At 43.1% G+C, this 144,179-nt stretch overlaps 1 protein-coding gene across 1 annotated transcript; it reads right to left on the bottom strand.

The window, feature by feature from the left end:
• Window positions 1–8,724: 8,724 nt before the first annotated feature.
• Window positions 8,725–65,563, bottom strand: faxcb (failed axon connections homolog, metaxin like GST domain containing b; the record flags this gene model as incomplete). Its single annotated transcript, XM_084335828.1, has 6 exons — window positions 8,725–9,053; window positions 13,315–13,431; window positions 19,380–19,597; window positions 50,259–50,455; window positions 59,431–59,566; window positions 65,301–65,563. 6 exons carry the CDS (start codon window positions 65,561–65,563, stop codon window positions 8,725–8,727), a joined length of 1,260 nt encoding a protein of 419 aa, XP_084191954.1.
• Window positions 65,564–144,179: the final 78,616 nt, after the last annotated feature.

Genomic DNA, 144,179 nt, shown 5'->3' on the forward strand with positions numbered 1-144,179 from the left:
TCATAGCCAAGCTCAGGGACCTGGGCTTGGGCTATGACCTCTGCCAGTGGGTCTTGGACTTCCTGACTGGCAGACCCCAGGTGGTGAGAGCAGGCAACTGCACCTCCTCATCCATCACCCTCAACATAGGGGCCCCCCAGGGCTGTGTTCTGAGTCCCCTCCTCTACTCCCTGTACACACACGACTGTGTGGCTCAGCGGAGTAGCAATACAATCGTCAAATTTGCTGACGACACAGTGGTGGTGGGCCTGATCTCTGCCAACGACGAGAGGGCCTACCTGGAAGAGGTCAAGGTCCTGGCGGGATGGTGCCAGGAAAACAGCCTCTCCCTGAACGTCAGCAAAACAAAGGAGATGATTGTGGACTTCAGGAGGTCGGGGGTCAAGGACTACAGCCCCCTCAGCATCGACGGGGCACCGGTTGAGAGAGTCAACAGCTTCAAGTACCTCGGAGCCCACATATCCGAGGACTTGAAATGGACCATACACATTAACAGTGTGGTGAAGAAGGCACGACAACGCCTCTACTTCCTCAGGCGCCTAAGGAAGTTCCAAGTCAGCCAGAAGATCCTTAAGAACTTCTACTCATGTACAATAGAGAGCATCTTGACCGGCAACATCACCTCCTGGTTTGGGAATAGCACTGCAAAAGACCAAAGCAGACTACAAAGAGTGACACGTTCAGCCGAACGCACAATTGGAGGGGGGCTCCCCACCCTCCAGAACATTTACTACAAGCGTTGCAAGGGGAAGGCTAAGAGAATTATTAAGGACTCGAGCCACCCGAACAACTGCCTCTTTGAACTGCTGCCGTCAGGCAAGCGATACAGGAGTCTCAAGGCGAGCACAGAAAGACTCAGAAGTAGCTTCTATCCCCAGGCCATCAGGCTGCTAAACGAACAATGAATGAACACTACACAACAACAACCACCAAACACACATAGCACACACATCCACACGCACACACTCACTTTAAACAAACACACTGTAGCACCCACTACACACACTTTATAGCACACACCCACTTTAAACAAACACACTGTAGCACCCACTCCCCACACTTTATATTTATGGATGAAGGATTGCACTACAACTCGTACACCTTACTGTAAATTGTACCTAAAATTGTACCTCATCCCATTTCTGCTTTGCACTAGATAGTACTGTACATTAGTACACTGCATAGTTGTGTATTGTATATTATATGGTAACTCAGAACATTGTACATATGTCTATACCGAACAACTGTGACCTCATTTTCTTCTTCTAAATTCATGCTATATTATGTTATTATGTTATTTGATACTATCTTGTCTAGCACAGTCTCTGGAGCGTAACAGTAAGAAGCATTTTGTATGAAAGTATTCTGTACTTCTGTATGACAACTATTAAAGAACTTGAACTTGAACTTGAACTAGTGGTGATATATAGTGATATTGGTGATATATAGTGATAGTGGTGATATAGAGTGATAGTGGTGATATATATTGATAGTGGTGATATATAGTGATAGTGGTGATAGTGGTGATGTATAGTGATAGTGGTGATATATAGTGATATTGGTGATATATAGTGATAGTGGTGATATATAGTGATAGTGGTGATAGATAGTGATGATAGTGGTGATATATAGTGATGCTAGTGATGATAGTGGTCATATATAGTGATGATAGTGGTAATATATAGTGATATTGGTGATATATAGTGAAGGTGGTGATAGTGGTGATATATAGTGATAGTGGTGATATGTAGTGATAGTGGTGATATATAGTGATAGTGGTGATAGTGGTGATATATAGTGATAGTGGTGATATATAGTGATAGTGGTGATAGATAGTGATAGTGATGATAGTGGTGATATATAGTGATAGTGGTGATATATAGTAAAGGTGGTGATAGTGGTGATATATAGTGATAGTGATGATAGTGGTGATATATAGTGATAGTGGTGATATATAGTGATATTGGTGATATATAGTGATATTGGTGATATATAGTGATATTGGTGATATATAGTGATAGTGATATTGGTGATATATAGTGATAGTGGTGATATATAGCGATAGTGATATTGGTGATATATAGTGATGTATAATGTATATATATAATATATAGTAATAGTGGTGATATATAGTGATCGTGGTGATATATAGTGATAGTGGTGATATATAGTGATAGTGGTGATAGATAGTGATAGATAGTGATAGATAGTGATAGTGGTGATATATAGTGATAGTGGTGATATATAGTGATAGTGGTGATAGATAGTGATAGTGGTGATATATAGTGATAGTGGTGATAGTGGTTGATAGATAGTGAAGGTAGCCACTAGCTTCTCCAGTCCAGAGCCACAGATGCTCCTCTGTTTGTTGTTGACTCTCAGTAATTTGTTTGCTCTAATTTGTTTTGCTGTGCCAGGGGAGGCCCCTGTTTAATTCTGCTCTCTGTTTACCCCTCTTTGTGGATCACTGATCTGTTCAGCATGAGAGAGAGAGAGGGGAGAGACAGAGAGAGATAGAAAGATAGATAAAGAGATAGAGAGAAACACAGAGAGAAGCACAGAGGGAGAGAAACACAGAGAGAGATAAACACAGAGAGGGGAGAGAGAGAACAGAGCGAGGGAGAAAGAGTGAGCAAGAGAGAGAGAACAGAGAAGGAGAGAGAGAGAGAGAGAGAGAGAGAGAGAGAGAGAGAGAGAGAGAGAGAGAGACAGAGAGAGAGACAGAGAGTCAGTGAGAGAGTTGGAGTGTTCAGAGAGCCAAATTAAAAAGGAACGGTGCAGATTGTTTTAAGCTCAGCCTGCCCCTTCAGGCCCAAAGGCCTCGCTTGCAGCACCTGCTCCGTCCCCTGGGAGCCTGGCTCCTGATCCGTGGCCCTCTCTGCTCCCCAAGCCCCAAGCCCAGCTCAGCTCAACCCCCTCTCTCCTATTATCTCTATCTCTCTTTATCTCTCCCTTCTATTTCTATCTCTCTCCTCTCTCTCCCCCTTCTCTCTCACTCTCCCTTATCTCTCTCTTTCTCTCTCTGTATATCTCTCCCTTCTCTCTCTCTCGTTCTGTCTCTCTCCCTTCTCTCTCTGTCTATCTCTCCCTTCTCTCTCTCTATCTCGTTCTCTCCTCTCTCTCTGTCTCTCTCCCTTCTTTCTCTGTCTCTCTCTCCCTTCTCTCTGTCTCTCATTCGTTAAGTTCCAGTGCTCCTCTTTTCTCCCTTAGTTTTAGCTTTCCTATTCCCTACTACTTCAGAATAAGAGTCCTCCTTCGCTCTACTCTGTGTCTGCTTCTCACCATCCCTTCATAACTCCAGTCCTCCTCCTGCGCCAGCACCAGCTCCTCTCCCTCCCCTCTTTCCTCTCACCTCATCTCCACTCCTTCCCTCTTTTATCCGTTATCCTCTCCTCTCTCCTCTTCTTTCCTGTCCTTTCCCCTCATATCCTCTCCTTTCCCCTCTCCTCTCTTTTCCTCTCCCCTCCGTCCTCCTCTCATCCCCCCTCCTCTCTCATCTCATCCTCCTCTTCTCCCCTCTCCTCCTGTGAGGATTGGTCCTATACCGCACGCTTCCAGGTACCAATTGCCCTCACACACCTGAAGTGAGTTTCAAATCAGCTCGATGGAGCCCTTATATACTCTGGGGTTCTGTACGTTCTGTGGCGGGTCGTTTTGCTTACCACTACCTGCTGCTTGTTCCTCCCGTGTGTTTCTCCGTCGTTTCTCCAGAACGTCTTTGGAAGTCGCCGCTCTTGCTCCTCTCTGCCATCCGTGGATCTGTGCCTCGTAGATCGCTTTGCGCAATTGCGCCTTGGTGAGTTTTGGAAACATACTTTTTTGGATGCTCTGTTTTTTCCTCGCATTTTCCTGGACTCGGGACCTTTCTGTTTTTTGTGTGTTTTGGTAAACACTGAAGATGTGTCGCTTGTGTTAGTACTGGACTCAGCTAAATAATACTGGACTGCCTCGTATTCCATACGCTCGTTTATTGACATTCTCTCTCTCTCTGTTCCTCCCGAGTGGATCTGTTCCTCCCAGAGTGAATGTCCAAGTAGCTGCAGAGCCGCAGAGTCAGAGGCGCAACGCCACAGTGCCGTCTCTGCTCTGAGCCGAGCTGCAGAGCCGCAGAGCCTACTCTGCCCAAGGACATTCTCCCCTTGTGCTTTTTGTTGTTTTTGCTCTTCTCTGTTTTGGAAATAAATACGCCCTGGTTTTTGGCTAACTCTGAACTACCTGTCTGTGCCGTGCTGTTGGGGTTGTTTACAAACCATAACACCTCCTCTCATATCCTCATCCTCTCTCCTCTCCTCCCCTCTCCTTTCTCATCTTCTCCTCTCATATCCTCCTCCTCATATCCGCTTCCTCTCTCCTCTCCTCTCTCTTGCCTCCAGCAGCAGAGTATTCTGCGCCTGGGTGACTGCTACTCGTTAGCTTGATTAAAAACACACTAAAAACACACACGCACACAAACCACACTTGTGCATGCAAACACCCTCACTGAACATAAATGTGTGCACTATTAAGAATACTAAAACATACCATGCAGCTGCACACACACAAACACGCACACACTCAATAGAGCAGCGTCATATCATGATATCAACACCCTCTCTTTAACCTAGAAAGTCAAAATACAAATGCTAATGAAGCGGATGAATAGAAGACGCTGGGGACAGCGTGATTAAAATTGTCACAGCTATTCTTTATTGAAATCATCGAGAGTCATCATTGTCATCCAGCCTCTCTGTGTTCTGGCTGCTCCCTCTCCTCAGGTGGCTTCAGCAGCTCAGCCTACAAACAGTATGATAAAGTATTATATTACCCCCTAATGTTACACAATGGTTCCAATAACAAGACATCAATGCATTTTATTATTATTATTCTTTAAATATGGCTTGATAAAGCGGTCAAACGTGATAAGGGTGACATGTCCGCCTGCCTGTCTCTCTGTCTGCCTGTGTGTCTGTATGTATGATGCAACGGCATGGACTATTCAACAGTGACAAGCCAGGCCAGGACCTGTGACATGAACCACAGCAGAATGTTGGTTGCGTGGTTTTAGCAGGTGACTTCTGTCTGACTGCCACCATCACTATAGACACATGGACCACTGCAATGGCTCTCCACCTAAACACAGAGGGAACTCCCCTTTATGACGCCTCAGTTATGTTTAACGACAGACAGAACTGGGGAACCCTGATACCAAAGAATGATTTGAATCTCCCTTTCAGGCTAATTCGCATGATGAATACATTGGAGCAGGGGCTATAGTCTTCAAACACCCATTATCTCATGAGGGAAAGGCATCGGTACCAAATATTATAAATGTGAATTATGTGCAAGTGTATCTATTTGCGACCGCACAAAGATCATCTCTCGACCCCCTGAGAAGTCCCGATCCTCAGGTTGAGAACCACTGGTTTACTGTACCTCTCTATGCTGTCACTTTTCCTTTTAATAAGAGGATTCCTCAGTCTTCAGCGTGGCCTCCTGTATAGACCTTTTCAAACATGATGACATAAACGTTCTAAATGGGCCAGAGTTTACTTCCTGTTGCAGTGTTTGTTCGTATCAATAGCCAACAGGAAATACACTCGGAGCTCGAGCGGTTCCCTTGGCAACGGAATTATTCTGAAATGATCTATACGCACGACAATCTCTTCTCAATCACCGTATTACCGCCTAGCACCAAAACCTATGGAAAAGGATGAAAGTAAACACTCTGTAGTGGTGAAATGTTTTGGTCCATTTTATACCCCTGTTCAAACCAACATGGTATGGGGGGTTTATTTACACGCCAGTCACGCTGACAAACGTGTCTCGTTTTGGTATTTCGTCAACGTGTCTTTGTAAGTAAAGACTTTTTTCTTATTTCCCCAAAGATCCTCCAGATGAAAGGTATATAGTCAAACATTCACACTCATAAACATTCTCATACGCACCACTGAAATAAATAGGAACATACGTAGACGCATAACATACTCCTGATTACCAGAACATCCAGCGTCCTGAGCCACTGGCGACATTCTCCAATCATCTGGCTTCTTCGGTACCAGAAACAACAATCACATTAAATAAGGTGAATGTAAATTCACACTAGTGCAAAACATTTTTGTCTTTTGACAGCAATAAGGAAACAATAATCAACATAAATAGTTTTGACACATTACAGAAAGAAAGAATTGTGAAGTGGCACATGACATGAAATAATATTTGAAATCCTACTTAAAAAGGGGAATTCCACAAATGTTTTAAATGCATACGTTCTTCCTGCGCCCCAGGACAGTTCAGTCAGTGTTTGTGAACAGGCACCACTCTCTCCTAAAGCTAGAAATCAGAGAGAGAACCATCCAACCTGTGATGTCACTGGGATGTAGAATCTGTGGCTGCTCCATAGACACCGAATGGGGCTCTGACTTTATGAAGCCATAAAATGTGAGCTCTTACACCCAAATTAGTTTTTTTTTTAAATTACGCTAGAATAGAAACCTCCTTAAAATGTGTGCCGTTCCCCTTGAATATAACCGGCTAAAGATCAAGTTGCCTTCACTTTCCGCTCCATCCTTCATTCTGAGCACTAAGGCTTGGTTGTAGCTGTGCTGAATCAAACGTGTCCATCTCAGGCTCAAACTACCTCCACAAACACACACGTCGTCGTGCACACAACAAATAAACTGCATACCTGCACAAAACAGTGCAGAAAAACATGGTTGAATGGGGTTCACTACTTTGGAGTTAAAGGGGCAGTTCACCCCAAAAATGAATAAATAAATAAAATGTTCCCCCTTGGAGTGCTGTCTATCCATCCAGATCGTGTCATAGAGATATCTGCTATAGATATATCTGCCATAGAGATGACTGCCATAGAGATATCTGCTATAGAGATGTCTGCCATAGAGATGACTGCCATAGAGATATCTGCCATAGAGATATTTTTCATGGAGATATCTACCATAGATATGTCTGCCATAGAGATATCTATCATAGAGATGTCTGCCATAGAGATGTCTGCCATAGAGATATCTACCATGGAGATGACTGCCATAGAGATATCTTAGATATCTACCATAGAGGTATCTGCCATAGAGGTATCTGCCATAGAGATATCTGTCATCACTCCAATACAATGGAGCTGAATGGCACTCGGTTGACCCGGTTACTCAAGATAATCCACAGACCTTGTTGTGAGCAGTTTCATGTAGGAACTATTTTCTACTGAACTACACCCTCCTTCAGTAACATGTAAAAAGGGGGTGAACTGCCCCTTTAAGACAGAGGATAATGTATAATGTATTCCGTACACATTCCCACGTAGACACACACGCTCGGGGCCTCAGAGGAGAATGACCTTGAGGTTGTGGAGCAAAGAGATGCCATGCTGATGGAGGGGACACATCGCCCTCTAGTGGTCTAAAGCACCAACTACATCTCTTCGCTTCCATTTAAAGTAGGGGAACGACACACTGGATCCAGATAAAAGTCCTGAACTTGGAGAGAACCGGTCCGATCCAGTACTTTTACCCAACAGTAACCACTTGCACCATTTGTTTGGGGCCACTGGACAAAAATGATTGAGATAGAATTGATTTTCCACCATCAGATAGATCTAACGTCTTTCTGTTTCTGACACGGCACACAGAGGGTTTTCCCAGCAGCATAATGGAAGTGATATAGCTGTTAATATAGAGTAGGCCTATGGCTCGTCCTTCAATCTCAACAATCTCTCTTCTGCTCCAAAGTCCTCCTCGACGGACAGGGTTTGACACGGGGCGACCGGGAGCAGTTCCTACTCTTTTAAAGCCACACAGCGTGTGTCTCCACCTGTGTGAACGGGCGCCGTGCGTTAAGACACAAGGTTAGAGCCGTGACTCATGAAACACCACTGTTCGTCTACAAGACTGTGTTTCTATGTCTCGTATCATCATCTACGTTTCGCCCCCCGACAGCTCTATGTAAAACAAATACCTGTATCCAAAGTAAGTATCTGTTCACTGTCTCTTTACTGAGGGCTGTTTCGACTCTGGGAATTTTGGAGTCTATCCCGATTCCAGACACTAGGAATCGATGGAGTTAATTTTAAGAGCGGATGTGAGATGTGTGTGGGGTGGAGGTAGGCACCCCCCCCCCACACCACTTTTGACACAATCTCCCTCACTCTCTGGGCTGTGCTTTTGCAGTGTGTGTCGCTCCACTCCGTCGCTAGATAAACTAGCTGCGACACTAGTGCGCGATCAGGACTGGATTCGCTCATGTAACTATATGCGCATGCTAGGAATAACTTCCATATCTACCGAAATTGATTCTACTGATAAACTCCCGATTCCCCAAATGTGTCTGGAGTCGACAAATCTATTTTGTTTTTTGGAATCCACTGAAAGCCCGACCTTTAACATCAGTTTCTCTATCTTGGAACTACAATACAAATAAGGCAAAGAGAAACCACTCGGGTGACAAATCATAGAGTAGCACGTGAATTATGAGGCTTAGTTCGTAATCTCTGCATAACAAATCCCAGTTTGTCCATGACACAGTTACGCACTGGCATTACATTGTTAAGATATTGAGTTCTGGATAGTCCATGTGCAACACCTGTCCTCTGGACCTTTGGGATGGACAGTTGATATCTGAAGCCTTCCTGTCCCATATCTGTAATACAATACAGATAAATGCTTGTAACGTCGATTGGTCCGACTGCCCATCAGTCAGACTCTGCCGGCCAATCCCGTTTGAGCTATTCATATGTCAAACATCCTTGTCGGGAATTGCTTCTTCCTCTTTCAGCTGGAGGTCGTTATCGGACCCCGTGCCCACGTCCGAGTCAAACAGCGAGTGGTCGGAGACAGGGGAGACGGGGGAGGGCGTGTGCGTCTGTGCGGCAGAGTGGCTGCTAGCGCCGCTGTCGTCCAGCGTGTCAGTCCTGGAGAACAGGCCGAGGTCCAACAGGCCCGTGAGGGAGGTTCTGCTGCTGTCGCTGTCCCCCTCGTAGTACAGGTCCTCGATGTCCACGAACCACTCGGGCCAGAACCTCCTCCGCATGCGGTCACAGAACATGGCCAGGTTGATCAGCTCACCTGGAGCAGGAAAAGACAGAACCGAACAGGAGAATGATTCAGAGACACAGGTAGGGCTGAGTTGAGATGTTTTCAGTGAGTTCTAATTCACAAAGAACAGATTGTAGGTAGACTGAAACATGTAGGCTCTCTGAAACATATACAGCAGGGAGAAAGAACAGTTAAATTCAGCATGTTCTTAAAGTGTTGTGGAAGCTTCCTCTTAAAAATGCAACTATTTGTTTTATTCTCCTTCACGCTGCAGTTTTACATAATAGAGAACAACGGACCAAGTCCCCAACAACAAGCACAATACAACTTCCTGTTTGACAACTAGCGACAAAACATAGAGCTACTGAAACTTCTAAATAAAAGCACATCTGTCTGCAGGTTTCTCATGACATGTCAAATAAATTAAAAGATTATAAATGTAAATACTGTAAATAGTATGTATTTTACATTTATTGATATATAGTTTAAACTAAACATTGATTCCCTGGTTGAATGAATTAAATCAAACAAGTTACAACATAAAGATGAAGTGACATTCTTTTCTTTTTTCATTTGACCCCGTTTGTCTCTTTGCCACCTTGTTCTCTTTCATCATCACTAACAATCCTTCATATCCTTTTTATTTTCCTCTAAATAAATCTATTGGTTCCTCTTCCTGGAAAAGTACAGTAATCTGTGAGTTGCATCACTTTGCACTGCAAGGTAAACACAAAAGAAATACAAACACTTCCACTTGCAGCGGAAACTAAGTACGGCATTGGCTTCATCCACCAGAGTATACTGTACCAGCTAAACAAGTCAGATTCTCCTCACACCAAAGTGTGCACCAGCTAGCCAAACTAGTCAGATATACCACCACAGTGAGCACCAGCTAGCCAAACTAGTCAGATATACCACCACAGTGAGCACCAGCTAGCCAAACTAGTCAGATATACCACCACAGTGAGCACCAGCTAGCCAAACTAGTCAGATATACCACCACAGTGAGCACCAGCTAGCCAAACTAGTCAGATATACAGTACCACCACAGTGTGCACCAGCTAACCAAACTAGTCAGATATACCACCACAGTGTGCACCAGCTAGCCAAACTAGTCAGATATACCACCACAGTATGCACCAGCTAGCCAAACTAGTCAGATATACCACCACAGTGTGCACCAGCTAGCCAAACTAGTCAGATATACCACCACAGTGTGCACCAGCTAGCCAAACTAGTCAGATATACCACCACAGTGTGCACCAGCTAGCCAAACTAGTCAGATATACCACCACAGTGAGCACCAGCTAGCCAAACTAGTCAGATATACCACCACAGTGAGCACCAGCTAGCCAAACTAGTCAGATAAAACCACTCTCAAAGAAGTCCTAACCCAACCCCCTCCAATGTACAGTAAATGACCAAGTATGGTTTTGTCAATATTCCAATGTACAGTTTTGCTTGTACAGTTGTACAGTGTTCCCCACCCACCCCTCCTACCCAACCTCCCCCCCACCCACCCACCCAACCACCTCCAATGTACACCCCCCCCCCCCCACCCCCCAACCCCACCCCACCTACCTCCTCCAATGTACAGTTTTTACGTCAAATGTATATACTCTCTTTTCTGGACTCTTTTTGTATCACAAACAGTACTGTATTTGCAAATCTGTTATGTCATAAATGTATAGATGTAGCAGTACTGTCTATCTGTATGTCATGTACGTATGTGTCCTGATGAATTGAAAATGGGGGACCCTGATGTAAACAAGACGAAAGTCTTTCTCTGGTCTGCATCCCCTTAACAATTGTGTGTATTGAGCTGTACTGTATTGTACCCATTCTGCAATCTGTTAATCAAGTTTTCAATCAATCAATCAATCAATCAATCAATCAATCAATCAATCAATCAATCAATCAATCAATCAATCAATCATATACCACCACAGTGAGAACCAGCTAGCCATACTAGTCAGATTGTCCACCACAGTGTGCACCAGCTAGCCATACTAGTCAGATTGTCCACCACAGTGTGCACCAGCTAGCCATACTAGTCAGATTGTCCACCACAGTGTGCACCAGCTAGCTATACTAGTCAGGTTGTCCACCACAGTGTGCACCAGCTAGTCATACTAGTCAGATATACCACCACAGTGTGCACCAGCTAGCCATACTAGTCAGATATACCACCACAGTGAGCACCAGCTAGCTAAACTAGTCAGATATACCACCACAGTGAGCACCAGCTAGCTAAACTAGTCAGATATACCACCACAGTGTGCACCAGCTAGCCAAACTAGAGTTTCTCAACTCGGTTACTGACAAGCTCTGAATGAGTTATTTTATCGGGAGGCAAAGGACAACCTGGGCATGTGTTTGTGTGTTCTTCCTCCAGAGCTGGGAGTTAATTCATCACAAATAGAAACCAGCAGGACTAGAGAGAGGGAACATGGTTAACTTGTTTACTGACATGGCAAGCTCTCTCCAAGTCTACTGGAAATAAATAAAAATGACTCTACTCTCTAGTGTTCCCAGTTCTAAACAATGTCTTTTGCGTGTTGTCCTCAAAGCCTAAACATGTCAGCATTAGTGCAATGCAGTAGTCTTTTACTGCCACCTAGTGGGGGGAATACACAAATACGTTCATGACAAGGTAACTATAGGAAGATGTGGTTGACCTTTTACAACATTAATCTGAATAGACATATTAAACAGTATAGAGTTTAGCAAGAGTATAGCATCAATAAATCTAAATAGAAATGGTTCCATTGTGAATAGTTGAATGATCAGTTTTACATTACTAATGTAAGTTGGGTAAAAAAAATGGATGAGTTGTTCTAGTCATGTTCCAGGCCCACATAACATAACGTATAACATAACATATAATAACATAAAAGCATACCATGTAATAATAACATAACATATGATAACACAACAACATAACATATAATAACAACATATGATAACATAACAAATTATAACAATAACAACATATGATAACACAACATAACATATAATAACAAGAGCTTCATAGAAAGAAGGAAAATACTGTCTGAGACAGCAGGAAGGGCGCTAGGGGGTGTGTTGAGTAAAATGAAAGTGTGCACTGACCTTGGGTTTTCAACATTTACACAATTATTTGATTCAATGGTGGGTTCTGTTTTATTTTATGCTGCTGGAGTATGGGGTTTTGATGATGCACCTGAATGTAATGCTATCCAGAACCGTGCCATGAGATACTTCTTGGGAGTCCATAAATATACACCAAAAGGGGCTATAGAAGGGGACATGGGTTGGGACTCATGCTTGGTCAAGCAAAAAGGTGAAATGGTTAGGTTATGGAACCGCCTGGTCCAGCTGCCAAATGACAGGGTGACAAAAAATATATTTAACTGGGACAGAGCACACGGTCATCCCTGGTCAAGAGAGATGTCCATGATTTTTTCTTCTGCTGACTTAAGTTTAACATTACAATTAAAGAGAAGACGGAGGTCTCTGTGTGCCCAGTTGAGGTCTGGCACCCTGCCATTGGCTGTGGAAGTGGGTAGATTCCAAGGTAAACCTGAGGAGGAGCGGTTGTGTGTTCTATGTGATCTGGGAGTGGTGGAAGATGAATATCATTTTGTTTTTTTATTGAGGAGGGCTTTATTTGAGAAAATTCAAATTGTAAATCCGGATTTGTTTTGGCAGTCTGAGAGTTGTATGTTGAGTTTTTTTTTGTGTGGAGATCTTCAGTTTTGCAGGATTTTTGGAGAAAGCATGGCACTTGAGACAAAACACACTATATCCTATATAATTGTATATGAATTCCTCTTGTTTCTTTGTTTACATACATTGCTTACAGCTTGTGTTATATTACGTTTTATTGTATTTTCTTTGGTCTATATAACCTATTGTCAATGTCATAATTTGTCAAGTAATTTGTCAAGTATACTATTATATACTTATTGTTTATGTGTCTTGTAAGCCAATATGGGCTGGGCATACATACACCTGTATGTAATACACGAAAATAAAAAACATCAAATCAAATCAAATCAAACATAACATATAATAACATATGATAACATTATAACATAACATATAACAACATATGGATAACATAATACATAACATGTAATAACATAACATATGATTACATAATAAAAAATATAACATAATAACATGATGCCATTATAACAACATATAATAACATAACATATTATTACATAATAACATAACATATGATAACATTATAACATAACATATAATAATAACATGATATTATATTAACATTGAGGGGAAAACAGACCTTTGATGAGTTGTTCTAGACGTGTACCAGGCAGCGTCCACATGGCCTGCGCTAGATGTCCAAACACAGTGGCATCTAACGTGGACATCTTGGCCCCCATAAAGTACTTCTTATCTCCTGGAGGACACAGAGGAGGAGACACGGCAGTCAGCAAGAGAGACAGAGACTGTGTTTACAATATCTATCTAGAAGTGGGTGCTAAGTCACTTCTTTACAATATCTATTTGCCTAATTCACTTCTTTACAATATCTATCTGCCTAATTCACTTCTTTACAATATCTATCTGCCTAATTCACTTCTTTATAATATCTATCTGCCTAATTCACTTCCATACAATATCTATCTGTCTAATTCACTTCTTTACTATATCTATCTAGAGGTGGGTGCTAATTTACTTCTTTACTATATCTATTTGCCTAATTCACTTCTTTACAATATCTATCTGCCTAATTCACTTCTTTATAATATCTATCTGCCTAATTCACTTCCATACAATATCTATCTGTCTAATTCACTTCTTTACTATATCTATCTAGAGGTGGGTGCTAATTTACTTCTTTACTATATCTATCTAGAGGTGGGCGCTAATTCACTTCTTTGCGATATCTATCTAGAGGTGGGCGCTAATTCACTTCTTTACTGTATCTATCTAGAGGTGGGCGCTAATTCACTTCTTTACTAAATCTATCTAGAGGTGGGCACTAATTCACTTCTTTACAATAGCTATCTGCATACTTCACTTCTTTACTATATCTATCTTCCTAATTCACTTCTTTACAATATCTTTCTGCCTAATTCACTTATTTACTATATCTATTTGTCTAATTCACTTCTTTACAATATATATTTGTCTAATTCACTTCTTTACAATATCTATTTGTCTAATTCACTTCTTTACAATATCTATTTGTCTAATTCACTTCTTTACTATATATATCTGCTTAATTCACTTCTTTACAATATATATTTGTCTAATTCACTTCTTTACTATATCAATTTGTCTAATTCACTTATTTACTATATCTATCTGCCTAATTCACTATGATCACTATGAACGCAAGTCTATGATCAGATTAGTTCCATCTACAGACGGGTGACACACTGAATAACAACCTGACTAAATGAGTGGAGAAACATAATGGGTCTCATTCCCGAAATTTTTTCAAAGATATATTCTGGAAGACTTATCTTGGAACCACTGAGACATAATCTATGACAAGTACACTCTGAGTCCTGAACGTGCTGGTAATATGTCTTAAGTGGCTGAAAAGGTTGCAGAAATTATATTATCTGATATCTGCTTGGAGGCATTCTGTCTTAAACTCTAAAGCGCGTTCCCGTTCAGCTCATTTGCATACAAAACAACGCCTCCATAGCTCCTTATAAGGCAACTGGTGACGCAGCTGTGTGAAATGGAATGGCGGAAGTGCTTTGCGAGCCGCGTGATTACGAAACCTAGCGTCAGTCAGTGCCAATCAGAGAGCGTCTCCGAGAAATGCGGCTAGGTTTCGTAATCACGCTTGCGCCCATCAAAACTAGATTAGATTAATGTATTGGCATCATATACAGCTCGCGGTACACACCTGCCGCAGCGCGCGCACACACAGACACACACACACGCATGCGCGCAGTACTGTATATGAATGAATGAATGAATGACATATAATATATATAGCCTACGGCGGGCGTAATGAATGAACGCAGTATGGCTTATTATTCCATAATTAAGCCTATAGGCTACTGTTCATTCGTAGGCGCACACAAGACTTGTTATGGAATATTAATGCAGTCTATTTCCACCGATTAGCTTTAGTTCTTATTTATTTATCCACTGTCATTTCAGTGTTGGTGTATAGGCTATATAGTGTATTTCAATATAAGTTTAATTGATTAATGATATATTCGAAGGAATGCAGGTTTATAGCTATATCAACCCCCCTCCAATGTACAGTAAATGACCAAGTATGGTTTTGTCAATATTCCAATGTACAGTTTTGCTTGTACAGTGTAAGTCTATCCCCCACCCACCCCTCCTATCCAACCTCCTCCAACAGTTTCTACGTCAAATGTACTCTCTTTTCTGGACTATTTTTGTATCACAAACAGTACTGTATTTGCAAATCTGGTATGTCATAAATGTATAGATGTAGCAGTACTGTCTATCTGTGTCATGTGTGTCATATATGTTATGATGAATTGAAAATGGGGGACCCTGATGTAAACAAGACGAAATTCTTTCTCTGGTCTGCATCCCAAGTTCAAGTTTCAAGTTTCTTTAATATTTGTCATACAGAAGTACAGAATACTTTTATACAAAATGCTTCTTACTGTTACGCTCCAGAGACTGTGCAATTACCCCTTATGTAATTGAGCTGTACTGTACTGTACCCATTCTGCAATCTGTTAATAAAGTTTTCAATCAATCAATCAATCAAACAAAGGTCTGTCCCATTGTATACCAATCAATGGGATACAGTACATTGCATGTTGACCTGCATTCTTTCAAATGTATATAATTAATCATTAAAACAGATGTGTAACAAATAAGAAATACAAATTCCACAGAAGGCATTAAATTATTATTATTTTCAATCATTTCACAATAATTGCATAATTGTGTTTGAATATCTGAGTAATTATTTGTCCAAAATAGCTGGTTCAGATATGGTTAATCCAGCTGCACTGTGATCAGATGAATCCATATTATTTATTTTTCCGACATCAAATGCGTAATTTCTTATCGTACAAATATTGTCATATTTATTTTAATTATGATTAAGTAATTAATTCCAAGGAGGCCTGTAGCGTTGACGTGAAGGAATCACTATGAGAACACAGTCTGTCAAGTTATAATAACATTTTAAATTAGTCAATCAATCATGAGATTTGATCGTGGGCTGAGAGCATATTTAAGTGTGCTCCTCAGCACTCTTAAATCTGCTCTCAGCCACGATCAAATAAGATCTCAGGAAAGTTTGGGGACTCCCACTCCCAGCCCTAATATGTCTTAAATGGGCCGAAATCTGGCTAAGACGAAATATTTTGTTGTGACTTCGTTCGGGAATGAGACCCAATGAATGCAGATGCTTCCATTAGGGCTGTCTTAAATACTTCGAAGCTTCTAAGCTTCGTTCGATGGGCATGGGATTCGAATATGAAAATAAAATTCGATTATGTAAAAAAATATATATATATATGATATATATATATTTTTTTTTTGCTAAATCAACTCTGCCTCTCTTTGTTAATTACAACAAGCAAATTAAGATGAGGTCGGACTCGGCACTGACAGATTTGTGTTCATTGTGCTGCTTTTATAAAGCCTCAAATGACGGCTTACAATATTTCATGGAAGCAAAGTGTTTAGTTTGTCTAAGATTTAAAAAGGTTTAAACTTTACAGCACTGACAAAGTTGAACAAAGTGATGTACAAGTCCCACAAAAAATTATTTCCTTTTTCTTTTTAATTTAATTATTTAATTTAATTATTATTTTTCAAAGCTTTGAATTAAAATCGAATCTCGGCCCCGAAGCTTCGAATTCCAAAAAAAAATCGAAGGTCAGCCCTAGCTTCCATACAGATGGACAGCATGATCCATCACAATACATTTAGCTGACGCTTCTATCCAAAGTGACTTACAAATTGTGTACAACAAGTCAGCAGGAAGGGTACAACTCTGGCAGCTAAGAGCCAGTGATATTGTAAAAGGGGACTTATCTGACTTTTTTCCACCGAATAATAACAAGCAAGAAAAATATCTGTTTCCATCACATTCTCTGTGCTTTTCCCGTATACGTATTCAGACCCGGGCTCCTCCCCAATAACAACATAGCGTGTGATTTAGTGATGCTTTTATCCAGAGTGGTCCCAGTAGGAATCAGCCCCCAGGCCCAGCAGGGTTAGTGCCAAGCTCTACCCATGGAGCTACAGGAGCCTCCTTCCACTTCCTGCTCCTTGTGTATAATGATACAAACAGATCAATGCTAAACACATTCTGTTCACAACATCTCAAGTGTTTCCAGCTCAGTCTCTCTGTCTGCTTTCCTGACGTTTCTGACCTCACCTACACACTCCTGTTTCCATTTAGCTTCCTTTACACCACACACGCACGCACGCACGCACGCACGCACGCACACATACACACACACACATACAGACAAATACAGACAAATACTGTACACATACATAAACACATACTGTACACATACATACACACACACACACACACACACGCACACACATACACTCCAACCTCTCCCAGAAGCAGTCGCACTTATCCGCCTGGAGACGTCCGTACCAGCCCTCTACAGCTCCTTTCCCCAGAGCCTGGATCTGCCCCTCGCTGGAGACGCTCGGCCGTTTTGACCTTTTTCTTCTTTTTCTTTTTACAGCAGAATCAACTCGACTCGACTTTTGACCGTAATATGGATCTAATAAGCTGGGCTTTTACAGCGATTGATCGCATATTCTCGACGAGGAGACAAAATGCGGATGACCCATTATGCCCTCTTGGGAGCTATCAGGCGGGATACACCATAAATTCATACGGGACCTGGCTCGCGATATGCTTTTTCCCGTTGGAGATAAACGGCGTTGAAGACGTATATCTTCTAATTGTCATGCTGCTCGGCTTGGGCTCCGTCAGCTGTTGGATCTGGTACTGTCTGAATCTAATTCGGAAGAAGTTGATTCCCATGGCCAGGGATATGGCCGGGATCAAAGACAACCAAATGGAACTGTATAAAAGGATCGCTGACCTCAATACCCTGCGGGGGGATGAACAACTGAGCTCCAAGACCATGTTGGAACGGGGCGAAATCTACCATGTAGATGAACAATCGTGCTTGAAGACAATTCTTGAGAGACTTGCTTCTAACCACGCAGAGGAACTGTCGCGGTCTCAGGCCATTCTGGACATCACGTCGGAAATTAGAGACGTGAAAATAAAGATGCCACCGTACCGTGCTAATAGGGGGTATGATGATGGTGACGATGATTAAACTAAATTGACCCAATTTTGACCATATGCAGCAATTTGCCTTAAGCAAGGACCCGTCCTCACCCAGCAGGACCCCTCCCTCCTCACCCAAAGGACCCCTCCCTCCTCCCCCCTCCCTCCTCACCCAAAGGACCCCTCCCTCCTCCCTCCTCACCCAGCAGGACCCCTCCCTCCTCCCCCCCTCCCTCCTCACCCAGCAGGACCCCTCCCTCCTCACCCACAGGACCCCCTCCCTCCTCCCTCCTCACCCAGCAGGACCCCTCCCTCCTCCCCCCTCCCTCCTCACCCAGCAGGACCCCTCCCTCCTCACCCACAGGACCTCCTCCCCCCTCCCTCCTCACCCAGCAGGACCCCTCCCTCCTCCCCCCTCCCTCCTCACCCAGCAGGACCACTCCCTCCTCCCCCCCTCCCTCCTCACCCAGCAGGACCCCTCCCTCCTCACCCACAGGACCCCCTCCCTCCTCCCTCCTCACCCAGCAGGACCCCTCCCTCCTCCCCCCTCCCTCCTCACCCAGCAGGACCCCTCCCTCCTCACCCACAGGACCCCCTCCCTCCTCCCTCCTCACCCAGCAGGACCCCTCCCTCCTCCCCCCCTCCATCCTCACCCAGCAGAACCCCTCCCTCCTCACCCAAAGGACCCCTTCCTCCTCCCCCCTCCCTCCTCACCCAGCAGGACCCCTCCCTCCTCACCCAGAAGGACCCCTCCCTCTCACCCAGCAGGACCCCTCCCTCCTCCCCCCTCCCTCCTCACCCACAGGACCCCTCCCTCCTCCCCCCCTCCCTCCTCACCCAGCAGGACCTCTCCCTCCTCACCCACAGGACCCCCTCCCTCCTCCCTCCTCACCCAGCAGGACCCCTCCCTCCTCCCCCCTCCCTCCTCACCCAGCAGGACCCCTCCCTTTTCACCCACAGAACCCCCTCCCTCCTCACCCAGCAGGACCGCTCCCTCCTCACCCACAGGACCCCTCCCTCCTCACCCCCCTCCCTCCTCACCCAGCAGGACCCCTCCCTCCTCACCCACAGGACCCCCTCCCTCCTCACCCACGGGACCCCTCCCTTCTTACCCAGCAGGGTGGCTAGGGTCCTCATATCTTTCTCCATCAGGGCGTAGACCTCCTCCTTGGAGAAGCGTCCGATGCCATGACCGTACATCTCCCTGCGCACCATACTGCCGTTCAGGTGGCTGAGGATCCACTTCAGAGAGTGGCTCAGAGGACCAGTCATCACCAGCAGCTTCTGGGTCTCCTCAAGGTTATCCACCCACTGGCAGTAGGCTATCGTCCTGGAAAGATATACAGTATACATGTGGCCATTAGGGGCCATGTGGTAGGGTATTTTTCTTCATTGAGTGCTTATCCTTATCATTAGGGCACAAGTATCTTGTGTTTTATTATAAACTATAGTACAGTCTCAACACACTGGCAGTAGGCTATCATCCTGGAAAGATATACAGTATATACTATATTACAGTCTCAACACACTGGCAGTAGGCTATCATCCTGGAAAGATATACAGTATATACTATATTACAGTCTCAACACACTGGCAGTAGGCTATCATCCTGGAAAGATATACAGTATATACTATATTACAGTCTCAACACACTGGCAGTAGGCTATCGTCCTGGAAAGATATACAGTATATACTATATTACAGTCTCAACACACTGGCAGTAGGCTATCGTCCTGGAAAGATATACAGTATAATACTATATTACAGTCTCAACACACTGGCAGTAGGCTATTCTTTTTTTCCGCACTGCAGTTTCTTTGCACCAGACTGTATACATCCTTGTATATCTTCCTGTATATTTTATTGTATATTTTACTGTATATTTTTGGACTGTATATTTTAGAATGTATATCTTTGACTGTGTATTCTTATTTTTGACAACCTTATTGTTGTGAGCGATCTGTGGTGCTGAATTTCTCTTGGGATTAATAAAGTACTTCTATCTATTATATTCCGGAAAGATATACAGTATATACTATATTACAGTCCCATCTCACTGGCAGTAGGCTATCGTCCTGGAAAGATATACAGTATATACTATAGTACAGTCTCATCTCACTGGCAGTAGGCTACCGTCCTGGAAAGATATACAGTACATAGAATATATGTAATATTGTTTATCTTATCATTGACACTGCAAAGCAGTTTCCTTTTTAACAGAACTTTTAATAGGTCAATGAACTAAGAGGGGAAAGACGATAGATATAAAACAGTAGATGCTTCACCTTCTGAGCCACCACTATGTCACCACTATGTCATCACTATGTCACCACTATGGCATCACTATGTCATCACTATGTCACCACTATGTCATCACTATGTCACCACTATGTCACCACTATGCCATCACTATATCATCACTATGTCACCACTATGTCACCACTATGTCATCACTATGTCATCACTATGTCTATGTCACCAACATCTTCCTTTAATCACACTTTCATCATTTAGCAGGTTACCATCAATCTATGTATCCAAGCTGATATCTGAATCACTGCATTAACCCTTGCACTGCAGCACTACCAAAACGGTTAACCCTTTCACTGCGACAATACACAGAAGGTTAACCCTTTCAGTGCCACACGACAGCAGGTTAACCCTTTCACTGCCACACTACAGAAGGTTAACCCTTTACTATCAGTGATAGTAAAGGGGTAACCTCCTGTAGTATGGCAGTGAAAGGGTTAACTGTCCCCTCGTTGAGAAACCTGCCCGCCGTTCCCCACCCAGTCCATGGCTGACGGATGCAGTGAGAGAAACAAAGACAGGTCCTGAGAGCGGCTGAGAGGAAGTATAGAAAGTCACGCCTCACTGCTGACATCGACACATATCACAACCTCTTGTTAACATTCTCCAAAACCATTACTAATGCCAAAGCTTCTTTCTTTCACCATAGGATCGAGGCCTCTGCCAAGAATCTTCGCAAACTGCATGCTACCATGTCCTCCCTCCTCACTCCCCCCCACCCCCTCCTCCCTCATCTTTTTCTGCAGAAGACTTTGCGATCTTCTTTGAGGAAAAAGTGGAGAACATCCGCAGCTCCTTCTCCCAACCCCCACCCATTCCAAACGCTGAATCGAGAACCTCATCCTTCACTCTGTCATCTTTCTCTCCCATTACAGAAGCCGAGACCCTGACACTGATAACGTCGAACCGTCCGACTACATGCCAGCTGGACCGGCTACCCTCCCCACTCCTCCAGACCATAGCACCGGACATCCTCCCATTCCTAACTGCAACCATCAATTCCTCACTCAACTCGGGGGTGGTCCCCACCTCCCTAAAACAAGCCAGAGTCACGCCCCTCATAAAAAAACCAACCCTGAACCCCACCGTCATAGCCAACTATCTCCTGTCTCCTGTCTCTCTTCTCTCCTTCCTTTCTAAAACACTTGAACGTGCTGTATCCAACCAACGTACTGCTTATCTCTTACAGAATGACCTCCTAGACCCCAATCAGTCTGGCTTCTGGACTGGCCACTCCACAGAAACGGCCCTCATTGCGGTCACAGAGGCACTTCACTTGGCAAAAGCGAAAGGCCTCTCCTCTGTCCTGATTCTCCTAGATCTATCTGCAGCCTTCGACACAGTCAACCATCAGATCCTCCTCGCGGCCCTCGCAGGAATGGGAGTGGCTGGATCTGCGCTGACATGGCTGACATCATACCTCAACGACCGCTCCTACCAAGTGTCATGGAGAGGGACTCTGTCGGCCACCCGCCCCCTCCGGACGGGTGTCCCCCAGGGCTCGGTCCTAGGACCCCTTCTCTTCTCCCTCTACACTAAATCACTGGGTAACATTATCACATCTCATGGCTTCTCATATCATTGTTATGCCGATGATACTCAACTCTTCCTCTCCTTCCCTCCCTCAGATATCCACGTCTCTGAGCGGATCTCGGCCTGTCTGTCCGACATCTCCGCCTGGATGACGACCAACCACCTCAAACTGAACCTAAGCAAAACAGAATTGCTCCACCTGCCGGCCAAATCCTCCCCCCTGACCGACCTCTCCATCACAGTCGAGAATGCAGCTGTGACCGCGTCCCCGACCGCCAAGAACCTTGGTGTCGTCCTTGACGACCAGTTGAACTTCTCTGCTCACATCGCAGCGACAACCAGAACCTGCAGATTCCTCCTGAGCAACGTCAGAAGGATCCGCCCCTTCCTGACAAAAGAAGCCACCCAACTCCTCGTCCAATCAACAGTCATCTCCCGCCTCGACTACTGCAACGCACTGCTCGCTGGCCTCCCGGCCACTGCCACCAAGCCTCTTCAACTCATTTAAAACGCAGCGGCCCGCCTGATCTCAAACCTACCGAAGTCGGCCCATGTCACCCCACTTCTTAGGGACCTGCACTGGCTCCCGATTGCTGCACGTATCCGCTTCAAGGCCCTCGACCTAGCATACCGTGCGGCAAAGGGAACCGCTCCCGCCTACCTCCGGTCAATGGTCTCTAACTACACACCCTCAAGACCCCTACGCTCTGCATCTTCTGGCCGCCTCAGACCTACTCCTATCCAAGCTCCCGGAGGGTCATCAAAGAGAAGCCGCCTATTTTCAGTCCTTGCCCCACAATGGTGGAATGAACTACCCATCCCAGTTAGGACAGCCGAATCCCGTCCAATCTTTCGCCGTCGACTAAAGACTCACTTCTTCAACCATTATCTGAAATGATAAAAAAAAAAGAAAAAAAAAATCGAACCCTGACTAACCTTACTGTCATGCACTTGTCCTAATAAACTAACCTACATTGTAACACGCAACATTTTGATGAACATTGTTACTCAGCTGATAGAGTTGTACCCTTCTTGCTGTCTTGTCGTACAGAACTTGTAAGTCGCTTTGGATAAAAGCGTCAGCTAAATGACTAAATGTAAATGTAAATGTTAATGGAAAGAGCAGGAGCTCAGTCCTATCTTCTTCTATCAGCACCGCTGGAGATCTGCTGCAGTGAAGTGTTAATAATTCAATAATCCATATGATTAGTAGATTAATACCCGGTTCTATATGTGCTTTATTTTGTTGTGTACATGCTGGTACATGCAGCCTGTGCAGCATGTGCAAGTGATAATTTTGTCAGAGAGTGAGATAAATACTGAGATGATACATACAATCTCACTGGCAGTAAGCTATCATCCTGGAACTATATACAGTACATAGAATATATGTTAGTCTTGGCTATCATCCTGGAACTATGTATACAGTACATAGAATATATGTTACAGTATTGGCTATCATCCTGGAACTATATACGGTATAGTACATAGAATATATGTTACAGATATATGTTACACAGTAGAGCGCCGCTCTTGCTGCTGTCGGCAAGATGGTGACCAGGTAGTTACCGGGTATTAACAATACTCAACCAGTAGGGGGCGCTCTGGTTACACCAGGTTACACCCACATCGATTTGACTTTTCATCTCTCCTGACTGGATTTAGCTAAAGTTTGATTTGTCAACAAGAGGGCTCTCAATATCTATGCATTTCAGCAGATCTTAGTTAGAACATGATTCTAAGTATTGTTGTGTTTACTGTATGTGAGACTTGTGGGGACTGTAATGTCATTGTTAATGTGATCAGGAAAGATGACGACAGATTGAGGTGAATAAACGAGTAGTGAGGTGAAACGTTGTGCCTTAATGTGTAATCTTATCATTTATACAATATTGTTTGTGTAATTTATCTGTACATATCATACATACATATCAACTCTACCTGTGAATATAAACGAGCAGCGATCCACTGCGCCAGTCTACTCCGCTGCTCCTTTTTTAATCACAAGCCCTTTTCACACAGACTGATACAACTACATCTAGACGCTGTTCTGCTGGTCTCTAGCGCTGCTTGGTCTCTCTCACGTCCTCTAAACTCATCCGTCCTCTCTGCTGGTCTCTAGCGCTGCTTGGTCTCTCTCACGTCCTCTAAACTCATCCGTCCTCTCTGCTGGTCTCTAGCGCTGCTTGGTCTCTCTCACGTCCTCTAAACTCACCCTTCCTCTCTGCTGGTCTCTAGCGCTGCTTGGTCTCTCTCACGTCCTCTAAACTCATCCGTCCTCTCTGCTGGTCTCTAGCGCTGCTTGGTCTCTCTCACGTCCTCTAAACTCACCCTTCCTCTCTGCTGGTCTCTAGCGCTGCTTGGTCTCTCTCACGTCCTCTAAACTCATCCGTCCTCTCTGCTGGTCTCTAGCGCTGCTTGGTCTCTCTCACGTCCTCTAAACTCATCCGTCCTCTCTGCTGGTCTCTAGCGCTGCTTGGTCTCTCTCACGTCCTCTAAACTCATCCGTCCTCTCTGCTGGTCTCTGGCGCTGCTTGGTCTCTCTCACGTCCTCTAAACTCACCCTTCCTCTCTGCTGGTCTCTAGCGCTGCTTGGTCTCTCTCACATCCTCTAAACTCATCCGTCTGTTCTGCTGGTCGGTCTCTGTTCAGAGCCAGGAGACAGCATCACAAATAGCCATTCAGCCTGACAGCTTGTTATAAATGCTTAGTGTGGGTTCTTTTCATACAACCACCAGCTGTAGCCTTCTCTCTCTCTCTCTCTCTCTCTCTCTCTCTCTCTCTCTCTCTCTCTCTCTCTCTCTCTCTCTCTCTCTCTCTCTCTCTCACACACACATACATACATATACACACACACACACACACACACACTTACATATACAGTATACACACACACACACACACACACTGTTCTAAAAGCAGCTGAGCCAACAGGCATGGCAGTCTGACAGGGAGGCAGTCAGGAAACAGATGAGAGGACAACCTTCCATCTGTCACATCTTGTCCCCGAGGAGGGACACTAGCTGGGAGCTGAACTCTGCCTGTTTGTCTCCACTGTCCCTTAACACAATGGGGACCGGCCACGGGTTTCGGTGCCATGCGTTGTGGACCAGAGGCACGTATATAGCCGTGGCAAGTTGTTATTGTTTTATTCCATATTAATAACCGGGTCAAGATCCCCGACCGGCTCTGCAGATCTACCCTCGTCTGTGGAATCGAGAACATGCAATACCGGCCAGATCCTCTTAGGGGCGCCATCGCTCCACTGCAGTATGCCTTGTGGGCGAATGGAAAACTTTTTTTTTTTCATTCAGTTTCAGTTTCATAGTACCCGGATCCTGAACAAACACAATGTACTGTGGATCACGTTTCGAATCGCAGATTTCACCATGGAATAATAGGATTTATTATCAGCCAATGGACATATCGATCTACCAGATGCCGATCGATAACGGGGAAATGCCCAGGGGTATCCCACGGGCTCACGGTAAGACCTTTTTCACCTAAATTACAGCCGGATCAGACCTTGCTGTGAGACGCAAGCAGTCGATCAGTGAATGTGGCTAGTTACACGGACACTGTATTGGTAATCAATAATACTAAACGACGTCCCCCGCCCCCCCCCCCCTTTCATGCATACATGCTCTGGGACAGCCCGGATCATATGCAGTTTGAGTTATTTCATTAGCATATATAAAACGGAAATGCCGTTGAATATAACGTTAGTAGCCATTAGCTCCATAACTAGCTTTCCAGAAAATATATGAGACAAAATCTGCGATAAAGCTTATATTCACGGCGCTATAAAATGACAACCTACCGATGCATTTTTTTTTCTTTAAGCCATTTTGAAGGGACGGTTTATGAACTCAATTGACAATGAGAATGGACAGATAGCAACACTATAAAGCATAGATATAGTTGTACAAAAACCCACACGTTTGTTTACATTCCCCGGTCCTCTAGCCACTAATTAGACTAAGCCCAGTGGTCGCCAAAGTGTTAAGGACTGGAGCTAGGATCAGAACACAATAACTGTGTGTTCTGAACACAGTGAACTCACCTAGACTCAGTTTGACCACTAAGGACTAGTCTGGACTACAGTTAGGATCAGAGGAACAGTGAACTCACCTAGACTCAGTTTGACCACCTTTTGATTTGTGACACAGTTCACCCACCTAATTAAGCTGATATAAATCTGTATGATTCAAATCCATAGTATATATGAATAGGTTATATAGTATAGTAGTAGAGTTAGATACAACTACATCTATACAACTACATCTACAGTATGTGGTTTGATACAACTACATCTATACAACTACATCTATACAACTACATCTATATGTATGAAAAGGACGTTGACAACATTGCTTCGCCTCGTTTCTCCTCACCCCTCGTTTGATCTCCATTAGCAAAAACAGGCCCCAGACATTCTTCTCTGCAGAGTTAAAAGCCTGGAACCTCTCTAACCTCTCTGCCTATGTCTGCTGTGAGTGAGGACCCTGTGGGTGTGAGGACCCTGTAAAGACGTGGGTGTGAGGACCCTGTGAAGGAGACTGTGAAGACGTGTGAGTGAGGAGACTGTGAATATGTGGGTGTGAGGACCCTGTGAAGACGTGGGTGTGAGGACCCTGTGAAGGAGACTGTGAAGACGTGTGAGTGAGGAGACTGTGAATATGTGGGTGTGAGGACCCTGTGAAGACGTGGGTGTGAGGACCCTGTGAAGGAGACTGTGAAGACGTGTGAGTGAGGAGACTGTGAATATGTGGGTGTGAGGACCCTGTGAAGACGTGGGTGTGAGGACCCTGTGGGTGTGAGGACCCTGTGGGTGTGAGGAGACTGTGAAGACGTGGGTGTGAGGAGACTGTGAAGACGTGGGTGTGAGGACCCTGAGAAGACGTGGGTGTGAGGACCCTGTGAAGGAGACTGTGAAGACGTGTGAGTGAGGAGACTGTGAATATGTGGGTGTGAGGACCCTGTGAAGACGTGGGTGTGAGGACCCTGTGAAGGAGACTGTGAAGACGTGTGAGTGAGGAGACTGTGAAGATGTGGGTGTGAGGAGACTGTGAAGACGTGGGTGTGAGGACCCTGAGAAGACGTGGGTGTGAGGACCCTGTGAAGACGTGGGTGTGAGGAGACTGTGAAGATGTGGGTGTGAGGAGACTGTGAAGACGTGGGTGTGAGGAGACTGTGAAGATGTGGGTGTGAGGAGACTGTGAAGACGTGGGTGTGAGGACCCTGTGAAGACGTGGGTGTGAGGACCCTGTGAAGACGTGGGTGTGAGGACCCTGTGAAGACGTGGGTGTGAGGAGACTGTGAAGACGTGGGTGTGAGGAGACTGTGAAGACGTGGGTGTGAGGAGACTGTGAAGACGTGGGTGTGAGGAGACTGTGAAGACGTGGGTGTGAGGAGACTGTGAAGACGTGGGTGTGAGGAGACTGTGAAGACGTGGGTGTGAGGACCCTGTGGGTGTGAGGAGACTGTGAAGACGTGGGTGTGAGGACCCTGTGAAGACGTGGGTGTGAGGAGACTGTGAAGACGTGGGTGTGAGGAGACTGTGAAGATGTGGGTGTGAGGAGACTGTGAAGACGTGGGTGTGAGGAGACTGTGAAGACGTGGGTGTGAGGACCCTGTGAACGAAGGAGACTGTGAAGACGTGGGTGTGAGGAGACTGTGAAGACGTGGGTGTGAGGAGACTGTGAAGACGTGGGTGTGAGGAGACTGTGAAGACGTGGGTGTGAGGAGACTGTGAAGGAGACTGTGAAGACGTGGGTGTGAGGAGACTGTGAAGGAGACTGTGAAGACATGGGTGCTTTGAGCATTTGTCCTCGGAGCATACACTGTAAGAAAAAAAGCTGCAAGAAAACGGTATCAATGGTTGCCAAATACTTACTGTCAAATTACAGTAAAATCAAATACATTTACAGATTACAACCTTTATTTAATGGTTAATATCATGATAAAAGGTAATTTACTGTATTTCTATGGCATTTACACTTAAAGTAGAAAAACAAAAGTAATCTGTAAAATAATACAGTGAATTTCCTGTGAAAAAACATAAATTTTTTACAGTGTAGACCTGCTGGCTCCTGCCACACAGTGGTAATTGAATAAGAGTCTGCTCTACATCTGTGTGTGTGTGGACTATATCAGTGACAGCGACTGCATGCATCACACTGCGTCTTCCTGGGAGATGATCTGGTGGGCTTTTTTCAAAAGGGAAATCCACCCTTAAACACAACTCACAAATGGTGTTTCTGTGACCTTGGACAGTTGAATCAATATGTGTAACATGTACAACTCTCATATAGCTACAGGAAATGTATCCCTGGAAAAGGCTCAGTGTGGACACTGTATTAGTGGTTGACCGTTGTATCAATGTATTTTTAGATATCATCTTCTGCCGATATCAAATTTCAATAAACCATCTTTTGCGGGTTCTATCTGTTTTAATGCTAGAGTGAAGATCATGGTATCAGATCTGGAATCTGTTGATACAAATTGTTGATACATTTCATGCTGAATGGCCCTGGCTGAATAGGGCTCCAAGGTTCATTATTTTATATCCAAAAATATTTTGTCAGGCTAAATTTCAATTGACTCCATGTCTATATTTTGGATTTTGGATTTATTGGTTTAAAATACAGAGACAGTGCATAGTAAGGAACATTTTACTGTAAATATGCCAGTTTAGCCAGGTTGGCTAATTTTCAACTGTAGTCTCTGGGGCAGGTGACATGAGCACTACAATAATTAAGACAGTACAATCATTAAAACACAGTAGGTTATCAGTAGGTTACAGTAGTAGAATCAGTAGGTTACAATACACAAAAATACATTAAAATAAATAGTATACATTAAAATACATTACAATACATCACAACCCCTCAGTTAAAATGGTCGCACACTTGACCACCTCTCAACCATGATTTTAAGTTAGATTTAAATTAAATGTATCTTTGATACTTCCTGAGCCATATTGGCAGTTCCAGGTATGGGCTGCTCTCACGGAAAAGGCTGCCTGACTAAAAGCAGACCTCCTGTTTGGGACTACACAGTCCCCTCTAACTAAAGACCAGTGGCGGCTCGTGAATTCTTCTCCGGGGAGGGGGCCGAAATTAATTAGTATCCCCCTCTATCTCTCCTTCTCTCTCTTTCTTTCTCTTTATCTCTCTCACTCACACACAGCGCAACGTGGAATCGATTCGTTACACAAGGAACTGCAAAAGATCAGACCTAGTAGTATGTGTAGTATATACCAAGAATAACTTCAGTATGAGTACAGGGCTGTACACATATTTTGCATATTGTTAAACGAGCCAAGGCTAGCTATTAAACTATCGATATGAATTGAAAATGGGGGACCCTGATGTAAACAAGACCAACGTCTTTCTCTGGTCTGCATCCCCTTAACAATTGTGTGTATTGAGCCGTACTGTATTGTACCCATTCTGCAATCTGTTAAATTAAGTTTTCATTCATTCATTCATTCAAACATAGACTGGGCGAGATATTGAACAAGCCATAATCCACTTATTTTAAATCCAAAAGAAACTCCACTCTCTCTCTGATCAATCAAATAATAAACACATATATATATCTTGTCATTTTAAACAAGTTACCATTCATTGTCCGGTTGATTATGCCCTACCCGCGGCGAAATTAATTAGTTAGTTCAACAACAACACAGCATCGCTCTAACAGAGAGAGAGAGAGAGAGAGAGAGAGAGAGAGAGAGAGAGAGAGAGAGAGAGAGAGAGAGAGAGAGAGAGAGAGAGAGAGAGGGAGAGAGAGACCGCAACTCACTTTGTTTAGTTGAAACACGGTCCAGGAAGGCTTGATAAAGTGTATATCCACTGTCCCAGACTGTTGATGTATATATTCACTGTCCAGACTGGTGATGTATATGTCCACTGTCCAGACTGCATCCAGCTAGCCATTATAGCGTGTTGTTGTTTGTTGTCGAACCAGCTAAGACAGAGTATAGCCTACCCTTCGAGAAGCTTTGTGGTCCAGACTCCAGGCTTGAACTTTCCATAAAAGTGTCCATATAAATCTATTTAGTTAGATCCAACACTGTCTGAATGTACAGTATCTTGTGATTATTATCAATTTCCGACAACTACTATTTCCTAGTAGCCCCTCGAATAGCATATCTGCAGAGCCCAACGTCTGGGGACGCGATGTCACGTGCCACTCTCAGCCAATAGTGACTACATCGGGCACTCGAGCAAGCGCCCTCTGGTATCGTATTTGACAGCGCTATGTTGTACGTACGTATTTATTTATACGTATTTGCATTTTGCCCTGTGAGTTGCGCAATTACGGCGGAGCAGAAATGAGCGCCCATGAAAACAGAGTGGAGGGGGCTAGGCGCCGGCTGGGGGATGAATAGGCTGCTTCCTCCTCATGCAAATAATTCTTCTTCTTTTAACCAGGGAGGGCGGCGCTCTAGCGCCCACTATCGGCCGGCCGCCACTGCTACATACCTGGTATATCTGTCAGCAGATGCTTTCTGTTTTATGAAAGTACAGAGGGGGGGGGGGGGGGGGGGGAGCCAAGCCATGTAGGATTTTATAGGTAAGGCAGGCATCTTTGAATTTAATGAGATTGTCCCAACTCAGTAGGTTCCGGTTTGTTATGCTATGACAATGGTGGCTGTTTGTTTTCCTGTCTAGTACTTGCACAGCCTGATGGTAAACTACCTGTACAGATCGTAATGTAATGTTATATTATCATACTGGCCAATTGCGTCTCGCTCTTCGCCATTATGAGATATCTCTTATCTCCTAGCACATAATGTGCTCACGAACAAACAAATGCACTCACATGCACGTGACCAGGCCACGCCCCCACGTCCCACTATATGCCGCCGGACATGGTCACACTCTGCCTTCCTCTTTTTTGTTTCCAACACGGAAGTAGCAGTGCACTCTGTGAACTAGCTGGTATGAAACACAGGGTGAAATTACACAATGTTGGGTTTTCGCCAGAAGTTCACCAGCCGCTGGAATCTTCTCGCACATCCTAAACAGCGCAACGGGCCTGTCCTGGGTTTTCCTCGTCTCGTGACAGCGGACTGAGGGACGTCGCACGGCGGTTAGCAGTCGAGCTAAGTCGTGCACGGGTAAGGCCTGCGTTGTCAGGCATTGTTACTAGCATGAGTAATACTGCTTGTTGTCCTGTGAGACAGCCGAGTGATGTGTTGGCGCGAGGGGCAGGATATTTGGGAAAACATGGTCGTCATGACTCTGTTTTGGGTGTGTTCCCAGCTATCCTAGAGCGCGCGGCTAATGCTACAATGCTAGGACGCCGTTCCTTGTTCCCCACCGAGGGCTGGCTTTACTAAAAGGTCTTCCCTCCTCTTAACCATTCATGCTGATGGTCAATCGGTGTCTAATGTTGGGGGTTTAATGGGGGCTTGTTTACCATTTACATGGGTGGATGGGCTGAGGCTCAGGGCTGGTGTGCTTTTTGTGAATCTATGAATTGTGTGGACGGGACTGGTGTTTTTCTCTGGTCTGCAATGCATCCCCTTAACAATTGTGTGTATGGGCTAGCCCATTCTGCAGTGTGTTAGTGGAGTTTTCGTTCATTTATTCATTTACCCCTTCATGGGTGCACACCACAGTGTAGGTTGCTGCATTCCCACTAGTGAGGCAGTGCTTCACTAGTAGTAGACTTTGGTCTGCAGCCACCACTGGTGTTCCGTGCTTGTGAAGCAGGTGCCATCAGTCCTTTGCCTCTGACATGGTGGAACGGTGTCCCGCCCGGCCGACGCCATGAGGCGAGTGGGCCCGGCAGGTGGCTTGTGAAGAATTAGCAGCGACTGGCAACATTGTTCAAATTGCTGTTTTTTCTGTCAAAAATGTTGTCGGTGGTGGGGCCTTAGGGCCAGCCGACGTCAAAACATCGCCCGAGGTTTTGAGGTTATTCAGCTTTTGACCTAGCCGCAAGCTATAACCGCAGGGAGGGCTAGGATGCTGTCAACGCTTGTTCACAGACATATTTGGTTGGAACAGTCTCCCCTTGAGGAGGAGAGAAGGTTTTTCCCTCCTCAGGGCTCCCCTCTCCGTAGAGGGACTTTGGTCTTGGCGGCCGAGGGATCGGCTACATTAGATGAGCATGCCCTAAAAAACCTTCGCCATCTAGCTGTGTCTAGCTCGCTCTCCGGTCACTCCCCACCCCAACACCAGCGGGATACGGGCTCTGATTTGTTCCCTTTGGTTGCGGGCCGCGTGCCTTCAGTGAAGCTCAAGCGGCCCCACGTTTCGCTTCTCATGGGGACAGGGGCTGACACCCAGTTGCTGGCTAGGCCTGGGTCTGTCTGTGAGAATGCTGTGCTGTCAAGCGACTCCCACGCCACACGTTCTGCGTCTGTTTGGTGAGCCTGGTGTTGTGTCTGTCAACCACAAAGGTTGTCAGCGGGGGAACTCGAGGCCCAGGGGGTCACAGCGCGAGTTCCCCCAGCCCCGCCCTTGCCAGGCCGGGTATCACGTTAGTGCCTCCCACGGCCGGAAGACCGGCGGTGGTCAGTCAGGCACGCGTGATTTGGGTATCACTGCAAGGCTACGGTGTGTAGGAACCCACCCTATCGGGCAGTGTGGGGACCACACGCCTTGCATGTCCAGCTGCAGAACAGATCCTCAGCAGTCCATGCCAGGGAGATGTTCAGTGGCGGAGCTTATGTCACCCAGTGTGATGTCAGCTTCCCCCGTATCAAACTGGCCCTTTCTGTCGGGGTCCCCCCTTGGGTGCGATTGCCTCGTTGGTAGTGTCAGGGTGCGATATCCCGGCTCCGCGAGACGCCCTGCTCGCGTGGTTGGCGAGTTCAGGGTTGGCAACACACAGCGGGTGGGACCGGACCGCCTATCTACGGTTCCTGGTGGACCAGCGCCAAGTGGCGGCGGGTGCGCTTTGGGATTATCATCACATATGGCTACAGCAGTGCCATACGTCGAGGTGGATGGAGAGAACGCTGAGGCGAGGACTTGTGTTGCAGTTTGCACAACCCCACCCTCCGTTTTCAGGTTTGGTACAGACCCTATTGTTTGGTCAACAGCAGTGACAGCTCTGGCAGATGAGATCCTATCTCTGTTGGCGAAGCTAGCCATCGTCGTGGTCCCAAAGGAGGACGCGATGCGTGGCATTTCCTCCCGGTATTCTCTGGTGCCCAAGAAATCGGGGGGGGGGGGGGTGTCAGACCCATACTAGACCTGTCCCATGGAAGGTTCAGAATGTTGACCGTCTCCCACCTGTTAGACACTGTCAGGTGGGGGACTGGTTCACCTCCAGAGACCTGTAGGATGCGTATTCGCATCCCGATCTTCCATCCTAGGGCTTACCTACGCTTCCTTTGCAGGGCTTAGCGTACGGGAACCAGAGGCTCCCCGCATCTTCACCAAGTGCGTGGAGACCGTGCTGGGGCCTCTGCGTCGTCGGGGTTCACGAATTGTATTCTACCCTGGACGACGTTCTGGTCCATGGCCAGTCAGGGTAGATCGCCAGGTCTCATACCAGGCAGGTGGTGCCTCACCAGCCTGGGTTTTGCTGTAGACTGGAAGTAGAGTACTCCTCTTCCCAGTCAACGGGTGGAGTACTTGGGCTTTTTCTAGGCTCAAGGTCTATATGGGCATCCCTCTCAGAGCGGCGGCGAGTGGATGGTTCTCGGCACGCTCGGGAGGTTCCGTCCTAGGACGGTTACGGCGCTGTCCGTGATGCGCCTGCTGCTGTGGTCCCTCTTGGCCTCCTCTTCATGAGGATACAGAGGTGGTTTTTTCCAGTATGGAAATGGACCCGGTGAGAGACATGTGGAAGCGGCTGAAGGTTCCCATGTCAGTACTGGGGGACCTCGTCCTCTGGGGAGGGCCTGGTGCCCTCACCAGCGGGGTGCCCGTGGGCAGCAGGCTGTCACACGTCATGGTCTTCACACTCATGGGATGGGGGGGACTACGTCCAGACATAGTTGGGCAGGTCTGGGACCGATTCTCTGGCCATCTGGGATTCTGTACGCATTCCCCCCCTTACACCTGATAGCTCAGCATTTGGGGCGGGTACATTGGGAGTATGGGACTTGGTCCTGGTCGTGCCGGGCCGGGGCTCAGCTGTGTGGTCCCCGGCCCTGATTCAGCTCTTGGTGGCCCCGCCGTGGCCTGTTCCGTGGTCACCGCGGGCCCTCTCTCAGGCACGCAGAACTCTGTTCTGCCTCCTGTTCTGGGGCAGCCTCTAGGCTTGGCTGTTGACAGTGTGAATCTGGTGGGGATGCGTCTTGACTATTCTGTGGTTAACGCTATCCGGTATGCGCACGCTCCCTCTTCTACCGCGGCTTACGCTGGGGAGTGGCGTATGATCGAGTGTGGGGGCAGAACATTGTTCAGCCACCCTCTTGTGGAACATTCCTGCTTGGCGCTCGGTGTCTCAAGCCTGTGGAACGTTCTCTGTCTCCGAGTGGGACCTCCAACTGGTCCTGGGCCGGTTGTCGGAGGCCCCGTTTGAGCCTCTTGAGCAGGCGCCATTGGATCAGTTGTCTTGGAGACCGCGTTCTTTTTGGCCATCACCTCCGCTAAGCGCGTGGGTGAGCTGTGTGCTCTCTCTGTGCGGCCTGAGTGCCTGTCTATTCGGCCGATAGCGGTGCGACTCTGAGGCCTAATCCAGTCTTCGTGCCAAAGAATATCCGGAGCTCTTTTCGCTGCAGGGATATTGTGGTTCAGGCGTTCGTCCGCCTCCTCATGCTAGTGAGTTGGAGGTGGGCCTTAACCTGTCGTGTCCTGTCCGTGCACTGGGGGTTTACCACAGGACTCGGGCTCTCAGGGCTTCCGTTCAACTGTTTGTTGTTACGGTGGTCCTCGCGCGGGTGAGGCGCTGTCCAAGCAGCACCTGTCACATTGGTTGTGCGGGGGCGTTGCCTTTTGCTGCACGTTGGCTGGACAGGTCCCCCCTCGGGCTGCTGCCCTGTTAGGGGGGGCCTCGGTGGAGGACATCTGTGCTGCGGCCTTCTGGTCCTCCCCGGGTCCCTTCGTTAGGTTTTACCTCGTGGACGTGATTGGGGGTTCTGTCTCCCAGGCGGTTCTGAGGTTTGGGACCTCTCCTGCGTCCCACCATTTGGTGGCCTAGCAGGGGTGTGTGGGTGTGTGCCACGGGGTGCTGTGTCACACGTGATCCCGCCTGTGCTGTGCGTTTTTCAGGGGTGTCTGGTTCCCCTTTTTTCGTACTTTGGTGGAGTTGACTGCCGAAGAGCGAGGCGCGATTGGCCAGTATGATAATATAACGAAAGGTTATCCTATAACCTAGTTATATGAATACTGGCTGAGCGTCTCGCTCTTAGCGCCCTGAGGTCCCTTGGTTGGGTTTTCAGTGTTGGAAATCTTTCTGAGGAAGGTAGAGTGTGACCATGTCCGGCGTGATATAGTGGGACGCGGGGGCGTGGCCTGGTCACGTGCATGTGAGTGCATTTGTTTGTTCGTGAGCACATTATGTGCTAGGAGATAAGAGATATCTCCTAATGGCGAAGAGCGAGACGCTCAGCCAGTATTCATATAACTAGATTATAGGATAACCTTTCGATCGTAATGTATAAACGCTGATGTTAGCAAGTGCAAACCAGCCAGCTAAACTAGTAGCTAATATAGCTAACATTTGTGAACTTGAGTTCAGCAATTGTTTGTCATTTATTATTACTGATATATTTTATCAGATGCAAAAAAATTATTATGAATTAATAGTTTATTTCAAACAATATAAAATAATAAGTATAATCATGCACCTGGAGAAGCAGCGCACAGACTACAACGTATGACGCATATCATGCCAGTTAGTGTACCTTGTGTATACTGCACCTGTGTATAGGCCTACTGTTTACATTTACTCTTACTCTTATATTCAGATCTAATTTTATTTATACAATTATTTAAAAAAAGAGAATTATCTGTGAAAAGAAAAATAATAAAGTGAGATAATAAACAGCCCCTTGTCTGAAAAGGAATAGGAAGAAGCAAGAGCAATCAGATCCTGACCGTCCTGCCCCTTATTGCAATGAACACTTTATTTATTTTTTCTAAATGAAACCTACATAACCAAGTACACCTTCAAACAGTGTTCAAATGTCTTCCAACTAAATCATCTGCAAATAAAATCACTTGACGACCAGTCAATCGATCAAGTTGATATACAATCATTACTGTTAATAAATAATAGGTTATTTGACAATCAATAGGCTACTGTCCATCCAGTAGCTTTAGAAAGCAAAAGGTATCTCCTGACTTATATCAGCCATCGTCCGTCCTGCTCTCTAAATATCGGTCCATATCGGTCAACCTCTACACTGCAGGCTGCTGTGCCACAGTGTCTATCCACAAGATCTCACAGTCAGTACCATTCCTCACAGTCAGTACCATTCACTGTCAACAGAAAATTTTCAGAACGTGTCACGTATTAGGTTATTAGGACCCAAATGCTTCCAAGCCTTGATCACTGCTGTGGTAATCGATGCCAAAGTCACAAGTCAAATGCTTCAGTTTTCTTAGTTTTTTCAGGATAGGAACTAGCTTATAGATATAATAATCAGACAAGAACATTTAGAAAATCTGAAGATTACAAGTCCAAGAAGGACAGCCTTGCTAGTATTATATCTTAGAGCTCAGTCTCTCTGGTCTCTAGGTAGAGAGGAGACGTCTTCATCTTGACCACGGGTGGGTTTTAAACGTCAGCCTTCGGAAACACAGCAGTGAGTTACTGTCTGGCCTTAATGACACTATCTGTTCATAATAGACTCCTATCTGACAGGTTCATCTGATTGATGCTGAGTGGATCCCTGTCGACCAGGGCTCAGAATTTACTGGTACTCTGAGCCTTATTTATCCTATTGTACTGTTCCACCTGCTTCTCTAACTCACTATCCGTTACTAACAGGCCAAACTCACACGCATAACCTACCAGACCTAAACAATATGGCCATCGCACACATTGCAACCTCAATAGAACAGGACATCACACACCCATTCAATCACGTAAACGTACGCACTTCCATGAGAAAACACTGCATCTCGATATGTGGAGTGAAACTGTGGAACAGTCTAAATGTGGTGCTAAAGCAATGTCCAAACATGAGACAATTCAAACTGATGTATAAGGAAATTATGTTCACAAGGTACAGGGATGAGGAAGGGACTTGATATTCACGGGTGTTTACATTTTTATTTTGTTTTCTATTTTCTTTCTTTCATGTTTTACATGTATAGTTTTTGTTTTTGTTTTGCATATATATATATATATATTTTTTTTTTCTTCTTATTTATGTTTTAAAATAGTAGACTCATTTGAGTAGTGGAAAAGGGGTAGGATTAAATAAGTGTATACTTCTTCCTACTCCTTTTCGAACATGTAGATTGAGTGTTTTGCTTTTTGTTATTGTTTGTTTGTATTCATTGCATGTTCGAAATAAAGATTTCAAATAAAAAAAAATCAAATCAAAATCACTACCTCAATAGAACAGGACATGACACACCCATTCAATCACTAGGTTGTGACTAAGTGCTAGGGTACAGAACACTGAGGTACAGAACACTGAGGTACAGAACGCTGAGGTACAGAACACTGAGGTACAAAACACTGAGGCTCAATTTGGTAAAAGCATTATCCCTGCAGCCATAGTCACCTTAAACAAAAGGCGTCGCTGAACAGGTCTGAGTGTGTACTGCATTGTATGCACTGTTTGATATGATGTTGTATGTACTGTTTGATATGATGTTGTATGTACTGTTTGATATGATGTTGTATGTACTGTTTGATACTGATATTTTATGTACTGTTTGATACTGATATTGTATGTACTGTTTGATACCGATATTGTATGTACTGTTTGATATGATGTTGTATGTACTGTTTGATACTGATATTGTATGTACTGTTTGATATGATGTTGTATGTACTGTTTGATACTGATATTGTATGTACTGTTTGATATGATGTTGTATGTACTGTTTGATATGATGTTGTATGTACTGTTTGATATGATGTTGTATGTACTGTTTGATACTGATATTTTATGTACTGTTTGATACTGATATTGTATGTACTGTTTGATATGATGTTGTATGTACTGTTTGATATGATGTTGTATGTACTGTTTGATACTGATATTGTATGTACTGTTTGATATGATGTTGTATGTACTGTTTGATACTGATATTGTATGTACTGTTTGATATGATGTTGTATGTACTGTTTGATATGATGTTGTATGTAATGTTTGATATGATGTTGTTGCTTGGCATTAACTTGTTCAATCACTAGGTTGTGACTAAGTGCTAGGGTACAGAACACTGAGGTACAGAACACTGAGGTACAGAACGCTGAGGTACAGAACACTGAGGTACAAAACACTGAGGCTCAATTTGGTAAAAGCATTATCCCTGCAGCCATAGTCACCTTAAACAAAAGGCGTCGCTGAACAGGTCTGAGTGTGTACTGCATTGTATGCACTGTTTGATATGATGTTGTATGTACTGTTTGATATGATGTTGTATGTACTGTTTGATACTGATATTTTATGTACTGTTTGATACTGATATTGTATGTACTGTTTGATATGATGTTGTATGTACTGTTTGATACTGATATTGTATGTACTGTTTGATATGATGTTGTATGTACTGTTTGATACTGATATTGTATGTACTGTTTGATATGATGTTGTATGTACTGTTTGATATGATGTTGTATGTACTGTTTGATAAGATGTTGTATGTACTGTTTGATACTGATATTTTATGTACTGTTTGATACTGATATTGTATGTACTGTTTGATATGATGTTGTATGTACTGTTTGATATGATGTTGTATGTACTGTTTGATACTGATATTGTATGTACTGTTTGATATGATGTTGTATGTACTGTTTGATACTGATATTGTATGTACTGTTTGATATGATGTTGTATGTACTGTTTGATATGATGTTGTATGTAATGTTTGATATGATGTTGTTGCTTGGCATTAACTTGTTGGCTCACCAGCCACTGTGGCTAGTGATTTTCCAAAGTCACTAGCCACTCAGCATTTTCACCAGCCAAAAGTCCCCACGCTCACGGCCCCACCCAAAAAGTTATAAATATAGGACAATGTAACTGCATGCATTTGTTTAGACTTTGGATTTTATTTGAACAGAAACATCTAAAATAACATATAATCCAAAATGTCAGTAGTGTGGTGTGTGCTAAAATAACATCTAACGCCAAATGGGAGGGGGGGTCAAAGGTCAAGGTTTCCTGACCTCTACAGGCGGGCAATAGAGCGCGGGTAAACGGCAGGAGTAACTATGACTCTCGGTAGCCAAAGGGGGGCAACTGCGATTTAGCGCAAGCTCCCACGTGTGTGCCCATATTCCGATCCCCGCGAAAATATTCACGGGGTAGATGTCCTCGTGGGACACAATTTCCCAATGCATTGTCCCGTGGGATTCTGAAGTCATCAATAAACAGATCAATTAAAGCCCAGATAGTTTTAGTAAAATGAAGACCCCCCCCACACACACACACACACACACACACACGCACACACCAAGCAAGTAAATAATTCTGACAAAATCATTGCTTATATGTAACTGATCAATTGCTACTTAGAACTGAAAATAAGTTATATATTATTCAAATGTTGTCCTATATTAAGATTTAGATATGGATGTAAGTAATAACAACATGTAAGTAAGACCTAGGTATTGTATGGATGCTAGTTTTATTAAACCCCAGTGAGCTTTGGCTACTAGGTGTTTACCTTGCAGCTGGCCTCTGATTGGGCCTCTGGTCAGCCATGTTTTTCCTCAGTCTTCAAACCCACATCGTAAACCTGAAATCACCCAATAAATCACCAGAGCCTGTTTAAAGGCCAGTAAAACACCTGACTGACCACTAGGTGTACCTTAATATCTGTGTGTGTGAGTGTGTGCGTACATATGTCTGTGTGTGTGTGTGTGTCTGTATTTATGAGTGTGTAATGTGAGAGTATTATTTAGTAGCTCAGAGGAAACATGTTGCTAAGTTACTTCTCTCTCTCTGTCTTTTCTTTTGACTCCAGAATCTCTTCCCAACCAATCGCAGCGAGCGGCATAGCTCCGACAGGCAGGAAGACAGACAGACAGACAGACAGACAGACAGACAGACAGACAGACAGACAGACAGACAGACAGACAGACAGACAGACAGACAGACAGACAGACAGACAGACAGACAGACAGATAGACAGACAGACAAATAGACAGGCAGACAGGAAGACAGACAGACCGGTTGGATATCAGTTTGCACAGTCACACAGAGCAGAGCAGCTTGCTAGATCTCCTGTGACGTTGTTGTTATGGCAACGTCAATCAAGCTAATGTATGGTTGTGAGGAGCTGTGTGTGTGTGTGTGTGTGCATGCGTGCACTCTGCTAGCCTGAAGCTGGCCTCACAGAGAGCAGCAGTCACCCCACTGCCCTGCTCTGGCATAAATAATTAAATCAGTAGCCTGTATGTGGGTTTAAACATAGACTGAGAGGAGAGGTGGCAGAAGAGCAGAGAGGAGAGAACTGAGGTGAGAGAAGAGAGAAGATAGGAAGACAGAGAGGGAATATCCATATGTAGGGCTGCAATTAATGACTATTTCGATATAGTCGATTAATCTATTGATAATTCTTTATTTTTTATTTTTTTTTGTGCAGAAAACAAAACCTTATTCCTTGTCTTGTTCAATGCTCTTTGAAACAACTTGCAAATTGACGGTTATAAAACAAAAAGCAAAGATAATGTATGATATACATCAAGAGTACAAAAGATATATAGAAAAATCTGTATACAGTACGTCTTCAGTTTGAAAGGAGCTGCATGGTTTACATAATAACTAGTGATGTCAGGCAATTAAAAAAATTTATCTAATTAATTACAGGATTTGTAATTAATTAATCAAATTAATCACATTTTAATCGCATAACCATTTTATGCCTGATATTCTATATTCTATAATCATATTTCAAATTGCATGTGTCCGGATGGCAGAATTCAGTACTGTATCTACAAAACCTTCTGTTTAATCATCTTCCATCTATTAATTTGCTTAGATTTTTCAGTTCTGGTCAATTTGAGCATGGTGTTATTCACAGTCAAAGATACAAAAAAAGTATTGATATTCTCATTTGGTTCATTACAATTTACTCAAGCCTAGTAACAGACACAGTATTTCTGACACTGGGAATACATTCCCTGAGATCCATAGATGTCCCTAGAATCAGATACCAAGAACATGCAAATGGACCATATTAAAAAAAAAGTCTGTAAATGTGTATTCTACATTCTTATGGAATGTAACATTGCGCGTGTTTTTGAGGTTATACAGCTTTTGACCCAGCCGCAAGCTATAACCGCAGGGAGGGCTAGGATGCTGTCAACGCTTGTTCACAGACATCTTTGGTTGGAGCAGTCTCCCCTTGAGGAGGAGAGAAGGCTTCCCCTCCTCAGGGCTCCCCTATCCGCAGAGGGACTTTTTGGTCTGTCCGCAGGAGCGCAGGCGGTATTTGACCTGGGCTCCACACCGCCCCACACCGCGCAGCCAGAGGTGAGGGCACGGCCTCGCCAGCGGCCGCGGCGAGGCCTCCGACCAGCGGCCATGTTTCCCCCGCCTGAGGTACCCTGGGCACAAAGACAACAGGTGATCACAAGGCCGACAGCCTCGGCGGCCGAGGGATCACCTCTGCCAGCGAGTGAGTTGGAAGCGAGACTTCACCTGTCGTGTCCGGTCCGTGCACTGGGGGTTTACCTCAGTCGGACACAGGATCTCAGGGCTTCAGATCAACTGTTTGTTTGTTACTGTGGCCCTCGCACGGGTAAGTTGGTTGTGCGAGGGCATTGCCCTTTGCTACACGTTGGCTGGACAGGTCCCCCCCCGGGGGCGTCAGGGCGCACTCCACTCGTGGAGTGGCGGCCTCTGCTGCCCTGTTAGGGGGGGCCTCGGTGGAGGACATCTGTGCTGCGGTCTCCTGGTCCTCCCCGGGTCCTTTCGTTAAGTTTTACCTCGTGGACATGACTGGGGGTTCTGTCTCCCAGGCGGTTCTGAGGTCTGGGACCTCTCCTGCATCCCACCATTTGGTGGGCTAGCAGGGGTGTGTGGGTGTGGGCCACAGGGTGCTGTGTCACACGTGGTCCCGCCTGTGCTGTGCATTTCAGGGGTGCCTGGTTCCCGCTTTTTTGCACTTTGGTGGAGTTGACTGCCTCCCCCCCTTCGTTAGGACGGGCGGGTGGACGGGACTCCCCTCCTCCCTGGCTGGGGCTTACAGGCCTTCAAGGGGTACACTTGTAGGGCCACATGTCCGCTCTGCCCCATATCTCATTGGCAGAGCGAGACGCGATAGCCAAGTATGCTATATAACAAAAGGTTATTTTTCATAACCTAGTTATATGAATACTGGCTGAGCGTCTCGCTCTTAGCGCCCTGAGGTCCCTTGGATGGTTTTTCCGCTTATGGAAATCGTTCTGAGGAAGGTGGAGCGTGACCATTTCCGGCGTCATATAGGGAGACGCATGGGCGTGGCTTGGTCACGTGCAAGTGGGTGCATTTGTTTGTTTCGTGTGCACAATATGTGCAAGGAGATAAGAGGTTATCTCATTGGCTGAGCGAGACGCTCAGCCAGTATTCATATAACTAGGTCAGACCAGGCTGCAGAAACAAATTAGTGGGGGGGCATACCATTTTTTCGGGGGGCACAATGGTTTTTCAATACAGGTTCCCTTTTATACGTTTCAGCTGGGACAGCGGCGCTGTGGCTTGCTTGGCGCTGCCTACGGTGCTGAACTAAACAGCAGAGAGGCAATTGAAAAATCTAATTTCTCTCTATCTTAAGAACATTCACTTATACAAAAACAGACTGAACGGATATATATAACAGACCTGCTGGGGCAGCGGACTGAGAGCAGGCGACACAAACAGGCTAAGATAGCAGGAAGGCCAGTAGTGTGGTTGGGGTGGAGCTGGACTCTAGCGAGGGTGGCATAGAGGAGGAACCTTGCTAAGCTCCAGGCCATCAGGGAAAACCCCTCCCACCCACTATACACATACTTGGCTGACAGGAGGAGCATGTTCAGTGCCAGGCTCACACTACCTAAATGCAGCACTGAACGGCACAGGAAGTCCTTCATTCCGACAGCCATCAGACTATACAATGCATCACTGTGCCTCACTGCATCACTGAGCACAGAGGGACAGTTACCATCTTCCTGGACTCTTACTTTTTAAACAGCACTGTGCAATATTACACCTACTGTAGACTTCAGTATATCTTTACTGTATTTATATACTGTATCTTTTATTCAATTTTTATTCTATTTCATTTTATTCTATTCTTAGGCCATTTGTTTTGTTATTCCTATTCGTAACTTGTTCTGTCTAAATGTTTAATGTTGAGTGATTTGCAGTGTCAAATTTCCCTCAGGATAATACATTTCTATTCTATTCTATATCTTTGAAAAGTCTCCATTTATTCAACACTTCTGAATTCACTGACAAACTGAACTGAACTGACAAAAATAAGGTGCATAAAAAATCAAACAAAATTCCTCCACAGGCTACTCACCATCATTAGTAGAGCGGCAAGCGGTGTTTGGGGACAGAGTGAAATCTTCTTAAAACACTGTCCCTCCAGTTTCCTGAACTTTTTTGTTAAGTCCTTCTCAAATGCCAACTGAATTAAATTGGCCTTGCATCAATGTTCTGTAAAGACGTTCTTGAGGGTAGAAAACGAGTGCCGTGCTAGCTTCAGTAGTGTTGTTGTTGACATCAGTGCCCACTAGGGCTGTCCCCGACTAAGGATTTGGATAGTCGACTTTGATTGGGCAAAAAAATAAAAATAAAATCTTTTTTCACCAGGGCGGGCACAGCTGACTCAGTGGGCGGGCCCGGCCCTCAAATGCCCGCCCATGCCGCCGGGTCTGAACTAGGTTATGAAATAACATTTCGTTATTCATCAGATATACATGACAAGAGTTATTCATCAGATATACATAACAAGAGTTATTCATCAGATATACGCAACAAGAGTTATATTATCGTATAGCTTACGCTCTGCTCGTAGTAGAACCTTATCCCTTTCAGCCTGGCTCCTCTACATAAGTGGGGACGTGGCCATACTAACAGCTCCTTCCCTATGTTCACCACCGACAAGTGTCTGTATACACCGCTTGAGTTTAGTGCCGAAATAGTTGTTGGAAAGGAGCTACGTGGACATTGTATCTTATTTTTCTCTCTCTCGCTAATTTACGAGAAAAACTAAGACATAATGTTTGCATCTTCGGAGGGTTTGGACGCTCACAACGTCACCCTTCACCAGCGCTTCTCCATTGCCGCGTCCTCCGTGCGTCGTGGGGCATCTTTGACTCCGCAGTCGTGGCAGTCGGATACGCCCGGGCGGCGCCCGGTGGTGAGTTTGCCTCCATCTCCCGTGAGATGGCCTGGTTCCGGCCCTGGTTCCCCCGCCAGTGGACAGTCGGCCGACAGGCCGACAGCTCCTCTGGTGGCTGGCGATTTGCGACGCAGACTCTTCCCCTCTGCTCGCTCTCGTCGTAGGGCGGCGAGCTGCAGGGGCGAACGGCCAGGCTTTGAGGTTGTGCTGGAGCCGGACGAGAGTTCTCTTACCTCGTCTCCATTTCCGATGGAGACTGAGGATCATATGGAGGCGGCGAGAGCTCTCTTGTTCGATGCCCCAGTGGAGACATATCATTCTCCCCCTCGGGGTGTGGCAGGGAGTGTTGCGCCTCCTTGGGGTCCCTTGTTCTCCGGTGTTGGGTTAGAACCGCCGACCCTGAGACAAGATGCCCAGCTATCTGCCGCGTCAGATGGTGGCGCCCAACATGGCAGCCTCCCATACGTGAGGGACGCGAGTGACGTGGAGGGAGGTACGCAAGGGGAGTTGCTTGCCTTGTTCCCCGAGCTCATGGCGGCCGCCGCAGCCGCTAATGGCGTGGCGTTGCCGCAGCCTCTGCCTGCACCTGTTCCTGATGACATGATAGGTCATCTCTGGCAACGTCGTCCTGTGAGAGAAACAGGCGTTGTCTTCCCATCAATGGAGGCCTACGTGAAACAGGGACAGGTAATCTCCTGCATCACTGGCCTTACCCCCGCCTACGTGCCAGTCACGCGGGTGGCGGGTTTGGTCCAGGGGCTAAAGGACGGGGTGCCTCGGCTTGATAACCCAATGGCATCCATACTTTGTCCCGAAATGGTGTGGGAGCCGTTGCGTAAGCCGGTTCCCCAAGGGAAATCGGCTAGGCAGATGGCCAATTGGAGTGACCAGGTGTACATCGCCGCGACTCAGAGCCTAGCTGCGACTTCCAACAACGCGCAGCTAGCGCGCTACATGTCGGGGATGATGGCGGGCGGGTCGGTATTGGATGACCATCAGACGCCGCTAGTGACTCCCCTATTTATCCCTGTCCCCTTCCCCTCCCCAACATATCATTTTTGTTACTAAATACAAGGTCCCTCCTATTGGGGGACTGTTTTTTGTTACAAACTGTGTGTTTATTCACTATATATTGGGGATACGATGTATAAACCCTCACCTACCTATGGGGTTGTGTGTTTGCTTAGAGAGTAGGACAGTTTTCTTGTAAATTGTTCTGGTCGCTATATATATGTGTGCTTAGCAAGGCCTGTGGCTAGCACTCGGTCGAAGAAGACTGTGTTCTTCTTGCAGTAGTAAGAGTGAACTTTACCTTTTTTATCTGAGGGGGTTGTGTGTATTCTGTTACGTTTGGGAAACATGGCATCGAGTCCACAACCGGGTTAGAGTGTTAGCCTACAGAAGTAATCATATATGTAGCTTGTACCGAGGTCTTTGACCCTCTCTTTAAAACGTCTGTGTTTCTCTTTACTTGGTGAAGTACATAAACACGGGTGACGTGTTCGCACATGAGTCTAAAGCCTTGTATGTAAAAACCTGTTCACAAAGGAGTTTATCGTATGTGGCTGGCGTGCAGATGGTTGAGCCTATCCTAGTGGATATACGCTTTTTTATGTAGCATGCTAGGTAAACTGGTATCATCGCTGCTTGTTTGTTTTCATCGTATCCGGGGTATGGGGTCACAAGGGGGTGAACTGATAAACCCTCCCCCCATTTTTTCTGATTGGCCAGGGGGTTGGACCTCCTGTTCTTCGGTCTTTCTGTCACGCTGTTGGGTCAGCGTGACAGGATAGGGAGAGGGGGGGGGGGGGGGGGGGGAGTTCCCTGGTCCCACGCCATATTTGGGCAGGTGGGTCACAGAATTCCCCCTGCCATAGAGTACGTCACTGGGCGCGTTTCTATTGGTTGTGTGGCTTCCGTGAGTTCTTTTCAGGCTCCATGTTGTGGACCGCTGTTATTGTCAAGATTGAGTTATGCGGTGCATGTAAACTTTGTTTTCTGCTCTGCGCTCTGTTGCATATGTATTGAGCTTTTGGTCACGTAGCTCAATGTTACATATATCTTTTCAATTATTACTCACGTGGGAGGTCTCTCTGGGGGTTCCCTGTCTCCTCTCTTTTATACAGAGCAGGGTTGACAGGGGTGTTTTCCCTCAGACGCGTCATATGAGACCCATATCTGTGTCTCTTGGCCAGCTTCCTGCCGCTCGTCCCAGACAGCTTGGAGGGAACGTTATCTGGGTTCTTGTTAGAATTACCATTAATGTGTTTTGGGTCTTGACGTGTACATAGTGCTGGCCCTGGGTGCTTCTGTGTGGAACCACGCATGGGCTGGCGCGCCTTGGTTGCTCATCATGGAAACGGCGTTCTTTATGGAGCAACTAGGATGGAGATTTTATCTCTTCCGAGCGACAGTATGCTAAGTTAGTCTCTACGAATTATCGTTCATCTCTGGGGGGAGATGACGGAATAGATCAAAGCATTGGCGGAGGGGTCTCACGCCCATGGGGTGGGCCACGGGGCACGGTGCATTCATGTTCTGACCGTCTTGGTGGCGCCCTCTGTGATGTTTTAGATCGACACGCGTACCTACCCCCCTCTTAGGACTGGGGATGGTGGCATGATTAGGACACGGGACTGGTTCTGGTCGCGCCGGACCAGGTCAGTTAACCCGTTGTCCGCCGGGGCGCAGATCTGCTGTTCTGGTACCCTGAAGGACTTTGTGCTTTTTCGGGGGGAAAATGGCGGGTTGGCCCGGGCGTCGCAGGGTTTGATGTTATGGAGGTGTGTTCGTGGTTATGTCACTGCGTGTTATCCTTCACTGTTGCGTGGTCCATATTGTGTTGTACCTTGCGCTGTGCTAAGGAGCCTGGTCCTTCTCCATTCTTTTTCGCCCCTCTCTTCCCCTGCTTGGCGGGGCTGGGAGGGGGCTGTCGAGGTGGTTCTATTGTACCCCTCTGGCATCCCTGTGTACGTCCCGGTCCGCCGGGCCCAGGTCCGGACTTGTTCTCGTCGACCTGTTGGCCTGGGTTAACCCCTTCTTGAAAACTGAAACGCTTGTACTGCTGTATAGCCGGTGTATACGCGCAGTTGTGTTTCGGAGTTTTTTCTTGGGGGGGTTAAGGGAACAACCGCCTCCTGTTAAACTAAACATAGGGAGGTGGTTGGTTCCCCGGTGTGTTGATAGCGGAGTCAACTCTCGGGTTAGGCCGGGCTCGACCCCGTCTTCCTGCGAGTGTGCCCCCGCACTTTTCATGACGTCTGCCAATCATGTCAGCCTTCTCTGCCTCGGCCTCTCTAGGCGGTCGGGTTTTTGTGGAGGCTGCGACATGGTGCACAGCATACCGAACGCCCCTTCCGCTGGGGTGCTGTTCTCAGTAGACCCCTTAGGCGCCTGTCTAGTCCACAGTGCTCTGGGCACAGGTCGAGTTATGCTTTTGACCTGTTGCCAGGATTGAGGGATCAACCTCTTTGGGGGTTGTCTCCCCGGTGCGATGCCTGGCCCCAGTGTGTTGTGGGGGTGTAGCCTCTGGAGTGCTTCAGGGCGGCGTGCTGTAGGGGGTCTTTCGACATACTTTGAATTGAATATACTCTGAATTTTTTTTTGCCGAACCACTTCTCTCAGGGTGCAGTAATTTCACGCAACGCAGAGCTACTTTCTAACGTGACGCCAGTGTTTGTTTACATTTTCATTTCATTCAAAGGATCCGAACCGATTGAAGTTTATGGATACCATGCCTTCAAATCCTCTTACCTTGACGATTAAAAGCCTCCATAATTTAGAAAACAGTATTCCCATGGCTGGTGTTGATATGCTGCTAGCTAACGAAAACCAACAAACACAGAACCGGACACTAAAGCAGATAACGAAGCGGACTAAGCGTCTGTCTACCACCACAGAGACAGTGGGATCGAATCCAGCTGTGGTGCTTCCGGGTTGGCCGACCGTCCATACCAACACAATTGGCAGTGTTAGCAGGTGGGAAACCCGGCGAGGGTGGGTCCTGGTCGTTGTAAACAGCGACTCCTACAGTTCGGTCGGGGCGCCTGCACAGCAAGGGAAGGATGTGGGAGAGGTAGTGTGACCTTCCACACGTTACACTCTCCCAGTGAGAGTCCGCGCTGCCAGGTGAAAAGAAGCGGTGGGCTGGGTACACATGTGTCGGAGGAAGCGTGATAGTCTCCGCCCTCCCGGACCGACAGTAAGGGGTAGAGTGTGCAACGACCAGGAAGGGGATTAGGGAATTGGCATAACGACTAACATTGGGATGGGAGAAAAAATGGAAAAAGAAGGGGTTAAAAGATAATTCACAAAAAAAAAATCAAATGTTTTTCTATAGCCTAATAATAATAATAATAATAATAATAATAATAATAATAATAATAATAATAATAATAATAATAATAATAATAATAATAATAATAATAATAATAATAATAATAATAATAATAATAATAATAATAATAATAATAATAATAATAATAATAATAATAATAATAATAATAATAATAATAATAATAATAATAATAATAATAATAATAATAATAATAATAATAATAATAATAATAATAATAATAATAATAATAATAATAATAATAATAATAATAATAATAATAATAATAATAATAATAATAATAATAATAATAATAATAATAATAATAATAATAATAATAATAATAATAATAATAGTGACAGAATAAAATGTAATGCAGAGAGAAAGAAAAGGGGTAAAAGCAATGCAGGTAAGAATACGTATAATTAATTAATGAACAGGAAATCATTACACGTCTATTTCAGCATAGATCATAAATCATTGTCAAAACAAATATTGTCACATCTATGTGACATGTATGCGACAGCAGTTTAGTATATATATAAAAGCAACACTTCCTGGAGCTTCCAGTGATCTAACAGCAGCAGGGAGCAGCTGACGTCACAGTGATGCAGTCGTATCCAACAGCATGGGACCAAGGTTTCCGCATGGAGACGGGTTTAGTGATGGATAGAGCTTTTAGTTAATGGAAAACCTCAGAGTCCTCTGTGGGACCAGAGAGAGCGCTTATGACTTCCTAGCAGCAGTTTGTCATTCAGAGCTGCTGTCTGACTCATGACTACAACACAGGAAGGCTAGTGGTGGATACGGCAGCAACAATACTATTGGTCCCAGTGGGAATGTGTGAGGATTGTGATCCGTGGTGTGTTCCTAGACGATATACTGTACGGCTCAGACTGCAGGAGACTCTGTTGTTTGAGACGTGTCCAGCGATCTTTCCTCTCTAAAAGCCCATCCGTGTACGAGACAGGAGCCATTCCATTTCCATCCTACAAGCGCAGCTTGGAAATCTTCCTATATTATATGCTTCCAATATTCCTATATTATTAGGAACACTTTCCTATATTAGTGTCTTTATTCTTGTCTCACCAGTAGAGATGTTTCTCTACCATCTTTGTTTTTGTCTGACAGAAATTCTACCATCTTTGTTCTTGTCCGACAGAAACTCTACCATCTTTGTTCTTGTCTGACAGGAACTCTATCATCTTTGTAGTTGTCTGACAGAAACTCTATCATCGTCGTTCTTGTCCGACAGAAACTCTACCATCTTTGTTCTTGTCTGACAGGAACTCACCAGTACAGATGTTTCTCTACCATCTTTGTTCTTGTCTGACAGGAACTCACCAGTACAGATGTTTCTCTACCATCTTTGTTCTTGTCTGACAGAAACTCACCAGTACAGATGTTCTTCCACCATCTTGGTGATGGCCCGGGACACAGCTCTCTCCTGAGGCGTCAGGTTCTTGTTGAGATTGACACCGAGCTTCTCCTCCAGGAAGTCCACGATGAACTCCGACCCCGACACCTGCTGGTGATTGTACTCGACCCATGGCATCTTGCCCTGTGGTGACAGCTTCCCATCAAAGTAGTTCTGCACAGGGAGGGGAGTGAGTTTAGTGTTTACTTTAGTTAAGTAAACACATACATACAGAAATATCTTAAATCTCCATACAGTTAGAGGAGTACATAATATTTAACATAGTTAAATAAATAAATACATACCATAATTTTTTTTTTTTTTGTATTTTATTTTTTTATTATTTTTTAAAGGGGAACTATTTTACAATTTCTTTCACTATTTGGGCACTTTTACACAATTCCTGTGAGTCTATGGAACACCTCTGTAATATATATATTTTTTTTATTCATTGTTTTGTATTTCTAATCAAGTCCTCAAAAACAGCATTTTTCTACCTCAAGATCTCGAGCTGTTTTGAGCCTGGGCTCCTAAACCACTGCGCAGCGTCGTCTTCGCCTGAACATTAACATGCAGCAGTGACTATATGACATCACATATAGGCACATTTTCAAACGACTCAGTTCAGTGAGGGTGAATATTGTGAGAGGAGAATTGGAAGAATGCGCCAATATGAGAATTTTGAGACATAGATCATATTAATATAAGTTCACATAGCTAGGAAACAATGCTAAACACTCAAAAAGGCCATTTATAAGATAGTTCCCCTTTAAACAAACACATAAACAAACATGACAACACACAATAGGATATACAAATACACATATGCTCCAGCTCGTACCCCCCTCTCCCGGACCCCCCATTGGATAATCCAACCATTATAATTTGTTCCTAACCAGACACTACCATTATATGCTGGCTTTTATTCTCTCCACCACTTCTAACCACATTGCCATTTTGGATTCATTGAGACCCAAAATTCTAGCTGTTGATATTTCTTGATAAATCACATCGAGATATGTAAGAATCCAGACCTTACGGCACATTTTTTCCGGTTGAAACCATCGTGATGCTATCAGCTTTTTAGCCACTGTGATACCGGATAAAACCAATCTCTTTAGCTGTGGAGGTACTGCATGCTCAAAGACATCATTCAGCAGTAATACAGAGGGGTGTACAGGTATATCCAGAGTTAAGAGATTTGACAATTGCTGGGTCACTTCTTTCCAAAATATCTTAACTGGTGGGCAGTCCCAGTACATGTGCATAAATGTCCCTTCATCCCCATTTGTACATAAGGAGCATTTGGAGTCTTGTTTAAGACCCATTTTGTTCAGTCTTATAGGAGTTAAGTATGTCCTGTGAATATAGTTAAGATTGATTTGTTGATGGTCCGGGTTCCTTGATGCAAGGCGTACATTTGCCCAGGCTTCTTGCCAGTCTATCTCCAGGTCTGGTATATCCCTCCTCCAGACTGAGTCTAGATGTAGGGTTTCATACGAGGCCGTTAGTAATTGATGATAAAAATCTGAAATAAAACCTCTCGATGTCTCTCTTTCATAGAAGAATTTGTGGTATCTGTGGTGTACAATTGGTATCCTTAATGGAACACCGTGAGCCTTCAAACATGCCAATAACTGTGCGTAAAAATAATATGAGGACTTGGTGAGATTAAATTTTTTGCATATCTCATCAAAACTACAAAAACCCTGTTTGTTGAAAACGTCTCCTAATGTGTGTATGCCTTGCTTTTCCCATCTAGGGAATCTTATAGGTTGTTTTCCAATCAAGAGTGCATTGTTATTGAATAAGGGAGTATGATTATGCCATGTATGTGGGATAGAGTATTTTTTTTGTGTTTCACGCCATATCCGGATTGCATGAGTGATTATGGGGCCAAATTTCCGTTCGCATTGCTTAATTGATAATTTGGTGTACACTATGTCCTTCAGCCTATGTGGAGCTACTATATTTTCTTCTAAATTTCTCCAGGATACTGATGCTTGGGGATCAAACCATGTTGTCAGTGGTCTTAAAGTGTATGCCTTAAAATAGTGGTGGAAATCTGGAAATGCCATACCACCGTCTGCTTTGTTTCTCTGTGCGGTGGATCTTTTTATACGTGGTGGTTTGTTATTCCAAATAAATTTGTATGTGGAGGAGTGTAATTCTTTCCAGTAACCCTTTGGAGGGGGTAACGGTAGCATTGAGCTGAAGAAGTTGATTCTAGGTAGGACGTCCATCTTAATTATTGATATTCGTGCTTGTACTGAGTTTTTAAGTTTTGACCACCTGACAAGGTCGTATTTGATTTTGTTTTGGATTTTTATGTAATTGTGCTTCACCGTTTGGCTTATGGTAGGGAATATTTCAACTCCCAAACATCTAAAGTGTTTTACCATCGGTATCTCTTCTGGGAGGGTTATATTTCTTTTTGCAGGGGCGTTAAGTGGGAGGAAGGCCGACTTCGGCCAATTTATCCTAAATCCCGATAAATCTCCAAAGTCCTCAATCAACTTGAGAATATGAGGCAATGCGGTGTTGGGGTTTTGCATGAACAGTATTACGTCGTCCGCATATAAACTAATTTTGTGTTGTGTGCCCTTGATTACGATTGGTTCTATGGATTGGGATTGTCTTATATATTGTGCTAAAGGCTCTAATGATAGATCGAATAGTCCGGGACTAAGGGGGCAACACTGTCTGGAAGACCGTGATACTGGAAAGATTTCGGAGGTGATTGTACCTGTTGTAATCATGGCCGATGGGTCTTTGTATAATACTTTAATCATATCAATGAATCCTTTTCCTAACCCCATCCTTTCTAACACTGCCCATAGATACGACCATTCCAACCTGTCAAAAGCTTTCATTGCATCCAGGGACAGCATCGCCTTAGGTGTGTTGTCTTCCTTGTTAGCATCTAGTACGTGTAGTAATCGTCTTATGTTATCAGTGATCAGGCGGCCTCTTATGAAGCCTGTTTGGTCCGGATGAATTAAAGACGTCATATGCTTTTGTAGTCTGATGGCTAATACCTTAGAGTACAGTTTGATATCGGTTCCGAGGAGGCTTAAAGGTCTGTAACTACCGCACTCGGTGGGGTCTTTGTCTTTTTTGAGGAGGACTGTTATGAGTGCAATATTGTCATTCTTATGGAAGTTCCCCTCCTTGACTGAGTATAAAATCATATTTAGTAATAAGGGTCCAATTATGTCCCAACAAGAGAGGTACATTTCTGGTGGGATACCGTCTCTTCCAGGGGCCCTTCCACTTTGCATTTCAGATATGGCCTCCCTAAGTTCATCTAGTGTGATCGGTGTTTCTAACTGTTTAGCGTCATCCTCTGAAAGTTTAGGGAGGTTAATTTGATTAAGATATGTGTCCATCTTGTTTTGATCGAAGGTCGTTTCTGATTTGTATAATTTGGAGTAGAATTCTTTGAATGTCGTGTTTATTTCTTTGGGTTCTGTAACAAGTCCTTGTTGTGCTCTAATGGTAGTTATATCTGCAAATTTTGCGTTGACTCTTAGTCGCATAGCTAATAGGTGACTTGGTTTGGAACCTTGGGAGTACTGCTGTTGTCTTGTGCTACGTATTTGCAATTCAGATTGTTGTCTGTATATGGCGTTAATCTCTTTTTTTAGTATATTGACTTGATTTTCCAGTTGAACCGAGTTGTTGTATTGCAAAGAATTAAATAACGTTGAGTAAAGTGTTTCCAGTTCAGCCAGTTTTGAGCATCGATTCTTGCGTATTTGGGAGGAAAAGCTATCAGTGAAATCCTTGATCATTCCCTTTGTCGACATCCATAATATTCTGGGGTCCTGCACCGAATTCACATTTATCCGTAGGAATACCGTAAGAGCTTCTTTGATTTGTGTAATGAATTCCTTGTTATTAAGCAGCATCGTGTTAAATCGCCATCTTGGGGCTCGGGATGATAGTATACCAAATGTTCCTTTTAAGAGTAAATAACAGTGATCAGACAATGCATTGGGTATCATTTCCACATCGTAGTTATCAAATAGTCTCGGGGTTGTGAAAACGTAATCTATTCTGGATAATGTATTATGTCTCGCAGATCGACAAGAGTACTTCCGGGTCATGGGGTTGAGTGAACGCCATAAGTCATTTACACCTGTAATCTTCGACCAATCCTTTAATGCATTAGATGCATTTTTTTGTTCATTGGAAAAGGAGGGGTTTGATTTGTCCATCCTTGGGTTCCAAATGGCATTAAAATCCGCACCGATTATAAATGAGTATTCGGGAAGGTCTAACATTGCTCTGGTAAGTGTAGTGAAGAAACTAACTTCGTATAAATTTGGGGCGTATACCGCTACCAATGCTATTTTTCTGTTCTTATGTAAAATCTTAGCTATAGTTATCCGACCATCTGCATCAGACCATACTCCCTTCAATTCAATATTCAACTTCCGTCTAACGACTATGGCTACTCCCCGAGTTCTCGTTCCAAAGGAAGAGTGACTGATGTTATGATATGTGTTGTCCGCTAACATATCTATGTCTTTCTCTAAAATGTGCGTTTCGCTTAGCAGAGCTATGTCCACCTGTTATTTTTTCATCAGTGTGAGCACGCTTTTTCGTTTGTGTTGTTTATTTATTCCACCAGTGTTCCATATCATTATGTTCAAACTAGCCATAATCTATACATGTTGTTGTATGGTTGTTGGTAATGCAATATTTTTTTTGACGCTTCTATTGAGGCTAATGTGGGCAGGTCTCTAAATGGCTGGAATATGGAGGAGGTGAACGGAGGGGGGAGGGGGTGAAGTACATAAAACAAAATAACCCTGCCGTCTTGTACAGACGGGTTACACATAAAACACATACGGCCCATCCCTAATGGATGGGCTAAAATGATTAACATCGTTCCAGTGAAGCTGAGAGGAGTCCCGCCGCGGGGGAGTAAAAGGCCAATCTATCGAGTGATAAAATCGGCCCCTCTCCGCACACCCCCCCCATCCCCACACCGCCGTATCAATTGGTAGTAAATAGTTACAAAACCCAACAGTACTGGAGCTTCACTCCTTGTCTGTAGGTGTAATTTCAATCAGATATTTAAAGATAATATAGGCTACTCGCATCCGATAATTTGACAAAAATAGTATGACCATTTTCTTCTGTTTAATCCCCCCCACCTATTACTACCATTATTTTTGTCCACATATTGTGGCCCTTATGGATTTAAAGGAAAAATTGCAATCAGGAGAAAAATAATAATAATAATAATAATAATAATAATAATAATAAACTATGGGAATGAATCATATTTTTTTGTGTATATATTCAAATTGGAGTTACATTGGTCTGTTTGTTTGTCTGAATTGCATGAATACGGTGTAATAAATAATAATAATAATAATAATAATAATAATAATAATAATAATAATAATAATAATAATAATAATAATAATAATAATAATAATAATAATAATAATAATAATAATAATAAAAAAAAAAAAAAATAATAATAATAATAATAATAATAATAATTATAATAATAATAATAATAATAACAATAATAATAATAATAATAATAATAATAATAATAATAATAATAATAATAATAATAATAATAATAAGACAAAGATAGTTGTACCACTGATCTATAATCATGATTTTGAATCCATTGTTTGATATCTGAAGGAGTTAAGAGTATTTAAACCATAAATCACGTGACTAAAGCATATCCTAAAACTGTATAGCCCATATCAGATAAAGTGATACAAATTAAATTAAAAGAAAAGAAAAAAAAAAAAAAGAAGAAATGTGGGGAGAGCCCGGGAGATTACGGTGACTATAAAAAAAATATCATCCTAACCATGAACTACTGTAGCACTCCATAGGTTATAGATATGCTTGCCATAGTTTTATCCGGACTACTCCATTCCAACTCATTGTGGGGGTTGGGGGGAGCCCCAATATTTGTGTCTGAAATCAAAGCTGGACATTTCAATCATAAAAACTAGTCTTTTAATACATAATAATTAATAACCTATACCAGTATAATGTGAAGTGAGCCAGTAAAAAAAAATGGGGAGAAAAAAAAAAAAAAAAAAAACAAGCAACAAAACGAGAGAGAGAGAGAGAGAGAGAGAGAGAGAGAGAGAGAGAGAGAGAGAGAGAGAGAGAGAGAGAGAGAGAGAGAGAGAGAGAGAGAGAGAGAGAGAGAGAGAGAGAGATCTCAGTCCGTTCTGCATGAGCGCATTCCATCAGTCCGATATGTGTTGGGTGGGCAGTACCTTTAATCCCCTTCTTTCAGAAAGTCTTCCGCTTCTTGTGGGGTCTTGAAAGAGTGGTCCTCGCCGTTGTGTGTAATGGTTAGTCTCGAAGGGAAGCGCATTTTAAATCGTATCCCTTTTTTGATGAGCTGATCACACACGGTGTTGTATTTACGTCTTTCCATCCTGGTCTGATAGGAGATGTCTGGTCTGATCAGAAGTTTATTGCCCTCGTAGTTCAGTACGCCTTTCGCCCGTGCTGCTGTCATAATTCGTTGTGCATCTCGCATGGTTTGAAATTTTATGACCACAGGTCTGGTTTTATCAGGCTGGATGTTTCCTGCAGCCCTGCGACACCTGTCAATCTTCACACTGCCTTTTTCTGTATCGATATTAAGCAGAGTTGGAAGCCAGGTCTCGAAGAATTTAACAGGTTGTGTGCCCTCTGTCCCCTCTTTCAAACCCATAATACAAACGCTTTCACGTCGGCTTTGATTGTCGGCATCTTCCGCCCGCTGTTGCAAAGTCGTCACTGTTTTTTCCAGCTTTCTCAGTCTGTTTTCTATTGTTGATGAGTTGTCCTCGGCCGCTGAGATGCGGGATTCCGCCTCTGTAATGCGTTTGGTATTGTCTGACAGTCGGCTATGAAAGCCCTCCAGTGTTGCAGTCAGGGCAGTAAGCTTTAGGTCCATCAGGGCACTTAACTTTTCAGTCACATCGCGAACCACACGGGCAGCGATGTTTTCCCATTTACTTTCCTCGTCGCAGCCACCCGCAGCGCCAGGTTCAAGTTCAACGTCGGCGTCGTCCTGTTTGTTTGTCGCTGAGCGAGTTTCAATTGTGGCGCATCCTTGTCCTTTCTTCTTCTTTTCCTCGTTGGTTGACATTATTAGGGTTACTTCAACTCTACCATGGATTAAAACTTTGTTGACTATAAGTAGTGTTTAAACTAACATTTTCTCGGTGGGGTTTGGGGAGAACAGCAGAAGCGTCTCTCTCACACTGACGTCATCACCGGAAGATACCATAATTATTGTAAATCTCCATAAAATTAGAATAGTACATAACATCAACCAAGAATTTGTTCATCCATAAGTAATTTGATGCTTTTTCTATGTGGAATAAGTTATATTATGAATTCACTAGTTATAGTTATAAAAATTTCATTCTGTATGATTACATGTGGGAAACACAATTTCACAGATTTGTAGATTAAAGGATAATTTTGGTATTTTTAAACCTGGACCGTATGTTTGCGTTGTGTGGGGTACTGGGGTCTCAATGAATAACAGAGACAACATGTTTTGTAATTGGTCCAGTATTGTTTTTTTTTTTATCCACTTTTTCTCCTCCAGTTTTTTCTGTGTTTGTCTCCCATCCCAATTTAGTCATTATGCCAATTCCCCCCTCCCCTTCCTGGTCATTGCTCGCATGTGCCCCACACTGGTCGGTCTAGGGAGCCCTGAAGTCTATCAGATGCTTCCTCCGAGACATAGGAGACAGCCAGCAGCATCTTTTCACCTGCCAGCGCGGACTCTCCTTGGTGAGGTGTAATGTGTGGGAGGTCACACTACCCTCACCATCTCCCTCCCTCGCTGTGCAGGCGCCCTGACCGACCTGTAGGAGTCGCCTTTTACAACGACCAGAATACCACCCCACCGGCTTCCCTCCCGCTGACTCTGCCAATTGAGCCAGTATGACGGCCGGCCAAGCCGGAGGCAACGCTGACAGACGGATTCGATACCAGTGTCTCTCGCGTTGGTGACGAGCGCTTAGAAATCACAATGTAATCATAATGAAATCACAATGTAATCATAATGAAATCACAATGTAATCACATGGGGCAAACATGCATTTCAAAGTACATCTCCCTCAATACTGGTTTAAAAATACAAAAGTTATCCTTTAAATCAACAAAGTCCTGTGACTATTATTTGACTCGGAGCACTTAACTAATAGTCAATTAATGAGAGGTTGTTGATACCATAGCTAATAGTGAATTCATGAGAAGTTGTTGATACTATAGCTAATAGTGAATTCATGAGAAGTTGTTAATACCATAGCTAATAGTGAATTCATAAGAAGTTGTTAATACCATAGCTAATAGTGGATTCATAAGAAGTTGTAACTTAATACCATAGCTAATAGTGAATTCATAAGAAGTTGTTAATACCATAGCTAATAGTGGATTCATAAGAAGTTGTAACTTAATACCATAGCTAATAGTGAATTCATAAGAAGTTGTTTATACCATAGCTAATAGTGAATTCATAAGAGGTTGTTAATACCATAGCTAATAGTGAATTCATAAGAAGTTGTTAATACCATAGCTAATAGGGAATGCATGCGATAATGTGGAAATGTATGACTTAATGACATTTGAACTCTAACCTCCTGTATTTCAGCATTCAGGTCGGAAAAGCATTGCAGTTGTTGGCCAAGCTGCGACTCGTCATCATTTTCACCCAAAAAGTTGTTTATAAACCGAACCCTGAACTTAACCTCAGTGGAGGGGAGACCTCACATCGCACCCTAGTCTAAAATAAACATGATAATAATTGTTTTTGTGATCATTGATTTTCAAAGATATAGCATTTTTCTTTCACTTTGCAGCTTGGTCGATTAGCGATAACCGAAAAGCAGAGGTCTGATTCGGCGGTCATTCAAGAGGTACAGTATTTTTCTTCCCAGTTACCACTTCCCAAAAACGCAGCTTACAGTATATTGAATTATATTTCCTATAGGGCTCTGGGTATCAGCACTGATTACCAGATTTGATTTTGATTCACAAGGTCCTGATCTATTCAGTGAGGCTTGATGTTGCTGGTTTCAGAGAGCCAGCACCTGCCATTGTTGTCAAAAGGTGTCATTTGGCACTGAGGCTGGTCTACTGTGGTTCACCTGGTAGGGAAGATCCACCATACGAAGGTACGTCTCTAGTTTCAGGCAGAACGGTGAGAGGCTGGGGACACCATTCTTTGGCCTGGAGAACTGGTGGAGGATGATGGCATCTTTAGAGTCCAACTCCTGCTCCTTCCTGAGAGAGAGAGAGAGAGAGAGAGAGAGAGAGAGAGAGAGAGAGAGAGAGAGAGAGAGAGAGAGAGAGAGAGAGAGAGAGAGAGAGAGGAGAGAGAGAGAGAGAGGGTAGAGGGAGGAAGGGAGAGAGAGACAGAGATGGAGAGAGAGACAGAGAGGGAGGGAGAGGGAGAGAGGGAGAGATGGGGGGGAGGGAGAGAGGGGAAGAGGAGAGAGAGACAGATAGAGGGAGAGAGAGACAGAGAGAGGGAGGGAGAGAGAAAGGGAGACAGAGAGAGGTAGGGAGAGAAATAGAGAGGGATAGAGGGAGTGAGAGAGAGAAAGAGAATGAGAGAGGGGGGGGGGGGTGGAGAGGGAGTAAGATAGGGGGAGGCCGGGGGAGAGAGAGGGAGGCAAATAAAGGGAGGGCGAGAGAAGGTGGTGAGGGAGAGAGAGGGAGAGGAGAGAGAGAGAGTAAAGTAAAGCAGGGTGCTGGGATCAATAACAGCTGCCATGCCTGCTTCTATTGGTGGAGAGCTGCATGGCTTGCTGCTCAGTCAGAACTCTCTCTGGGGGGGTCAGGTCTCACCTGCTCTCCCTATTATAGTAATACACCTCCCTCTCTTAGAGACCAATACACCCCCAACTACACCACACACACTTTTTGTCCTCACAACTCAGGAGGCGTCAAGGCTGTAATTGACACACAATTATTCTGAACTCTTTTTCATAGAGAGCAATATTATACAACCCCTGGTTACACCATCCTCTCTCTCTCTCTCTCTCTCTCTCTCTCTCTCTCTCTCTCTCTCTCTCTCTCTCTCTCTCTCTCTCTCACGCACGCACGCTTTTCTTATAACACAAAAAATACAAGGGAGGCATTGCCATTATGCTACATGTGTGTGTGTGTCTTCATGTGTGCCCCCTCTCTGGTCATAACCATGATAATTGGCTTCTTCATCTGACTTGACTGAGACAGTTAACAGTAAGCCAAGGACATGCACTATTGAGCCCAACCCGCCCCCACAAATCAATCAAAGATCAGCAGCACAAATTGAGGTCAGAATTATAGTGTAGTAGGGACCAAGGTAGGGTCTAACAAGATGCCAACTGAGGGACACTAGCTGGGGACATTAGCTGGGGACACTAGCTGAGGACACTAGCTGGGGACATTAGCTGGGGACACTAGTGGGGACATTAGCTGGGGACACTAGCTGGGGACACTAGCTGAGGACACTAGCTGGGGACATTAGCTGAGACACTAGTTGGGGACATTAGCTGAGGACATTAGCTGGGGGACACTAGCTGAGGACACTAGCTGGGGACATTAGCTGGGGACACTAGTTGGGGACATTAGCTGAGGACATTAGCTGGGGACACTAGCTGAGGACACTAGCTGGGGACATTAGCTGGGGACACTAGCTGAGGACACTAGCTGGGGACATTAGCTGGGGACACTAGCTGAGGACACTAGCTGAGGACACTAGTTGGGGACATTAGCTGAGGACATTAGCTGGGGACACTAGCTGAGGACACTAGCTGGGGACATTAGCTGGGGACACTAGCTGAGGACACTAGCTGAGGACACTAGCTGAGGACACTAGCTGGGGACATTAGCTGGGGACACTAGCTGAGGACACTAGCTGGGGACATTAGCTGGGGACACTAGTTGGGGACATTAGCTGAGGACATTAGCTGGGGACACTAGCTGAGGACACTAGCTGGGGACATTAGCTGGGGACACTAGCTGAGGACACTAGCTGGGGACATTAGCTGGGGACACTAGCTGAGGACACTAGCTGAGGACACTAGCTGGGGACATTAGCTGGGGACACTAGTTGGGGACATTAGCTGGGGACATTAGCTGGGGACACTAGCTGAGGACACTAGCTGGGGGACACTAGCTGAGGACACTAGTTGGGGACATTAGCTGGGGACACTAGTTGGGGACATTAGCTGAGGACACTAGCTGGGGACACTAGCTGAGGACACTAGCTGGGGACATTAGCTGGGGACACTAGCTGGGGACACTAGCTGAGGACACTAGCTGGGGACACTATCTGAGGACACTAGCTAGGGACACTAGCTGGGGACATTAGCTGGGGACACTAGCTGGGGACACTAGCTGAGGACACTAGCTGGGGACACTAGCTGAGGACACTAGCTGGGGACATTAGCTGAGGACACTAGCTGAGGAACACTATCTGGGGACACTATCTGAGGACACTAGCTGAGGACACTAGCTGAGGACACTATCTGAGGACACTAGCTGAGGACACTAGCTGAGGACACTATCTGGGGACACTATCTGAGGACACTAGCTGGGGACACTATCTGAGGACACTATCTGAGGACACTAGCTGGGGACACTATCTGGGGACACTATCTGAGGACACTAGCTGGGGACACTAGCTAAGGACACTAGCTGAGGACACTAGCTGAGGACACTATCTGGGGACACTATCTGAGGACACTATCTGAGGACACTATCTGAGGACACTATCTGAGGACACTAGCTGGGGACACTATCTGGGGACACTATCTGAGGAAACTATCTGGGGACACTATCTGAGGACACTAGCTGAGGACACTAGCTGGGGACACTATCTGAGGACACTAGCTGAGGACACTAGCTGAGGACACTATCTGAGGACACTAGCTGAGGACACTAGCTGAGGACACTAGCTGGGGACATTAGCTGAGGACACTAGCTGAGGACACTATCTGGGGACACTATCTGAGGACACTATCTGAGAACACTAGCTGGGGACACTATCTGAGGACACTATCTGAGGACACTAGCTGGGGACACTATCTGGGGACACTATCTGGGGACACTATCTGAGGACACTATCTGAGGACACTAGCTGGGGACACTATCTGGGGACACTATCTGGGGACACTATCTGAGGACACTATCTGAGAACACTAGCTGGGGACACTATCTGAGGACACTATCTGAGGACACAGCTGGGGACACTATCTGGGGACACTAGCTGAGGACACTATCTGGCACTAGCTGAGGACACTATCTGAGGACACTATCTGGGGACACTATCTGAGGACACTAGCTGAGGACACTAGCTGAGGACACTATCTGAGGACACTAGCTGAGGACACTAGCTGAGGACACTAGCTGAGGACACTAGCTGGGGACACTAGCTGAGGACACTAGCTGAGGACACTAGCTGAGGACACTATCTGAGGACACTATCTGAGGACACTAGCTGGGGACACTAGCTGAGGACACTAGCTGAGGACACTAGTTGAGGACACTAGCTGAGGACACTATCTGAGGACACTAGCTGGGGACACTAGCTGAGGACACTAGGACACTAGCTGGGGACACTAGCTGAGGACACTAGCTGAGGACACTATCTGAGGACACTATCTGAGGACACTAGCTGAGGACACTATCTGAGGACATTAGCTGAGGACACTAGCTGGGGACACTAGTTGGGGACACTATCTGAGGACACTAGCTGAGGACACTATCTTGAGGACATTAGCTGAGGACACTAGCTGGGACACTATCTGAGGACACTAGCTGGGGACACTATCTGAGGACACTAGCTGGGGACACTATCTGAGGACACTATCTGGGGACACTATCTGAGGACACTAGTTGGGACACTAGCTGAGGACACTAGCTGGGACACTATCTGAGGACACTATCTGGGGACACTATCTGAGGACACTAGTTGGGGACACTAGCTGAGGACACTAGCTGGGGACACTATCTGAGACACTAGCTGGGACACTATCTGAGGACACTAGCTGGGGACACTATCTGAGGACACTATCTGAGGACACTAGCTGAGGACACTAGCTGAGGACACTAGCTGGGGACACTATCTGAGGACACTATCTGGGGACACTATCTGAGGACACTAGTTGGGGACACTAGCTGAGGACACTAGCTGGGGACACTATCTGAGGACACTAGCTGGGGACACTATCTGAGGACACTAGCTGAGGACACTAGCTGAGGACACTAGCTGAGGACACTAGCTGAGGACACTAGCTGAGGACACTATCTGAGGACACTAGCTGAGGACACTAGCTGAGGACACTAGCTGAGGACACTATCTGAGGACACTAGCTGGGGACACTATCTGAGGACACTATCTGGGGACACTAGCTGGGGACACTATCTGAGGACACTAGCTGAGGACACTAGCTGAGGACACTAGCTGAGGACACTATCTGAGGACACTAGCTGAGGACACTATCTGAGGACACTAGCTGGGGACACTAGCTGGGGACACTAGCTGAGGACACTAGCTGAGGACACTAGCTGGGGACACTAGCTGAGGACACTAGCTGAGGACACTAACAAGGTCTACTCAGACTACACAATATTATAACAAGCCTTCTCAGTCTATTGGAGGTTGGTGTGAGCGGTAGCGGAGGGTAGTATCTCTGAGGGACAAAAGCACCCTCCTCTTTTCAACTTAACATTTCAGTTTACTCTACGTCTTATCTAAGATAACTGAAACATAATGTATTCCATATACGACTGGCCAAGACCTCACTCTACGTCTTACTAAGATAACTGAAACATAATGTATTCCACATACGACTGGCCAAGACCTCACTCTACGTCTTACTAAGATAACTGAAACATAATGTATTCCATATTCGACTGGCCAAGCGGGTCGCCCTCACAAAGTTAGTTAGAAGCCACTCAGCCCTTCCAGTGAAGATTAAATAAAATCGAATGAAGTGAGAAATCTATCTATGCAAAGGAAGTGTTGAGGCAAACCGCTTATTATTTGTACCCCTCTCCATCTACCCTGGGGTTGCTGTTCTCTGTGCTCTAGTGCTGAGGTCTTGTAAGTTGCTGTCCATGGCAAGGTGGTGCTGAAATTACCATGAGGGTGTGTTAAGAGCTCTCTGATACTAGAAGCACCCAGCTAAGAGATATAGGCTTACAACATGGCTGCTGTACTAGATATTGAAAATGTAAACATGCACAGTGGTAACAGGTGTTGGCAGGCTGCGGATGTCGGCTGTATAGCCACGTGATTCAGCAAATGTTTCACGAAGTGCAAGGTATACTGATGATCACACACGGAGCAGAGCATGAATTAGCAGGCCTTGTGTTACTGGATCTGTACTGGCCCGACCCAATAATCCTGGCTGCGAGGGACACAGGAGCACCATTCATCACATGAACAATAGGCGGCCTGGACTAATCTTCCATTGCAAAGATTAAATGGATTTAAATCCCAGATTCATCCGCTTTCACTAAAGGATAGATGGAAACGTAGGCGTGTTTTGTTTGTGTTTCTTACACGCAAACAAAGCAAGGTATAGCAGCTGCTGTTCTCACACAGCAACAGAGTTCAGTAAAGGTCGATCTGACACCGCGGCTCCGAGAGAGAGCTTGTTATTTACGCACCAGCGGGCCCAGCCGCCAGTGGAGACCAGCACGCAACCTAGCTGGCACACCAGCGGTTTTTTTTCACCGCCAATAGTCTAGTGCCCTTCTTGGAGGAAAATATGACAAGAGGCCTAATCAACAACCAGCAAAAAATATACCGAGAAATTGAATGTCAATGTGGATGCATTTTGTTAGAAATACATTCTGCCCTGCACAGTGACACACATTAATCAAAGTAAATACTGGTCTGATGTCAGTTAAAAACGGGTAAAACCATATAATTTGGGTAGAATAATATACATATTTAGGTTGATGGTGGTGGCGAATACATAGACAGTTAATAATCCATAGTTAATAATATCTAGTTTACCTGATGGCGAGCAGCTCGTGCAGTAGGTAGGCAGCAGCGGCCAGCAGAGCCCCCCCGGTGATGTAGAGAGTCTTCTTCCACCAGGAGTCCGAGCCCAGCCCCGACATGATCCCGCCGTAGTCCTGCAGAGGGATCGCGATGATGTAGCCATACAACGACTGGTGCTCCTCCACCGAAACGCACAGCCCGAGGGGCAGGCTGTGATTCCGCCCGAGTTCCACCACGCACGGCCGGGAGGAGGCGAAGCCAGTGCTCCAGTACATTATCTCTCTCTCTCTCTCTCTCTCTCTCTCTCTCTCTCTCTCTCTCTCTCTCTCTCTCTCTCTCTCTCTCTCTCTCTCTCTCTCTCTCTCTCTCTCTCTCTCTCTCTCTCTCTCTCTCTCTCTCTCTCTCTCTCTCTCTCTCTCTCTCTCTCTCTCTCTCTCTCTCTCTCTCTCTCTCTCTCTCTCTCCTCTCTCTCTCTCTCTCTCTCTCTCTCTCTCTCTCTCTCTCTCTCTCTCACGCTCTCTCTCTCTCGCTCTCTCTCTCTCTCTCACACACACACACACACACACTCAACGCCCTCCTATGTCCTCCCTCCTGCGGTCTTCATCATCGACATGCCCCGGTAAATGTTCTACGGCATGGCGACGTTCTGTTTATCTGCCAGACCGAGGGGGTTGGAAGCATCTTCAGCCCAGATGGTGCATCATAGTTCGGGATCCTTCGTCAGCAGGCTGCTCGGCCCTTTGTCTGTTCCAATAGAAACGAGTGATGTCCCCCCGCCCATACCGGTGAGGAGACACCCTTTATAACCCAGTGAAAACAACGAAGAGTGGATTCATGCAAAACACATGTCACACCAAGCAAGGCTACGTTCACACTGCAAGCGCCAAATTTTCATTCATTGCTTATTACATCAGATTTTTCGGTTTGGCTGTTCACATTGTTTGTTTGTTTGTTTTTAAAATGTGGCCAATATCATGTTTCCAGTGTGTCCCGCCCCTGAACTGACCTGCATGAGCAAATTAACAAGATGGAAGTATAAACATGGACACTGAAGTCACAGTTTATGTTTAATTTATAAATTGATGTGCACTGCATGTGAGAAAGTGGCTCAAGATGTAGAGCAGTCTTCTGGTAATCCGGAGTGTTGAAGTTAGAGGTTCTATGTAGGATTGTTAGTAACTGTCTAACTGTCTGCATATATTACTGTTTCCACTAGAGGGCGCTCTAGCGGAGCCACTCATTTCATGGCTCTTCTCCAGCTTCATGCATAATACAGAATGCCGTCTCTCGTCCCACATCCGGGTTACTCCCAGTACGGGTACCCGCATAGCTCAATACACTACAGATACCACCAGGTGGCGAGTTTGATTGATTGATTGAATTGATTGAAAACTTTATTAACAAATTGCAGCATGGGTACAATACAGTACAGCTCAATACACACAATTGTTAAGGGGATGCAGACCAGAGAAATACTTTTGTCTTGTTTACACCAGGGTCCCCCATTTACAATTCATCAGGACATATGACATACATGACTGCGTAGCACAGCGGAACAACAACACCATCATCAAATTGGCTGATGACACAGTAGTGGTGCACCTGATCTCTGCCAACGACGAAAGGGCCTACCTGGAAGAGGTAGAGAACATGTCACAGTGGTGTCAGGAGAACTGCCTCTCCCTGAACGTCAGCAAAACAAAAGAGATGATTGTGGACTTCAGGAGGTCGGGGGTCAAGGACTACAGCCCCCTCAGCATCGACGGGGCACCGGTTGAGAGAGTGAACAGTTTCAAGTACCTCGGAGCCCACATATCCGAGGACTTGACATGGACCACACACATTGACAGTGTTGTGAAGAAGGCACGACAACGCCTCTACTTCCTCAGGCGCCTAAGGAAGTTCCAAGTCAGTCAGAAGATCCTTAGGAACTTCTACTCATGTACAATAGAGAGCATCCTGACCGGCAACATCACCTCCTGGTTTGGGAATAGCACTGCACAAGACCGTAGCAGACTACAAAGAGTGACACGTTCAGCCGAACGCACAATTGGAGGGGGGCTTCCCACCCTCCAGAACATTTACAACAAGCGGTGCAAGGGGAAGGCTAAGAGAATTATTAAGGACTCGAGCCACCCGAACAACTGCCTCTTTGAACTACTGCGGTCAGGCAAGCGATACCGGAGTCTTAAGGCGAGCACAGAAAGACTCAGAAGAAGCTTCTATCCCCAGGCCATCAGGCTGCTAAACGAACAATAATCACTATGCAACAACCATCAAATGCACACAGCACACACACCCACACGCACACACTCACTCAAACAAACAACACACTGCAGCACCCACTCTCCACACTTTAGATCACACAAACACACTTACACTTTATATTTATTGATAAAGGATTTGCACTACAACTCGTACACCTACTGTGAATTGTACCTAAATTGCACCTCGTCCCATTTCTCCATTTCTGCCTTGCACTATATAGTATTGTATATTAGTACACTGCACAGTATTGTATATTGTATGGTAACTACGTCTATTCTGCATCGAACATTGTACATATGTCTAAACTGAACACTGTGACCTCATTTTTTTTACTTCTAATTTTACTATGTTATTTTATTTCATACTTATCTTGTCTTGCACAGTCTCTGGAGCGCAACAGTAAGAAGCATTTTGTATAAAAGTATTCTGTACTTCTGTATGACAACTATTAAAGAAACTTGAACTTGAAACTTGAAACATACAGATAGACAGTACCTACTGCTACATCTATACATTTATGACATACCAGATTTGCAAATACAGTACTGTTTGTGATACAAAAATAGTCCAGAAAAGGGAGTATATACATTTGACGTGAAAACTGTACATTGGAGGAGGTTGGGTAGGAGGGGTTGGGGGGGGGGGGGGGGGAACACTGTACAACTGTACAAGCAAAACTGTACATTGGGATATTGACAACCATACTAGGTAATTTACTGAACATTGGGGGGGGGGGGGCACTGTACAAACAAGCAAAACTGTACATTGAAATATTGACAGAACCATACTAGGTAATTTACTGTACATTGGAGGGGGTTGGGTTAGGACATTTGCAGGGGCCAGTTTCGAATTGCAGTCTCCCGTAGGTGTTCTTTGAGAGTGGTTTTGAGAGTGGGTAGTGATTCACATTCCTTTACAGTTTTAGGTAGGGCGTTCCACATTGATGTGGCATAATTGCGAAACGTACTTAGTCCCTTGTTTGAGCCGAATCTGGGTTTAACATGATTTGTGGAGCTCCCTCTGGTGTTGTGATCGTGGTATTCACTGACCTTTGGGAAGTATTTTGACATGTACATGGGTACCTTGGTCGTGTAGTGTATCTTGTAGACCAGGCCCATTGCAAGTTGCTGTACTCTGTCGTCTACTCTAAGCCATCCTAGGTTGTCAAAGTGGGCAGGGGTGAGGTGGGTTCTAGGAGTAAGGTCAAGCAGTAGTCTGACCAGTTTGTTTTGAGATGTTTGTAATTTAGTTTTTAGCGCCTTTGAGGTGCTTTGGTACCATGAGGTGCAAGCATAGTCGTAGTACCCTTGAATGAGTGCTCCTGCCAGAGTCTTCAGGGTATTCTTGTTTACCAGAGAGGAGATCCGGTACAAGAATCGAGTTTGTTGGTTGACTTTTTTTATTACATTGGATGCCATTTTGTCACAGGAAAGATTAGCCTCTAGGATGGAACCCAGGTAGGTAATTTCATCTTTCCTTGTGACAATATTGTCACCCACTGTAACTGAGAAGCCGTCGGTCTTGCTGAGTTTGTTATTTGAACCGAAGAGAATGGACTCTGTTTTGCCCATGTGTAATGATAGTTTGTTATCAGCGAGCCATATGCAGATTTTGCCTAGTTCCGAGCTGAGGGTTTTTTCAACCTGTAACTTGTTCTTGTCAGAGACCAGCAGGGCTGAGTCGTCCGCAAACAGGAACAAGTTGCAGTCACAAGTTGACGACATGTCATTTGCATAAATTAGGAACAGTAGCGGTCCTAGTATGCTTCCTTGTGGAACACCACAGCTCACTGTGAGGGGGGGGGATAGGGTACCGTTTACCTCCACCATCTGTTCCCTCCCCTCAAGGTAGGATTGCATCCAGCTCACTGATAGACTATCAAAACCAATTGCTTTTAGCTTGTCAATCAGAATGGCATGATTGACAGTGTCGAAGGCCTTTTGTAGGTCCAGCATGACCATGCCGCAGTATTTGCCCGCTTCCACCACTTGTTTGATGTGGTCGTTCAAATAGAGAAGGCATTTGTCAGTGGAGTGGGATGTTCTGAAGCCAGATTGGAATTCGTAGATTAGATTTTTTTCCGCTAGGTACTTTTCGACCTGTTCGTAGACTATTTTTTCCATGACTTTCGAGATGGAGGTAAGAATAGAAACAGGGCGGTAGTTGCCTGGGTCTAATTTGCTGCCCTTTTTGTGCAGAGGGGTCACCCTCTCAATTTTGAAGTCCTTGGAGACGTGTCCCTGTTTTATGGAGAGGTTTATTATGTGTGTGATGACTGGGGTGATGGCGGCTGCTGAGTCTCTGAGGAATTTGGAGGGGATGTTGTCATGGCCAGTGGCCTTGTTAGGTTGGAGGGCGCTTAGTTTTTTGAGTACCTCATCTGTTGTTACCATTTCCAGCTTGAAGTCGTCCTTGCGGACCCCTAGGTTTTTGTAGTAAGCTACTATGTGTTCTACCCCATAATGCCCTGAGTGGGAGGGTAGTTTGTTTACCAGTGTTGTGGCTATGTTTGTGAAGAAAATGTTTAAGTAATTGGCTACATCCAGCTTGTCTGTGATGAGCGTGATGTCCGTTTTTATGTTTATGTTTGAGAATCTGGTTTTAAGTGTTTTACTGCAGCCTAGTTGATTATTGAGTATAAATAGAGATGTCTCCTCCCCCTCTACCTTTCTCCCCCACCTACCTCTTACGGAGAGGAGGACTCATGTGCTGCTGCTCATACCATGTGAATGAATAAACCATTCCTGGCAGACATAGCCCCTTATAATAATAATCTTCATTTATATAGCACCTTTCAGCTCAAAGTGCTTAACAGAGATACGTCTTCTTTAAACAAGTCAAGATTTTTTTTTTAAATAAAAATACATAGTAACACAGTAAGTCAAGAAAAAACAAGAATACCATAAGCTCAAAATAAATGCATGCATGCAACACTCCCAGACGTACCCCGCGCGAAGGTAAGGAAAAACTCACTAAAACCTAACAATAGGAAAAAAATGCTCCACAGGCAGTGTGGAGGAGAGAAACCTTAGAAGGGCCAATTCAAGGGGGGATCTCCCTTCTTAGATGTCGGTGATATTAGTGTTGCATGTTGCATTAAAAAGAGGCGAACAGCTGGTAAGCACGTTATGGTAACGTAAGATGTTTGAGGTCCGACAACGGAACCGAATTCACAAACAGAGTTCCAGTCACTGTTGAGGAGGAACAAGATAAGACACGAGACGTCATGTCCATATTCCCCACACCAGAATGGAGTGGCAGAGAGGGAATGGTGCACTCTTTTCGAAATGGCTAGGTGTAAGCTAGTAGGCAGTAACTTACCTAAGAGTCTATGACACTATGCGGTGCAAGAAACCGCTTACACCAGAAACAGGTGCTTTAATAAGCACACGGGCACCACCCCGTATACAGCACTGACAGGAAAGAAGTGTGTTATGCGTACCTGCCGGACAGAGGAAAGCTCGAGTCCAGATGTGAAAAAGGACTTTTTGTAGGGCACGACAAGGGAAGCCCTGCTTTCCTGATTTATTATCCCGGTAAAGGGGGAGTGCAGAAACACAGGGTAGTCAAGTATGTCACAAAGACAACATGTGAGAGCGAGACACAGACAGAAGAGCCAGAGCTGGACTCCAGAGTAAGGTGTGTAGAAACAGAGACACATCAGCCCAGTGTACTTAGCACGGTCGTGCAGGTGACGTCAAGTGCCCCAAGCAGTGGGAGGTATCCCTCAAGGGAACACAACCCCCAAAGTACCTGACAGACTATGCCCAGAGAGGAAGTGACGAGGAGGACAGTACACTTACCACCATTGATTACTGCTACAGGGTAGTCAGTGGGGTACCCCAGACCTTTATAGTGTCCCCTGAATCAAGTAAATGGGAGAGAGCAATGGATGAGGAGATGAGGTCCCTAGAGGACAACCACACCTTTACTCTAACCAAGTTACCAGAGGGCAGACAGACAGTGAGAGGGAAATGGGTGTACTCAATCAAGGAGGGTATTGAAGGCCACGACAAGTACAAAGCGAGGTTTGTAGCTAAAGGTTACAGTCAGAGGGAGGGGATAGACTACGGTGAAACATTCTCCCCAACAGCCAATCTGACCAGTATAAGGGTAGTGATGCAGAGAGCAGCTGAGGACAATTTGATTTTACATCAGATGGATGTGAAGACAGCCTATCTGCACGCACCCATAGATAGGGAGATATATATGGAACAACCTGAAGGTTACGAAAAGAAAGGAGAGAAGCTAGTGTGTAAGCTGGAAAAATCCATTTACGGCCTGAAACAGTCTGGGCGAAATTGGAACGAGATGCTTCATACATGTCTTATCGAAGATCACTTCCTACAGAACCCAGTAGACCCCTGTGTTTACTCGAGGGAGTCAAAAGAGTCAGGAAAGGTGATCATCGTCATTTGGGTGGATGATTTGATCATCGCAGCAGACAACACTAGAAGCCTAGCACAGGTGAAAGGAATGCTCTCCACCATATTCAAAATGAAAGACCTTGGAAGGTTAAAGCATTTTCTAGGCATGGACTTTGAACAGTCTGCCAATTGTGTAAAAATATCCCAGAAGAGATATGTGGAAAATATCCTGAAACATTTTGACATGCAAGAATGTAGATCAAGGGAAACACCATGTGATCAAAAACATCAGTAGGATGCCCAGAAACTGACAGATGTAAAAATGTATAGAGAAGCTGTGGGTAGCCTCATTTATTTAACAACATGTACCCGCCCTGACCTATGTTTTGTAGTGATTAAACTGTCACAGCATTTCGCTGACCCCACAGAGGAGCATTGGATTACAGCAAAACATGTCTTTCGTTATCTCAAAGGTACAGCAGATAAACAGCTGTGTTTCAGAAAGAGCAGCGAGGGTTTAGGACTTAAAACCTACAGTGATGCAGACTGGGCAGCTGACACCACAGATAGAAGGAGTACCACAGGATATTGTGTGAGTTTAAACACAGACAGCTCACTGGTTTCGTGGAAAACAAAGAAGCAGCCCACAGTGGCACTATCAACTTGTGAAGCCGAATATATGGCTCTAGCTATGACCATACAGGAGTGTATTTATCTAGAACAACTGCTCGAAGGGATGGATACCTATGTATATAAGAAGACTGTTGTTTACGAGGACAACCAGGGAACCATTGCGATTGCTAGAAACCCTGTGTGCCGGCAGAGATGTAAACATGTCGATATAAAATATCATTTCATCAGATCTGTCATCAGAGAAGAAAGGATGACACTGATTTATTGTCCAACGGATGACATGGTAGCAGACGCTTCCAAATTGAAATTGAAGAGATTTGCAGAGGTCATGTTTGGTGTGTATATATTCTTTTTGATGTTTTTGGATTATATTATTTCCTTTGTAAAATGTTTTTCGGAGAAGTTATCCAGTATGCTAATACAACCTTAAGTGGGAGTGTTGAAGTTAGAGGTTCAATGTAGGATTGTTAGTAACTGTCTAACTGCATATATAACTGTTTCCACTAGAGGGCGCTCTAGGCAGAGCCACTCAAGATACCACCAGGTGGCGAGTATAAATAGAGATGTCTCCTCCCCCTCTACCTCTCTCCCCCACCTACCTCTCACGGAGAGGAGGACTCATGTGCTGCTGCTCATACCATGTGAATGAATAAACCATGCCGTTTAAAGGCTAAAGATAGAAACCATGCCTCTTGACCACATTATTGTCGCCCCATAGCCAGATTCTGTCAACACGGAGGTTCCCGGTTTGATTCCCGCTCCTCACGCGTAGTGTCTCGAAGTGTCCTTGAGCAAGACACTTAACCCCTAACTGCTCCCGATGAGCAGGTTGGCACCTTGCATGGTTGCCTCTGTCATCGGTGTGTGAATGTGTGAGTGAACAGGTAAAATGTGAGGAACAAATTGTAAAGCGCTTTGGATAAAAGCGCTATATAATTTACCATTTACACTGTTGTTGACTGTTCAGACTGAGGTCGTATTGCAAATGATCAAACCTACGGTAGGCTATCTGATATAGGACACATTATGCAAATCAGAATTGAAAATATCAGATTCCATGTGATTTGTGAAGGAAATCAGATCTGAGCCACATGAGCAAATAAATAATTTAGCAAAATATGCACAATTATAGATTGTCCTTGCAATGGGTAGCAAGAGGCAAATAATGACGTAAGAAATTCTAGCAATATATATATAATTCATAAAAAAAAATAAAAGATAGCATAGAATCATGACAAAATATATATTTTTGTGTGACAGCTGATTCGTTCAAGCCTATATGAGCCACCATTACATGCATAATTAATTAGGCCTGCCTGCTCAATGCACACATGCAGACAAATCAATATCGGCATCTAGGAATCAATAGAGGGATCATAATCACAGACTCACTCAGCAATGACTTCGTAAGAAAGGCATTCATCTTGACGTGCTGTCAACATGCTCTCTATTGTGATTGTTCTCACAGCACTGCATGCCATGCAGACACTTTGACTGACAAACAGAGCTTTTCGTATAAGGATTCAATAAGATCAGTGACGTCACCATCGGTACCTCGTTTGATGCCAGCCCGGTGCCGCCGCAAGCCTGCATCCGCATGTGTGCTCTCTCAAACCCAGTTGCATCATCAGTCAGGGAGCCACACAAGCTTGTATATGATGTAAAACACTTTAGTGTTTTAGAAGTTATTCTTTCAAAATTGAAAAGGCATTGTTGTTGTCAGACAATATGCCAACCTGAATGAGAGAATGTTCCATAACTTCCTGATGGCTGGTGTGCTAATTAAATTAAGCAATATTGGCAAGGATTCCTTGTATAGCTGACAGATTGTCAGAAAACCTGTCTTGCAGATACTACTCTACTAAACTCTAAATACGGCTTTCACCCATCTCTGGAATTCAGTATTTCTTCATAGAGTTCCCCTTTTGTACGTGTCATCCATTAAAACTCACTCTAATGTTAATTTAATTCTAAGATTTTATTCATCAGCCAGTTTAATACTTTGTGTAAGTAAGTACTATGTTATAACTTTGCAACTTGTACCCATTTAAGAACCGTATAGCACTGTAGTCAAACTCAAAAAGTCAGGGAATTGAACCCCCTGCACTGCCATCTTCTACCCATTGAACTAAAAAGGGAATGGAACCCCTAACCCTGGTATTTTTAGTGCCTTGCTCTACCGATTGAGCTATATTGTGAATGGAACCCCTAACCCTGGTATTGTTATTGCCTTACTCTACCGATTGAGCTACAATGTGCATGGAACCCCCAACCCTTGCTGTGTTAGTAAGCATGATCAGATTAATGGAATTATCAATTTGATATGCCTATAAAATGCCATATGGATAAAAAAAACACCAAGATAAGATAAGGTAAGGTAAGATAAGATAAGATACGATAAGATGAGATCGAATAAGATAAGATATTTAGCATTTCTAATAGAGTCCTTTTACTTTGACCAGAGTACTATTCTATCAAATGGGGTAAAGTTGGTTTGATATGGGATATTCACATATTCCATTTCTATCTTCAGAACCTCTGTCCCTTTGCCTGTGGGGAAGTCAACATCTTTATTTTCATACTCAACTATCAACAACCTTTTTTCATATGTAGTCACCTTTTTTAATTACTATTGAAATCCAATAGCGTTCAAATCAAATCAAACAAGTTAGAGTTCCAAAACTAATGCTGCTTTTAGTATAGATATCCTCATATATTACCACTGAAATTAAATAGCGTTACATTTAAATTACTATAGGGTGGGATCCACAAAGAATGATTGATTGAAAATTGTAATAACAGATTGCAGAATGGGTACAATACAGTACGGTTCAATACACACAATTGTTAAGGGGATGCAGACCAGAGAAAGACTTTCGTCTTGTTTACATCAGGGTTGTTGTCAACGGCCCACATGTGGGCCCTCTTGAGGACGATTTGCCCACCGGCACTTTGGCGCGGGTGTGCATATTTTTCTTATACAATGTATCTCGAATTAAAGCCCTATTTGTTGCCATTTCAGACGACAAAATTCTCGAGTTACATGCCGATATGTGAGGCGTGCGCCAAGTAGACGGCAGACTTAAAAAATAATTCAAATACCACTCCCGACTCTCAAGCCTCTACCTCCGTCAATCATTTGGCGATCTCGAAAATGATTGGACAGGGTTGTAACCAATGAGTAGGGCTTTCCATTGGTACCCCATGTGGGAATGAGCGAATCAGCGATCTAGGTGAAAAGTCATGAGCCAAAACAGGAAGATAATTCTCCGTCAAATGCATTGAAGTCTATGAGAAAATCGTTTTCGGAGCTCTCTCACTTTCTACCAAAACCGCTTCTAATCACTAATTTCTTTGGACAGGTACTACCAGGGCCGCCTAGGAGAAATGCGAGGCCCTGTGCGAGATTTAAACGCGAGGCCCCCCCCCCCCCCCCCCCAAAAAGGTTAAAAATAAATAAATAAATAAAAATCTTTTTTTTTTCATACAGTCAACATATTCTTAAATAATAGCGCTGCCCGAGGCTGGGCATGATACAGTCAACATATAGCAAGAGAGAGAGCGAGAGAGAGCTCCCGTTCTACAGTCAATATACAGTGTACAGAGAGAGAGAGAGCGAGAGAGAGAGAGAGAGAGAGAGAGAGAGAGAGAGAGAGAGAGAGAGAGAGAGAGAGAGAGAGACACATTGGAAAGAAATTGAAATGCTATTTGGCCCTAAACAGAGAGTACACAGTGGCAGAATACCTGAGCACTGTGACTGAAGATCCTTGACTAGGTACAGACTCAGCGAGCACAGCCTAGCCATCGAGAAAGGCCGCCATAGGCAGACTGTGTGTGTTAGAAAGAGAGAGAGAGAGAGAGAGAGAGCATGTGTGTTTGTCGTGTGTGTGTGTGTTAGAGAGAGAGCATATATGAGAGAGATAAGCAAAGATGAGCCCCTAAAGGATATTCAACTTTTAATGGAAGAACAAAACAGAAGGAAAAGATAACTTCACAAAGGCAACATGAATATACATAGATCCAAAAGGACAAAGATCAACACTTAAATCCAAAGAGAAGAGGGTCTATACCAGAGAAAACAAAGTAGCAAGGAGCCAATGGCCGACATCAGCTAAATAGGCTAGCCAGGTACTGACACCAGGCCACACACAGCTTTGGCCAACGGCCCAACGCTACCCAAGCTACACAAACGACCAAGACAATTCACACACAGCACATGTCGTATCTCCAAATGTTGTGAAGTAACATATGTTTTGCCTGGAAAAAAACATCGTTATTAACAAAACATTCGGGAGGGGAAGGAAGGAAGAGTGGGGTAATGTCATGACATCTTACCTGCACCAAGGAACGCAGGGCGAAAGGCCGCAACACAGGTCTCCACGTTGACGAAAGGCCTCTCGCTGGCGGGACAAAAAGAAGCTATGGCCGACGCCTTGTCATGGTGCAGGCCCGACTACATCTTCTGTCAAAGATGATGTCGTAGTCAGAGTGCCAGAACCCCCTGCTATTCTCACGGCTAATGTCAATGGTCGTAGCACAAGCTAACAGCTAACTCTAGGCTAACTGATAGCATCAAACTAACGTTCCCAGCCGAGCGCAGCCGGCAGCAAACGTCGTAGCTAAACAGCTAACTGGCTAACAGTTAGCTCAACCCGGCTATCGCTAACCATTAGCTAACGCAGAAGCAAGCTATGCGGCTACCAAAAAAATAAAAACTGTACAACGTGAGAAAAGCAATACAGGTGCTGACACCAGGCCACACACCGTTAGCTACTAGTACTACAACAGCTAGTCGGCCCGTTTGGCTCCAGAGAGAGAGAGAGAGAGAGAGATATCCATGGCGGGAATAGAATAGAGTGCATCAAAAACTCACCAAACGTCCAAGAGGATGGAGACAACCGCGTGGAGTTGACGAAGTTCATCTGCCGAACGACCATCCTCTTCATCTTGGCATAACAATGCTGCACGCGCTGTCTCTAGGTTAGCTAGCGCTAGTTAGCCTTTAGCTAAGCTAGCTACTAGCCGACATCATCATGGCTATATCCCGACTGAACCACACTTAATATTATAACGTAGCTAAAGCTAACTAGCTGTCCCTGTCTTTAGCCGGGATGGCTAGCCTGACTGAACTGTCTAACATGCAACAACTTTCATCTTCAGTCCATCTGCCGAACGATGTCCTCTTCATCTTGGCTGGCATAACCTCCAATGCTGCATGCGCGAAATAGTCAGACGCTAGTGATGGGTCGGTCATGAGCGACTCGTTCATAAGAGCCGATTCATTGCCGTGAGCGTGAGTCGAATTGCTCACGTCTGGCAATGAGTCGGTTCACGCCCCCCCCCCCCCCCCCGGCACGCACACAGACACACACAATGAACTCAACAGACGCTACCTTACCTGTAACCCCTCCCCTCATTGAAACCAATTCTGCTGCCTGCAGAGCCTCAGAGCCAGGAACGTGTCTAATGTGAAATATATAAGCATATAAGCAAAACTAGATTTTAGGTCTGTGATGAAAAAGGGCCTCGCGGGAAGGGGGGCCTCGGGAAAAAAAAAAAAAAAAGAAAAAAATAATAAATAAAAAATATTTTCTTTTTATTTTCTTTTATTTTTTTTTATTTTTTTTGTGCGGGGCCCCCCTTCCCGCGAGGCCCTGTGCGACCGCACTGCTCGCACACCCCCTGAGGCGGCCCTGGGTACTACACAAGACTTCAGGCTATGGACCCAGGGTGTTTTTTCAGCCATAAATCTTTTGCTAACTACTATACAGAAAAACGTGAGTAACAACTTTTTCTACAACTTAAGTTCAGACCTATGTTACTCTATTTCATTAGCACTAAAAGTGAACTTTATTAAGTATAAGTATAAAGTATAGTATTTTTGTTTGCAAAAAAAGTATGCAGTCCTCAAAAACGAAAACTAAAATGGCCACCTTTGGGAGCGATTGTTATTAACACATTGGACGCCAGACCCGAGATAAGTCGGGTTAACTCGCAGAACGTTGGGCGCCAAAGCCGAGAAAAGTCGGGTTTTCATTGTTATTTCTTTTATTCGATATTTCCATTCATAATCCATCGAGACAGCCTGATGTTATCATTGGGAATGGGTCTGAGATCGCAAACGTCCAATACCGCCGCCTAACGCCTTGCGTATTGCACATCCTTGGAAACCCTCTGGCTCAGCCTGTACGTCAATCTAAAAAGTCCGGTCCGGGTTTTCCATGTCGGACAAGAGTAACATTTATAACACATGGATTGAGGATCGAGCACCGCCGGTTCATGTTCTTTGGTGGATTATCTTGGCAACACGATCGACATCAATACTTGGAATGGCGATCAGATAATTGGAATATTCTTTTTGCAGTACATCCTAGTCAAGGTAAGTGCTATATGGTATCAATCTTGCGTTTATCCGAGCATGCCTTCGTTGTAATCCGAAAGCGAGGAATGGCACGGTTTCTAGTGACATGCACTAAACGCTGTTTAGCTGCGTTTCCTGGGATTACACAGAATTACTCTAAAACTATACTCATATTCACCACGGGAATGTATGGATGAAAAAATTATCTGTTTTTTGCATCTTGACCGGAAGAAACTCAATGACAATCGACTATATTATTAGATCCATACTTACTTACTTAGGCCTTTAAATTCCCAAAGGAACATAGGCCATCGACGAAGCTCCTCCATCCTCTTCGGTCTTGTGCCCTCCGCTCCAGATCTTGCCAGGACAGCCCTTCTTTCTTCATCTCTTGTTCTGTGGTTCTTCTCCAGGTGGTTTTCGGTCTGCCTCTCTTCCTCCTGCCCTGTGGGTTCCATGTCAGCGCCCGCTTTGTGATTGATTTCTTTTTTGTGTGTGACCTATCCACTTCCACTTTCTCCTCCGGATTTGAATTTCTATTGTGTCCTGTTTGGTGAGTTCCCACAGGTTGGCGTTAGAGATGGTGTTGGGCCAGTATATTCCCAGGAGGCGTCTGAGGCACCGGTTGGTGAAGGTCTGTAGCTTGTTGAGTATAGTGGTGGTGGTTTTCCAGGATTCTGAGCCATATAGTAGAGTGGTCTTTACGTTTGAGTTGAAGATCTGTAGCTTGGTCTTGAGTGACAGGTTTTTTGCCTTCCAGATAATGTTTAGCATGTTGAATGATGTCCTTGCCTTTCCAATCCTGGCTTGGACATCGTCTTCCGTACCCCCTTCCACAGAAATTATGGTTCCAAGGTAAGTGAAGCTGTTTACATCCTCTAATTGGTTTTGTTCCATGGTTATGGGTGTGTTGTTCTAGCTGTTGATACGCATTACTTTGGTTTTGGATGAGTTTATTTTGAGCCCGAGCAGAGAAGCAGTTTCTTCCAGTTTTCCCGATTTTTCCTGCATCTGTTAGATTAGATCCATAGCTATAATATTTAATATAGTTTTAGCACTGCAAACACCGGCATGTAGCCCCATTCATTACAGCGCTGGCACACACGGCCATACGGCCCACAGCGACATCTGGCGCTGAATGTGTTAAAAGAAGACTTGCAAAATCTATAATAAATTGTTCATAAAAAAACATTTGAAACAATAACTTCTTTTTTTTAATAACTTTCTTTATTGGAAGAGTTTTCAAAATTATGCAGACAGTTATACATGTTATGCATCTTCCATTTTAATTTTTTTCCCATTTCCCTTTCCTATCCCCTAACCCCACCCCACAAAGAGCGACAACAAACATACATATAATACACAAATACAAAATAAAAGTATGTGACAGAAAAATAAAAGTAAAAAATAAAAAAAAACAATAGTACTAATATAACTGAGAAACATTTTAAGAAATAAATAAAAATAGGGGGAAAAAACGGAGGGGGGGGGGGGGACTCAGTCGTCACACCCAGGCAGGGATGTCAAGGATTCTATATGCTTTAAAAGGGGTCTCCAAGTCTTCTCAAAGGTATTCAGGGAGCCAGTATGGCCTTTGAGGGAGAATCTGAGCTTTTCAAGATTAATAGATAATAGTAGTTCCTTAACCCACCTATTGTGAGATGGAGGTTGAGTATGTTTCCACTTAAAAAGAATAAGTCGCCTGGCCAATAAAGTGGAGAAGGCAAGAACAGGATGTGACATTTTGGAGGGTAGAGGCTGCAGAGGAACACCGAACAAGGCCACAAGAGGATCAGGGGTGATAGTAAGGTTGTAGGCTGTGCCGATGGTTTCAAAAATTTCAGACCAGCTCCCGCTCCCACGAGTTCTTAGGGCCGGTTCCTGGGGTATCCGTAGCGGAGCTAATCAGGTTGTAGATGTTGGAGATTAGCCGTTTTTTTTCCGGGTTGAGAACCATTAGTGAATCTATAAGGGTTTCAGGGGGCCGACTAGGGAATTTGGGGTTCTGGTTCTGTGTGAAGTGCCTAATTTGGAAGAAACGAAACAGGTGGGATTTGGGAAGGTCGAATTTCTTTACGAGGTCTGGAAAAGACATGAAAGTCCCTTGGTCATAGAGATCATTAAAAGTAGTTATCCCTTTGTCAAACCAGACTTGAAAGGAAGAATCAGTGCAAGAGGGCAGGAATAAATGATTGTTAAAAGTGGGGGAGAGGGGGGAGCTCCAGTAGCTCACCGCGTACCTCGAACGCTATTTCGGCGTCGGGGACAACCGTGCGCGTCACGGATCTGGGGTACACGAGTTCGACTCCCGGACTCGCCGTATTTTCTCAGAGTGTCTTTCCCCCCATCTATACCCCATTCAACCTGTTTCTGTCGGTCATACTTGACCAGAAAAAGCGATAAACGCGAAAAGAACCAGCTGACTGGTCAAAGTTTTTAAAAAAAAAAGTGGGGGAGAGGTCAGAGGCCCTATGGAGGCCGAGGCTTTTCCTGATTTGAATCCAAATTTTTGTGGAGTTGACCACCATTGGGTTTGCAGAGAGTCCAGTAACCGACATAGGGAGTTGGGAGCACAGCAGAGAGCGAAGAGAGTATCTAGAGGAAGAGAGTTCCATGTCGACCCACACCGGGCCTAAGTTGTGTGTCGTGCCCCTCATCCAGTATAAAAGTTTGTGTATGTTACACGCCCAGTAGTAGTGCTGGAAGTTAGGCAGTGCCAATCCCCCTAGCTCTTTGGGGAGTTGTAGTATTGATCTCCTCATCCGTGGGATCTTATTGCCCCAGAGGAAGGAGCTTATTAATCGGTCGAATGTCTTAAAGAACGACTTCTTAATGAGGACTGGGATATGGGTGAAGAGATATAAAAACTTTGGTAGCACTACCATTTTAATTAAATTGACTCTGCCCACTAGAGACAGTGGAAGACATGTCCACCTGTTGAAGTCTAGTTTGCACTTTTCAAGAAGAGGTGAGAAGTTTTTTGAGAACATTGTTTTGATTGAGTTGGTGATGTTAACCCCTAGATATCTGAATCCATCTGTTGTATACTTAAAGGGGAAGAAAGTCCGGGGTATTTTTTTGGCTGAGGGGTTGATTGGGAAGAGTTCGCTTTTATGAAGGTTTAACTTATAGCCCGAATAGGACCCGAACTTGTCCTAACAATAAAACAATAACTTCTATAAATATTTTTTAAATATAATATGAAAATATTTCGTTTTTCAGTGTAACATAAGTACCCTTCAAAACAAAACAAAAAACTCAGCAACAACAACAAAAAGTCTGTTTTAAAAACGAATTGGAAAACATAAGAAGAATTCAGTCCTACAATGATGCAGACATATAAGACAAAAGTGTCTCTAGACAGTAGAATAAGACATTCCACACATGCAAGCACGCACAATGAGAGATAAGATGTTAGCTTACTCATATATTCCTAAATGTATTTTCAAGCTACAATGGAATATAAACGGTATATATTGAGAAATGCTGTGCCAGTGCCTTAGGGGTCTGGGCTTTCGCGTGGGCATTACAAAACTCTTCTGAAATACTTTTGCGACATCGCCACCTGGGACATGGAAAGGATAGTCTAACCCTTTATCCGGTACTTATGCCCCTTATTTGAAATACCTCATTCCTGACTCTCTTTGTAAACCGCAAAGAATTGCAACAGCCGTGACAATACAGCTGTCTCTTATCGTTTAGAACCCGTTTTATTAAGTTGCTTTTATTTGTGTTTTTTTGTTTCGTTTTTTGGGAATGTTTGATTTGCTTTCGCACCAGGTGCTCTGGTCTTTGGCTTCTGTGCGGATGCTTATGTATACTACTACCACATACTACTACAACGTTGGGTACTGGAAACACATATTCTCTGCTGTTCTGATGGTGGGCGATGACTCCAGTAGGCTCGGATTACATGCCTGACATTCATTAATTCAATCATTCAATCCAATCCAATGGGGTGCAGTACCATCCGGAGAGATGATAGGGGGCGGTATTTTCCCTGTTCGAGCTCAGACAGATTTCCACTGGTAACGTGAGGCTAGATTGATGAAACCGATAATAAAAGAAATTACGATTAAAAACGAGATCTCTCGTCGGCTGGCACTCAACGGTTGGCATGAACTAATGAGAAATCTCGTCGTTGGCACTGAAAGTGTTAACAGCGACAGGTGTCTGTCAATACTTTCATGAGTACTTATGAATACTAAACTCATGATACTGAATACCAATATGAGCACTTGACAATGACATTTACCATTTATGCAAACTTAGTCTATTGAAAACTGAGGAGGGGAATTTGTCTTATAAGGTCACATTTATTATTATTATTATTTTTTTTAATCCTCTCTTTCTCTGATTTTTCTCTGTTTTCTCCCTGTCCCAATTTAGTCGTTGTGCCAATTCCCCCCCTCCCCTACCTGTTTGTTGTGCGCATGTTCTCCCACTGGTTGTTACAAGGGAACCCTGAAGTCATCCGCACGCTTCCTCTGACACGCGTGGCGACAGCCAGTGACTCTTTTTTCACCTGGCAGCGAGGACTCTCATTGGTGAAGTGTAACGCGTGGGAGGTCACGCTGCCTTCAAGTCCTGCCTCCACTGAGCAAGCGCCCAGACCTGACCTGTAGGCGTCGCTGTCTACAACGCCAGATTCCCACCCACGGCTTCCCTCCCCCTAACCCAGCCAAACGGGTTAGTATAGCGATCAGCCCAAGCCAAGGCAATGCTGACTCCGGGAGTCGAGACCGCAGCCTCTTGCATTGGTGACGAGCGCAATCTCCGCTACGCCACCTGACCGCCATAAGGTCACATTTGAATGACTTTGTACATATTAACCCTTTCACTGCCGCACTACCAAACGGTTAACCCTTTCACTGCGACCGTCGGTTGTGTGATAGTAAAGGGTTAACCTTCTGTCGTGTGGCAGTGAAAGGGTTAAAGGGGCATTTCACCAAAAAACAATGCTGATATATTTTGGACATAATCTCACGCACATCCCAAAAACTCAAAACTGTTTTGCACAGATTAATTTAATTTGAGTTATTGAGAGTAAATTACTTTGAATATGGCCATCAGTGATGTGATCGGGGACATTGGATCCTTGTGTTAATTACAGCACCATGATGTACTGTAGATGAAATAGCAATATCTTGTCTTATAGGGACTGCTACCTTATCATTTAATTGAGCTGTGATTAACACAACACAACGATTCAGTGTCCCCGATGACATTACTGGTTGCCATATTCAAACTAATTTACTCTCAATAGCCGTCAAACTAAATTAATATTTGCAAAACTGTTTAATGTTTTTGGATCTGTGTGAGATTATTTGTAAAATAAATTGCCACTGTTGTTTGGTGAAGTGCCCCTTTAACCTAATCAGATGGCAGCATTCCAGCTAATTTTGCAATGTAAAAACCATATATGCATCATGTCATTGTGTCTTTACCACCACAACACCAGTGTACTGGAACAACATTAGGTGCCTGCAAATGAAGGCGATCTAGAGTCTAATGATTGTATGGTGAATAGCACCATCTTGTGTCCATGATAATCTGCCACCAGTTTATACTGTAAATCAGTGAGAGTTGCCAAGTGTTACAATGGCCCGTCCAAATATCTCTTGTCATTGTATTGACTATAGGACTTAAACCACTGCACCTTGTATTCTTGATCCTTATATTTAATGGTTATCGTGTGCAGTATCACAATTAATACAACAATAACACATTCGCCAGGCCAATATACAGATTACAGAACATTGTAGTGCCGAGAGATGGGAGTCGGAGACGGTAGCTCGGTAGAGCGAACAGCTTTTATTCAGTACACAAATACAACATGCTACGGCTACGTTGCGTGCAGAAGACTGACCCGTGGTGGCAGTAAGTGCCACCTCCTATAATGTTCGGGCGGAACTCTTGTTCCTAACAATAGTTCCGTGGGTGAATTATGTACAATTAACAATCACTACACAAGCCCCCCCAGAATTCAACCATGGTCAAAATCTCCACGGCGGGGAGAGACAACGACCCGGCCGCGGCGTGAGCGGACAACCCGGGGCGCGGTGCAAGCGATTGCGCCCTCCACGGCGCCCGGGGGCATGAACCGGCCACGGTGAGTGCGGAAAGCCAGGGGCGGGGAGGTAGGGGCGGCGCAAGCGCTCGTGTCCTCCCCGACACCCGGGGGCACAGACGTCGACGAGGCCAACGGCGGCTCCGTCGTTGGCGGGTCCCGGGGTAGCGGCGGACGGCCCCGGCGGGGGGAGAGGGCCAGCTCTAAGGGCTGGGAAATGTCTATGTGGGCGGGTTCAATCTTGTGGTGGTTGTACCCCACCTCAAAGGCGAGCCTTCGCCAGTCCTCAGGGGCCTGTGGGCTAGGGTGTCCGGTGGATAGGTCATCCGGCAGCGTCGGACCCGAGTGACCAATCGCGACGTCCTCCAGGCGTAGACTGGAATCTGCAGTCCCGAGGGCCTGGATGTCGTGGTCGGAGGCCTGTTCCGAGCCCCTGTCGACGTAGTCGAGGTCCGGCTGTACAGCTCCGATGACGACGTTGGGCTTCTCGGCGACGTGTCCCGCGGCGCCCTCGGAATCGTACGCGAGCTCTTGTCGTGCCGACCATGGCTCCGCTACCTTTGACTCAGACGTCGTGAGGGGTTCGTGGTCGTTGAAAGCTGTAAGAAGGCCGCCGTATGTCGCCCCCTCGCGGACACATGCCAACGAAGCCCGTGTCTGTGCGTTTATTAGGCGGCCATGTCTAATGTCCACGAGGAGACCGTGTGCACCCAGGAAATCTGCCCCCAGTAGTGGGAACGAAATGTCGGCCGTGATGCAGTCCCACGTGAACCGCTGGCCCCCAAAACACAGTTCCACGGTCCTTGTACCGTAGGTGCGGATAGGGGTATCGTTGGCGGTCGTCAGGCGTGGACCTCTATTATCGCCGGCGGTGTCCTCTTTCGTAGCCGGCAGGACGCTCCTCTGAGCTCCGGTGTCGCAGAGGAATTTGCAACCGGAGAGTGTGTCTCTAATGAAAAGCAGCCGGTTCGACATACCTGCGCTCACCGCTGCTACTGGGCGCAGGTGTCTGCGTTTACGCGTTATGCCGAACGTGCAAGGGGAACGGCATCTTGTCGCCCTCGCGCCGAAACGTGCGTGGTAATAACACAGGCCTGCGGCCGCGCTGCTCCTGATCTTCCTCGCCCCTCCCCCCTGCGGCGTGTAACCGCATGTCGAGGCTATTAGCCCTGGGGCAAAGTGTCGAGTGGCCAGGTAGAAGCGGTCAGCCTCTTCTGCTAAAGCCCGGGGATCCGTAGCCGCTGTATTGGCAAGTGCCGTCTGCACGTGTGGCGGCATGTGCCTGAGAAACAGTTCGATAAACAGGAAATCAGGCCGTTCTGCACCCAGCAGGTTTAACATCATCTCCATGTGCTCCGAAGGCTTGCTGTCCCCCAAGCCTCGTAAAGCCAGCAAGCGTCGGGCCCGCTCTGACTGTGACAACTCGAATATACTGAGTAGGTGCGTCTTAAACGCCTCATATTTATTCCGTGCAGGCGGAGCTGTTATGAAGCCTACCGTCCTCGCCGCTGTAGTGCTCCCGAGGCTCGAGACGACGTGGTAATACCTCGCGGCGTCGTCGTCAACCCCTCGTAGGGCGAACTGCGCCTCTGTTTGCGCGAACCACGCCGCCGCAGAATGCTCCCAAAACTCCGGCAATCGAATAATAACGGCATCGTTTGCCATGTTCGGTTCGGTCCCTGATACTTCAGCGAGACCAATGTCGGGGTCACCAGTGTAGTGCCGAGAGATGGGAGTCGGAGACGGTAGCTCGGTAGAGCGAACAGCTTTTATTCAGTACACAAATACAACATGCTACGGCTACGTTGCGTGCAGAAGACTGACCCGTGGTGGCAGTAAGTGCCACCTCCTATAATGTTCGGGCGGAACTCTTGTTCCTAACAATAGTTCCGTGGGTGAATTATGTACAATTAACAATCACTACAACATACATTAAAAACTAAAAATATATAGAAAGTCTATCCAAACCAATGAGCTTCTAGTTAGACAGTAGAACATATATGCAGCCAGTATGAGCTTCTAGCAGTGTTGGGAAAGTTCACTTTCTACATGAACTAGTTCAGTTCACAGTTCACAATTTTTAAAATGAACTAGTTCAGTTCATAGTTCATAATTCAAAATGTTGAACTAAAGTTCATGGTTTCAAAAATGAACTAATTTAGTTCTTTTTAGTTTTTTTTTATATATATATATATTTTTTATATAGATTTTTCACGTAGTTACTTACATTACAAAAACACACATTGGGACAATGGAGGGGGGGTCCTCCAGTTCATCTCTATGCCATCATCCACACCATAAGCAAGCAAAAACAAAACAAAAAGAAGCAAGCAAAAAGGAAAAGCAAACCATCTCTATACCACATTTGTAAAAATGGAGGCTTATCCTTAATCCAGTTTATCAGAATGCATTTCCGGGCTGAAATAGTTTGAATTATAAAGGGTGTCACCCCTCCTACCCAACCCCCCCCCCCCCCCCGAACCACCTCCAATGTACAGTCCCCCCCCACCTACCCAACCTGCTCCAATGTACAGTTTCTATGTCAAATGTATATAGGCCTACTCTTTTCTGGACTCTTTTTGTATCACAAACAGTACTGTATTTGCAAATCTGGTATGTCATAAATGTATAGATGTAGCAGTACTGTCTATCTGTATGTCATTTATATGCGGACGACGTAATATTGTTCATGCAAAGCCCCAACACCACATTGCCTCATCTACTCAAGTTGCTTGAGAACTTTGGTGATTTATCGGGATTTAAAATAAATTGGCCGAAGTCGGCTTTCCTTCCACTTAACACCCATGCAAAAAAAGATACAACCCTCCCAGGTGAGATACCTATGGTAAAACATTTTAGATGCTTGGGTGTGGAAATATTTCCCACCATAAGACAAACGGTGAAGCACAATTACACAAAAATACAGAACAAAATCAAAGACGACCTGGACAGGTGGGCAAAACTTAAAAACTCAGTACAGGCAAGGGTATCAATAGTTAAGATGGATGTACTACCTAGAATCAACTTCATCAGTTCAATGCTACCGTTACCCCCTCCAGAGGGTTACTGGAAAAGATTACACTCCTCCACATACAAATTTATTTGGAATAACAAACCACCTCGCATAAAAAGATCCACCGCACAGAGAAATAAAGCAGACGGTGGCATGGCAGTTCCAGATTTTTTCCAATATTTTAAAGCATACACATTAAGACCATTGACAATATGGTTTGATCCCCAGGCATTGGTATCCTGGAGAGAATTGGAAGAAAACATAGTAGCCCCACATAGACTGAAGGACATAGCACACACTAAACTACCAATCAAGCACTGTGAGCGGAAATTTGGCCCCATAATTACCCATGCAATCCGGATATGGCGTGAAACACACAAAAAATATCCTAACCCACAAAAATGGCATAATCACACTCCCTTATTCAATAACAATGCACTCTTAATTGAAAAACGTCCTATAAGATTCCCTATATGGGAAGAGCAAGGCATACACTCATTAGGGGATATTTTTAATAACCAGGGTTTTTGTAGTTATGGAGAAATATGCACAAAGTTTAACCTCACCGGGTCCACATGGCTTTTTTACATACAGTTACAGCTATGTTTGAAGTCTCACGGTGTTCCATTAGACATACCAGTTGAACACCACAGATACCACAAATTCTTCTATGAAAGAGAGACATCGAGAGGTTTTGTATCAGGTTTTTATTATCAATTACTAACGTCCTCGTATGAAACCCTCCAACTAGACTCTGTCTGCAGGAGGGATATACCAGACCTGGAAAGTGACTTTGATTGGCAAGAAGCATGGGCAAATGTCCGTCTTACATCAAGGAACCCGGACCATCAACAAATCAATCTTAACTATATTCACAGGACATACTTGACTCCTATAAGACTGAACAGAATGGGTCTTAAACAAGACTCAAAATGCTCCCAATGTACAAATGGAGACGAAGGGACATTTATGCACATGTATTGGGACTGCCCACCAGTTAAGGCATTCTGGAAAGATGTGACCCATCAATTATCAAAACTCGTATCTTGGAATATACCAGTACACCCCTCTGTATTACTATTGAATGATGTTTTTGAGTTTGCAGTAAATCCACAGCTAAAGAGATTGGTTTTATCGGGTATCACAGTAGCTAAAAAACTGATCGCATCACGCTGGTTTCAACCGGAAAAAATGTGCCGGAAGGTTTGGTTTCTTACATATCTCGATGTGATTTATCAAGAAATATCTACAGCAAGAATTCTGGGTCTCAACGAATCCAAAATGTCAATGTGGTTAGAAGTGGTGGAGAGAATAAAAGCTAGCTTATAATGGTAGTGTCTGGTTAGGAGTGAGGGATAATGGAGGTACTATCCAAGGAGGGGTCCGGGAGGGGGGGGGGTCGAGCTGGAGCATATGTGTGTAGGGTTTTAGAAAATAGGTATTAGGGGTATATCCTGTATAAGGCATTGGTATAATTGGTAATTTCGTTGGATATACACTGTACACGGTAAAATATTATTATAGACTTTTTTTTGTTTTCTGTTTCTGTACTTGCATGTCATTTTAGCCACCTTGATTGTTAGTTTCATTATGCATTGTGTGTTGAGTACTGACTTTTAATAATTTTTGTTTTGCAATAATAAAAAAAAGAAAAAAAAACTGCCTATTTATTAGGTGTGAGAAGGCCCCACTGGAGATCGAACTCCCTCTTATTTCATAATTAAACTTATTTAATTAACCGCATCTCATCTCTCTGTGCAATTATTATTTAACCCATTCAATAATTAAACTATTTAATTAACCCGTATATCGATATTATTATTATGATAATAACATACAACAGAGCATCGCTCTAACATACAACAGAGCAGGTTGGTTCCCTGCCCCTAACTCACATACACGTACTCGTACTATTATCTAACATACAACAGAGCTGTACGTTGCTCTACCCTACACAGGGCTGTCTCCGTCGCCCTGGAGCTGTACGTTGCTCTACCCTACACGGGGCTGTCTCCGTCGCCCTGGAGCTGTACGTTGCTCTACCCTACACGGAGCTGTCTCCGTCGCCCTGGAGCTGTACAGTTGCTCTACCCTACACGGGCTGTCTCCGTCGCCCTGGAGCTGTACCGTCGCTCTATCCTAAACACGGAGCAGTCCGTTGCTCTGGAGCGATCCGTTGCTCTATTCTACACAGAGCAGTCTGTTGCTCTGGAGTGGTCCGTTGCTCTATTCTACACTTTGAGTTCCTTTACAAAGTTCTCACATACACCACCGTGTATACACACAAGCAGTTGGTCATTTGAAAAAATTAAACTCCTTAATTAAATTAAACTCTAAATATTCCCCTATGGGTAATGGAAACTCCCCAGCACTACCCCCCCCCCCCCCCCTCCGCCACTAGGTGGCGACCTACTCCTCCATTTGCCTGTATTATCCCACTGTCTCCCCTAGATGGCGGCCAAACTCAGTCTAGAGGATTGTAGCTGACGTGTCACTTCCTGGTTCTAATCCGTTAGCCTCCTCGTGGCTCACGGCCATCTTGTCTACCTTTTCTTTTTTTCTTTCACTGTCCCTTTAATGCCTCAAACATTCTCTTTCTACCGACCACAACCGTAACGTTTGTTCACTGCTCCCTTCACGTCACAGTCCCGCTTCCCGCTTTCTGTGTTTTGAACAGTAATCAACTAAATACGATGTTGCCCCTTTAATTCACTGAACATCTCCCCTTTGCCTCCCTTCTCATCTCCTACAGTGGCTTCTGTGCTCTGTAGATAAAACTCTAGATTTTCAAAACAAAAACCGTGCCGCTCTGCCTGTCCCAAAACACACTATTACAGCTGGCGTTCTCTCTGTGTCAAACTAATTACGTTTACGTTTACGGATGCACTATTGTTAGTTTTCTTATTGGCTTGTGAAGTTGTTGAGACTCACTTTATCTTTTCACCGTCAGTTGTTCTGGTCCATGGCGCTGTTTATCTCTCCGGCCTTGCTCGGCTCGCTCGCTGGCTTGGCTCGCGTCCATGGCTACCCCTTCACGCCTCGGCAATGCACACAGTCTCTTCCTTTCAAGCAACTTCAAAGCAAGCAATAATCCGGGTCCAAACGGCAACAACTGTTAGATCATGATCAATCTGGCCAGTATCACGTCTTCTTGTGTTATCCTCTCTCCATCCCAATTCCTCTGCGTTGTGTAATTTTAATGGTCCTAACGTCTCATATACTGGCTGAATACAATCCTTATCTCTCCCCGTTAGTGCAATCCACCACCATAATAATTCTCCACCTTCGTAAGAATTCGACACAGCGTAATACCTTACAAGGAGAAGCGTTGTTTATTGATATAAACAGAAACCTCAGCTCAGATGTTAACAGATTGTATTGTCCTTGAAAAGTCTACTCTAATGATCTTTCGTGTGTTCAGTCTATCGTCCCTCTGCTATTCAGTCCAATGGTGGTCAGGCCTGGTCTTTAGCCTAAACCCTCCTCGCGTTAGCCGAAGCTAATGATGATGTGTCATTCTTCCCCCCCCCCCCCCCCTCGATGAGAGGAGAGAGTCTCTCAGTCCTAGTCAGATTGTAGTCTGCCCTTAGCCGCTCTTGGTCTGGCTTACACCCGGAAACACTGTCCGCTTTATAGGATCTTCGTCATAGCAACGATAGCCCCGCCCATCTTCTGGTTGTCATGCGACGCGCTGTCATGACAACCGTGTTTAACCTTTACACCCATCAAAACGCAGTTTCTACTGTTTCAAAACCTCCATCGCGCTCTGCCTCTGTGCCCTGTGCTGCTCCGTTATCTTTGTTTATGTACTGGGGAATTCAAAACATTCAGCCCTGCTCAGTGTGGTACTCACACTAACACCCTGCTCGCTCTGAAACACCGTCTCCCACCACCGTCTATATCATCCTGTGATGATAATGGTATTACCCTCTTAAAGCGTCTCTTTATATCAGTTTATAAACCAAATATACATTAAAAAAACACTGTTTTCTCTCAGTGTCTAACTAAGGAGGAGCTGGGTATCCAGTATAAAGTGCAGCATGGATTGTACTGAGAAAGGAATCTACTCTTTAACCGCATCATCCATGAATAGGAAATAGGTCCAACATTCATAGGCTGTGCATTCTTACCTTTAATGTTAACTTTGATCATTCGATCAAAAATATTAAACTGTACAAGACATTACAAAATACAATCTGCAATTTGCAAATTTTTTGCTCACTAGGTAAAACCTAGTGTGTGTGTGTGTGTGTGTGTGTGTGTGTGTGTGTGTGTGTGTGTGTGTGTGTGTGTGTGTGTGTGTGTGTGTGTGTGTGTGTGTGTGTGTGTGTGTGTGTGTGTGTGTGTGTGTGTGTGTGTGTGTGTGTTTCTGTCAGTCTAGTAACAAATAGTCATTCAGGCACACCCTAATCAACTGGTTTTGGCCTCCAAGTGGGGGCTCTCTCTCTCTGGGGAACCTGTTTGATGAGTAAGCTTTGGTTCCAGCCATTGGGGCAGATGGCTAATATCCACATTATTGTCTGTTTTCAACTAGCCAGTCTAATTATAATAATAATAACTTTATTTGTATAGCACTTTTCATTCAGAGGTTGCAGTTCAAAGTGCTTCACAACAGTAAAAAATACAGGCATAAGCGAGCATAAAAAAGATAGACAGGTAGGGATGTCCGATATTATCGGCCTATAATATTGGCATTAAAAAGTGATATCGGAAAATATCGGTATCGGTTTTCAAAAAAAAAAAAAAAAATCTTTTTACATTTCTATAAGCTTTATTTACCCAGGCAAGCAAGTAAGAACAAATTCTGATTTTATTTATTGTCAAAAGTATGCATAATGTCCACAACAAGAGATATGTAATGTTAATTACCTGAAATTATTCAGTTTTTTGGGGGGGAAACCCTGCATATATCGATATCGGTTGATATCGGTTGATATCGGTATCGGAAATTAAGAGTTGGACAATATCGGTATATCGGTATCGGTAAAAAAGCCAATATCGAGCATCCCTAGTAGCAAGGTATGGTAAATCACAGTGTTTCACATTAGGATCTAGGATCCAGATTTACAGTTTCATTCAGTAATACAAATAATAATTTTTTTTAAATGATTCAGTTTAAAAATAGTCAAAAAATTATAAAATAGAACGGACATACAACAGGGTATTTAACATACACCAGAGCAGTGCATCAGTAAGAAGTAAAAAGTGTGATAAAATAGTTCTCTTAAAATTACAGTGCATACAGTAGGACGTAGTGAGATAAAATGTGCATAGAACAGACACATGAATTTGATAGGCAGTGTATAAAAGTAGGCAGGGTAAGAATAGTGCAGGTAATAATGCTATAATGCTATAATAATGTCTAATAACCATTAATAATCAAACAAAAATATACTACACCCCCTTGGTGCAGTTTGTTTTGGTTGGTGAGAACACTGGAATTGAACCCAGGTCCACACCAAACAACCGCACCATTGCGGCGGGTCTCAGTCCGCTTCCAAGTGAACCCTGGAGTGCTTGAGGTGAGAAAGCAATCGTGTTGACATTTTTAATCATCACAAGATTATCATTTACACTGCTGTTATAATGTTGTGATACTAAACAAATACCTCACATGCATAATGCAGGTGACAGTAGCCTAAACAGTAGCACATAACAGTAATCACAGATCATGAATTGAAAAACATTTGTGCAGTGCAAGCCAAAGTGGAGATCACAAGATAATTTTTTCTTAGGATTCAAAATGATGTCAGATACTTGTGGCAGAGTGTGGTTCACTTGTCAATTGGCAATGTGAAACATATACTGAACCAATAAAAACTACAACAAAAAGTAAAAATAGATTCAGGCCATTTCAAACTAACTTAGGTGTGAAAGCACCCAAAGCTGCTGGTTAGCTTTTCAAAGAGCAAGAGGAGGGAAACATCTTAACCGCTGCTAAAGTGCAGATGTTGGCCAATCTCAGCTCGATTTCATTCATTAACGGCACTGAGTGGGGAGTGTAAACATCACCGAGTCATAACTTAGCCGGTGTTGGAGGGGCTGTCACTGTCTTAGTCTCAGCATATTAATTATATTGTTTTAAAAATGGGAAGAGCAATTGGTATTTCTAGGAAATGTGCTTCTTTTGTTGCCCGTCCCCTTTTATGTCAGATAGTGCAAAGTTTAGTTTTATGTCATCTTGACTATTGCTCTGCGATGTGGTCATCTGCTTCCAGTGGTGACCTCAGGAAGCTCCAGGTGGTCCAGCACGGTTGGTACTGGGCTGCTCACTAAGGTCTAATGTGAGCCGTATGCATGTCCGCCTCTCTTGGCTTAACGTTGAAAATAGATTGTCTTTTAATATACTTGTGCTGTTCAAGTTGGTCATGAGTAGTAAAACTTCTGTGTTTATACATAATCAGATTGTTTTTAGTAATACTGTGCACGAGCATTACACTAGAGGTTCCAGTAGTGGGCAGCTTGAATTGCCAGGTTCTAGAACCAGCGCTTTGGGGAGATCTTTTATTTTTAGAGCATTAACTCTTTGGAATGGCCTGCCTCGGAACCTCTGCTGTATTTACAGTAGATTCACTTTTTTAAATAATCTTAAACTGTTTTTAAATTGTTTTTAACACTGTAAAGTAATTTTTTGTTTTTGTTTTACACTAATGTAATTTTAGCTATCTTAATTGTTACAGTAGTTTCATTATGCATTGTGGGTACTGACTTTTAATAATTTTGTTTTTGCAATAGTGATAGTTTTTGTATGTTTTTTTTGTGTGTGGACCCCAGGAAGACTAGCTGGTTGCTATCGCACCAGCTAATGGGGATCCCTAATAAAATCAAATCAAATCAAAATGTTGAGGGGCAGGATTCCTCTTCAGTTCAACGTAGGTGGTGGAGGGCCTGTTACTAGGCTGAGGGGCAGGCTTATTCTCCCTCACCTAAACGTAGGTGATAGAAGAGCGGTTACTAGGCTGAGGGGAAGGCGTATTCTCCCTCACCTCAGCGTAGATGGTATAGTGGCTGTCATCAGGCTGAGGGGCAGGATTCTTCTTCCTCTCCTGGGCATACTGCATGTGGGCGTCGTATGAGGGAAGGGTGGATGTTGTACCTTCCCTGCTCTTCAGTTGGACTAGGGCGTACTCTGTTGGAGAAGTACCCAGGTTCGCTAGCTGGACAGTCCCACCGTCCCTCTTCTGGAAGCTGCTGATTTCTGCATAGTTCAGCTCCTATAGGACAAAATAAGATAAGAATAAACAATATAATTAGTTAAAAGTTACCAGTCGACACACAATGGTCAGAGATAATATTTTTTTATTCCGCAAAAGAAGGAAGAACATCCAACTTCAGATTCAGTTGGAAGACATTCCAGGTGTTGGAGGCATCATATAGGAAAAAGCAGCTTTAGTTCAGAGCCTAAAACCCATCATTTGAACACAGGGATTAAAGCAGGCCAAGTCTATTCTTATTTTAACCTCCACTATATTTTTATTTAATAGCGTTAGCGTTTTAAGGGAACTAGATTATTTTGAATATATTTTCTATTGCCAGTTTGCTTTTACATAATATCAATGCTGTTTTCAATTAATTAAAAAAAACAGATACTTTTTGGAAGAGTTGACTGACTTATAATCAACCACATACAGTAGGCCTACTGTAACTTTTCAGTGCACGTTTTTATTTACATTGTGACAACTGAACAAGCTTATCACTTGAACAAGGAACTAAACAAGGGGAACTAATAATACTAGAGCTGTCAAAGTTAATTTGGAGATTAATTTAAATGATTTAAAGCATTAAAATAAATGATTCATCTATGGAGTGTATATTTGTTTGTTATTTCTTTTGCATTGACTCACACACCTTTTTGAAAATCATCTGACATGAAGATGGAACACATTTTTGTTATGATTTATATTACTGGTAGCATGGCCGTCTAGTTATAGTTGAAAGCGGGGGTGCAATTATCCTTTTTTTTTTTTTTTTTTTTTTTTTTTGTGACAGGCAAGGGGTGGTTTGGAGGGTGTCCGGCACGACCCCCTCCATTGCAGATTTTTTTTTCATTTAATGAACCTGTACGTGTAATTTCCTGCAATATAGAGCCTTAAATCTTGACCAATAAAGGTGCTCTTTTCACTATAAAACTCAGTTTATATTGCAGTATGATAGCCAATTACTATAATAATAATAATAATATATTAATATATATATATATATATACTGTATATATACTGTATATTGATTTTTCGCTCTTTTATTTTTATTAAATCAATCTCCTTTCAAATAGGCCAAGTTTTTAATCAGAAAAAGAGAAAAAAGCCAATTACTATAATAATAATAATAATATATTAATATATATATATATACTGTATATTGATTTTTCGCTCTTTTATTTTTATTAAATCAATCTCCTTTCAAATAGGCCAAGTTTTTAATAAGAAAGAGAGAAAAAATACCAACAAGGAACAATAACAGGGTCTGCTGTAAATATAGCCTATTTTCAGAGAATGACAAGAATATAAACAGAACATGGGAAACACATGCGCATAAATCAATTGGAAAAAAATCTATAGAAATGAACGTTCTTACAAACAGAATTGAAATTCTCCCAGTATTCATTTTCCCCCCTCCCCCCCCCCCGTTTTCATTCTCAAAATGCAGAGAAGAAGCCTTGCTCTATTGTTATTTCTTTTACATCGTACTACAAGAAGCCTTACACAGGATTTTGGGTTAGAATCCAACCCATTTCCTATTTCTTTTAAACATCTCTGGTGATTAGAAAAGACATGACTTCTGATTTGTTTTAGTTTTTTTACTATCCATTAAGATAGAATAATGGAATGTGTGATTCTCTTTTCAAGAATAACTAGAAAAAAAATATCATAAAAATGTTTTCTGCTTTTCTGACAGTGAGGTTCGAACTGGAAGCGCCTGCACACTAAAACACTTGTTAAAAGAACATAATATGATCCAAGTATTTGTTGCTTAATTTGTTATCCCTAGTCGGAAAATGCTATAGGAATCCTATAAGAATCTGTATACGTTTTAGGAACCAAACCCATAAGAATCCTATAGGATTCTTATAGAACTGTCTCAAAATCCTATGGGATCCTAAAGGATTCCTATAGGGTTCCAAAAACATATAGAGATTCCTATAGCATCTTTTTGACTAGGGATGTTATCCTACACTGCTGTCTGATATTTCCATTACCTGTGACTCTTGGGTCTCTTTCTCTCCTTCTCTGCCTCCTCCCTGAGTCTGCACAGTCACCATATCATTCTACATTAAGGAGAGCAATACACTTATGAATACACTGAACCGGTTTGAATACACAATCTTTATGCTACTCTGTAAAGAAAGGGAGAGAGGGGGGGGATATATAATCCAAGTATTTGTGTCTTAATTTGTTATGTTATCCTACACTTTAAGCTGTCTGAAATGTCCATTACCTGTAACTCTTGGGTCTCTTTCTCTCCTTCTCTGCCTCCTCCCTGAGTCTGCACAGTCACCAATACCATATCATTCTACATTAAGGAGAGCAATACACTTATGAATACACTGAACCGGTTTGAATACACAATCTTTATGCTACTCTGTAAAGAAAGGGAGAGAGGGGGGGGGATATATAATCCAAGTATTTGTGTCTTAATTTGTTATGTTATCCTACACTTTAAGCTGTCTGAAATGTCCATTACCTGTAACTCTTGGGTCTCTTTCTCTCCTTCTCTGCCTCCTCCCTGAGTCTGCACAGTCACCATATCATTCTACATTAAGGAGAGCAATACACTTATGAATACACTGAACCGGTTTGAATACACAATCTTTATGCTACTCTGTAAAGAAAGGGAGAGGGGGGGGATATATAATCCAAGTATTTGTGTCTTAATTTGTTATGTTATCCTACACTTTAAGCTGTCTGAAATGTCCATTACCTGTAACTCTTGGGTCTCTTTCTCTCCTTCTCTGCCTCCTCCCTGAGTCTGCACAGTCACCATATCATTCTACATTAAGGAGAGCAATACACTTATGAATACACTGAACCGGTTTGAATACACAATCTTTATGCTACTCTGTAAAGAAAGGGAGAGAGGGGGGGGGGGTATATAATCCAAGTATTTGTGTCTTAATTTGTTATGTTATCCTACACTTTAAGCTGTCTGAAATGTCCATTACCTGTAACTCTTGGGTCTCTTTCTCTCCTTCTCTGCCTCCTCCCTGAGTCTGCACAGTCACCATATCATTCTACATTAAGGAGAGCAATACACTTATGAATACACTGAACCGGTTTGAATACACAATCTTTATGCTACTCTGTAAAGAAAGGGAGAGGGGGGGGGATATATAATCCAAGTATTTGTGTCTTAATTTGTTATGTTATCCTACACTTTAAACTGTCTGAAATGTCCATTACCTGTAACTCTTGGGTCTCTTTCTCTCCTTCTCTGCCTCCTCCCTGAGTCTGCACAGTCACCATATCATTCTACATTAAGGAGAGCAATACACTTATGAATACACTGAACCGGTTTGAATACACAATCTTTATGCTAATCTGTAAAGAAAGGGAGAGAGGGGGGGATATATAATCCAAGTATTTGTGTCTTAATTTGTTATGTTATCCTACACTTTAAACTGTCTGATATTTCCATTACCTGTAACTCTTGGGTCTCTTTCTCTCCTTCCTGAGTCTGTACAGTCACCATATCATTCTACATTAAGGAGAGCAATACACTTATGAATACACTGAACAAGCCTTTTGATATACTGATTAAGGCAGGGGATCTTTAATTTAATAAGCAGCCGTTTAAAAAGAGGATAAACTAGCTCAGCGTTGCAGTTCAGGTCACCCGACGACGTCACCCGCGTCAGTGCATTCGCTGCAACATCCGGTCGTTTAGGGTTCGCGATTTGGCTTTAACCTCTTATCAATCGCCCCCAAAAGTGGCCATTTTATTTTTCGTTTTTGAGGCATGCATATACTCTTGCAAACCAAAATACTATACTTTATACTTATAGCACATGCATGAACCTGGTCTCTTTTGAAAGATGACATTCTGAAGTTTCTGATACAATAGATTCACTTTTAGTGCTAATGAAGTAGAGTTACATATAGGTCTGAACTTTCGTCTTGTTTACATCAGGGTCCCCCATTTTCAATTCATAATGAATTGTAAGTAAGGGTGCAATAGAAATGTTTCATAATGATGTTCAGTGTATTCATAAGTGTATTGCTCTCCTTAATGTAGAATGATATGGTGTTATATAAGAGGCAGGCCTTAATTTCTAAAACTGACACTCATGGACACAATCCATTCATTTTCAGACTTTTATTGAATTATTATTATTATTATTATTATTATTATTATTATTATTATTATTATTATTATTATTATTATATTTTTAATGCGTACATTGTCTGTCTACATTTATTTAGACTAGCATTGGTATTTAAATATTGAGTGGTTGAGTAATTGTGGGATTAACATAATTCACACACTGAACAGAGAACAGAGATGGAGGAAAACAGAAAACAGAGATGGAGGAGAACAGAGAACAGGGATGTAGGAGAACAGATGAGGACAGAGATGGAGGAGAACAGAGATGGAGGAGAACAGAGAACAGAGATGGAGGAGAACAGAGATGGAGAACAGAGATGGAGGAGAACAGAGATGGAGAACAGAGATGAAGGAGGGAAAACACAAGAGGTGAAGGAGGATGAGGGCATATGAGAGGAGAGAGGAGAGAAGAGAGAGCAGAGGGGAGATAAGAGAGGAGAGAGAGAGCAGAGGAGAGAGAGAGGAGAGATGAGAGAGAGCAGAGAGATAGAGAGATAAGAGAGAGGGGAGAGGAGAGAGGGAGGGAGAGAGAGGAGAGAGAGAGCAGAGAGGAGATATGAGAGAGAGAGAGCAGAACTTAAATTTGTATTAACATTTTTTTTTTTTTTTTTTTTTTTTTTTATTATTGCAAAACAAAACTTATTAAAAGTCAGTACTCAACACACAATGTATAATGAAACTTTCAGTAAAGGTGGTTAAAATATATGCAAGTACAGAAACAGGATAAAACAAAAATAGTCAATAATAACATTTTAACCGTATACAGTGTATATCCAGCGAAGTTACAATTATATAAATGTTAGTATATAATATACCCCTAATACCTATTTTCTAAAACCCTACACACATATGCTCCAGCTCAAACCCCCCCCTCCCGGACCCCCTCTTGGATAGTACCTCCATTATCCCTCACTCCTAACCAGACACTACCATTATAGGCTAGCTTTTATTCTCTCCACCACTTCTAACCACATTGACATTTTGGATTCATTGAGCCCCAGAATTCTTGCTGTAGATATTTCCTGATATATCACATCGAGATATGTAAGAAACCACACTTTCCGGCACATTTTTTCCGGTTGAAACCAACGTGATGCGATCAGTTTTTTAGCTACTGTGATACCCGATAAAACCAATCTTTTTAGTTGTGGATTCACTGCAAACTCAAAAACATCATTCAATAGCAATACCGCGGGGTGTACAGGTATATTCCAAAATACGAGTATTGATAATTGTTGGGACACATCTTTCCAGAATGCCTTAACTGGTGGGCAGTCCCAATACATGTGCATAAATGTTCCTTCGTCCCCATTTGTACATTGGGAGCATTTGGAGTCTTGTATAAGCCCCATTTTGCACAGCCTTATAGGAGTCAAGTATGTCCTGTGAATATAGTTCAGATTGATTTGTTGATGATCCGGGTTCCTTGATGTAAGTCGGACATTTGCCCAGGCTCCTTGCCAATCAAAGTCATTTTCCAGGTCTGGTATATCCCTCCTCCAGACATTGTCTAGTTGAAGGGTTTCATACGAGGACGTTAGTAATTGATAATAAAAACCTGATACAAAACCTCCCAATGTATCTCTTTCATAGAAAAATTTGTGGTATCTGTGGTGTTCAATTGGTATGTGTAATGGAACACCGTGAGATCTCATACAAAGTCGTAACTGTATGTAAAAAAGCCATGTGGACTCGGTGAGGTTAAACTTTATGCATATTTCGACATAACTACAGAGGCCCTTGTTATTAAAAATATCCCCTAATGAGTGTATGCCTCTCTCTTCCCATATAGGGAATCTTATAGGTCGTTTTCCCATTAAGAGAGCATTGTTATTGAATATGGGAGTGTGATTATGCCATACTTGAGGGTTAGGAAATTTCCTTTGTGTTTCCCGCCATGTCCTGATTGCATGGGTAATTATTGGGCCAAATTCTCGCTCACAATGCTTGATTGAAAGTTTAGTGTATGCTATGTCTTTCAATCTCTGTGGGGCTACTATGTTTTCTTCTAATTTTCTCCAAGATACCAAAGCCTCGGGGTCAAACCATATCTTCTTCAATGGTCTTAATGTGAAGGCATTAAAATATTGTAAAAAATCTGGGACTGCCATGCCACCGTCTGCTTTATTTCTCTGTGCGGTGGATCTTTTTATGCGAGGTGGTTTGTTATTCCAAATAAATTTGTATGTGGAGGTTTGTAATCTTTTCCAGTAGCCCTCTGGAGGAGGTAACGGAAGCATTGAGCTGAAGAAATTGATTCTTGGTAATACATCCATCTTAACTATTGATACCCTTGCCTGTACTGAGTTTTTAAGTTTTGCCCACCTGTCCAGGTCGTCTTTGATTTTGTTCTGTATTTTTGTGTAATTGTGCTTCACCGTTTGTCTTATGGTGGGAAATATTTCCACACCCAAGCATCTGAAATGTTTGACCATGGGTATCGCACCTGGGAGGGTTGTCTCTTTTTTTGCACTGGTGTTAAGAGGAAGAAAAGCCGACTTAGGCCAATTTATTTTAAATCCCGATAAATCACCAAAGTTCTCTATCAACTTGAGTATAAGCGGCAATGTGTTGTTGGGGTTTTGCATGAACAATATTACGTCGTCCGCATATAAACAAATTTTATGATGTGTGCCCTTGATTACTATTGGTTCTATGTGTTGGGATTGTCTTATAAATTGTGCTAAAGGTTCTAATGATAGATCGAATAGTCCGGGACTAAGAGGGCAACCTTGTCTGGCTGAGCGTGATACCGGAAAGATATCGGAGATGAATGTGCCTGTTGTAATCCTGGCCGATGGGTCCTTGTATAGTACTTTAATCATATCAATGAAACCTTTTCCTAACCCCATCCTTTCCAATACTGCCCATAGAAACGACCATTCCAACCTGTCAAATGCTTTCATAGCATCCAGGGATAGTATCGCCTTAGGTGTGATGTCCTCTTTGTCTGTATCTAGTACGTGCAGTATTCGCCTTATGTTATCATTGATCAGGCGACCTTTTATGAAGCCTGTTTGGTCCGGATGAACTAAAGACGTCATATGCTTTTGCAATCTGATGGCTAATATCTTAGAGTACAGTTTGACATCGGTTCCGAGGAGGCTTAAAGGACGGTAACTACCGCACTCAGTGGGGTCTTTGTCTTTTTTGTGAAGAACTGAAATGAGTGCGGTATTTTGGTGTTCAATGAAGCTTCCCTCTTTGACTGAGTATAAGATCATATTTAGTAATAAGGGTCCAAATATGTCCCAGCAAGAAATGTACATTTCTGATGGGATACCGTCAATTCCCGGAGCTTTGCCGTTTTTCATTCCGGATATGGCCTTCTTGAGTTCTTCTAATGTGATCGGTACTTCTAACTGTTTAGCGTCTTCCTCCGTAAGTTTAGGGAGAGTAATTTGATTAAGATATGTGTCTAATTTGTCTTGATCAAAGGTCGTTTCTGAGTTATATAAATCGGAGTAGAATTCTTTGAATGTATCGTTTATTATTTTGGGTTCTGTTACTAGAGCTTGTTGTTTCCTAATGGCAGTTATATCTGCAAATTTTGCATAAATTCTTAGTCGCATGGCTAATAGGTGACTAGGTTTAGAACCTTGGAAGTACTGCTGTTGTCTAGTGCTGCGTATTTGCAATTCCGATTTTTGTCTGTACATTGCTTTGATCTCTGTCTTTAGAATGTTAACTTGGTTATCTAGTCTAGTAGAGTTGTTGTATTTTAAAGAATTAAAAAGCGTTGAGTAAAGCGTTTCCATTTCAGACAGTTTTGTGTTTTGATTTTTGCGCAATATGGAGGTAAATCTATCCGAGAAATCCTTGATCATATTCTTTACCGACATCCATAATATTCTGGGATCTTGCACCGAGTTAGCATTATCCCGTAGGAATACTGTGAGAGCTTCTTTAATTTGTGTAATGAATTCCTTGTTGTTAAGCAGCATCGAATTAAAACGCCATCTTGGGGCCCGGGCAGATAGTGTACCAAATGTTGCTTTCAGGATTAAGTAGCAGTGATCTGATAGCGCATTGGGTGTCATTTCCACTTCATATTTATCAAATATTCTCGGGGATGCAAAGACGTAATCAATTCTGGATAGTGTGTTGTGTCTCGCCGAACGACAGGAGTACTTGCGGGTCATGGGGTTAAGTGAACGCCATAAATCAGTTACTCCTGTTGATTTCGACCAATCTTTTAATGCTTTAGATGAATTCTTTTGTTCGCTGGAGAAGGAAAGGTAAGTTTTGTCCATCCTTGGGTTCCAAATGGCATTAAAATCCGCACCTATTATATATGAGTACTCGGGATGGTTTAACATTTCTCCTGTTAGTGAAGTGAAGAAACCCACTTCGTACAAATTCGGGGCATATACCGCTGCCAATGCAATTTTCCTGTTATTGTGTATAATCCTAGCTATAGTTATGCGCCCCTCAGCATCCGACCATACCCCTTTCAATTCGATATTTAATTTGCGTCTGACGACTATGGCTACCCCTCTAGTTCTCGTAGCAAAAGAAGAGTGACTAATATTATGGTATATGTTATCCGCTAACGTATTTATGTCTCCCTCTAAAATGTGCGTTTCGCTTAATAGAGCCACGTCCACATGTTCTTTTTTCATCAGTGTGAGCACGCTTTTGCGCTTGTGTTGTTTGTTTATCCTACCGGTGTTCCATACCATTATATTCAAACTAGCCATAGTCTATGCATGTTTTCGTGTAGTTTTTGGTAATGTTTCTGGAGTATGAAGCTACAATAGATGCACATCCAATTAATGAGGTCCCGTTGAGAGCTGAGCTTAAAAACATATATATATACAAATAAAAATCCCCTATTTTCCCCTCACCCAGAAAGTCGAACATGCCTGTGTTCCAAGAACACATCCTCCGCGATTGACTTTCTCCCATGGTCCACCGGATTGCCCAAACTGAGCATTGTAATCCTAATTTTCCTATGCTAATTGCCATAGGATCTAACATTTCCATTCTATTGCAATAGAATGTCGCTTTTGGTCTTGCACCTTCCCTTACTGTAATGAAGTATTGTGATAAATAACATAAAAATAAAAATAGAAAATAAAATAAAAAAAGAGAATAAACCTTTATCGACATATTCCTTTGAACCCTCCACTAACGTGTGGGGGAAAAAAAGGAAAAGATTGTAGAGCAATATTGACACCTTAATGTGAAGAACATTGGAAAAGAATAATGTAAGTTAAAATATATTTAAAAAATATAGAGTAATATTGACACCTTAATGTGAAGAACATTGGAAAAGAACAATGTAAGTTAAAATATATTTAAAAAATATAGAGTAATGAGAAGAAAAAATTAAATAAAATAAAAATCAATGGAAAGATATAGATAAGGAATAAGAGATAAATAATTATCAACGTGGAGAAGCCACTAGAACCGATTTAACTGATTAGATAAGATAGAAAAGCAGCGCCTTTTAGCGCTTCAATGTGCCTTTAATGGAGTGATTACTTAAATTGTTAGAATAACCTTGCTGTGCTCATACGTTTATGTGTGGTTAATTTTTAAAGTATTATTAAGGACTGATTGCACTTCATTTAATTTATTATCTGCTATGTGTATACACACCGAATGTTATTGTTAGAGTTGTATGCTTCGTTGTCATGGTGCCTTATATTCTAGAAGGTTGTAGAATATACTAGTGCCTAGACTATTTTACTTTCCAGAATGATCTAAGAGACCCAGGGCATTTGAGCGATAAACCCAGAATATTCCAGATAGATCTTTTTGCAATGATATTTATTTGTCCCCTCAGAGACCAGAGACTGAAATTATAATGTATTATGAATCGTATTATACACAGTACACTTTGTTATAGACGACTTGCATATCGTTTGCTACTTTGATGAACACAACAATGTCATTCCAACACTGGTGGAATGACCTCATTGATGAACACAATAAAGTCATTCCAACACTGGTATATATTGAGAGAGAGGCTTAACTGTTTCCGGCATTTTCGTCATGCTTTGGGTTATTTGCTACATTTTGATTCAGGAAATCCTCAGCTTCAAAAGGTGTATTATGGACCTGACCTGCGGCCGTTATTGCCCAAGAATGATAACAGCGCCGGATATGCTAGCCTTGGCTTGTAGCCGGCTTTGTACAGCTTTTGCATCACATCTTTGTATGGTAGACGTCGGATGATGGCCTCTTTGCTCAAATCTTCGTAGATAAATATTGGTTTATCACCATACTTCAGCTTCCCACGTTGGTTGCGAGCATATTTGATGATGTCATCCCTTGTTGTAGTTTTCCGCAGAGTGACAATGATGACTCTTGGCCCGTTGATACTTTGCCCCTGGGAACCGATTCTGTAAACTTGTTCCACTTCTGGCACTTTGTTTGGATCGGTGTTATCCAAAATCGTTGATAACTCTTTTGGAAAGTTGGTGTCTTCGCAGTTCACTGCTTCGTCAAGCCCCACAATGCGGATGTTATTCCGCCTGTGGTAACGTTGGGTTTCTAGTTGCCTCTCCATCGCTTCGTTTTTAAGCCCTTGTATTTCCCTCCGATATTCCTCTTTCACTCTTTCCATCTCTTCTCCCATCTCTGTCATGCCACCTTCGTTCGCCTTGACTGCTTTTGTGTTTTCTGTCACCGAAATCTCCACTGTCGTGATTCGCTTTGACTGTGCATCGATCGCTTTCTTGACTTATTCTAATTTCTCATCGATGCGATCGAATTTAGCCTCGATGCGATCGAATTTAGCATCGACGTTTGCCTCGAGCGCCTTGATGTGTGTAATCTGCAGGTTAGACTGTTCTACCATCTGTTCTTTCATCAGGTTAGACTGTTCTACCATCAGGTTAGTCAGTGTGTTGAAATCGGGTGGATTTCTGCTTTCTTCAGTTGGCGGCATATGGTAGATAGATGCAGTGACGTTGGAATCCATAAATCTGGCTGCTCTCGCTTTCACGGAGCTTGATTCTGTACCTTCTGTTATGTTGGTCTCTATTGACTCTCTTTCGGGGACCGTAATCGATGATCCCGGTAAATTGTCCTCTTCCTTCTCCTCCTCGGAGCTTGTCGCCGTCGGCTCAGAACCAACGACGGTTAGGACGTGTCTTCCTCGTTTTGTTACGTCCTGCGCCGTTGAAGTTGCCGTAGTTATTTTCTCTGCCGCCTTTCTACCTTTAACCATTTTGTCTTTTGATATGGTTAGTAGAGGGTCTTAACAATACATACGATGTGGTCTATTCTCTTTCTTTACTGTCCAAATAATGTTTTTAAACGAAATTAGCGTTGGTGGGAGCGGAGCAATTGCAAAATGCGTGCACTACATGTTGTGCTAAAACCGGAAGTCCTGTATTAACATTTATAGACAAACAACACTTAGACAATACTTACTAAGTAAATTTGTTTAATCTATTGACAGCACTAAATAATACATAATGCACTTTTACAAAAGCAAGAAGTGCAGCTTACATAAAGATACAAGGACAAGTTAGATTAATGATCAAGTTAGTTTACTGTATGCAGGCTTCACAGGGCTCCGTGTCTGTGCCATGCGTTATACTGTCGCATAGTTGTAGCCGATAAAGGCCTATGCTAATATTATATAATTTATATTATGCTACCTAATACCGACATCAAAATAGATTGTATGCCTCTACAAATCATATTATACCAGGTAGCCAATTGACGGAAAATCCGTTGCGACTTGGAATAAAGGGAAATCTGTCGTAGCGACGGAGAACTTTAATCCCTGTGAACATACAAGCACAAATCTGATACTATCTTCCTGGGTCAAAGTCTGACCCTCACGGTAAAAGACGCCTGTTGATAAACCTGGCTGACTGGAAGAGGGCTCATTTCTATGATTGACATCAAGTTGTAAACCTGGCTGACTGGAAGAGGGCTCATCTCTATTGTTGACATCAAGTTTTAAACCAGGTCATCGACTGGCAGTGACAGTCAGAAGACTATAAAAACCCTATTTTTCCCCTCCATTACAGTGCAGCTCAAAATGTCTTTACACAAGATTTTCTATTGTTTTTCATGGTGTTCTATTATAGGTAGTGGGGATGAGCCTGAATCCAAATATGAAATTGGGAAAGCACGGATAATGAGATGGACACAGATATTAATATTATTATTCAGGAAAATAAATACATTTTTACAAAGCTCCCCCTAGGCACACCATCTGTAGAACCGCCGTCAAAAGACTACCTGTAGGACCTGTAGAACTGCCCTATCTCTTCGTTTGGACCCATGGAAATATTAGTAACCATATTTTGAAAGTTGTGCGTCAGAAGAGAGAAAGAAAAAGGCTGGCGCCTCGTATCTTGGCTGCTCCATGATGGGCAAGGTCTGCACTACATTTTCAAACGCCTAGAGAAAGCTTGTCTTAAGCTTGTCTTAAATCATCCTGTTATTTAGCACCCAACAAAAAGGGTGCTAAATAGTACTAAATGTACTTATTTGGCTCGTAATCATCTACAGGCTGCGTGAAAAGAGATGACAAATGGAAAAACTGGCAAAAAGGTCCATGTATACTATTATGTAAATACTTTTTTTTTCAGTTCAATGTCCCCCAGTTAAAGAGGGGGGGGGGGCAACTTCAGACAATCAATGACACTTAGTTTAGTTATAAATAAAAAAAATAAGGTTGTTAATTTGATTACATCTGTTCCATCTTGTATTGTACAATAATTGTTGCCCAACATTTTTATCGAAAATAAAATTATAAAGAAAAGGTATAAACCGCACCCACTTCTGGTCTCCTAACTTCTATTTGTATGCACAATAGACAGTGGCACACAGGCCCCCCCCCCCCCCCAAAAAAATCAAAACATAACCCTTTTCACTGCGACAATACACAGAAGGTTAACCCTTTCACGACCGTCGGTTGTGTGATAGTAAAGGGTTAACCCTCCGTCGTGTGGCAGTGAAAGGGTTAACAGTTATACAGTAAAGTACTACACCTTTATTTTTTAGAAGCAAGAACAAGAGCTAAGAATAAATGTAAAGTGCACACTAAAGAATTAAAACAAATAAACAACTTAGTTAACACAATAATAATAATAACAATAACAAACAATAAAAGAATGTGCAAATTTGCTTTCAAAGAAAATTTAAGAAGAAATGTAAAGTGCACACTAAAGAATTTAAACAAACAACTTAGCTAACAATCAATAATAATAATAACAAACAATAAAATAACCTGCAAATTTGCTTTAAAAGAAAATTATGTATTGTAAAATATGTTACACATATATAATCAAAATATAATATGCTAAATAAACAAACAAATAAATAAAAATTACAAATTCACTTTGTCTAAAGAACTATTTACATTCCACTCCCTATCACACTTCAAGGTTAGCCTGTAGCTCCTACTGGTTTCCATTTACAGTGCAATCCTTTTGGCCTTCCTCGCTGCAAAGTCATCAATCACATCAAATTTTCCAACTCCTGAGCCAGCTCCTTCCCATCCAAATCAGATTGCCCTCCATGGTTTAAGGTGTGTACAAGTGCCTCTGCTTGCTTCAGCTCTTGGTGTGGCAGGTCTTGGAAGTTGTACAAAATTGCATACCTTTCACCTTGGCACATTTCTCGTCTTCTTCTTTTCTTCTCTTTTTATACTGGATGGCCGGATGGCTTTTGCCTCTTCATAGTTCTCTAACGTTAGTCTTTCTTTCCTCAATGCTCAATTCTATAAACACTTGACCGATACCCATCAATGCACAGCGCTCTAGCATGTTCTGATGTGAACACCTAAAGCTGAGGCACCGACCGACCGTTTTAGATTATTGGCGCATTTTCCCTTATGTTAGAATTTTGTACAAATAATGGTTGCAGATATAGAGGAGGGCGCCAAAACTGTGCCGAGCAAAAAAAAGAAAAAAGAAAAAAAGAAATTAAATTTTGTTTTCACCCCCTCTGGGTGGCGCCCCCTGGCAACCGCCTATATCGCCTGTAGGAAGCTCCGCCCTCATATTTGATACTGATGGGAAATGTATTTTCTGACCCATGTATCTAGTAGTACATCTACAGTATATCTATGTGATATGAGACCTGTGCTTGATTATACACTTTTATGTGGATCATTGTCTACATCATTATGATTCGCCTGTTGCCCTCATCTGACATAATGGTCAAAGATATTAAGTGAAGTGAAGGCGTACAGCACTGTACGCACGTGAATATAAATTCACCAAGCAAAATACAAAGGCTTGAATCTGAGGAGATTCATGGAGATGAACTGAAATAGATATGGAATCTGATATTTGTATAGCATCAGTGTAAGCAGTGACTTTCACCTGGTTCCCTGGGCCTGCTCTGTTGTCATGGCCTGCACCAGCTGAGAACACACAACACAAACATTTAGAAGTACCGGGATAATATCTGTTACACTATTGAACAATGTGCAATGAGACAGAGAGAAAGAGGGGGGGGGGGGTGTTAGGATTGGGGGTGCTGTGAGGGTGAGAACACAATTTGCAGACAGGGAAGAGAGGAGGCAGAGACGGCAGGATACGTGGAAATATATACAGACTTTACTGGGGTGACGAAACAATACAAAACAACACTGAAGGACACGGGAAAACAAAGATGAACGAAAACGGAAAACATAAACAACTTACAAGACTTAAGAACATGACATAAGGAACGGAGAGGCACGACGGGCATGGGAACAAGGAGGAGTGAGGGTAGCAAGGAGGGTACATGAGACAATGACGCCACGAAGAGGTGATGACAAATCCACACTTAAATACAAACACTAATTAACAACGATCAACACCTGGCAGGGCCAGGCCAAAACACAGAATCAATAATACAACCTAGACACAAAAAGCAATGAATCATAAACACAACTAGACACAAAAGCAATGACACACACAACAACCAGACAGGGAGAAGACATCACACAACGACAGGGATGGCCCAAGATAATAGATCATTCGAAATTAAATCTATTATCTTGAACCATAATAAACACCATCAGGCTTTGGTCACTAGAGGGAGGTAGGGGACCAATGTCAGGAGGGAGGAAATGTCCACTGTCAAGGGCCGGGCCGCGTGTAGCTTAATCCCAGCGGAAGAGTGCAAGAGCGCTTCCGCATTCTTCGCCATACGCCAGTACGGTAATGCGCATTTCCTTTTCCTTCGCCCAGGTGCTCGCGCGCACATGCGCATGAGATCCCCGCTTGGTTCAGCGCTTTGGTTCATATTAATCACATATTAACACGCTTGGGTTCATATTAATCACATATTAACGCTAACGCGCCATATTAGCACACATATATACACGCGATGGACGCAGCAGGCGATCATATTAATCACATATTAACACGCTTTGGTTCATATTAATCACATATTAACGCTAACGCGCCATATTAACACACATATATACACACGATGGACGCAGCAGAGCTTGCGCATTATGTAGCCGTAATCCCAGATGTTTTTAATTCCACGCTTAGCTCAACTGGTATGCCGCCGTGCTGTGGATCCAGCGTTCGATTCCCTTCAATTTTTTTTCTTTTTTTTTAACATGCATTCTTTCGCCGGTTACGTTTAGGCATGTTAACTTTAAGCATTGTTTCGGAGTTGGTTATGGTTAAGGTTAGGCATTGTTTCGGAGTTGGTTAAGGTTAGAAGGGTTAAGTTTAGGCGCTGTTAAGGAGCTGGTTAAGGTTAGAGTTTGTCTTAGAGAATGGCAATAGACAGCCTATTTCCGCACTGCCGTCGCGTCGCGATAATATACATGTATTCCATAATATGTAAAGTACAGTTGACAGCTGCGTTGTGTTAACGTTACAATGTACAGGGAAATAACACTATGTGGTCCTCGTTTGGATAATATGTAAAGTACAGTTGACAGCTGCGTTGTGTTACGTTGCAATGTACGCGGAAATGCTGCGTTGTGTTGCAATGTACTACATGCATTCCATTTCGGCGTCTGAGCGGGGGGAAAGAAAATGCGCATTTGGAGGGCGTTACCGCGGCCAATCGGGGTTAAAATGCGGAAGCGCTCTTGCACTCTTCCGCTGGGATTAAGCTACACGCGGCCGGGCCTGGGGACGTAACAGGGGGGGGGGGGGGGGGGGGGAGAGATAACTTACCATTGGTTGTTCTGTTGGAGGAGTTCTCCCTGGAGATATTGATGGTCTGTAATTTGCTGTGCAGATAATGACTCATTAATCTAAATGTCAGTCAATATAAAAAGATGTATCTTAGATACTGACATACTTTGGCAATGGTAGCCTAATATGTTTATCCTCGTGTATATAGGGGGATATTTGGGATCAGGATATGAAGATGCATCATATGCACTCAATATATTGTAAAATTTCACTACCACTGTATAGTTTGGAGAAGAAAACAATTATTGAAAAAAAGAAATGACATGCAAATACTTATTTAAAGACTTAAAATGTATATCATCTCAACACACAAAAAGGACCAGCAATGGGATTACGTTTAGAAGATGGTTCTCTGTATTGTAAATGTGTAAACTATACAAACATTATATAATGTATATATTTATTTATTTTCAGAGGTTCAAGTTATATCCCAAAATAATAATGGGCTATGTGTGAATTACTCTTGCAACTTTCTATTTACTAAAATTAGTCTTTGTTATGTTCAACAGAGCTTTGTATGGTGGGTACTGCTGTCTCTCTGTGAACTGCAACCTGTAAATAATCAACCACACAGTAAACAGTGCTCTTCAGATAGAGCAGCGGTTCTCAAACTACGGGTCGCGACCCAAAGTGGGGTCATGGGTAAGTGACAGTGCATTGGCAAATAAAAAAATAAAAAATGTAATAAAATGAATTCCCTACTAGTAATGTGTGAGGAGGTTTAGCTTAACAATACATGGTTACATAGCCTATGTCTGTCCTATCAAGATCCCTTTAGCTCATACCAATAGCTTGACTACATTTCAAAATGATTTATACACGGTATGTACAGAATGCTACATCAGTTTAACATTAATGTTATTACGTTGTGATAGAATGTTTCAGTTTCAGTCTCCTAGAGACCCCAGAAGTGACCATTCCATTTGGCCCCCGCCACCTGGTTCAAAAGCTAATGGAGACTGTGATATTTTGCAATGTAAAACATTGGATCAATATGAAGCATTTCTTGGCATTGATAAGTCTGTTTAAAACTATGATTAAAACAAAAAAAACAACAAAATAACTTCCCAACGCTATTATCTATTAGCTATTATCCAGTTTGCTTGAGCTAGCTAAACAGCCCCCCAGGAAATGGCCACAGGAGCGACATCCTAACTAAGATACTGGTAAGAGTTATTTGTTAAAGATAAGATATTTGTTAAAGAAAGTAATTATTCACTTGATTCATTTAGCCATTTCAACCCTTTTGTTGTGCCATGGAACATCCGTTTGCTGGGGAACTTTTCAGCTGGATCAGGCAAACTGGATACTTAATTGTTTCTATCGTATGGGCGATACATGCGTATATTGCCACTGGATCTCCACATTTTGGCCTTGGTTGAAGTTTTTTTTCTGAAGATTTATTTTTAAAGGAAATGAGAGGAGCTGATTTGATTGGCCACAATTGAGGCCAGCCCCAAACCCACCTGCTAATAATGCATTCCTACTCCAAACCGTTTGATGCACTTTGCCAGGGATGCCTTTGCAATTTTTAGCGCCTTGAACTTACGACTGAGCTTGCATCTAGATTGACAAAAAATAGGGCCCCCTACAGCAGGTGGTCTTGTGATATCTCAGGCTATACTATTTAGGCATATGAAAGAATAATTTACCCCTGATTCATAATGAAAACATTTCCAGTAACATCTAGGTAATATGTTTTCACTTACCCATTTTTTATCAAGTACCCTCCCCCGGCAGCGACAAGCAGGAGACATCCGATGGCTATCCCTGTGATGGCACCAGGCGACAAGGCACCAGACCCTGGTAAAGAACCTTCCCCTTGTAGCATGCCAAGACAAAAATAAGAGAATTTAAGATTACAATAATTTTTAAAGATAATGTCATAATGTCAAAAATACACACTCATTACCCCCTAGGTTAGTATTCATCTGCTATACTTCTACTTAATCTAGAATGCCACCCATTTTGAGAATTCACATGATGTTCTTCCTGTGCCCCAGGACAGTTCAGTCAATATTTGTGAACATGCACCTTTCTCTCCTAAATCTTTTGAGCAAACCCTTAAATTTGTGTCCAAACACTTTGAATGCATCTAGCTTACTATTCAAAGGATACTGCCTGGTATTATAAGTTTAATAAATATTAGTTCATCATAAGATCAGACAGCATCGGTTTATTTTAGTATGAATCCCCGGGTAGCAAGATCAAGCATGTCCCATTCAAATGTACTTTCTACTACAGTATCTACAGTGCTAATACAGCTTTACCTTTTACAGACAATCTGTGAACATCGGATACTGATAATTGTCCGCTGACAGTATTATTTGCTGTGCATGTGTAATTCCCACTGTCGGTTTCAAACTGTATTTTAAATTAGAAAGCAAACTAAATAAATGGACGAGACAAATAAATGTCATTTGGACAAGCAAAGCCATTACTTTAAGTTGCAGGCAAGAAAGACAAGTCTATCCACTGTCTCTGTTTTAAAGCTGCCCTGTTGCAGGTCACAATACAAAAATAATTATATATATTATTATTTAAAAAGAATTATTATTATACTTTTTTTTATTATATATTGAGGGAAAATATGTTGCGATAATTATCGTTATCGTTTTATCGCCCAGCCCTAAAATGAATGATGTTATGTACTGTAATGTTGTGTTAGATTGTAAACATGCCCCTTTGCAAGGCAGGAACTTGGCTGGAGGAAGGAAGTATAGGTTTAAGTATATTAATCAATAGGGGAAAACAAAATAATTAGTAGTTATTTCTTAAATTTTTATACTGACACTCTTTTCCCTCACACATCAGAGAAATAGCCTATAGGCTATGTGGCTGGGCCGGCTGGCGTATATCGAGAAAAATAAATATCACAATAAACAGATTTTTTTCTACATCAACATAATCTATATCTGCTTAGGTATAGAAGATCCCATGATAAGTCACTTGATGTTTGTTGTACTGACCATATTCACATGGCAGCCATTTTGCTCTTATGTCTTGCTCAGGTTGGGATTTGCAAAATGGTCGCCGTGTGAATATGGTCAATTGGACTGTATGGTTAATTTGCATCCTGATGTCTTATGTCACACATTAAAATGAATGCTGACTGTAATGGAGATGTTGGCCCTGGAGAGTGTCATGAAAATTATTCCTGACAACACTGGTCACATACATAAATGAGGATGTTTGCATGGAACTGGAAAGTATGATTTTCATTTGACATTCTCAGATATTTCATAAATTTTGTGAGAAATGTACTTAATATTTGGGTTTTATTGTTGATTTAAACAAATGTGTTTGTCACAATTCACACAATATCAAAAACTCAAGATCCGAACACACTGATAGACATAAGTGATAATGATATATTGCCTATCACTAAGTCTTCAGCAATGCATGCCTGACCAGTCATAGAATACATAAACGGTCACATGTCACATCTCCTGCCAAAAGTCAACTACAAGTAAGGAGCCATTGTGTTTCCCTCCTGTTTCCATGACAACTCAAGCACAACAATACTGTGTCCAGTGGTCACTACAGTGTGAACTGCTCCACTGCAGATGTTTTAGTAGTTTATCTCGCCACAAAGAATTATAGAAAATAGTCTTCTCAGAACACCCAAGAACGCCTAATCACAAAAGCAACACAGTACAACAAGACCACCTTTAAAAGTCCATATGCAAGTCCCAGTTTCCATATTTTTTCAAACCATCTAACTATAAAGGAAGGAATCTCTGTTTGCGTTTGTCTGTCTGTGCTTCACATGTCTCGAGAACCATTCATCCAATCGGCTTCAGGGGCGTCGTTCTGGTATGGCAAGGTATGGCACTCGCCATTCTTTTTTTTATTACAATTTTTTATGTTGATTTAGAATTTGAATGTCAACATCATGAACAAAGCTTCAAACTATTCGGTACAGCCCTAGCATGTTTTGATATTGTCAATTATCTCACTTTTACTAGGTGACTTTTACGGTGACTAACTGAAATATGCCCCAAAAAAAAGGGAAATTTTTTAATCAAAGGGCAGCAGAGACAAGTGATACAGGGACACAGGTAAGGTCTTACAATGGCTTAGTGATTATAACAGTGCAGTTCAGCATTCAGTAACCCATACTTTTTGTGAATGTGTTTTTGATACTACATTCTGTTGAACACACACCTCAAAACCATACCTAAGGAAAATTGGCTCAATTGCAAGAAAAGTAATAGATAGTTATTGTAACTGAGGGGTACAATTCCCTGACTGTATTGTTAGATATGATATTTAATACCACTACCTCATGTACTTTAACTTCTGGCCACCCAGTACAAGATATAAGTATGATGAACACTTTCCCACCTGATGAAACGAATCCACACAAATGTACCAAATCGAAGGTTTAATACAGCAAAAGGTGTATACAACGATCACTTAATTACATTTATGATTTGAAATATGAAATATGCACTTTTATGGCAAATGAGTATTCGTAGGTAAATCAACATTGAATGTCCAATCTCTGGTTACGCAGGGAGTAAGTATACAACCTGGAATATTTAGGAAACGATAGCGATGGTACTTAAATGATTATAGCTGGATACACTAAGGGGGGGGGGGGGGGTCCCGCTGGTTGTAAGACAGTAGGAGGGGGGGGTTAGAGAAGCCGCTGGCGGTATCCCATCTGGCCGACGGTGTCTTGGGAGAATCCAAAGTCTTGGACACGGTGCCCACAGAACCTCGGACCGCAGACGAATACAGCTGGACCCTCTGTGGACGGTAGCTGCCGGTCCACAACGGAGAGACGTGAGGCAACCTCACGTGTAGAGCGCCGTCTCACCTGGAGTCCTCTCCGGGGGGTAGTTCCAACACTCCGCAGTGTTGGCCTTTATCCATGGAATAATCAAAGCACACAAAGCATAATCCAAGCCGTGGAAGGCTCGCCGTCGTCCGGGTAGAGTAATCCAATATACAGGTCCAGTCGCTCTTGGCCCGGAGCTCCTCGGATGCAATCACCACTAGGGGTCTGACCAGCCTGGTTAAGCGTCCAGATAACGTCAGGAACGATGGGGGTACTGATAACTTTAGAACTCTAACCGAACGATGCACCATACATAAATAGACTATTATTAGCTTAATAGAATACGTCCAACTCGACGGTATAGTGCCAAACTATGACTATTCAACTATTAATCTACACGATATCTCAATGCCTATTCTGGGGCCAAGTAGGCCTTACTACACCACACGTGCGTCGTGGGGAGGCTTCGCGTCTGTCACTCTGTTGGAGGGTAAAGAACTGGACTAAAAGAAAGTTCTACTTTACTTGCGCCATATATATATGCGCTATGAACAAATAGTACCATTCGTATTTCGCCCGACATATTCCTGCGCGGAACCGGGGCTTGCCACGACATGTTAGGCGGCACGATTGAACCTGGACCAACCTGGCGCCAGGTTCTCGTCCAATGGTAGAATGAAACTATTATGGGCTGTTCAGTAGACTAAAGGGATATTCAATGCATATTGTACAAGGAATATACAGGGGATATCAAACGATATACAAATACAATTAAATATATATATATAAATAAATATACATATTCGGTTTAATCTGATCCTTCACAACAGTTATGATATTACATTCTGCATAATTCGTATGCAAAATATTGTGGTTCCCTGCTTTAGTCTGTTGACACATTTATATACTAAAAATGCTTGTGTAGTCCTGTGTCATACCTAAATGTCATATAACTGAATTGTATAGAAACTCACCAAAAGTGACTATTGCACAACTGATTTGACAAAAAAAATCCACCCTTCACACCCCCCCCCTCCCTCCTCGCCATACCTTGCCTTTTACTGAAACGACGCCACTGATTGCCTTGCTTTACACTTGGCAGGTGTATTGCTGAGGAGCCAGGGGAGTGGGGTCCGGGTCGCGTGTTGCTTTTTAACAGCGGAGCAGTGCAAGAATGTGACAATTTGACCATGTGACCGCGGCAACGCGGGAGAGCGGCAGTGCGGAAATAGGCTGTCTCTAAGACAAACTCTAACCTTAACCAGCTCCTTAACAGCACCTAAACTTAACCGGTCTAACCTTAACCAACTCCGAAACAATGCCTAACCTTAACCTTAACCTTAACCATGCCTAACCTTAACCTTAACCATAGAAAGAATATTGCCATTCTCTAAGACAAACTCTAACCTTAACCAGCTCCTTAACAGCGCCTAAACTTAACCGTTCTAACCTTAACCAACTCCGAAACAATGCCTAACCTTAACCTTAACCATGCCTAACCTTAACCGGCGAAAGAATACACGTTAAAAAAATAAATCACGTTAAAAAAAAAATGTCATGGGATTCGAACTCGTCAACAACGGACCGCAGGACCGCTGCGCTGCCAGGTGAGCTGAGCGCCGAATGAAAATCATGGCGGATTAGGGCGGTTACATAATTCCGCAAGCTCTGCCGCTCCGCTCTGCGGTTGCCGCGCCTGCCGCGGGGCGTGTCGCAGCCAATCAGGGAAAACGCGGAAGCAACGGCAGCACTGCTCCGCTGTTATTAAGCAATAGGCGTCCAGGTCAGATTTGGTGCCATTTGGCCAGATGGTGGTGCTATTCTCCACTTGCACAACCTGAAAGTAGGCACTTCCGGCTGACTTCCGGTTGCGAATGGTACTTCCTGTCCCATCCAAATACATTGGTTTTAGCTACTTTTCTCCCCTTATTTAAACAACTTTGTCGTCACAGAGAGGCAATGAAACGTTTGTATTATTATAGTATAGAATGTATTTAATAAGCAAACATTTGTCAGCAGGGTTTTTGGGCTGTATTTCATGTAAAAACATTCACTGTTAGTTTACTTGCTCACGCTAATTAAGGCTAATGCTGGCTAACAGAAGCTAGCGCAAGAAACGACGCCGCAAAGTATTGTTTATAGTGCATTTCTTGCCACCTTATAGCATTTGTACATTTGTATGACAGTCTATAATGCTCCCGTGAGGTTTTTCCGGATGTTTTGGTAATGATTTTCACTATAAAATCATATTTCTAAATGACAGGAAGTTGATGAAAACTGTCCGGAATAGCTTTGAGCTAACGATCTTTGCCGATGCATTCCATTCTAAACGTAACGTTAGTTGTTCAAAACATTACCCGTCTATATAATTTGTTCCTCAACATTAGCTTCTAACTGTAGCAGGCTGCAGCTTGCTGGCTAACGTTAGCTTCTAACTGTAGCAGGCTGCAGCTTACTGGCTAACGTTAGCTTCTAACTGTAGCAGGCTGCAGCTTGCTGGCTAACGTTAGCTTCTAACTGTAGCAAGCTGCAGCTTGCTGGCTAACGTTAGCTTCTAACTGTAGCAGGCTGCAGTTAGTTTACAAAACATTACCCGTCTATATAACGTTGAGGAACAAATTATATAGACAGGTAATGTTTTGAACAACTAACGTTACGTTTAGAATGGAATGCATCGGCAAAGATCGTTAGCTCAAAGCTATTCCGGACAGTTTTCATCAACTTCCTGTCATTTAGAAATATGATTTTATAGTGAAAATCATTACCAAAACGTCCGGAAAAACTTCACGGGAGCATTATAGACTGTCATACAAATGTACAAATGCTATAAGGTGGCAAGAAATGCACTATAAACAATACTTTGCGGCATCGTTTCTTGCGCTAGCTTCTGTTAGCCAGCATTAGCCTTAATTAGCGTGAGCAAGTAAACTAACAGTGAACGTTTTACATGAAATACAGCCCAAAAACCCTGCTGACAAACGTTTGCTTATTAAATACATTCTATACTATAATAATACAAACGTTTCATTGCCTCTCTGTGATGACAAAGTTGTTTAAATAAGGGGAGAAAAGTAGCTAAAACCAATGTATTTGGATGGGACAGGAAGTACCATTCGCAACCGGAAGTCAGCCGAAAATGCCTACTTTCAGGTTGTGCAAGTGGAGAATAGTGTGTGTATTTGTTCTTCGCATATCTCGAGAACTGTTCACCTCATGCTCGGCAGATGTATTGCTGAGGATCAACACATGCAAACAGTATTTACATTCTATTTACATTGCATGGTGATCTATTAAGGAACCTATGGACAGTGTCCCAGTGGCCCTCCAGGCCATTATCAAAGTATTTTAATAGGCAAGCTGCCCATTACATGTTTTTTGTAGATAAACAACCCAATGTCCGGAGCTGGTCAACAGTGACTTGTGGAAGAATCTAACATTCCATTGTTTGATCAAGACAATAGTCACATCTCTCACCTTTGGAGGGCCAAGGTTTGGGGTTACAAGAGGCTTGGGGCCCCCTCCTCCCCCTCAATGTGATTCTGGTCACTAATACGTTTAAAAAATGGTAAATGGTGCATTTATATAGCAATTTTATCCAAAGCGCTTTACAATTTGTTCCTCACATTTTACCCATTCACTCACACATTCACACACCGACGGTGGAGGCAACCATGCAAGGTGCCAACCTGCTCATCAGGAGCAGTTAGGGGTTAAGTGTCTTGCTCAAGGACACTTCAACACACTGCCCGGGAGGAGCGGGAATCGAACTTGGAACCTCCGGATTACCAGACGACTGCTCTACCGCCTGAGCCACTGTCGCCCCCATATTTATATTGATCATGAAGATCTGTTCATTTGCATAATTGATTGATCTGGTTCCTCCACAGATAATCTAGTACGGCTAATATTTGCTCTACTCAGAATCTTGTATTGTATAATCCTAAATCTCACACATTTAGAGTATGCATTAGGGGCAGCGCTAAACAATAAATTATAATTATACAATGGCATGCAAATATCTTGATTCTGATTGGCTGAAACAGTCAAGTTAGCCGCTGTTATTTCGTATAACACACTCCGCGTGACCCCAGAACCCGCCCACAACCGAATTACTTTTTTTTCCTTTTTTTTAATGACTCCGCCGTTCATCCTTTTTCTGAATGAAACCAAGATGGCGGACAATAATCTTTATGAATGGATGTATTGATTTCGTCATAACGACTCATTAAAAAAAGATAGTCAACTGGAATATGTTAGTTGTTTACACATATGTTGGATTATGTAATTGGTTTGTCATGACCCATTGTCAAAACAATAATAAATCGCGGGATTTATATGAAGTGTGTTGTTAGATGGCATTCTTTGTAGCGCCTCCCTCTGCCTGTTCCAGCTAAGAGGCAAAATAACGACACAGATACTTTTTTCTCAAACTGCACTATAACCGGGAATGTTAAACTGGAATATGTTAGTTTTTTTACACATATGTTGGATTATGTAATTGGTTTGTCATGAAGGTATTCTTCTTTTAGCTTTATATATCTCTCTTGCACTGACCTGCACCTCCAGTCGGGGTCCAACTAGATGTGCACGAGTCATATTTAGTTACAAAAATTATAAATATTTACATCACTACATCATATTTACACCATCACACAATATAGTACCCTTGCAAACAGTTTCATCATTCCATCAGCATCAACAATTTAATTTACCCTCCTCATTTCTGCATTTCTCTAAAACGATTCTTATAATCCGAGGCTCATACTGTTTCTACTCAATTCAATGGTTTCAACTTGACAACATAAACATTATAAAATTTGACTACATTTGATTTCCTGTCAGTTGTTCATATTAGCGAACATGGGAAACCCGGAAGCGTGTATGCTTTCCGCAACGCAGTTGTGTTTCTGCGTTCCCGTTTTGCGCTCTGATTGGCCGAGCGCGCGCATGCGCATGAGCCGCGGTAAGCCTCTCAGCCAGGCAGGAATACTAAACTCCAGTTAACCTAATTTATACAAATGGAAGTATTGATTTCGCCGTAACGAATCATTAAAAAAGATACCGTTAACTGGAATATGTTGTTTCTTTACACATATGTTGGATTATGTAATTGGTTTGTCATGACAAACCAATAAAAAATCGCGAATTACATGCATCATTGTTTACAATGAACGGTGGGGCTAATCGAAAGGACACGGACAAGTTATTGGTTTGTCATGACAAACCAATTACATAATCCAACATATGTGTAAAGAAACAACATATTCCAGTTAACGGTATCTTTTTTTAATGATTTGTTACGGCGAAATCAATACTTCCATTTGTATAAATGAGGTTAACTGGAGTTCAGTATTCCTGCCTGGCTGAGAGGCTTACCGCGGCTCATGCGCGCGCTCGGCCAATCAGAGCGCAAAGCGGGAACGCGGAAACACAACTGCGTTGCGGAAAGCATACACGCAACCCGGAAACCAACTGCAGTCCGAGTAATTCCGAATTTACATAGTAGGTGTTGGCTTCTTAGGTATTATATATTAGACTGTACCACTCAAGTTTCAACACAGTTTGACAAACATTGTTACTTAGCTGAAAGAGTTGTACCCTTCCTGCTGACCTGTTGTACAGAACTTGTAAGTCACTTTGGATAAAAGCGTCAGCTAAATAACTGGGTGTAATGGCCAAAATGGATTTAATGTGCAGTGGATTTATGTGACCAGGGGGTGACGCTTCTTTTATATAAGCGTCAGGCACCTGTAGGAGGGGAGAGTTTGACCCGGAAGGGGCAATGGTTTTTGACCGCAACACGCAGGTTAACGCAGGTCACAGGTCGCTGTTTTGAACACGCCGCAGGGCGAAATGTTTGTAGGTAATTAGTTATTGTATTCATTATTATTTAATCAGTTTAAGGAACAAAAGCCAATATATCCTGTTTGCACGATGAAGCAAATAAATATCATTTAACAAGACCTGCCTGCATTGCATCATTGGGACATGGACGGTTTGGTATCAGACCAAACGAAATAGAACAGCGCGTCAGCCAGTCTAATATACCTGTCGAATGTGATCCTTGGAGAACAAAGGCAACGTTGTCTCTACAGTTGACTATAGCCGTGGTAATAGCATCTGTGACCTCCTCATCTGTGATTGTCGAGGTTGCCTTGAAGGTGTGCTCCACAGTTGCGTCCACATCGCCTGTCTTCTCCTTTGACAAGACAGCACGGCCTGCTGCTTTTTGGCTGTAAGATAAAATGTCCAAACAAAGTTCACCATAATTATGTACTGCAATTATCAATTGTGTGATGTACCATACTGTAGTCACCAGTAACCCTTTCACTGCCACACTACCAACACAGTTAACCCTTTCACTGTGACAATTCACAGAAGGTTAACCCTGCCGTCGGTTGTGTGATAGTAAAGGGTTGACCTTCTGTTGTGTGGCAGTGAAAGGGTTAACTAGCAGCATGTTAACACTTTGGATGCCGGCGACGTGTTGTCGTTATTTCGCCCCGCCCGTTGAATGCCGACAACGCTAATTATCTTTTTTTTTTTTTATTAGCGATCTGAATTCATATTTCATCAACCGTATACAGCAGCCCCTAGGAGCTCCGATGGGAAAATACCGCCCCCTATCATCTATCCCTGTGTAACTGCAGCCCATTCGATTACACAGGTCGATGGGTGGGGGGGGAGCCTACTGGCTCCACTATGCTGGCCAGTAGGCTCCCCCCCACCCATCAACCGTCTGATGAAGAGGGAAGTGATAGCGAGACGGAAAGCAGCCTGGAATATATTACAGCAGCCAATAATCAATCAATAAACGCGATCGATATTTGGAATGGCGATCAGGAATTGGAATAATCTTTTTGGAGAACATCTGTTGTAAGGTAAGGAGTCTATGTTACCAGTTTTAGGATAATCAGAGCCATTTTCACTGAGATATCAATGTGTCCCGTATGTGTATATGTGTGTGTGTGTGTGTGTGTGATGTTGAGGAAATGAGGTAATCGAAGTACACATATACTATTGATAATCTAGCGTTTATTTGAAAACGATTCATAAGCCGACAAATGACAACGTGTCTAGTGTATTCGAGAATATTCCAGTAAATGCCGTTTATGACGGAATCTTTATATTTTCCGGAAATTCTCGAGAAAACAATAGCTTTTCGAAATGCTATAAAAACGGAAATAAACTGATTAAAAAACAATCCGTTTCGACAATGTTGACCGCAAACAAGTCATTGATAAGCGACGGGCAGATTAGACACATAGCCATAATTTAAAACATAGATTATGCGTTTTTAACGCTATCATTGAAGTGGATGCTGGCATCCAAGGACATTAATCAACGTTAATCAAAGGCACTGAAAGTGTTAATCCAATCGGGTGCATTCCACGTGGGGGAATGGGAAGTAGGGAGGGGAACATGCATTTTCAATCATTTCTTTGCAGGAAAAGCAATACTTTTTTTTGTTTCTATAGCACCTTTTTTACTACTACTACTGATAATAATAATATTATCAACAACAACAACAACAACTACTACTACTACTACTACTACTACTACTACTACTACTACTACTACTACTACTACTACTACTACTACTACTACTACTACTACTACTACCATGGCCGCCTAGTTATAGTTGAAAGTGGGGGTGCAAGATTTTTTTTTAATTCTTTCTTTTTTTTACTTTATTTTTTATTTTTTGCAAGGGGTGGTTTGGAGGGGGTCCGGCACGACCCCCTCCACGGCAGATTTTTTTTACATTTAATGAACACCTGTATGTGCAATTTCCTGCAATATAGAGCCTTCAATCTTGACCAAAATAAAGCTGCTCTTTTCACTATAAAACTCAGTTTATATTGCAGTATGATAGCTATAATAATAATAACTTCACTGCGAGGGCTCTTTTAGCTAACGCTAGCTAGGCACGTACGATAGCCAATTACTATTATAATAATAATAATAATAATAACTTTCCCATCCTCCCAAAGCCCGCCCCGTTCACATCCGCAGCACCAACAACAACAACAACTAATTGACGCTATCAATAGCCCCAGTGAGCGCGGCGGCTGAATGAATGAAAACTTTATTTAACAGATTGCAGAATGGGTACAATACAGTACGGCTCAATACACACAATTGTTAAGGGGATGCAGATCAGAGAAAGACGTTTGTCTTGTTTACATCAGGGTCCCAGATTTTCGATTCATATCGATAGTTTAATAGCTAGCCTTGGCTCGTTTAACAATATGCAAAATATGTGTACAGCCCTGTACTCATACTGAAGTTATTCTTGGTATATAATAGGTCTGATTGTGTAACGAATCGATTCCACGTCGCGCTGTGTGTGAGAGAGAAGGAGAGAGGGAGAGATCTGCGTGTGTTTGGAGACGGAGCGAGTTTTGTTTCTAACTTTTCTATTTATATATTGTGTTTCAAGTTGCGAATTAGACTATACTTTATTTGACTGGTTGTGTGTTGTTGTAGTAACAGCTGAGCGACTCGTTCATAAGAGCCGATTCATTGCCGTGAGCGTGAGTCGAATCGCTCACGTCTTGCCATGAGTCGGTTGCGTGGTACTGTACATGTTTGCAAAATGTTTGGTATAGCGCCCCTAGTGGCGAAGCATCCACGGGCCGCCACTGGTGTGGCAGATAAACTAGGAACAGACTCCCAAGTTCATCCCTCATTCATTCATTCATTCATTCATTCATTCATTCATTCATTCATTCATTCATTCATTCATTCATTCATACACAATATCATGGGACTGGTGAACTTTGTCAGCTCCACAGTCGTCTCCTTCCTCTTGGACCTGATTCTGCGTTAGGGTTAATGCAATCTATTCTGTTCCCCCCGTGGATCTCTCTCTCTCTCTCTCTCTCTCTCTCGCTCTCGCTCGCTCACTCTCTCTCTCTCGCTCTCTCTCTCGCTCTCTCTCTCGCTCTCTCTCTCTCGCGCGCGCTCTCTCTTCCTCTCTCTCTCTCTCTCTCTCGCGCGCTCTCTCTGGCGCTCTCTCTCTCTCTCTCTCTCTCTTGCACGCTCTCTCGGCCTCTCTCTGTCTCTCTCTCTCTCTCTCACTCGGTGTGTTGCATCATGCAGCTTTACAAGTTGCTCTTTGGGAACATTTCACACTGTGCTTGTGCAGTTTGTGACGTGTGTACTAAGCTTAGAGTTCGATTCAAATAAGGCAAAACTGCAAATCTGCATGGCGTGCTTGACAAATTTACCTGGCTTTAAGCTTGTTTATCAGGTTCCAGGGGTGTTTTATGCATTTTCCCTATTACTGCCAGATGTACAACTGTACAGGAGCATTGCCACTAAGCCTCGGGCAGCGCTATTATTTAAGAATACGTTGACTGTATGCCCAGCCTCGGGCAGCGCTATTATTTAAGAATACGTTGACTGTATGCCCAGCCTCGGGCAGCGATATTATTTAAGAATACGTTGACTGTATGCACAAATTATTATTATTTTTTATTATTAATTAACACATCCAGCGCCGGAAACGCTTTAAAGCGTTATTGCCCGCCATACCCATTCTGCCAAAATCGCTGATCAATATTTCATTTTTTTGCCATGGCATTCATAATTCATATATACACCCGCGACGCTGCAGCTAGACCCTAAAGGTGAAGGCAACGACGGCTCAATACCGCCGCCTGGTGGATGGTCGGGCGAGTTACACTCACCGACGGGATATGGGGGCTGTGCGTCGATTAAATTCATCCGGCCATCAGATATTGTTGCATGACTCCCGACAGACACAATGTACATAATGGTCGCTTTATAAACGTAATAATCTATATGATTTTGGCGTTTATTGCGACATACAAACCGGAAATGGACCTAGGCGATCGACGTCCTATACTTGGGATCTTTCACCGCCAGTCTCATTGGCGCACGGTAAGAGGACACTAATGTCATTTTCAACGCAATTGTGAGTTTCCTTGTGAGCAAACCGATCTGATCAATATATCACCCATACTACATAAAGAAATTACTGACCCCCCCCCCTTTCCTTCACGCATGATGAAGCATAACGTATACCAATCATATACATTTGAATTTTTTAATATAGCGTGTATAGGGAAGAAACGGCAATCGACACATGGCTTCACATTTCTCCCAGGCGGCACTGGGTCTCATTCCCGAAAATTTTCCAAAGATATATTCTGGAAGACTTATCTTGGAACCACTGAGACATAATCTATGACAAGTACACTCTGAGTCCTGAACGTGCTGGAGATATGTCTTAAGTGGCTGAAACGGTCGCAGAAATTATATGATCTGATATCTGCTTGGAGAATGGCATTCTGTCGTAAACTCCAAAGCGCGTTCCCGTTCAGCTCATTTGCATACAAAACACCGCCTCCATAGTTCCTTATAAGGCAACTACTGACGCAGCTGTGTGAAATGGAATGGCGGAAGTGCTTTGCGAGCCGCGTGATTATGAAACCTAGCGTCAGTCAGTGCCAATCAGAGAGCGTCTCCGAGAAATGCGGCTAGGTTTCGTAATCACGCTTGCGCCCATCAAAACTAGATTAGATTAATGTATTGGCATCATATACAGCTCGCGGTACACACCTGCCGCAGCGCGCGCACACACACAGACACACACACACGCGCGTGCAGTACTGTATATGAATGAATGAATGACATATAATATATATAGCCTATGGCGGGCGTAATGAATGAACACAGTATGGCTTATTATTCCATAAGCCTATAGGCTACTGTTCATTCGTAGGCGCACACAAGACTTGTTATGGAATATCAATGCAGTCTATTTCCACCGATTAGCTTTAGTTCTTATTTATTTATCCACTGTCATTTCAGTGTTGGTGTATAGGCTATATAGTGTATTTCAATATAAGTTTAATTGATTAATGATATATTCGAAGGAATGCAGATTTATAGCTATATCAACCCCCTCCAATGTACAGTAAATGACCAAGTATGGTTTTGTCAATATTCCAATGTACAGTTTTGCTTGTACAGTGTAAGTCTATCCCCCACCCATCCCTACCCAACCTCCTCCAACAGTTTCTACGTCAAATGTACTCTCTTTTCTGGACTCTTTTTGTATCACAAACAGTACTGTATTTGCAAATCTGGTATGTCATAAATGTATAGATGTAGCAGTACTGTCTATCTGTGTCATGTGTGTCATATATGTTATGATGAATTGAAAATGGGGGACCCTGATGTAAACAAGACGAAATTCTTTCTCTGGTCTGCATCCCCTTATGTAATTGAGCTGTACTGTACTGTACCCATTCTGCAATCTGTTAATAAAGTTTTCAATCAATCAATCAAACAAAGGTCTGTCCCATTGTATACCAATCAATGGGATACATTGCATGTTGACCTGCATTCTTTCAAATGTATATAATTAATCATTAAAACAGATGTGTAACAAATAAGAAATACAAATTCCACAGAAGGCATTAAATTATTATTATTTTCAATCATTTCACAATAACTGCATAATTGTGTTTGAATATCTGAGTAATTATTTGTCCAAAATAGCTGGTTCAGATATGGTTAATCCAGCTGCCCTGTGATCAGATGAATCCATATTATTTATTTTTCCGACATCAAATTCGTCATGTCTTATCGTACAAATAGTCATATTTATTTTAATTATGATTAAGTAATTAATTCCAATGAGGCCTGTAGCGTTGACGTGAAGGAATCACTATGAGAACACAGTCTGTCAAGTTATAATAACATTTTAAATTAGTCAATCAATCATGAGATTTGATCGTGGGCTGAGAGCATATTTAAGTGTGCTCCTCAGCACTCTTAGATCTGCTCTCAAATAAGATCTCAGGAAAATTTGAAGACTCCCACCCCCAGCCCTAATATGTCGTAAATAGGCCGAAATCTGGCTAAGACTAAATATTTTGTCGTAACTTCGTTCGAGAATGAGACTGTCTATACATGCATATAAATACTTAGGAAACATAGCAACCCACCTGAGCTTCAGCACTGTGGACCTCAAGTAGTCTGTGGAAGGTTTGAAAATGTCCGCTAGCTTTGTTTTGAAAGAAGAATAGCATTTTGTTAAAGCCATCAATTAGCTATATGCATGGGTTTCCCCTTGAAGCTTACATCATTAGATTAAATCACAACAAAACATGTTTGATGCTATGTGAACCACATGTAAATCCTACAAGATATTTAGTAAGCACATGTAAACAACACAGTAACTCGCTAGTCGCTTTCTAGTTTCAAACAGCGTTCCAGGGACCATGCCTGGATTACTGATTCTGCATACCAGGCAAAGGCCCCAGGGGCCATGGTTCATCAGGGGCCCCAGACCACCAAAGGCCCCAAGAGTCCCAGGTCTGTGTGGAGATTAACTGCATCATCTCACTCATTTAACATTTAATATGTGTCCATGCAAGCATGGTTTTAATTTACTTCTGTGTTCCCCGGGTCTAGACACATACAGGGCCCCCGATTGTGTCAGATATCAATCATCAAAAGGCCCTAGAAATGAATAGGAATGAGTTTTGCAGAGCATAATAAATTCTTCATTCAATTGTTCATTCCTTCATCTGTTCATTGATTCATTCTTTCATTCATCATTCATTCATTTATCTGTTAATTCATTCATTCATCCATCCATCTGTTCATTCATTCATCCATCCATCTGTTCATTCATTCATTCTTTCATTGCAGGTATCCTGCCAGCTGTAAGGACACCAATATAGCAACATGTTCTCACCAGAAAATGTAAATAAAGTACTAATTGACCACAGGAAAAAAACAAAGTACATAATGTAAGTTATGTTATAGTAATATATTTAGGTATTGTATTGGCAAAAGTCCAAAACAAGCAGAAGGAGTTGACCCAACAATCATTGCAGTTATGGGTGAGTGCTCTCACTATATCTAACTATGATTATAGTTAGAGTTGAGGTTCGTTTTAACATTTGCTTAACGGTTATGGTTAAGACATAAAGTTAGGGTTAAGGTTAGGGTTCGATCCTCAGCAGGGGAACTTAAAGGTTTTCAGAAAATGTTTGAATATGTCAAATATATCTACTATATATATATATGTACTATATATTTGTAAGATGCACATATGTTACATTTTCAATACAATACATAAATATATGGCTATAACATAACGTACATTATGTACTTTTTTTCTGTGGTCAATTAGTGCTTTATTTATAGTGAGATTGGGCTGAATATAGCTGCACAAAGAGGAATGATTTGGTTGCTTACCTGTTTTTCAATGATTGCAGCTGCTTGTTGGAATTCCTTTGATTCAGGTTTATTCATATTTTCATTATATTTCAAATTCAGACATCCAAGAACTCCAAGGAAGACCTTGGCTGAAAGTGTAAAATATCAAGTGTCAACACCGGGAGGAGATATTGAACACAACACTTTGCAACTAAGGCTGTCAAAGTTAACGCGATATTAACGTGTTAACGCACAATTCTTTTAATGCCACTATTTATTTTAACGCACGATTAACGTTTTTACATTTTTTTTTTTTTTTTTTTAGACTTCACTCAGGTGTATTATTGATACTCTCATTGTACTGTCATATGTTTGTTTCTGACTCAAAGTGTGTGTGTGTGTGTGTGTGAGAGAGAGAGAGAGAGAGAGAGAGAGAGAGAGAGAGAGAGAGAGAGAGAGAGAGAGAGAGAGAGAGAGAGAGAGAGAGAGAGAGAGAGAGAGAGAGAGAGAGAGAGAGAGAGAGAGAGAGAGAGAGAGAGAGAGAGAGAGAGAGAGAGAGAGAGAGAGAGAGAGAGAGAGAGATGAGGAAGGGGCAAGAGAGAAAGAGAGCTGCGGAGAGTGTGTGTGTGAGAGAGAGAGAGAGAGAGAGAGAGAGAGAGAGAGAGAGAGAGAGAGAGAGAGAGAGAGAGAGAGAGAGAGGGGGGGGGAAGGGGTGTGAGTCCTCAGCCCTTGTGTGGATGAATGTAACAAGTTTAACATTCTCTTTCCCCTATTATTTCATGCACACTTTATTCATTGTTTTAAATTATTATTTTCTTTTAAGTTATTTTGTTCATCACTCTGTTTTGAATTTGATGCAAATTTGCAATGCATGAGGGTCATCCTTTTGTGTTAAATGGCTGCATAAAGCAAGCATTGGTTTACTCTCATGTTGATAAGAGTATTAAAACTTGAAAAGGATCCGTTTAAGGTAGATTTAGAACAGATAAAAATATGCGATTAATTTGCGATTAATCGCGAGTTAACTGGACAATCATGCGATTAATCATATTAAATATGTTTATCGATTGACAACCTTATTTGCAACACAACAACTGTTTTACAAAAATTCTTTGATTACTCTATTCATTCATTCTATTCATGTATTTATCAGAAATATCTCTAATATGAGAAACCATTTATTTTGATCATATCACACTCATCTGACAACCTTTGAACTCCCCATCTGAGATTTCTCCCCCTTTTTTCCTATTGCTAAGTTTTAGGGAGTTGTTCCTTATCTTCATTGGGGAAAGTCTGGGGGTGTTGTTTTTATTGTGGATCTATTGTGATGTTTCTTCTTGATCTGTGAAGCATGGAGGCAATTCGTTGTGATTTCGGGCTATACAAATACATGTAATTTGATTAATTTGATGTGTCCTGTGGCTGTGGAGGCTCTGCCGGTGTTTGATGTGTCTTGTGGCTGTCTGTCTGTGTTTGTGGTCTGAGGATACTGGAGTGAAACAATCCGTATTATGATTGCAATGAGTTATGAAAGTCAAAGTTATGAGAAGTTGTTTTCCATGTTTTCCAATATGTGGTCAAATACTCTGTATTGGGACTTTATGCATTGTAACAACCAGTGTTGGGCAGTAACTAGGGATGGGTACCGAATTCGGTACTTTTGAGGTACCGAACCGAAACACGTCGGTACTACCGAGTATCGAATCAAGTGAGAAACCGAAAAAAAAAGATTTTTTTTTATTTTATTTTTTTTAACTTTTTTCTTTTCATGTCAACGTTCACACGCACAATATATGCTTACCTAGGATTTTACTTGATTCAACAACAAAGCAGTCGGAGCAATGACAAGCCGAAAAAATGTCGAAATTGAAGTTATTTGAAGTTTGGATTTTTTTTTTACGACTGAGGTAGGTAAATTAAATTTCTTGAGACTAAAGTACCGAAAAAAGGTACCGTTGGGTACCGGTATCGATTCACAGGTACCGGTACCGGTATCGGTTCAAATGTGAAAGGTACCCATCCCTAGCAGTAACACATTAACGTGAAAAATATTAAATGTAATTGGATGAAGCATCTGACATGGCGAGAGAGAAAGTAGACTTTGTTTCCACCACAGCTGACATCTGGACAACTAACAACAGAAGCTAAACAGGTTGTACATTCCTTTTTTTGAGGGAGGGGTTAGTAATGAGTAACGTAACTAGTAACTACTTTGAAACAAAGTAATCAGTAAAGTAATTTTGATTACTTTTTAAAGGAGTAAATTCAGATTCAGATCCAATTCAGATTGTGTCGCCTTTTAAATACAGTACCTTGGCTTTTTACTTGATGACAGCTTGTCTTTTAAACCACACATTGAAAGCCTGGTTAAGAAACTAAAAGTGAGGTTGGGTTTCTTTTTCAGAAACAAATCGTGCTTTTCTTTTAATGCAAAGAAGAAACTAGTTGTTGTCACTTTTTTACCAGTATTGTTATGGTGATGTTTTATACATGAATGCCTGCTCCACCTCACTACACATGTTGGACACCATGGTGTATTAAGATTTATTACCGGATATAGATCACTGACCCATCATTGCACTCTGTATGCTAAAGTTAACTGGCCGTCCTTGACTGCCCGTAGACTGCTTCATTGGTACACCTTCATTTATAAAGCAATTATTGGTCAGCTCTTATTTTACTTCGGTTCATACCTCACCATCACATCAAACCCATTTTACAGCTTACGATCCCAGGAATATTTATATGCCTCAGTACCCAGAACCCGCACAGAGTTTGGGAAAAGGGCCTTCATGTTCTGCTCCCTCTGCCTGGAATGGACTTCAAAAAACTTTGAAACTGCAGGCCCTCACTACCATATCTGATTTTAAAGTTCAAATTAAGGGCATTTTAAAGAATGAGATGGGAGAATGATGATGCTTCACTGCATAATGTGGTGTTATATTTTATATTTTTAACTTGACCTTCTCTCCCCAGCAACCTCATGCAAAGCCTCACCTTCCATCCTCTTTCTACCTTTTTACCCTACCCTCCCCAATCTCCCCCAATCCCATTCAATCTTGTTTGCTGCAGCTCAAATGTATCCCCTTGCCCCACTTTGCCTTCTATGTCTCTGTCTGTGTTTTGTGTATTTGTATGTTTGTTTTTGTTTTGCTGCCATTTTGGCCAGGTCTTGCTCGAAAAAGAGATCTTTGATCTCAAGTGACTACCTGCATGGTAAAATAAATGTAAAAAATAAATAAAATAGGTTGCAGTGTTTTAATGTATAGTAACTAACTTGTGATTGCTTTATGGATAACCCAGAATAAAGTAAACATACTGGAGTGAGAACATATGAATATAAACCATTTGAAATACAGTAATGCCAGTTATGAAACCGGGTATAAGTAATCAAATATATAAACTATTTGAAATACAGTAATGCCAGTTATGAAACCGGATAATCCTAAAGTAATCAAATATATCAACTATTTTAAATACAGTAATGCTAGTTATGAAACCGGGTAATCCTAAAGTAATAAAATATATAAACTATTTGAAATACAGTATAGTTATGAAACCGGGTAATCCTAAAGTAATCAAATATATCAACTATTTGAAATACAGTAATGCTAGTTATGAAACCGGATAATCCTAAAGTAATCAAATATATAAACTATTTGAAATACAGTAATGCTAGTTATGAAACCGGGTAATCCTAAAGTAATAAAATATATAAACTATTTGAAATACAGTATTGCTAGTTATGAAACCGGGTAATCCTAAAGTAATCAAATATATCAACTATTTGAAATACAGTAATGCTAGTTATGAAACCGGATAAACCTAAAGTAATCAAATATATAAACTATTTGAAATACAGTAATGCTAGTTATGAAACCGGGTAATCCTAAAGTAATCAAATATATCAACTATTTGAAATACAGTAATGCTAGTTATGAAACCGGATAATCCTAAAGTAATCAAATATATAAACTATTTGAAATACAGTAATGCTAGTTATGAAACCGGGTAATCCTAAAGTAATAAAATATATAAACTATTTGAAATACAGTAATGCTAGTTATGAAACCGGGTAATCCTAAAGTAATCAAATATATCAACTATTTGAAATACAGTAATGCTAGTTATGAAACCGGATCATCTTAAAGTAATCAAATATATAAACTATTTGAAATACAGTAATGCTAGTTATGAAACCGGGTAATCCTAAAGTAATCAAATATATCAACTATTTGAAATACAGTAATGCTAGTTATGAAACCGGATCATCTTAAAGTAATCAAATATATAAACTATTTGAAATACAGTAATGCTAGTTACCCCTCTAAAACCGTGTCACGTCAGTGTGACACTAGACATGCTTTTACAAAACAGTATATATCTTCCTAACCGTTTGCTTTACATTTTCTGGGAATTGGGGGGATTCTCCTCTTTCCGCGTCACACAGAGTACCGGAGTGCGGAAGTTCGACATAGAATCTAGTCAATCTACTAAAATCTTGTCTTGCCAATCCAGACCAGTACATTCTTGCCTTTTATGTATCTGTGCCTATAGCCAATGGAAATGCTAGAAACGGTCACATGGGCTGGTTCTCCTTCCTAGAATCTCCCCAGAGATAAGACGCAGTCAGTGAGCGCACGCTGATCATGCATGAAAGAGGATAAAGAGAGGAGCTGGTTATGTCTGTTTTGTTTGCAGTGATGTGTGCAAGTTTGTAATGTGTTTTACTACTTATATATTATTTATTACTTATTTATTATTTTAGTTTTGTTTGCCGTGAGGAGTGTGTTTTAACTTTTTACTACTTATTTATTATGTCATACTTTTGTTTGCAGTGATGAATACAATATTTGTTTCAATACTGCAGTCCTCCATGTCAACAGATTAGGTTCTTAATTTTCCAGTGGAATATAATACTTTTATATTTTATATTTAGAGGTGATAGTGTTACCAAAAGTAATATATTTATTTCACATTGTCTGCTAAACAATGGACAGAACAATATATAAATGGCTGTAACTCACTGAGGAAAAGGTGTATTTGCATCAAATCTCCCATGGAGGTGTACCACAATAATTCACTGGTAAACTATGGTGTTATTCAACTAAACAGTTTTTTTTCACTCATACTGTCTACTTTTTTTTGTGATAAAATGTGATGTGTGTACAAAAAAAAAGAATCCATTATAATCAAGACATGAATGCAATAAATCATGTTTATCTTGAAATGTATAAATGCAACGAGGTGGACCTTTTTGTCTCATTTTTACCATACTTGTTTTCACCTACAATTTCCATACTTTCACACCACATATACAGTATAATATAAAATGTGTGGGGGGGGGGGGGGTGAACAGTCTTCACATAAAATGAACCAAGGCCAATGAGTCTCAGGTTAAAAAAAAGATTCATTGTATCATTTCCCTTTTAGTAAACAATGAAAACGGGTCCCAGAGACCCCAACACTACACAAGGGTTAAGGGCTTATCAGCAGTCTTAATTTCATCTGTTTCAATATTGTCCACATTTGCTCTAACCATGTGTTACGGACTCTGTCCTTGTATATATATATATATATCACGTGTTGTGTATGTAGGCAGGTTGTTTTGTTGTTTTTTGTCTCCCTCCTGTGTAACATATCTATCTCTCAGGGTCTCTCAGTTCCAGCAGCAGCTGGTCAATCACCATCTCACTCCAGCAACAGCTGGGGCTCGTCAGCAATCAACCTTTCTCTCTCCCTTCATATATCCCATTGTGTGCAGTGTTAGCCAGAGCTCTGTCGGTGTCTGTGGTGGTAATTATATCTGGTGGTGTTGGTGGTAGAGCTCTCATTTTGGTGGTATAGAGCTGTGGCTCTTTGGGATACATTTGTGTCAGAGCTGGTCAAAGCTCTGTTTGAGCTCATTTTTGGTGTGAGCTAGTCAAAGCTCTGTGGGAGCTCATTTTTGTGTGAGAGCTGGTCAAGGCTCTGGTTCTTTGCCTATAGTATTGTACCTTTTATGTTCCTGCATGTTGTACATTTCTGTTTATCCCATAACCTGTTTGTATATTTGTTTGTTCTCTTATCACCCAGCCAATGGTGATTATTTTTCCTATATATTAATCTTTTGTTTCACACACAGGGACATTGAGGACAGGAAGATACCCTGGGGTCTACATTTTGCATCACGTAGGTGACCTGATGTTAAAGACACCAGCTTTAGAGTGAGCACCACCACCTGTACTTTTGGGGGGGTGGGATTTAATTTCCTTTTGTATTTCATTTGGTGCCACTGGTAGTCCTCCTTGATCTCTGTGTTGCTGTGTTTATAAATAAATACTATTATTTTGCAAACTGTCTGTGGCCTTGTGTTGCGTCCCCTTACTGGGGTGCGTAACACCATGGGACAAGAGTATCGTGGTAGTGGTGTAAGACAGAAACTCACCCTTTTCACAAACATTCTTAATGTCATCATAGTTTTGGCCGGTTGGACACAAGCAGATGACGGTTCCGTTGAAGCGAGCCTCGCAGGTGCTCTCTTCGGGACAAGGGTTTTGATCGCAAGGATCTTGGAAGTCAAAGAAAAAGCACTCTTCTTATTTATAGCTCAACACTTTGAACTCCATCACTCGCCATTGATCAAAATGTCTACGTTGTTGGGTGTTACTGATCTTCAGCGTGCATTTGATTCAAGATTCAAGATTGCTTATTGTCATGTGCACAGTTAAACAGTTTGCCATACAATGAAAATCTTACTTTGCTAGTCTGCCCTTCACACAAAATCACACAATACTTAACTAAAACATATTTAAATACAAGCGAGTGCTAAAAAATATGGTAAAAATAGATACATATATACAAGGCACAGTGAGTTACATTGCACGTTCTGATTCAGTGTTTACAATATAAATGGTTCAATTAAATTAAAAACTCAGCTACTTATAGTACACCATACAAACCTGGTATTAGTGGTTCTGTGGGTCCAGTAGTTGGAGCCTCCGTCGATTCAGCAGTTGGGGAGGGAGCCGCAGTAACTCCAGGAGTTGTGGAGGGAGCCACAGTAACTACAGGAGTTGTGGAGGGAGCCACAGTAACTCCAGGAGTTGGGGAGGGAGCCACAGTAACTCCAGGAGTTGGGGAGGGAGCCACAGTAACTACAGGAGTTGTGGAGGGAGCCACAGTAACTACAGGAGTTGTGGAGGGAGCCACATTAACTCCAGGAGTTGTGGAGGGAGCCACAGTAACTCCAGGAGTTGTGGAGGGAGCCACAGTAACTACAGGAGTTGTGGAGGGAGCCACAGTAACTCCAGGAGTTGTGGAGGGAGCCACAGTAACTACAGGAGTTGTGGAGGGAGCCACAGTAACTACAGCAGTTGTGGAGGGAGCCGCAGTAACTACAGGAGTTGTGGAGGGAGCCACAGTAACTACAGGAGTTGGGGAGGGAGCCACAGTAACTACAGGAGTTGTGGAGGGAGCCACATTAACTACAGGAGTTGTGGAGGGAGCCACAGTAACTCCAGGAGTTGGGGAGGGAGCCACATTAACTCCAGGAGTTGGGGAGGGAGCCACAGTAACTACAGGAGTTGTGGAGGGAGCCACAGTAACTACAGGAGTTGTGGAGGGAGCCACAGTAACTCCAGGAGTTGGGGAGGGAGCCACATTAACTCCAGGAGTTGTGGAGGGAGCCACAGTAACTACAGGAGTTGTGGAGGGAGCCACAGTAACTCCAGGAGTTGTGGAGGGAGCCACAGTAACTCCAGGAGTTGTGGAGGGAGCCACAGTAACTACAGGAGTTGGGGAGGGAGCCACAGTAACTCCAGGAGTTGTGGAGGGAGCCACAGTAACTACAGGAGTTGTGGAGGGAGCCACAGTAACTCCAGGAGTTGTGGAGGGAGCCACACTAACTCCAGGAGTTGTGGAGGGAGCCACAGTAACTACAGGAGTTGTGGAGGGAGCCACAGTAACTACAGGAGTTGTGGAGGGAGCCACAGTAACTACAGGAGTTGTGGAGGGAGCCACAGTAACTCCAGGAGATGTGGAGGGAGCCACAGTAACTACAGGAGTTGTGGAGGGAGCCACAGTAACTACAAGAGTTGTGGAGGGAGCCACATTAACTCCAGGAGTTGTGGAGGGAGCCACAGTAACTCCAGGAGTTGTGGAGGGAGCCACAGTAACTACAGGAGTTGTGGAGGGAGCCACAGTAACTCCAGGAGTTGTGGAGGGAGCCACAGTAACTACAGGAGTTGTGGAGGGAGCCACAGTAACTCCAGGAGTTGTGGAGGGAGCCACACTAACTACAGGAGTTGTGGAGGGAGCCACAGTAACTACAGGAGTTGTGGAGGGAGCCACAGTAACTCCAGGAGTTGTGGAGGGAGCCACAGTAACTACAGGAGATGTGGAGGGAGCCACAGTAACTACAAGAGTTGTGGAGGGAGCCACAGTAACTACAGGAGATGTGGAGGGAGCCACACTAACTACAGGAGTTGTGGAGGGAGCCACAGTAACTACAGGAGTTGTGGAGGGATCCACAGTAACTACAGGAGATGTGGAGGGAGCCACAGTAACTACAGGAGATGTGGAGGGAGCCACAGTAACTACAGGAGTTGTGGAGGGAGCCACAGTAACTACAGGAGTTGTGGAGGGAGCCGCAGTAACTACAGGAGTTGTGGAGGGAGCCGCAGTAACTCCAGGAGTTGTGGAGGGAGCCACAGTAACTCCAGGAGTTGTGGAGGGAGCCGCAGTAACTGGGGGGGATTTGAGAATTAGAGTCAGTCAACTGTCAAAATGCTATTCTTTTCTTCAATTCAAGTCATTCAACAAGACGTTTTTTGTTATTGTTTGTTATATTGTTAACCCTTTCACTGCCGCACTACAGAAGGTTAACCCTTTACTATCACACTACCGACGGGTAACTGGGTAACCGTCGGTAGTGTGATAGTAAAGGGTTAACCTTCTGTAGTGCGGCAGTGAAAGGGTTAACCTGCTGTTGTGTGGCAGTGAAAGGGTTAACATTATGTCGTGTGGCAGTGAAAGGGTTAATACATTTGTTATTTCTCTTCATTCCTTGTTGGAATGGGTCACAATTAGCTGCAACCCTACTGCTAGTGGTGTCCCTTGATATCATAGAGGAACAAGATGCTAATGTTTTGGTGTTTTAGATATTGGAAGCAGAGGGTTTTATTAAAGGAACTCTCCAATATTTTGGGAAATTCACTTATTTGTCATCTCTGGTTCTAATAGATCATCTCTTACAAAGTTGGCCATGATTAGTTTAGCATGATTAGTCATTATTCTGTACTAGCTACTAGGCACCTTGATTTTGTAATTACATATGGCTTTTGAGATGCAGCGTGCGATCACTGCGCCCCGCGATCGTTCATTGAGAAAATAGCTCCAAAACTATCTGCTTCGAAAATTATGTCTTGAGTGGTAAATACACAGGATACAACATCTAAATACGTTTTGGAAGTTGTGGAAGGTGTATTTCTTTACTTTTGAAGGGGCTAACAGTTTCCCCCTGCTTCCAATTCTTATGCTAAGCTAGGCTGACATGCAACCGGATCTCAAGTCAAGTGTTCCTTGATTGATCCCCTTGGGTCAATTCAGATGGCATAGCAGCATGGGGGAGGGGGGGGGGGGGTACAGGCAGAAAAGATAATGATATTAATATTATAAACATTATAAAATTGGACTACATTTGATTTCCTGTCAGTTGTTCATATTAGCGAACATGGGACACCCGGAAACCAACTGCAGTCAGAGTAATTCCGAGTTTACATAGTAGGTGTTGGCTTCTTAGGTATTAGGTATTAGACTTTATACAACGGCATGCAAATTTCTCGATTCTGATTGGCCATTTACACGTCTTTATTGGCAACAATCCACGGTCCTGGGCTCAGGACCCGCCCACAACCGAATCACATATCACTCCCCGGCTCACTCCGGGAGAAAACAAGATCGCGGACAACAAATGGTTATGTTGAAAGCACCATAACGACTAAATATGAAGCGATTCTGTCAAGGGGAATGTGTTAGTCCTTTAAACAATGTTGGATGATGTAATTGATGGGTCTTGAGTCAATCTAGAACAAAAGAAAAATCGCGGATTGATTGATTGATTAATTGATTGATTTAAATTTCTTCCTTCCTACTTTCTACTGACTGCAGCGTTCTCTCTCACACTGTCCGACGCTGGCGTACCCACAAACACACACACACACATACACACACACACACACACACACACACACACATACACACACACACTGTGACACACACACACACACGCACACACACACACACACACACACACACACACTCCTGTCTGCAACAGCGGGGGAGTCAGACTGAGAGAGAAGCAGCGCTGTTTTAAGTGAGCATGGTCTATTGAATTGATTGATTGGTTGATTGCTAATTTTATTACTGTACCCCTGGTTTCCAACTGGTTAAGTTTAGGCTAAAAGAAATAAATAAAAAAATAGGGCGAAGAAAACGTTTTTTTCCTATAGGGCAAAGAAAACGTTTTAATTTGTTTTACCTACTTTATATAGAAGCATCTAAGAATGAAGTTCTATGGAAAGTAGGTCTGCATTCCCTTAACAATTGTGTGTATTGAGCCGTACTGTATTGTACCCATTCTGCATCTGGTAATAAAATTTTCAATCAATCATTCCAATAATACACAGTTGGATGTGTTAGTTGGTTGGATGCACTTCAAGCTGCTTCCACATGAGGCAACTTCTCTCAATCATTCCAATAATACACAGTTGGATGTGTTAGTTTGGTTGGATGCACTTCAAGCTGCTTCCACATGGAGGCAACTTGTCTTTTTTGTAGTTGTGGGAACTACTTTTTCTGGCGGATGGTTTTTTCAATAAATCTTCGATTAATGTGTGTTTATTGTATAGAAATAAGGTTGGATGAATCTGGCAGTTGTATAAAAGCTTTACACCACTTGTAGTCGTGATTTGTGACCAATAAACCATGCCTAGGGGGGTCTAACGACCACCCCTAGGCATGGTTTATTGGTCACAAACCACTCCTGCGCGTGATGTAATGCTTAAGTACCAATCAAGTTTCAACACAGTTAGACAAACATTGTTACTTAGCTGAAATAGTTGTACCCTTCCTGCTGACCTGTTGTACAGAACTTGTAAGTCACTTTGGATAAAAGCGTCAGCTAAATAACTAAATGTATTATGTCATTATAGGGTTTGCTAATCGTATGTGTTGTAATCATTGATGTAGAATAATGAACATTATCATATTTCTATGGTTGTAATAAACATGATATTGATATCTCAGAATTGCTCCTCAAATACAATTAAATTGCAGGCAAAATAGTCAAAAAAGTACATCTCTCACTTTTTGGAGAGTCAAAAGGATTTTTGTAGCAGCCCTGTTAGGACATACTGAAATATATTCAGTGCTACAAGCTGGGGAAATACACACATTTAACACCACAGAAACTAAAATAATTAGGGATACTCGATATTGGCTTTTTTACCGATACCGATATACCGATATTGTCCAACTCTTAATTTCCGATACCGATATCAACCGATATCACATTTGAATGCCGATATCGGCCGATAATATCGGTAGGCCGATAATATCGGAAGGCCGATAATATCGGACATCATTTCTATAGAAATGTAAATTAAAATAAAAATAAAATTTAAAACCGATACCGATATTTTCCAATATCACATTTGAATGCCGATATCGGCCGATAATATGGGTAGGCCGATAATATCGGACATCCCTAAAAATAATAAATAAAAATGATCACATCACCATATGACAACCATCTAAATGTGAACCGAAATAATTGTGTGTAATTCAGCCTTACCTGTTAGGAGGGTTAGCAGGGCCAGCGTTAGAGCAGACACCATAGGAGACTTCATTACGCTGCCTAGGAGACAAATCCCTTCTGGTCAGAAATGAGCTGGACTCTGCTTTCAGCTGAATTTACTCCGCCTTGATCACTCATTTGTTGTCAGTCATTAGGCCATGTCCACACTAAAACGATTTTGGTCTGTTTCGTTTTCGTTTCGTTTTCATTTAAAAAAAGGTTTCCGTAAAAACGAAAATATCTCGAGATAATAAGTGCGTGCCACTAATTTACAAAATAAATGTCTTTCCTGTTTTTCGCTCTTTTATTTTGAAAACCAACCGGAAGTGTTGTCGATCGTTGTTTTCGATAACTTGTGTGTCCGGTTCTGTGCTTTTGCTTTTGAGCCGATGCTAGTTTTCAAGGATAGGAGAGACACACACACACACCGCGGCGCGAGTGCAGCTTCACAGGCAGCCGGTGATGAGGAGGAGGAAGAGCTGTGGATTTTAATCGGCAGGAGAGAGAGAGAGCTCAAAGCCATATATAATATAATAGCCCCGTGGTGCGGTCGGAGGCAGCTCAAACTACCTGTGTTGTAATAAATTAATTGATTGATGTTTAACTTGTCTGTGTGTGTGTCCAGTTCTTTCGACTAGCAAACGTTGTCTGTATTTAACGTTACCTCAGGATACCACTGTAATTGTAGCAAACGTTGTCTGTATTTAACGTTTACCTCAGTTGGTTAGCTATTTTGCTAATGTTGTTAGCATTGAATAGCATCAATGCTAGCTGGCTACAGCTCAACACTATGCCATGGGGATACTATTTAATAAATTATGGAGGCTTTTTAATCGTCAAGGTAAGAGAGGATTTGTCATGATCAACCGAAGGGGTATGCTATGGAACAGTATGCTTGGCTACTAGGTTTTCATAAAAAGCACATTTAGCTGTAAAAGCCAGATCAAGCTCTGTAACACTGTTAAGGGAGATGGCAATCTGTTGTCGATGGTGGTTGTGATGTTGGCTGAGAGTTTGCGCATGCGGGGTAAGGGAGAGGTGGGCCAACGCGTCATCGGTTCAGGAGAAGCCACGTATCGCTTGTAAATATGGTGACGCAACAGCCAACGGGGGCCGTCTCCAGGCGTCTCCAGAGTTGCGCACTCTGGAGGGTGGTATAAAAAAGTACCGTCTTCAGGCTGCCAGAACGCAGTTCCGTGTGGCAGAACGATGCAAACGATCAAATACTTTGCCTAAAACGACCAAAATCGTTTTAGTGTGGACATGGCCTGACTGTGGGGTTTTACAGTTCAAACATACACAGCCTCCGTCAGAGGAGAGGATAAAGGCTGTCGGGCAGCTGACCATATCTCCTCCATCACACACAGATGACCAGATACACATTCCACACAGGTTCAAGTTGAAGAAGTTTAATTTTAATGTACTGAATAATACAGGTACTTAAATTAATGTTCAATTCATCAATACATTTAGAGACATAAAAACATACAGTACTATGTAAGAAAAAAGCATCAAGTCATGTTTATCATTTTGGACTAAAATAGAGGAATGTTGCTCAAGGTTATAAAACACAGTTGTGTGCACTATGAACCGGGATTTGATTGAATAAGCAACACATGTGTTTTTTTACAATGACGTTGACAGTGTATTGCGGTGGACAATAACAGAGAATGTGAAGTTGAACACCTTGTGAGAATGGATCATGTTTAACATTAGTTCAACATTAATAAAGTAGTCAAAACGTGGGCCAAAATAATAGCAACTTCAGAATTCACATAGCATTAGTTGGGTGTTTACAAGGAATATTAGCTAACGTGTGTTAGCTAGCTAACATTAGGTTAGTGCAGAACTAGCCCCCAGCTGCAATCCCGGAGCGTGCGTTAGCTAACGTTAGCTCACCACTAAAGCAAATTACAGACAGAAAATAGGCCCTAATGTCCAAAATAGCGAGGGTCCCCCGGCCTAAGGTACTTACATTTTCACTGAAAGACATATTTGGTTATTTTTCAACGAAGAAGAATGAATGTTAAACCAGAGCTAGAAACTCATATTTGCTCATATATGCTCCACACGCATGCGCACTAGGAAGCCCTGCCCAACATCGCATGCACAGTAGTGCACCGCAAAGTACAGGCCCGATGCCCCGCCCACACACAGTACAGGCCCCAACGCCCCACACACACACAGTACAGGCCCCGAAGCCCGCCCAGACATTGGGATCTGCGGCTCTGCAGATATACCCTACTCCTCTATCCGGATAGCTGTTTGGCACACAGTTTGAGTGGCGAGTTTTTGGCAAAACTGATTTGTGACTGGATTTAGATGGATGATCACATATCGGATGAGGAAGATATGGAAAAGGGAGAGAGTGGGGAAGAGTATTCACAAATTGGCAGAGGGGGGGGATTGCGAAGAGGAGCCGAGATAGGAGACAGGTAGGGAATACTATGAAAATTATCGGTAAGTGAAGGAAATCTGTATTTTTCAATGTATGTAATGTATATATTGGGGGGGAGATGACAGCATCTAACGGTGCTAGGTCAGAGAGGTGGATGGGCATGGTGGTGGAGGCGGTGAGAGAGAATCACTGTATTTAGCAGCAGACTGAGATAGAGCTCAGGGCATGTCTGCATTCCATCAGCACATATATAATAATTGGTTAGACTAGACTAGAAGTCTTTATTTGTCATGCAGTTTAACACACACACGTGAGATGGGCGACCCACAGGAACACACACACACATGCACTGAGTCGCCGATGAAATGTCTCTCTGCACTTTTCCCATCCCGTTGTCCTTCCCCCCATGGGCAGCCGGGAGCAGATAGGGCGTCAACGTGAGCCGCGCCCCGGGGACCAATCCAAGTGCTCCTGTCTGTCTTCGTCAAGGACGCCACAGCGTT

The sequence above is a fragment of the Notolepis coatsorum genome (assembly GCF_963971535.1).
Source record: "Notolepis coatsorum genome assembly, chromosome: 19".
Taxonomy (NCBI): Eukaryota; Metazoa; Chordata; class Actinopteri; order Aulopiformes; family Paralepididae; genus Notolepis; species Notolepis coatsorum.